The 144,179-nt window shown below is 37.1% G+C and overlaps 3 long non-coding RNA genes across 5 annotated transcripts; 1 reads left to right on the top strand and 2 right to left on the bottom strand.

The window, feature by feature from the left end:
• Positions 1 to 57,025: 57,025 nt before the first annotated feature.
• On the bottom strand, positions 57,026 to 104,928 carry LOC140596664 (uncharacterized). 3 transcript variants are annotated; one of them, XR_011998573.1, is made up of 5 exons: positions 104,746 to 104,928; positions 97,515 to 97,617; positions 76,968 to 77,179; positions 59,554 to 61,168; positions 57,026 to 59,026 (listed from the first exon to the last, which is right to left on the bottom strand). It is a non-coding gene; the product is annotated as an uncharacterized lncRNA (long non-coding RNA). The 3 variants fall into 3 exon arrangements; XR_011998575.1 differs by having other exon boundaries at positions 59,554 to 59,715; positions 104,746 to 104,921; XR_011998574.1 differs by lacking the exon at positions 97,515 to 97,617.
• Positions 104,929 to 109,178: 4,250 nt separating this feature from the next.
• LOC140596665 (uncharacterized) lies at positions 109,179 to 128,534 on the top strand. Its single transcript, XR_011998576.1, has 4 exons — positions 109,179 to 109,536; positions 112,039 to 112,160; positions 125,937 to 126,052; positions 127,280 to 128,534. It is a non-coding gene; the product is annotated as an uncharacterized lncRNA (long non-coding RNA).
• On the bottom strand, positions 111,361 to 120,792 carry LOC140596666 (uncharacterized). Its single transcript, XR_011998577.1, has 2 exons — positions 120,558 to 120,792; positions 111,361 to 116,180 (listed from the first exon to the last, which is right to left on the bottom strand). It is a non-coding gene; the product is annotated as an uncharacterized lncRNA (long non-coding RNA).
• Positions 128,535 to 144,179: the final 15,645 nt, after the last annotated feature.

The raw sequence follows: 144,179 nt of genomic DNA, 5'->3' as shown, positions 1-144,179 counted from the left end.
CTGAGAGATTTAAAGATGAATCATATTTCCTGGTTAAGGTAAGATTAACTTGATATAGCATCCCATTGCATTTGTCTATATGCTTGCCTCATCTCTTAAATTTTGGTGCTCTTTCTTTGTCACTGGAATCATTCTATGATATAAATTACTTCACACTAAAGATTTTTTCCCCATTTTTTGGGGGGATTTTTGGCAGGACTGGATGCCAACACCACTATTTTTTCTATATTGATAATGTCCCCGATTCCTCTATTCAATTTCTGGCAACCTTATGTCTCATTCATTACTACCTTTTCCCCTTTAATTGTTAACTAGAAAAACATTTGAAGGCTTGTAGTATGATCAACATTCTATCTAAAACTCTTTTTATAAAAAAAATAAAAATAAAAATATTATATTTATTTTTCTACCGGAATCAGCCATTTCTAGTCTCTTTTTTCTTTCTCTTAATAAAGTAGCATCCATCATGTATTTTCCTAGAAATTGTCAGTCCTACCTAATGTCTCTATCACTCTAAGTCACATATATACATGTATTTCATAACTTTTCCCATCAATAAATCTTGGTAATTTTGTCCTTAATAAATCTGGATCCCTTACCAACTCATATTTCACTTTATAGAGAGAGAGAGAAGCAGAGACCCAGACAGGGAGCCCGACTGGGACTCAATCCCGGGTCTCCAGGATCCTGCCCTGGGCTGAAGGTGGCGCTAAACTGCTGAGTCACCCGGGCTGCCCTACTATTGATTTCTAATTTTATTCCTTTGATTAGAAAAGTTCCTTGGCATGATTTTAAACTTCGTAAATTTGTTAAGACTTGTTCTGTAATATAATATGTGATCTGTCCTGCAGAAAGCTCCTTGTGCACTTGGTACAAATGTTAATCCCGCTGTTCTGTGTATGTCTTATATTGCTAAAGTCCTGTGTTTCCATATTGAATTTCTGTCTGGATGTTCTAATCATTACTGAAAGTGAGGTATTGGAAGTTTTCTATTATTATGTTACTGTCTTTTCTACTTTTAGTTCTGTTAATGTTTGCTACATATATTTAGGTGCTATAATGTTGGGTACATATATATTTATAATCATTATCTCTTCTGGTGAATTGACACTTTTATTATTATATAATGTCTTTCTTTGCCTTCTGTGACTATTTTGACTTAAAGTCTTTTTGTCCTTATATCTAAGGACTAACACTATTGCTGATTTACTGATTTCTACCAGTCTTGTAGTTCTTTCATTCTTCTTTTCTTTTGCTATCTTCCTTCATGTTTTATTTATTTTACTGGCCTGCTTTGAATCTTTTCTTATTTTCATTTGTGAAGGTCCTATAAGTAATTCTTTTGTGGTTGTCATGGGACTTACATTAAAACAACAACCATAACAATAACTTGTAGTTATAACAATCTATTTTGAGCTGATAACAACTTAATCTCAGTTACATAGAAAAAGTAACTCTTTTTCTTCTCCCCACATACATTTATATTATTGCTGTCACAAATTACAACTTTTTATTGTATATCTATTAATATATTTTATAGCTATTTTTATACTTTATGTTTAACTTCTGCATCTCAGAATAAAAAATATTTTATTTACCATTGTTACAGTATTACACCATTATGTATTTGTCTATATATTTACCTTTACCAGTGAGTTTTATGCTTTCACATGTTTTCATGTTGCTGTTCATCATGTTTTCATTTCAATTTGAAAGATTCTTTAGCATTTCTTATAAGGCCGGTGTAAAGTTGATGAACTCTCTCAGGTTTGTTCATCTAAGGAAAGTTATCTCTCCTTGTTTTTTTAAAATATTTTATTTATTTTTTCATGAGAGACATACAGAGAAAGACAGAGACATGAGCAGAGGGAGAAGCAGGCTCCCTACAGGGAGCCTGATGCAGAACTCGATCCTAGGACCCTGGGACCACGACCTGAGCCAAAGGCAGATGCTCAACCACTGAGCCACTCAGGTCCCCCCTCCTTGATATTTAAAGAACATCTTGAAGTTTCAAGCATGCATAAAGATACTTAGATTTTCTATAGTAATTTAAGAGAACATTTATTCTTTGGTCACGAACATAGTATTATAATAACCTTTATTTCTTTCTTATTTTTCCAATTTTCCTTAATAATAATATAAAGTGGTATTCTATTTCAAATAAAAATCACTTATCTTTATATTAGATATCACTGTATCAGATTAAATAAATGACCAAACTCTGCTCTTCCAAATTTAGTTCTCTTTTTCTGACTTAACATTTGTCCAAGTCTTAATAGAGAACACAACTAAAGAATCCTATGGCATGTTTGGAGTAGCCTTTAGGATATGATATTCAGACAAAAGTACAGAACATACTTACACCAAAAAAAATTGTTGTTTATATGAAATTCAAATTAACTTTGTGTCCTTTATTTTATTGCTAAATATGGCAGATTTACTTCTGGAAAACTCTTGACACTTAGCTCACCCCTTGAGAATTAAGAGGAACAAGCACCAAAAACAACCCAGCTATTTCTTAGTGATACTGTGAGATACTCCCACTGGAACCAAATCTGAGGATAAAGTAAGATTTATAATAAGACAGGCACCATTGTAAATTTGCAATGTGCCAGACACAATACTTAGCTTTCAACATGAATTTCAGTACATAATCCTTCCAACCACTCTGTTTTAAAGGTAGGAAAATCATGATTTAGAGGGGCTAATTTGCCAAACCTACACTTCTAGGAAGTAAGGCAACCAGCATTCTAAACTAGATGACAATACCCAAAGCCGGAGGGCTTTTCCAGTGTTATACTGGAAGGATAAAAGTTAGATGTCCCTGAGAAAGGATATGTGTATAATTATAGCATTGTATATATAATACATATAATATATATAATATACTCAGGGCTAAAGGGAATATAACATTTATGATACTTTCTATCAATCTTCATGTAAATATCAGTGAATGAGCACCTCTGTGCCAGACAGGGTTCTATGTACAAAACACAAAATAGTAAGCAAGACTTACACAATCTCTACTCTCTCGGGTATACAACAAAATATGTAGTATTTTGAGAGACAAATCAGCAGCAATTGTGAATAAAAGATATAAATAATAAAAATTCCCTTTTAAGAGATAAACATGTTTATCATTTCTGAACTTGGAGCTATTCAGATGACAAGAAAATGTAAATCTGCACATTCTTGAAAAGCTATCAGAGAAATATTAACAAAATGAGTTTCTTGAATATGACTGTTCATGAATATAAAGGATGGGAAATTTCCCACTCTGCACATAACAGTAGTTTCATAATCTGTGGTGTCTTGATCTATGATCTGAAATGAACAACTAGTCAGGGTTTATGTACATATGTAGATAAATCACAACTTATTTAAATTAGATTGAGAGGCATGTTAGTAAATGAGACAATAGTACTTATCTTTATTGCTCAACTAATTCTCATATAGTGTAATTAATGATAAAAATGACATAAATATTTTGAATTTAATCAGTCCAGGTAATGTTCCTCTTTACACCTGTAAGTAGGACAATTATATCATCTATTGTCCAAAATAAGATACCCCTGAGAGTGAAAGGAAAAGCCATGAAATATTATGCCTGGACAGCAGGTAATACCAAGATTGGCACAAACGTGCCCTATTGGCAACCCATTCATCTCTATTTCTGAAATTTCAAAGGTTGCCTCAATGTGTTTCTGTAATCCATGCCAGTGACATTTCCCTGGGTGGGAAGACAAGAGGACATGGTATCTAGGGTCTTATATCAAGATTTGTCACGGCAGGTTTATGGTGCCATTGGCAGTGTTCAGAGCTAAAAATATAGCAAAAGTGAAAATCTTCCCTTGCAGTAATAAACATTTATCTTTCTCAGTGGAGACAGAAACAAAGTGCATTTGCTGGTTAAAATGATGAGATAAAGAAGGTGAAAAATAGTTGTTGCTGAATAGTTAATAATAAAATACGTAAGAGTTGTCATCTGTTATTACTGTTGATCTTATTCCTTTTATCTGCAAATTTATTTGTGAAGTGGCTTTAATGCCTGGAAATCTCTCAGTAGAAATGTTTCCATATTGCTCTGATAGCTGCTTATTACTAGGCTATTTCTTTCTCTTTGTCTTGTTTGAATTTCACGTTGTCAATTTCACTATATTTTCCTCATATTTATATGGAAATTGGTTGTGAGCGAGTAATTACTATTAATTAACATTAGGACCACATATCCTGACTGCCTCTTAAGTCGCATATTGGCTCACCGTCCTGAAGATAATGCATCAGGTTCAAATTCTACCTGTGGAGTTGCTTTTCATCTCCTTTAACAGGAATTCTATAGCAAATGATCATTTTTTCCTATATATAAACCTGCAGTCATGCACACATATTTAAGAGTTAACTTTAAATTTCAAAGAATTACCATATGCAAGATTGTTCCCAGGCTTATTTGCAATTACTATCGATCTTTTTAAGAAATAATGTTATGATGTATTTGATAAAATTTATGCCATTCTACCCAGCAACATAAATAAGCCCAAGAGAAGGAAAAATAGTCACCAGGTAAGTAAAGACACTTTTATCTCCTTTACTTTCTACTTATGAATAAACTTTTGCATTAGGGTATTGGGAGAATGGGATAAAGCAAAAAGCCATATAAAAAGAACATATTAAAGTTAAATTCACAGTTCACTAAATCAGTTGGAATTTAAGTCTTTATGTTTTGTTTTCTAAACATTCATTTCATAACCATTAGCTGTTTCTATATTTATAAACTGGGAAAAGCCAGTGGGCTTTCTACAAATTTCCCCCTCTGAGTAATAGCTAATGAGCAAAAAAATTCTTTTGAACATTCAGACACACATATTGGAGATCTGCAAAAATTCAAGAGGCATACTGATCAGATTGAAATTTGGAAAAAGACACATTTAGGAAAAACCAGCACATTTAAATATAATTTCTTTCTAAGACACTGAAAGTATTTAGGAACTTAGAAAAATCAATACACTTTACGGTATGTCTGCCATGTGCATAGACATTCTTACCGTTTTTATATCAACAGGAAAATAGGAATGAGGGATTAAGGAGAGATATGGGACAGTAAAATAAGGAAGAGAATAAAAATATTGTGCAGAGAACTAAGAACCATAGCCACAGCTACACAGCTTTGTATGATATGAACAATTCTAGCATTATATGTAAAAATAGCAAAATAATTCTGCATGCAAACTTATAGGATTTAATAATGTACATGTTTTCCACTAAAGCAAAATGTGTTTCTATTCTTGTATATGAGAATGATATTAATCTATTTAAATCCTAAAAAGTGAACTGGAAGTATTAAAATCACTGCATTTTAAAAGAGTTGTATTTTTTCTACGTGATGTCACAAGAATCATAGTTTTGAAAATCATTTCCTTGTGACCAACAACCACAGTGAGAGGAAGGAATGTGAAAATTACATGGTTAATTTAGTCACCAGCTGGAGAATAGCGTTCTGTAGACAGGGGACTTCCCAAGAGAAAGAGTGGGTTTAATTAAGGAGTCAATTTTAGAACCCCCAACCTCCCTTGGTGTATTTTCCTAAAACTGATGCACTTGAGATCTTATTTGCCATGGATCTACTTTCCCAACTCACGGTCAGCAATGGCCCATTTCTTTCTTACTCCTTTCTGGATATTTATACCTCTCATCCATCCAACTATATTGCATTCCCCAAAAGTCTAACACATCTCTTGGTCATCAAACACACAGAGAAACTGAAATGCCTGGTGAAGCAAAATCTCCTTTATTAATTTTTAAAAGATTTTATTTATTTTTGCATGAGAGACACAGAGAGAGAGGTAAATACATAGGCCACGGGAAAACAGGTTCCCTGTGGGGAGCCCAATGTGGGACTCAATCCCCAGACTCCAGGATCAGGCCCCCAGCCGAAGGCAGAGGCCCAACCACCGAGTCACCCAGGCATCCTGTAAAATCTCCTTTAATCAAAGCAATATAAAATTTCTTCCAGTCAACTTCGTTTACAGTAGTATTTCCAAAAATACTGCTTTTCATTTTTAATAAAAATCAAAATGGGGAGTACTTACTAATAATTATGATTACAACCCAAACATTTAGAATTTTCAGTCTTTTTATAAGAAATAAAAAGAATCTTTTAACATTTCAAAATATTTTTTTTTTTTTTGTTGCAGAGAAATTACCATAAGGTAATTGGTAAAATACTCTCAGCCATAAAAATCTATATTACATTAAAACAAAAGTCCATTAGGGAAGCAGAATGCAAGTATGACTTCAAGGGAACAAAGAACCAATGTAAATCTCCCAGCTTCTAAGGAAGAGCTTTCTGTGTATTTTTATTTATTTTCATTTTTTTCTATGTATTTGTAAAATGCGTGTTGGTGACCAACAATCATTATGATTCTAAGATTTCACTGGACACATTTGTAAAAAAGTTTTATCAAATGTATATCAAAAACTCAATATTTCCAATACAGTGTAAATAATATCTTTGCATTTTTTAAATATAATAGAAAATTTTAGGGACCAACTTAAAAGTGTGCAAAGGAATACATACATTTTCAAAATTCAATTAGGCAATGTCCAAGCAAAAATAGAGTGAGGACCACTACCAGAAGCAATGCCTTCCAGAGGTAATATCATAGTAAGTCTCCAAATAATGTAAATCTTCAAAGTGGATTTGGGACTGCACTTTGAGTTTCCCTTTATCAATTAGCATAATGAGATAATTGCCAGCTTTTCCAGGTGTTCTGTTTTCCAAAGGTGGAGAAAATTCGGAAGGCACATACAAAAGCCCAAGCCCACAACTCAGAGATAAGCCGGAACTTTCACCTCTACTTCTTATATGTGAAATTTGTCAAATATTGTAATTAATGTGTTTTCCACCTGAGTAAATTCAAGACATTCAATTTACACATCAAAGATCAATCTATTCAGCAACCCGATACTTTAACCTTTAGCTATGAACACAAGAAACATGGAGAGGGTATTTACTTTGATGATCCAAAGAAATGACAATACAAAAAATATTTAGTTTTCTCAAAAGATTTCTCCGAACTTAAGATAATCTTTAACAACTCCTAAAATCATCAGAATTGGACAATAGCTCTGCATCATCTGAGGAACATAAAAATAAATTATTTGAAAATGTGATATTTGGCATAATTCAATTCATAACATAATTTTTTGTTTGTAGTGTGTGATGATTCCATTAAAATCTATTAAATATTTCATGAGCTAGCATTATAATATCCGACTCAATTGTCTTTACACACCTAATGTTTTCATCCACCAATCCACTCTTTTCTTAGTAAAGGAAATCACAAACAGGATTACTTCACTCCCCTACTGAAAATACTTAATAGCTTCTAATAAATCCAAGACCTTTACTGTCACCTCAAGAACCTGCGTCATCTGGTGATCCATCTCTTCAATTTCTGTTGTGATCCCTCTCACCATGTTCCAGTCAGTCTGGTTTTTCTTTCAGCTCAAATAACTAATAGCCTAGAGTCATGAACACCTTCTGGTACACTAAATGTCCTTCCCTATCACTACCACCACCTTTACTCCTCTACTTGCTAGCTCCTATCGAATCTTTGAATAATAATCTTTCAATCATCACTTCCTGAGAAAGTATCTCTGATGATTCCTTTTCATAACACCCTATTATTTTTGTTATCACCCTTAACACAATTTATGCACATATTCAATCGCATATTTTTCATAAAGATTTTATTTATTTATTTGAGAGAGAGATAGCTAGAGAGAGCATAAGCGGGAGGCAGGGACAAGGAGAAGCAGGTTCACCTCTGAACAAGGAGCCCGACATGGGGCTCTATCCCAGGACCCCAGGATCACGACCTGAGCTGAATGCTTAACCAACGGAGACACCCAGGCACCCCTCAATTGCATATTTGAATTTATCTGCATTTCATGAATGGCCTAGGATCAATCTGCTTGATATTTCATATCCCCAGCATCTCAACACAGTATCTGACATGTGGTAAGTGAAGCACTACGTGAATTACCCAGCTCCATGGGAATGGGAAATAGCAACTACCTAGATTAAATATATTTGCATCTATATCATCCTTATGCAATTTGTGATTATCAGACAACTAACTAAAAGACTGAACACAAAAATGCAGTGAATGAAATATACATAAAGTAACCTTTGACCTGAGAGTTTTTTCTGTATATAATCTGAAAATCATTTAACAACACTTAGAGATCAGAGGTTCATTGGACATATTTAGATAATTACCAAAGGAATTTTCAGCAGCCCTCAATAACACCCAAACTAACTAAGCTATGTTGGAAGCACATTTATATCTAAAACATATATATGTATCATAGATTGCCACCCATGTTCAGAGTCAGATTTGTTTTCTGATTGGTCTTCCTTTCTTCTCTTCAATTCACCAATTCACCCAACATGCTATTGCAGGATTAGTTGTCTTCAAATACTTTCTGAAAAGGTATTATTATTCCCCTAATCACATTTTTTTCTATTTGTTTTATTTCCTATGGCACCAAATTCTAAACCTCAGCTAGTCTAGTAGTAATTACACTGATCATTTTGGGGACTCCCATTTACCATATTTAATTAAAGCAAAACTTGGTATCAAAAAAACACACACACACACACACCACTTTAATCTTGATACATACAGCAGTGTTAGCTGTCATAAAATGTGGAATTTAGCAAAAGTTACCTTACTGAGAAAGTATTCTACAACTAAAATTTAAGAAGATGACCATCGATAAAGCAAAGTGCTTATTATAATAGTTCTTATTTTTTTCAAAGATTCTCCAAGTAAGGATACAAATAGTATGGTTTTGAAATCAATATACCTATTGTGCATAAGAATTTACTTTCATCCATGATTAAAGAAGAAAGGTAGTAATGCTTTTCTTAGAAAAAAATCTGCTTGCTATTCAAGAGAGGCATAGCACAAGAGATGGTTATTCCCAAGATATCTCCTAAAGTTATCAAAAAACAGAGATAAAATTATTTGAAGTGTAAAATGTCATTATTTAGACTTGCCCTATAACTTTCTTCTCTCTATTCATCTGCTCACCATCAGGTCAAAAAGCAGTTTTTTAAATTTTTTTTTTAATTTATGTATGGTAGTCACAGAGAGAGAGAGAGAGAGGCAGAGACACAAGCAGAGGGAGAAACAGGCTCCATGCACCGGGAGCCCGATGTGGGATTCGATCCCAGGTCTCCAGGATCACGCCCTGGGCCAAAGGCAGGTGCTAAACCACTGCGCCACCCAGGGATCCCCAAAAAGCAGTTTTTAAAGTACTTTTCTAAGCTAGAGAATTCACATAAAAGTAATCATGATGGCACAGATATACTTTGTTTATTAAAAATACATTCTAATAAAATTAAATTTTTCATGTTTATTGAGATTATCCCTTTTATAAGACGCTAACTTTTACTTTTTGAACAAGGCATTAGTATTCTTCTCTAATTTGTATTAAAATGATAATGTAAGCTTAATGTAAAATTTCTTATAAATGTATCTTTTTTTAATGATGGAATATGCTGATTTTGTTTAAAACCTATTAATATTTAATATTAATTCAGTTAATAAATAGATTCTAAGCAGTTTTCTGAAAAACAGTAGTGATTCTGGTATTCTTATTTGCATGAAATTAATGCCAAAATTGCACTAGGGTTTATTTTGCATCGGGGCTAAAGTCACTGGCTAGACTGCACTTCACGATCAGAACCCCTTTGCTGCAGGGCCCTATGGCTCTCATCCCCACTGTTCTGTTTCTTCACCATCTCATGGACTGTTCTTTCTGGAGTTCCCTGTCGAATAATGCCTTCTCCTTTTTCTTCCCATTCCCTACCTAACTCCTCTAGTTGTACTTGATCTCCTTCTTCTAGGGACTTCAGAACGAAGTTGAAACCCATTATTCAGTATGTAGGAAGAGCGCTTCCTGAGGGCAGAGGGTTTGGTCACCTCTGTCACTGCTGTGCCTCCAGAGTCTTGACCACTTTCTGACACATTAAACGCACTCAGTAAATATTTGTTGAGCAAATAAACGGAACTGACAATACATTAGCTTGCTCATGTCCTAAGTAGTTCAAGCTTGTTTTGTTAACCTCTCCAAATATATCACAACTTCCTCCTAAAGACACGCTAACATTGAACACGTTTGGATCTGCAAGTCTGGCCCTTTCTCCTCAAAGCTCTCATCCTACAAGTGAACGACAACCTCCAGATGAATGGACTACTCTGTGTTAAGGTGCCCTGTGGACCAGTTAGGCTTAATATAAGTGCAAATAAATTTAGAGAACAGCACTGTGTTTATGCTTACTAGTCTCTAAAGTACTATAATAAATATTAGTGATAGTTGTGTTCATAGGAGTAAAGATACACACTAGAAATAAATCTCAAGGAATGTCTTTTGCCTACACACCTTTATGATTAATGTCAAAAGTGGTCACATAATATTTAACTGAAACATGATTGTGACAAAGCATTTGACTTTGGCATGTACGTATAACTTCTGAAGGGCCAACTTCCAATCTCTGTTTCCATAAATGTTTTCTTAGGACCAGTAACTGTGACTTTGGGCTCTGACATAAAGCCCTTCCTTTCCGCACTGCGCAGGATGGCTGCGGAGGGGAATGCAGATTACCAGCCTGTTCTCTCCCCTTTCAAGCTCAGAGGCCTTTAATTACCGGCTTACTCTAATTATTTCATCTCATCACATTATCCTGATAATTTCTTGCTCCTAAATCCCTGCATCTTTCTACTGACGGCTTTTTCTTCTCAGGGCACAATTTTATATTTTCAAAATACAGAATTAGATGTGTCTTTTTTAAATTGTACCTCCCTGTAGAAAAAGGAGAAAAAAATAAACTTCAAAGTGATTTCCTACATGTACAAAATTATAAAGTGATTTTTCTCTCAAATTCATACAAAAAAAGATTTCTACCCCCAAGACTATAGCATTTCCTTTCTGATCTCTGAAGCTCAAGCTACAAAAAAACAAACAAAAGAAACAAACAAACAAAAAACAAAGAAAACATTGAAGAGAATTGAATTAAGTAGTGAAGGGTACTATTGAGCTAGCCCAATCCCTTCAACAGCTTTTTTTTTTTTTTAATTTTTTCCCCAGCTTTGTTACAAAAGCCAAGAAAAGAAAATTGAAGCCAGAGACCCATACACTATTCTGCTATACAACTTTATCGTTACATTATATTCTTACTTTGAACTGTTAGGCAATATTATACCAAGAACACTTGACGGGATGAGCACTGGGTGTTTTTCTGTATGTTGGTAAATTGAACACCAATAAAAATTAATTAAAAAAAAAAAAAAGAACTGATTTGACTGAATCAACTTTCTAAAATTCTAAAGATAATAATATAAATTTGCATATAGTGTGATCATATAATATCCTGTTTCCATTTGGGGAAGTAAATTGTATGTATGATTTCCTTTAAAGATTTGAAATACTATCATTCTGTATCTACAAAATGTGAAAACTAATTTTGCCAATTCTTGCTTCAAAATTCTCATTGTTCATTGTTTATTTAAAAGATAGCTCTAAATATAGAGAATTTTTAGGGAACCACAATTAATCAGGGTGATACTTCACACAAATATTTACTATCTCTCTTTCTGTCTCATCAAAGCCAGAGTGCATCAGGTTTGAAATGGCAGTTGTCCAGAGGGATTTGCTCCCAATTATTTTGATCTCGTGTTCTTTGTCTATGTGATGACAAAGCAATAGCATGTTTTTCATCAAAGGCAGGAGATACATTATTTTTTCTTTGATCTATAAAAGGAAATTCTTGAGTAAAAGGTGAGAGGATAGGCCCTAAGACTTTCAAATGCTCTAATCTGAAAATAAATAAACTGCTTTTAGGTGAAAAGTTAGAAAATCTTAGAAACACAATTCCAAAATGAATAGCCCCTGATTTTCTATTAATCTTTAAGTCTTTAAATCAAAATGACTCCTTCCTTTTTAGACTTCTGTGTATCCCTGAGCCCCAAACTGGAGATACTTTACTCACTTGGAAGCCTTCTACAATATTTTAAGCTTAAAAATAAATAAGATCTTTGAAACTTGTTATTATATCTTTAAACACTGATATTGTCAATGCTGTTTCTCTGCATCTTTTCTGTATATTTGAACCCTTGATGGAACTGGCAGGGTCTGTTACATTGTCTCACATTTTCCATGACCCCTGAGTTCTCAACTTTATACTCATTTCTTTAGTCAGCTTACTGAAAACCATATTACATTTTGCCTTGTAGCCAATTAACTTTTTTTTCAGCAGGTGTATTTGTGATTGTGTGCAGTGTATTTGTGTATGTTTTCCTCTTTGGAAACATTTACGTATTAGCAAGAATTAATCTATTGAATGTTTTCTCCATATCTCAATCATACCTCTTAACATAAAATAAAAATGGAAAAAATACATCAACAGAAGATAGAAAAGTAAAAAATAAACACATTAAAAAGTGCTGACGCCTGTCTCCGGAAGCCGCGTGCTCACCTTCTCTTTCGTAAGTATGGTCTTCCCTTTCCCTGCCCTTTTAGGCTTGTTCCCTGCATTCCTGAGGTGGTGGTGGTTGGTGATATTCCCATTCCCTATTCCTTTTCACGGTCTCTCACCCCCTCAAACTCTCACCCGCCTGGGGTTCTCCTTTGCAGATCTGTGCAGGGTTCTTTTTGGAATGTTTGGAATAATGATGGCACCCGAGTGGGAAGCCTTGCAGGTCTTCTGCGGCCTTTGGGCTCACACAAAACTGGTCCTTCCAACCTCCCATGCCTCGGTGTCTAGGGCAAAGAAAGTTGGGCTAAACATGGTAATAGGCCCAAGGTTGAGCTCCACGTGGACAAACCCTAAGTGTTTCTCGGTCTATAGTCTGGAGTGGTGGTTGAGCACTGGGTCTTCTGTGGTAACCTGTTAAATGGATCTTCCTTGACTTCTGACCCTTCCATCTCCCTTACTCCTAGGAGGCAAGGCAGCTTCTAGTCCTTGCGCGCTGCAAGGCCTCCACCTGGTAAGAGGTCCAGCTGGTGAATCCTGGATACTTGGCCTGTGCCATTCAAACTATGGGGGCACTTTCTGTTCTAGGAAGGAAAGTGCCGCCATTTTTTGAGTGTCCCCGGCTGAGAAGGTCTGCGTGAAACCATGGGAGTGGGTTCTTCCCTTCTCCCTGAGCCCTGTCCTCGGTTCTTCGGTTCTTCTGTGCCCTTTCCAAACCACCTCTGGGCAAAGCTCCCCCGTGGTACTCAAATGTGGAAGCACTCTTCAGGTTAACTTGGTGAAAAGTGCTACAATATTTGGGTGTTGCTGGTGGGCACTGTCCAAGGAACCCAGATCCTGCTCTGGTCAGGATGTTCTTCGGGCTTTTCTTGTGTCCACGTCTGAGACCTTTATCCGTGGGGGAAATGGAGCCTCGGGACTCCAGAAATGTCTGGACCTTGCCAATGGGCAGTGGAAAATCCATACCACCTGTGATGTCGTGGCCACTCCTGTTAACTTGTGTTTAGAGGCGTTGTAGTGCCGGGTCCCCGTTTCTCCAGGAGCAGATTCAGCTCAGATTGGGATACACAAAATGAGGGCACTTCCCGATCTGTCTGGAGAGTACCCCCAGTTTGTGTGTCCTTGTCTGAGGAAAGCATCCTTGTCCCACGGACCGACGGGAAAGCGGCTTCTCCAGCCCAGCTGCAGACTGTCTGCCCCTACTGCCTACGTCCTCCGGTCCTGTCTGTTTCTCCTGCCTAAAGGACATCTGGACACTTCGACTTTTCCCATGAAACTGATCATTAAATCTTTTAAAACTGTTAGGAAACAAGGAAACAAGGCCTTCCCTTTAGACTTTTCACTGATTCCAATTACCTTTAAGTTTGCCCAGATTTGTGGGTGGCTTCATCCCCTTGACTAAACATTTAGTTCTTTGTTAGGTTTACATCACAAGCCCTGAAATCCAGTCCAATAAAATACGAACCAGCTGTGAAAAAAAAAAAAAAAAAAAAAAAAAAAAAAAGGGATCCCTGGGTGGCGCAGCGGTTTGGCGCCTGCCTTTGGCCCAGGGCGCGATCCTGGAGACCCGGGATCGAATCCCACGTCCGGCTCCCGGTGCATGGAGCCTGCTTCTCCCTCTGCCTGTGTCTCTGCCTCTCTCTCTCTCACTGTGTGCCTATCATAAATAAAAAAAAAATTTTAAAAAAAAATAAATAAATAAATAAAAAATAAAAAGTGCTGAATAGGGCAGCCCCGGTGGCACAGCAGTTTAGCACCTGCCTTCAGCCCAGGGCGTGATCCTGGAGACCCGGGATCAAGTCCCACGTCGGGCTCCCTGCATGGAGCCTGCTTCTCCCTCTGCCTGTGTCTCTGCCTCTCTCTCTCTCTTTCTCTCTCTCTCTCTTTCTCTCTCTCTCTGTCTCTCTCTCTCTCTCTCTCTCTGTGTCTCTCTATGAATAAATAAATAAAAAATCTTTTAAAAAAGTGCTGAATATTACTGGTCAGTAGGGAAATACAAATGAAAGCCGTTATGAAATATCCCTTCGTAACCTCTAGAAACAAAATTTTAAAAACTGACAACACAAAGTATTAGTAAGGATATGAAGCAACTGGAACTCTTCGTACATTTCAATAATTCCATTTACAAGTATAAATCTTCCCAAACAACTGGGAGCATATGTCCACAAAAAATCATGTACATATGTTCATAGCAAATTTCTTTATAATAATCCAAATGTTCATCATGAGGAGTGTAAAAATCACTAACGTGATACATAACAAAATAAGACCAAAAATAGACTCTATGTCCAAAGGCTTACGAGGGGTAATACCTGGAAAAGAAAAACATGGGAAGCAGAATGAACAAAGAGAGTTAGCAGACCAGGATCATATCTGACAGTTTCTTCCAGGCCAATGGGGAGTTCTGGAGCAGATTGGCAACTAGTGCAATCTACTTGGGTAGAAGTGGCCAGGCCCTTGTGCCACCAGCTTGTTCAGTAATTGTTTTAGGGTTACTCTAAGGAGAGCATGTCTTTAAGTTATGGCCATCAGACTTGGTCATTGACTGAAGATCACCAAAAATAGTGTGGCCTTGGCTCAAAAGCTGAGGCAGACCATGCAGAAGCTCACAACCAGAGGCTGTCACCGAACCACATTTCTGGCAGCTGGTGAAAAGACCTTTCTGAAGGGGTATTTAAGCGGTACATCTCCATGATGTTCACCGTGTAAGGCTTAAATTATGGAAGTTTCAAAACTAGCCTAAGGTCTGAGATGTCGTGATGGTGATTATCTTTAGGGAACAGAAAGACATTAGTGGTTAAGAAGGGTCAGAAGAGTGGTTTCTGTGGTGCCAGTAAGGTCCTATTTCCTAACCTAAGTGCAGGTTCTGTAGGTGTGTTTATTTTATGATAGTTCATCAGGCTACACCCTTACTACATGTGCACTTTTTTGTATATGTTTATTTAATTTAAAGAAGAGCAATTTCAGTAATTTCAGTAACAAGAATGTAAACCAGATGATCTTTAAAGAATGAGTGAATGATGGAAAAATGTAGACAATACACACACAAACACACACTCTCATATTATTTTTTTTTAAAGCATAACATCTAGAAAAGAGCTTCTGTTGTTCTGTATTGATATGCGAGATACTCATGAAAGTATAATTGATTACAATATCTCAATACTTATTAAGGTGTCAGATTAAAGTCTAATGAGCTAAATTTAATATAATATCTAATAAAATTTGTGATTTAATGGACTTTGAAACACAGGAATAACCTTAAATCTAATTTAAATGTTTACAATATGATCATCTTTCCTGAAGCAAATTTCATTTTTCTTCCATGAATTTCTATTTTTAAAGCTAATATAAATACCATGTTACTAATTAAATGGTACTATACAGTCATTGTTTGTGGAATTGAATTAAATCTATCACAAGTTAACTGACACCAAAAATTTTATTTATATTATTTCTCCTGTCTCTAAGTATCATACAATGCAAAAGCTAATGCTTGTCTAGTTTCCAACACACATATAAGATATAGGTAAATGCGTCTTATAATAAAACCATAATATGTTAGGACACTATTCTAGATCCTAGATATAAGAAAATGACTAAAACAAAGTCTTACCATAAGGAACTAAAACTGTAGCATAGAGAAATACTTTTTTGTAATTAACCATAATACAATGTAATGGATGCTATACAAGTATGTAAAAGAATAAAGATTTGGAAGCACAGAGAACAAAGACATTACATTTCTTTCTTTCATGGACTGTCCTACTAAAAACCCCAGAGAAGTCTTCTTTCAAGTGTGAGTAAAAGTTTGCCAAGCAGATAGGCAGAAGGTCGACTTTTCAGGCAGGAAATCATAATTAAAGGTAGAGACAGTGAAGATGAAATCTTGTGGTATCTTCAGGATTGTTGAAGACTATGAGGTAACTGTAAGTATAAATGTAGCCCAGGTGGTGATGGGTAAAGAGGGGTACAGAAAGGACTAGCTCCTAGCTGGTAAGTAGACTGGGAATATACAATGAAGCTGTAGGATAGATGAAGTCTAGAACAGTAATTTGAAATCAGGGTTTGAGGACAGAGGATGGGATTGTGAAGAAAGAACTTATAAAGGCAGAAAAGTCAGTGAAAGAACCCAGGAAGAGAAAAAGAAGTAGTAAGGTAGCAGGAGAACCAATGTTTAACCCAGTATGTTACCCCAAAAATCAACAGAAGAGGAGCCTTCGAGAAGAAGGTAACCAGCAGGGTCAAAAGTTTTCCTTAAGTCATGTGGTATCTCACATGTGAAAGGAACCTGGGGTTTGGCAGGGAGTAAGAGCTGTCAACAGACTGCGGAGGGGAAGTCAGAATGCAGGAGGCCTAGGGGTAGAAAGATGAGGAGTGGAGTAAGAACCTGGGCTGGAGTTTTCATAATTGTTGCTAAAGTTGTGCGTTTTGATAAAGGGAAAAAGCAGATGAATCATGAGTTTGAAAAGACAAAGAGGATAGAATCTTCTGCTTTTAAAAAATAGAAAAACACAAGAGGCTTCCAAGGATCAAATCTAACTTTCACTATTTGCAGATGACATAATATTCTATATAGAAAATATGAAAGACACCGCCTAAAAACTGGTAGAACTGATACATGAATTCAGTCAAGCCCCAGGATACAAAAATCAATCTACAGAAATCTGTTGCATTTCTATACAGTAATAACAAAGCAGCAGAAAGAGAAATCAAGTAATTGATCCCATTTACATTTGCACCAAAACTGTAAGATACCTAGGAATAAACCTAACCAAAGAGGGGAAAGATCCACTTTGAAAACTAACAAATACTGCTGAAAGATATTGAATAGGACACAAAGAAATGGCAAGACATTCCATGCTCAAGGATTCAAAGAATAAATATGTTAAAATATACTACCCAAAGCAATCTACTTATTTAATGCAGTCCCTACCAATATACCAACAGCATTTTTCAAAGACCTAGAACAAACAGTCCTAAAATTTTCATGGAACCATGATAGCCAAAGCAACCTTGAAAAAGAACAAAGTTGGAGGCATCATAATTCTGAACCTCAAGTTATACTGCAGAGCTATAGTAATCAAACAGTATGGTACTGGCACAAAAATAGACACATAGGTCAATAGAACAGAGTAGAAAACCCAGAAATGAACCCTCAACTATATGGTCAATTAACCTTCAACAAAGCCAGAAAGAATTACCAATGGGAAAAAGAATGTCTCTTCACCAGATGGTGTTGGGAAAACTGGACAGCAACATGCAAAAGAATGAAACTAGACCCCTATTTTAAGATCTACACAAAAATTAATCCAAAATGGATGAAAGATCTACATGTGAGGCCTAAAACCATAAAAATCCTAGAAGAGAACACAGGGAGTAACTTCTCTGACATCAACCAATATCAACTTCTTTCCAGAAATGTCTCCTGAGGCAAGAGAAGCAAAAGCAAAAATAAACTATTGGGACTACATCCAAATAAAAAACCTCTGCACGGTGAAGCAACCAATAGATGAGAGAGGATATTTGCAAATGACATATCTGATAAAGGGTTAGGATCCAAAATATATAAAGAACTTCTAAAACACAACACCCAAGAAACAAATAATATTTCTCCAGAGAAGATATACAGATTACCAACAGACACATAAAAAATGTTCAACATCACTGATCATCAGGGAAACATAAATCAAAATTACAATGAGATATCCCCTCACACCTGTCAGAATGGCTAAAGTCAACAACATGAGAAACAACAGCCATTGGAGATGATGTGGAGACTGGGGAATCTGTGATGCCTAAATGGGGTGTCCTGATCAGATGGGGACCCCCAAACTGAAGCAACAATTGTGTGGAAGCTGCAATTCTCTCTCAGAGGTAAGATAATTCACCTGAGGCAGAACAAAGGAGATAGAAGTTTACTGAGTATACCACAGGGAATCTGCAGGCAGGACAGCGGGGGTTGTCTGCTGTGGGGTAGTGAGCTGGGGCCATTATTAAGTGGGGGAGATGAGGAGGTATGGCAACATATGGGATTCTCCCTTTTTTTTTGGTAACTGTGCCTAGTGGTAAGTAGCTCATTGGTCAGTTAGGTTCAATGGATATTTTGAGGTGGGTCACCTGATGGGTTGGTCTATATTTGGCCAGGTGGTCACTGTGGCCCTTCCTGCATTCCGTTGCTCAAACCTGTTTGCCTGAGGTGGCCTCCACAGAACTCCCTCACACTGTTGGTGGGAATGCAAACCGGAGCAACCACTCTAGAAAACAGTATGGAGGTTCCTCAAAAAGTTAAAAATAGAGCTACCCTATGACCTAGCAATTGTGCAATTAGATATTTACCCAAAAGGGTACAAAAATACTAATTTGAAGGGGTACATGCTCCTTATATTTGTAGCAGCATTATCTACAATAGCCAGATTATGGAAGTAGCCCAAGTGTCCATCAATTGATGAATGGATTAAGAAGATGTGGTGTGAATACACACACACACACACACACACACACACACACACACACACACAGTAGAATATTACTCAGCCATAAAACAGAATGAAATCTCACCATTTGCAATGATGCGGATGGAGCTAGAGAGGATTACGCTAAATGAAATTAGTCAGAGAAAGATTAGTACCATGTGATTTCAGTCATATGTGGAATTTAAGAAATGAAACAAATGAACAAAGGGATGGGGGGGTGGCAATTGAAGAAACAGACTTGTCTATGAAGAACAAACGGATGGCTACCAAAGGAGAGGCGGGTGGGGACATGGGTGAAATAGGTGATGGGGATTGAGGACTGCACTTATGATGAACACTGGGTGTTGTGTGGAAGTGTCGAATCACTGTATTGTATACCTGAAGCTAATGTAACATGGCATGTTAGCTGGAATTTCAATAAAAACTTAACAAAATAAAGAATAGATTAAAAAGCAGAAACACAAAAGTATAGTTGCAATCTGAGTGAAATAAGTCTATAAAGAAGAAGTAATAGACATATCTGCGTGGCTCAGTGGTTGAGCATCTGCCTTTGGCTCAGGGCATGATCCTGGGGTCCTGGGATCCAGTCCCACATCAGGCTCCTTGCAGGGAGCCTTCTTCTTCCTCTGTCTATGTCTCTGCCTCTCTCTGTGTCTGTCATGAATAAACAAATAAAATCTTTAAGAAAAAGAATAAATAATAGATATATGAGAGAGGAAGTGAGACAATTGTCAGAAAGACCTGTTTTCGTTTGTCTGAACTAGGAAGCAAGTGAGAAAGAATGAGCGTGTAAATAGGTTTAAAAGTAGAGGGATTAGCCAAGCTAAACTTGGCTAAAAACTAATGAGACCACAGAAGGATACACTACCATTTTGTAGGAATGGGTCAGTAGCTGGAGTCTCTGGAATAAGGCATCTGACACATGGGTCAGTACCAGAATTTGACCAATGGTCTTACCTAGAAAACTTGCCTCAAAATACCTCACACTGGATTTATCTTGTGCACATGCCCCATTTCTAATTCCTTCCTTTCTCTTCTTTTCCTCCATCTTACTCTCCAGACAAATAATATATTTTGCATTCTTCTCGTGCCCCAGGGCTGACTGCCCCAACAGCATAGAGCTCTCTCTTGAGGGGGGCCTTCCTGAAGAGGAAATCCACCGTCCCCAGTCACCACCATCCTTCACTACTCCTTTCTCCTTCTTGGAGCATTTGCACAAGATTTGACATCTCTTACCTGAGCCAGACTTAATATATTAATGGTTATGGTAAAAACAATAAGAATACAATGATTGCAACAGCCATCTTCAAAGTTGTGATGCTTAGGCACAGAGAGCATAAATTAGCTTGCACAAAGCTTCACAGGCAGTTAAGTGGTACTGGAAGTGTCAAACCCAGGCAGCAATTACTCTGAAGTCCTCCCTTTTACTGTGACCTCTTTAATCCCATTAAGAATGGGTTGAGAGGCCAACCTGAGAAAATGGTATTCATGTTCTCAGATATTATTCTCTGAGTTAAAATTGAGCTAAAGGCTTTGGAGATTTAGCTCTGAATTTTCAAAGGACCTCCAGTGGGCTGGCGTTTTAAGCATTTGCAACTAAGTAGTTCATGATTAATTCCAAAACAATTCAAACTGCTCTTCAAAAAAAAAAAAAAAAAAAAAAAATCAAGTGAAGTTGAGCTGCACTCAACACTTTCAAGTATGACTAAGCTCTTTTCATCTTCTCCAGATATCTATACCATCTCACACAGGATTTACTACCTTAAACTTGGTAAATGTGGAGCAAGTGGATAAATGAGAGTGCAAATGAATTTATTACCGAAGTTCGTTCCTGTAAGTTCGAATGTGCCAAGAAAAGTAAAAAAAAAAAAAAAAAAAAAAAAAAAAAAACACACACACACACACACACACACATTTATTTTTATTTCATTGTATTTTTAAATGCTGGGCACACTTGGTCACTGGGATAATTTAGAAACCTCAAAGCACAGGAGGGTAGATATACATAAAATCCCCATTCTCAGGGAAAAATGCATGTAAATATATCTGAATAATCATATTTTAATTGTAATATACAGAGTTGTAGCTGCACTGAACATGTTCTATTAAACAATCCTATTAGTATTTTATTCCCATTAGTGACACATCAATGAATGGTTAGTAAGGTAATCATGCTTTATGCAAAATTTTACACAGTAATGAGTATTATCAAATAATAATAATAGTAATAATGATAATAATAGTTAACTCCTAAGACTACGCCCCTGTTTCATAAGTTACTTGGCTATCGAAAGGCTTTACTTAAGACAAATCTTCTCCAACTTCTCTAGAGTTTGATGGAGAAGGCAAATTTCAATTTCAGAGAACTGTCTGGCAAAACAATTAGCTAATAACTTAATGAAACAACTCTTATTCAAGAAGGCGTATGTTAGATGGGTAGTTCCATATACAATGTGAATCCCCGTTGGTTCTACAACAGAAGTTTATTCCGAGTCCTGTTTAGATCAATGACTCAAACTGTGCATCAAGTTTACCTGGGATGTGTGCTGAAAATTCATCTTCCTGTACAATACCCTAAAAGTGTCTATGCAGTAAAGCTAAAATAGGACACACAAATTTGCATTTATATCACTTCCAGTAATTATGTTATAGTCGGTTCAGGCACAGCCTTTGAAAAGTGCGTGTTTGATGATCTACTTAGAAGTAATAAAATCCTGAAAAAAACTGAAAGGACTAATTCATTTTCCAAAGATATCAAACAGGTCTTCCACATTCTACCTTGGAAACCTCTGCATCTCTCTTCATCCCTTCTACCATCACTGGACTACTCCATATCCAATCTTTTTGTAGCAAGAGATCACCTTCTATTTGATTCCCTACCTCTGATATTGCTTCTCCCCGTTAAATTCTCTACCTCAATTATCTTTAAAGTGGAACTGTGCATTCCCCAGTACCCAAGATGATTTACTACACCTCCAGAAGAAAATATCCTTTTTATTTACTATGGTTTGTATCTGAAAAAAAATAAGAAATAAAAAAATAAGGCTTTACAACTATTGAGGATTTGGGATTGATAGAAGTACTCAAAATCAATCTTCAAGTCATTTATTAAGATGTTGCATAGGGAAGTAAAGGTATCTTGAGAAAGCCTGGGAATTCTACAAGAAACAGTTTATAGTGACCCCTGAATTCAGGAATTCACTTCCTGTGTGCTCAGTGTGTGACTGGTTACATGGCTTTATAATACATCCTTAGACTTAGTCTTCAAAAAATGGAAAATTTGATTTTAAAAAATTCCTAAAATAATTTGAATTGCAGTTAACAGGCATGTCACAAGCAAACAATAAGAAAATATCAAACAGGGCATACAATGCTAAATGTAGCTTTTTCCTAACTAACAGGTAGAAACAGCAAGGATGATCTAATCAAATTTGATGACAAATTAGATAAAATTTAAAATTATCTGTTTTATTGCTATTATCACTACTAATGAACTTCAGCCTAAATGCACTTTAGATCTTGAGATACTAGCCAACAAAGTACACCTATATAATTTATAAATAAGTAAATATATTAAAATGAATTGCAAGCAGATACTTTTATCCTAGTAAGGGTGAATGATCACAATACTTGGTCATTCAACTGTTCGGTCTACACAAGAACTGGAAAGACCCCACTAAGACACATACTGATCACTTCATTTTTCTTTCAGCGATTTCATGCTACCTTTAACATAATTTATAAAGCCTTTCTACCATAGTATCTCACATACCTTTTTGGGGTTGTTCTTCAGACACACCGAACTTCTTTGGTTCTATGAGTTGCCTGGGCTTTCCCACACTGTCTCCACTGCCTACAAAATTCTTTCTCTACCTTCCCTATTTGCCTGGTTACCATCTACTACTACCCTTCAGGTTATACCTAGTAAAATAACTCCTGTTAGTGGACTTTTCTAACACCCTGAGACTAAGTTAGACTCCCGTCTCCATATGTCTTTCTAAAATATTCTGCACTTTCACTATTAAAAAACTCACACTTTACTGCAATTACTAGTTAAATTCTTTATTTTCCCCAAAAGTCAGTATAAACTGAGGTCAGAGGCCAAGACACTCTCACTGCCATATGCCTGCCACTGCCTAACATAATTCCTGTTTATTTAATACTTTGAAAAATGTTTTAGAATACCATTTAGGTAAATATAGGAAAAAGCAAACTCAAATGTCTCCAATTATCTCCCTAAAAATTTAAGTCACCAGAAAGTATAACAGAAGTGCCTGTGGTTTAAATGGGTCCAATAATATGGATTATTCAGTAGAGTGACTCCTAAGAGTAAGATAGTAATTTTACTTCTACCTGGCAGAAAATATATAAAGATCCAGTGCTCCTTGGGCATCTTTGATAATTTAAAATTCTATTCATTTTTTTCTTTGAATGGTTCTTATAAAATAAATTAAAAGAAAAACAAAATCACACCAAATCCCTTATAGAAAGTGCTACAGATACGGTAATAGGTTACTGTCATTTTGCCAATAAATATATTGACATTCTGACTTTCATTCAACCTTTCAAACATGCTGTATCAAGAGCTGCAGGTTTGGGGATGAGCCAATTTGCTTTAAAAGAAGAAAATTGTGCCAACAGTAAAGTTCCTGTGAGTGAGCACTTAAAATAAGAATTATAGGGAAACATCAATAGGGCAAGGACATTCCCTTAGGCAATGAACCTCAAGAAATTTCTCTGTTCCAATGATCAACCATAATGCTTAAGTAACTCCACTACAAGGCTTTTAATCATTGTGGTAAGGTTTATAATGACTTACTATAATTAAGACATAAGAAATAATGGACTATAGCAAAGCAAAATACCTAGATTTTGTTGAGTATTAAATTTAGTAGGATAGGACAGCCTACTCAATAGAATGAGGGATGGAAAGGGGTAAAAGCAAATTGTATGAGGAAACTTTCAAAAAATTACCCTGTCTTGTCCATACATTTTCTTTCACTTATACCTATTAATCACTGTCTGTAGGTAAAAATGCCTTTTTAAAAATTAAATATAATTTATCCACATTCTAGCTTTTTTCTTATTGATGGTGTTAGCATTTGACATTCATTTTTGTGTGATTTAATGCCTAGGTAGGTGATGTAGTGGAATTATATATATATAGATTTTTTAATGTACCAGCTATAATAGCAGACATATTAAAAAGAATGATTCATATAGCAATCATGTAAATGCTCAATCATGGATATAATGAAAGAGCCATGCAGGTTTTTTCTTACAATTTCATTTTATAATATGCCTTTATTAACTTTGATGTGTTCGAGGCACAGCTCTTGAATGGTTACTGTGATAGATTGGTTCATGCTAACGATTTGGTCTCTATTTAATGAAATTGCTCCTTGGAATGGGAAAATGTGGTTTATTTTGAGAATGATTCTGCTTAATGTCTTAGCCTAAGTAATGTTTGAGTGAAATTAGCTGTTCTATGGTTCATGAATTATTTCTGGCCTCTATCACCATCTCTCATAAAGAAATGTCAAAGGGAAAACAAGCTGTATAACCACACTGGTGACCACTATGAAATACAATAGGTAGCATTACCAAAAATAAAAAATCCTTGTCTCTTACATTTTTCAGTTCATCACACTGAAAAGTCAAGTGAGGGATGTATATTGGCCGATTCTGGATCCCAAATAACAACATAGTACTTTACATCTGTAACACATTCAGTCTCAGGATATCTAAGGACTGTGAATATTGCTGATTTGTCATAAAGGTTTTTAGCTGACTGCACTAAGACAGTAAGACAGTGCTATGAGTATGTGTCATATTTAAGAAGTAGTTTTCATAAAAACAAAGAAAAACTTGCACATGAGTGAAGATATGCAGATGGGAGCTGGTGTTTTGATTTTCACTTTGAACAGTAGAAAGTGCGCTGAAGGGTATTCTCTTACTGCTAATGGTCAGCTCTTTCTACAACTGTGATTTATTTTCCTAGAAGCTGGAACAGGTGTGGTCTATCTTTGCCAAAGTTCATACCTGCCTTGGGCTTCAGATTTCCGATCTGTGTCGTGAGATTGTTGAATGGCATGCAATCTAAGAACTTCTATCTTATTACACGGACAGAATTCTGACTTACTATTAAAGCCCTTATCTGAAAAATCCAGTTTTGCACTTTGGATTTGGAGAAATTAAACTTAACATAATTTGAAGGATATTGGTGAGAAGTGCTGCCCTAAGAATAACTGCTTCACTGAAAAAATCTTAACAAAATAAATGTTAAAGTTATACAGATGCATAAACTGCACAATTTCTTTTATTTCCCAAAATAAATGTTGGTGTTGCCCAAGGACCAAATGTACTTTTTGAAGCGTGGAATAATAATTATGAAAGTTAACAGCAAGAAAAGAAGGAGGTCAAAGGAAAGTGTGTTCTGCTGCTTGGAATACAACACTTTTGCCATGAACTATATGAAAAAATAAATATAAATGGGGCAAAGGGGGAAAAATGAAGAGTTTCCATACTCCAATTAAATATAGGATTTTCACCTTAGGTCAAATACCATTTACTGAAAATGCTTGACTTTATAAAAGAAGTCTTGTAATTGCCTTACTTCCTTTTAAAAATATACAGCGTTGTGCCAGCAGGTACATTTGTATTGCTGTGCATGTGACCAGGTCATTGGAGGTGCTGTTGAATGTCATGCCCACTGCCTAGGAACCACTGCATTTTTTAAGATGGCAGGAAAGTAAGTAATTGGGGCAGATCAGTTCGCTGACCCCGACTGCTATAAATGGCTACATGTAATGAGGATAGGTAGATCAACATAGCTCAAGTTTTGAAGTGAAATTTTATCTTATTTCTGGCACCACAAATACTAACCCGATCCTTATCTGTCTAAGAAAAAACATTCCTCCTTAACAGGCCGGCATAACTCTTTACGATTTCCGCATACCTCTTGAAAATTATGAAAGACCCATTGTATTAAAACCTGGGATAAACAGGATATTTTAGGCCTGTTCGCGTGAGCAGGTTAATCTGTAAATTTCCCTTTGTTTCAGAAATAGCTGAAGAAAAAAGATTGCTCAGTGCTCTTCATATTTTTCCTCATTCTCCTTCCTTCCCTCCTACCATGGCCCAGGAAGACAAAATTATGAAATAGGAAAAGAAGAATGAAGACAATGTTATTAAAACACATTTAGCCTATATTTGCATATTAAAAAGTTCTAGACTAAGAGTCTAGAGATTTTCTTTTTAGTCTACTTTGTGCCACAAGGGAGCTGTGCATTCTTGGCTGTTGTCCTTGCAAAATATGCATCACTTCTCTTGGGCTTCCATTCATCAGATGATCATTAAACCCACTTTGGTTTTAAATTTCCTTGTAAAAGTGTTTTTAAAGATTTTCTCCATTTTTGTTTTCTTAACTTAAAGAAAAATCCTAAACATTATCATGTCTACATGCGACTAATTTCAGAGGTCTCCTGAAATTCAAAATATCAGGTCTCCAAAAATTGAAAATTCAAAAGCACTGTGAAAATTATGGAAATTATATAAAACCCTGTCATTTAATGATATATCTTGAACCAGTTAGTTATCTTCTCAAAGCATGTTCCCCGAATGAAAAATGAAGATTTATGATACTTCAAGGTAATCTTCTTAGATTACAAGACATGAATTAAGAGCCTATATTACAATTTACATAATGCTTGATGAATAATAAAACAAACACCCCTGGACTCACCATCAATTTAAGAAATGAGACATTTCTGTCGCCTGTGAAGCTTCTGTGTGCCACTCAACACTTACAGCCCTCTTCTTTCACTAAAAGGGGAACCACTACTGTGAATTTTTTAGGACTGTATTTTGTTGTTTCCTTGCTACATATATGCATCTCTATACAACATATCTTTAAGTTCTGTATGTATGGGAATTTATATCAGTGACATTATACCTCACATATTCCTCTGCAAGTTGTTTCATTCACTCTACTTTGTCTTTGAGATTTTTTGCTAATGCAATGATAATAATAATAATAATAATAATAATAATAATAATACAAAAATAATAATGATTGTAGTTTCTTTGTTGATGGATATTCAAGTTGTTTAGTGTTTGAAGCTTTTATAAACGATGCTGTTTGAACATTCGTGGACATGCTCCTGGCTCATATCTACAGGAGTTTCTCTATGATATACCTACCAGGGAAACTGCTGTGTCATTGGGAACGGGCCTGTATAGCTTTGCAAGATCTGATTTTCCCCAAAGTAGGTGGACAAATATATACTCCCATCAATTTCTGTAGAAAGTAAATTTATCACTTGTTCATTCAAAAGCAAAAGAAACTTCCTTCTGGCAATTTTTGGAGGTAATTCTTGAATAACATTTCCAATTCCTTCTAGGACATTAGTTAATCATGTTTTGTCTTGTACTTATCTTTGTGAAATTTGGGGGCATATAGAGTGACAAAATCCAGAATCAATTTTATCTAATTTTATATGCTTTAGAGTTGAAAATAAAATTATTTTGTAATAATCCAATAGTTCCTGCTATTTATAATAAAGTTGTGTTTGCAGCATTCAAGCATAAATCATTCAAGTGGCTAGTGGTGATGGGCTAGAGGAGGGAGAGGAGTCACACCTTGCTTCTTACTGAATGTTCCATAAGATTTTTATCTACAACTAAGACCTTTTTGTAAAGGTTCATACATCATCTACTAGACATTCCCATTTGGAGGCTACAAAGGCACCTCAAACTCAAAATATCCAAAAGTGAGCGAGCTTACCATCTTCCCCTGTTCCAGCCCTTCTGTGTCCTCACTCATGTAATGTCGCAAACCTCAAACCTAGGAGCCATCCTTGACTCCTCCCTTTCTTCTACTCTGAATATGATGTCACAAAATCCTTTTGATTTAACTCTGTGCAGCCTACTTGCACATCTCCACCAGTATCCCCAGTACTTTCCAGGCACTGTGGGAGGACTTTATACACATTGACTTTCTTAAGTCTTCTGTCAGCTTGTTATATGGCGGTCTCCATTATCCAAACTGGAAAGCGAAGTGGATACTGAGCAAAGTTCAGCAATTTGCTCGAGGTCACACCACGAATGATAGTAGGGTTAGATGTTGAGCTCAGTCTGATTATAAAATCTCACTCTAAATGACTTTGTCACTTTGCGACAAACCACTTCAAGCTCTTGCCTTGGAATGGGTCCCTTGTTTCTACTCTTGTCCTCCAAAATTTTCTCCACTTTGCTCCATTAAATTTTTAAAACATAAAATCTGTTCTTTTCACTCCATGGCTCAGTGTTTCAACAGTTTTCCGTTTCTCTTCCTCTAAACTCAAGTCATTAGCATAATCTAAAAGATGCTTGCTGCCTATTTCTGCCACCATTCTGAGTAAAATATGCTCTTTGCTGGTAATGATTCTCTGTCTGTTCTCTTTGAATAAAATTTTCCTTCCCTAATTAGTAATAAGTAATTATTAATCTTTTCTTAAATTCTTCAAGTTTTGCTCAAAGATCAATTCTTTCAGAAAGCCTTCCTGACCCAAAAATCCAGATCTTTTCACACCATTGGCTGATATCATAATAAACTGATTCACCTGGATTATTAAGGCAAAACAGCAAACAATGTAGATTGTTTCTGAGCATCCACAAGTCTACTATCTAGGGGAATTGCCTCAATACCAAGATAATAATAAAAAATAGTTAATGTTTGTTGAGAATGTTACTAATTCCTTTACATACTTTCATTTCATTATACTTTCTGTTAAAACTGTGTACTGGTGCTATGAAACACTTGTAACAATTATAATAAACCAATTAACAGTGAAGTTAGTTACTATTTGTCTCAAACTTTTCATATGCTGTCATCAATAAGGGCTAAGATCGTACCCTCAGTGCTTTGTCTAGAACATTGACACAAATAATATGGGAAGCAAAAATATGGTTTTCAAGATGTGCTTGCCAAGTTTAGACTTTGCTTATGTCCTTAGAGCAACTTATGCAAATAAAATTTTCTACATCTTCCGTTCTACTGTCTAAATAGAGATTGAAAGATTTATTTTGCACCTTTAAAATTCAGATTTAATAAGCAGATTATCTCACCTATTAAGTACAGGATGCATTACTAAGTGTTCAACATCATAGTTCTTCTATTAAAAGAGATTTTATTAAGAGTAAGAAAACAGACACCCACCACATATACACAAGTATGCAGGGCAGGTCATATAAAAAGAATAAGCTACAGACAGTGTTTTCTATAATGAAACTATACCAAGTAGGCCCAGGAAAGCAGCTAGTGGCTTGTATGATAAAGCCAGGAGGGACATTCAAGCCAGGCTAAAATGGAAGGAGGAGTTTTGATATTACCCAGTTCTCATGAGAGCAGAGAATTCTGTGAATATTTTAAGACTCTCAAGGATAGGAAGATCTTGCTATTAATTTGAATTCTGTCCAGCCCCATTTGGATAGGACTGATATAAATGTTAAGAAGAAGTAAATTACAGTTTCTATGCATGATCATCTATGTTGGCAAATCCAAAGGGTGTTTTGGTATTATTCCATTATCATAGTCTAGAGTGTACAAATATGCTTGACATGGGAGTATTTAGACAAGAAAACTTAATACGAGAAAGATGACTCCAAAGCCAAAAGAAGTTTTAATGAGATCTCTTCTCACATAATTTAATATCTAGACTCCTTACTGGAGAGGCAGCATAGGATAGGGGTCAAAAGTTTATTTGAGATCAAATGATTAGGCTATGGACTGGCTGTTTTAATGTTACTAACTTCCTGGTTTTCTCCTTCCAAAGCAATGCCTTAAAGACAAATGCTAAAATTCCCTGTGTCTCAGTTTCCTCATCTATAAAATGAGAACAATATTAACTACTTTTTAGGGATAACATGCAGATAAATTACATATAAAACAATTGGAAAAGTGCCCAGCATGCACAGCAAGTTTTCAAAAATGGTCTTCATCACCATCATCATCAACATTATCATCATCATCATCACTTAGGTATGAAGCCATCTTTCACAAGTTTCGGGTTAGAGACAGCAGTGGTTCAGAATTTGAAATTACATTGAACAAAACAAGCTTATTTATCACACCACCATCAATGTGTTGAAGAAACCAGAAGCACCATATTGTGAATTTCAACCTGACTTTACTATTCAGTAATAGGTCAGTAGGCTTTTTTCATTTTTAAGATATGATAGCTGCAAATAAAAAGGACTGAAATCTGCAAGCCCTTTTATATCAATTCCAAAAATAAAAAGACTCCTTCAGCTCTCTACACACACTACAACTATGGACAGCAACCGCACAAGGAAAACAGATCAGTCGAGAGTCTTTAAATTTTTTTTGTATTTATTCTTGGGAAATGCATCTAAGCTATATTAAAAATGTATTTTATTTCTCATATTGCACATGTGTGCTTGTATTCATGATTAAATTACAAATAACAGGGATCCCTGGGTGGCACAGCGGTTTGGCGCCTGCCTTTGGCCCAGGGCGCGATCTTGGAGACCCGGGATCGAATCCCACGTCGGGCTCCCAGTGCATGGAGCCTGCTTCTCCCTCTTCTGTGTCTCTGCCTCTCTGTCTCTCTCTCTCTCTCTGTGACTATCATAAATAAAAAAAAATTACAAATAACAGGAAATGGTAGGTTATATTTCAAAGGCCAATGTTTTTAATTATAACAGAATTGAGCTTATATATTGTTCAAATGCAAAATTATATCTTTATTTGTACTTGTATTTGCTTGCTTATTCCTTTCTCACTTCTCTAATGAATTCTACACTGCTTACACTTTGTTTTAGGATTAGGAGAGAAATTTATTAAGACATCCAGGGCAGTATCACAGTAAACAATGATGTGAAGATTCCTTACCACAGGACAAACAGAAAATCCAGCTTGCAAAGACTACAGAAAAAAAGTACTCAATTCTTCCCAATTATGTCAATTATTTTAAACTTAATCTTAACTGAATTTTCCACAAACAATATATTTTCTATGTTTCCTAAAGACTACTGGGAGAGAGAGTCTATGTAACAGGCTTAATTCACTGTCTTGAAATAATTCCCCCCCCCCAAAAAAGGTATTTTTAAAACCCCTTTAGTAATTCATCTATTCCTCTTATGACATTTACCACACTGATCCTTGTGCTTCGGTGGTCTGAGGCATTGTTTTCTCTTCCACACTAATACCTATAGTGGCAAAGAAGGGAAGGTAGTGTATTTGTATTTTTCAAACCCTTATGATTTTCACATATATTCTGTAAGTTAAGCCTGTAAAAGTCCTTGAAGAGGTATTAATATTATTTTTATTATATAGATGAAAAAACTGAGGCCCCAAGAAATTAAACTGCTTTACATTGTGCTGCTCTGATTTCAAAGCCCAAAACCTTTCCACAAAGGCTGAGAGCTAATTCATTTATGAATCTCCCACAGAGCTGAACATAAATCTTTACTCATAGAAATTATCAATAAATGAAAGAAAATAAGTACTACTTACAGATACTCTTACCCTAAATATAAAATAATAATAACATTTGTCTCTTATTTTCTCTGAAAAAAAAATTTATAACTGACTGTGCTACACTAATACACACACACACAATATTAAAAAAAAAAAAGCACCTATCCAGAATGTAGGATGAATAAGCCCAAAGCACGTTATCAACACTTTAATATTTGAGAATATCAGACAGAACTTTAAAGATTTCCTTTTCCTTGTATATTAAACTTACATACATATGTAAACAAATAAATATTCTTTATTCTTAATGAGTGTGATTCTTTCATTCTATGAAATACACTGGATTCAGTTGGGTTGTATTTTATTGGCAAATTCAATTCATTAACAAAGGTTGATCACACACCTGCTGTGTGGTTTATACTTCTCTGTGCTACACTAATACACACACACACACACACACACACACACACATATATATAGCCATTAAACATCAGCTTCCTGAATAAAAAAAAAAAAAAGGCAGCTTCCTAACATCTTTACTTTACCAAATAGTTTATTGTATGTGCTTTAAGCTATACAAACCATGTTTGAAGAAAAAGTCACAGAACAAAAGATTTATTTTAGTAAGACAGATCCATTCTATAGCAAACAATCTGCATGTGTTATAATAAATCATACACTAGCCAGCATATTGTAAGTTGCCTATGGAGAGGCCCACATGGCAAGTGCCTAAAGGATGACCCTGGCCAACAGCAGCGAGGAACTGAAGCCCTAGGAACAACAGCCTTCAAGAAGCTAAAGTCTGCTAGCAACCATGAGAGTGAAATTGGGAAAGGATCCTTCTCTAGTTGTGCTTTCAGATAAGACTGCAGCCCCTGCAAATCCTTTAATTGCAACATTGTGAGAGACTTTGAGGCAGAGGACCTAAGTCAGGTGTCAGACTCAGGATACAGTGAGATTACAAATGTTCATTGTTTTATTTTTTTTAAGATTTTATCTTTTATTCATGAGAGAAACAGAGAGGCAGAGACATAGGCAGAGGGAGAAGCAGTCTCCCTGTGGGGAGTCTGCTGCAGGACTCGATCTCAGGACCCCGGGATCACAATCTGAGCCAAAGGCAGACGCTCAACCGCTGAGCCACCAGGTGCTCCAACTGTTTTAAATTACTACATTTTGGTGCAATTTTTACACACCAAAAGAAAACTAATTCCTTCAATAGCATAAAATAACTGAATTAAAAGGGATACAAGTAAATAATGACTTGGAATTATTTGTAAAATGCACACACACATATACACAAACAGGGTAGTTATTAGGATAATCATTTCTAGAGTCAGAGGCTGAGTTTCAATCCTAACCCTAGCAATTAAAACTGTATGACCTGGTGAAGCATTTTTGACCCATCTCTGTCTCCTCATCTGCAAAGTGGAAATAATAGTAGGAATATTTTATCTGATTTGTAGCAAGGAGTAATATGCTTAGAATATGACTTTGTATATTATAATTGCAAAATAAATATGAGCTATTCTTGTTATATTGGCACCTAGCTTCATACCTGGTACATAGTTCAACAAACTTACATCTCTTCTACATCCACATTTGATCAACTTGATGTGACTGCTTCTCTAAGAATTAAGTAGTTCCAAAGCTTACATATATCCCACTGTCTAAACACAATGTTTCTTTAAGAAAAATTCTGAATTAAATTGGGCCATCCCAGGTGGCTCAGCGGTTTAGTGCCTGCCTTCGTCCCAGGGTGTGATCCTGGACACCAGGGATTGAGTCCCACGTCCGGCTTCCTGCATGGAGCCTGCTTCTGTCTCTGCCTCTCTCTCTCTCTCTCTCTCTCTCTCTCTCTCTATCTCTGTGTCTCTCATGAATAAATAAAAAAATAAGTCTTAAAAAAATTCTAAATTAAATAGATTTTTTTTTTAATTTAAAAGTCTGCTCACATCACTGCAGAGCTTAAGTGTATCATCTAGACAGCCTAAACATGTGGCTGGTTTTTTGAACATTCACTTCTCAAAAGGGAGATCAGAGAGGCCTTTTTACATAATCAATGAAGCAAAAGAAGGGAGAGAGAAGACTCACAAGAAAACTATCATGAGAAAAAGAGAGAGAGAGAGAGAGAGTCTATAGGCAGCAAAATCCTTCCAAAAAGAGATTATATGTAGTCTCTCCATAACAGAAAAGAACAGAACGAGGTCAATGGGAGTTCTTTGGGTTGGATGCTAATATTTTTACCAGATTTTTAAAACTATTTTATTTATTTATTTACGAGAGACACACAGAGGGAGGCGGAGACATAGGCAGAGGGAGAAACAGGCTCCCTGCAGGGCGCCCAATGCAGGACTTGATCCCAGGACACTGGAATCGTGACCTGTGCCAAAGGCAGATGCTCAACCACTGAGCAACCCAGGTTCCCCTGATTTTTTTTTAATTTTGCAAAACAAAATGTGCTTTTCATCGACTCGTCCTCTATAAATCTCTTTGTTTTCTCTTCTCATTGAATAAAAAGATTTGTATGCTCCAGACATCAGGAGATGGAATAATAGACACACTGAAAGGTGGAAATGCCTCTCAGCACTCAGAAAAAAAGTTCACAAGGACCCAGCTCTTGGTAGACTCTTATCTAAACTTCGTGGGTGTGTGAATTTCAAGTCTCAAGCTTTGTGAGAACAGATTGAGGCACATTCTGGTATTCCTCCCCAGTGGGATCAGAAATACCCATGAAGAAAGTTTCTCATGTACTCTTTGCCAAACTATTTGCTCACTCTAAACTCCCACAATTTATTTTTCTGCAGTGAATTCTAATTTGCTTCAAAAGAAAAATCCAATACTAACATAGAAGAAAACTCCTTGCTGTTCAATGACACTGTCAGACAAAATCAAAATGATATTCAAAAATTAGTAGTCTGGAAGATAATCTCTTTGGCAATTTGATTCTTATTGGAGAATATAGCTTCTGTATAGAGGAAGGGTTGTTTTTTTTTTTTTTTTTTTTTTTACTTTCCCACTGGATGCCTTCTGCAGGAATCTGTCACAGATTTTAGAGGCAACAGCTATCTTATTTCTAGAAAATGTAAATTCTGCTTCCTTTACATATATGCACAGAAAAGGAAGCATCCAAGCTTCCCATTCATCTATATATCCGGTAGTCCTGTGCTTGAAGACACAAATATACTAAATGACACTTATCCTTAAAATCTAAAAGAAGTTAGACCCAGCCCAATGGAAATCAGAGGCATCTCACAGGAATTCAATATACTATACTGATTATTTCGATGTACTTTTTGATATGATTTGGGGTGTATTAGATGAAAATTCTAAAAGAATTGTTGTAGTCACATGTTTATAATTTTTAGTCTATTAATATGAGGATTAAGGAGAAAAGGGGGGAAGGAGATATTAGATATTGTTGACAAGGTTAACGCAAAATTAAAAATAACAAACATAGCCAATTTTGCATTGTTTGTGATTTGGAAGGTATTTCCCCCAAAACAATAGGCTCTAGAGAACAGGATCAAATTGGTTAAGTGAGTCAAAGTGCAGTACAGATGCTGCTATCCAATCAGATATATTCCACCAATTGTCAGGACACTGGAAATGCCCTAAATCTCATCTTGTCTTCAATCAACCTAAGATTTCGATTGTGAAGAGGAGTTTTACTGTAAGCAACACCACACATCTCATCAGATTCTAAGAGTCCTGAAGAAATGGTATTAATGACAGGACAGGTCCGGTTCCCATCAGCATAGAACTTCCTTGTCCAGGAAAAATGGACCACGTGAGAGAGTGCCATAAGAGTGTTGGGGCATTGAACGTCTCAGTTGAATACAGAACTTATTTTAATTAACTGACTGAATCCCTTTCTTCATGATTTTTTTCCCATAAATCTAATAAAAACCTAGAAACTAACTTGGTTATTTTGTCCACAATTTATAATGAGTAGTGGACTGGCCAAGATACTTTTGGAAGAAATAAAACAAGCTAAAGAAAAAAAAACCCTATAAAATATATGAAGTGGAATGTTGGTCACCACATAGGTAAGTGAGGGCTATTTCCTTTTCCAAAAACTACTACTGTTGAATAACTCTCTCCAAAGTTGACTTTCAAGCATCTCAGAAATGATACCTTTCCTTAAAATTTCTATAGGAGGTAACCCTTGACAAGTTAGGTTTTCCAGAAGGACCAGCTGTTGCAGAATGCACCCAAATAGCAAGACTACTTGCCCAAAACGTTGAAAGACTTCTGCTTGCAAAAACGGGATGTGGCCTGCGCTGTCCATTCTCTTTCCATGTGAATGGTGTCTCTAATGCCAGATGTCATTTGGTTAGAACAAGGTCACTAAAGAACAAAATCAATGAGGTTTCTCTGAACATGCTGGCATATGGTGTCTGATTGAAAATGATGCTTGCTTTATACCAGCATCCACTGTCCAGACTGTGGTTGCTTAAAGGCCAAATCGATAATAAATTTGGGAGATTCCTGGACTATTTTCACATTTCCTGTGTTATCAAATGTCCTCTTTACTCCACTCCTTCACAGACATACCTATAAGTGTAGATGCTCTTAAAATGGGTCCAGCTAAAAGAAAACAACTCTTTTTAGAAATGACCCAGGTCAGGAGGCTTCCTGGTTTTTATTGCCACTTCAAAGCCAAACCAGATAAACTAGCTTAAGGTACTACTTTGACATTGAACGGAATTTGATACAGCTGTCTGAGTCACCCGAGTTTTGCGATCATAGGAATTTTGCTTAAAAGTCTCGCCTCTCGCCCATATATGGTAGGGTCCCCTGTGCTCTCAGTGAATTTATGTCAAGAATTTCTCTTCTATTCCCTGACCCATCAGAATTGGGACTTCTGGTGGTTCTAAGTGGTCCATCCCTCATCATTACAGAAAGTCACATGAGAGTTGTTAGCTCTGATACTCAATTTAAACTGTTTATGTTTCCTTTCCAGTATGCTCCGACCAGCAGCAGGGACCACAAGTGGAGCCTGGCAGTTGGAAAGTTGCAAATGCCTGGATGCCACGTTTTCCATCTCTTTTAGATATCCTTGACTCATACATCCTGTCTGGGCTAATGTTGGTTTTCTGATTGCAGTGTGTCTGGAGTCTTAACAAGTGCCCAAGCCACCCTCAAAGGGTCACTGCTTGTTTCAAGTAGCACTTGTGCTTCCCCTGACCTCTCCGTCCCTCTCTGATTCCACTTAGGAGTCTACGTAGACACATTTTTGTACCAGAAAAATCATCCTTTACTTCAAGCCACTCTGTCATGTTGGTTTGCCTAGTACTTCAAAGATAATTTGACTAGGAAACGTCTAAGCCTAGATACGAGCAGATGATTTTTCTGGATGAAACAAGCTATAGTAGAGCTTTAAAAGGAAAACTTCCATTTCTAAAGAGAATAGGAAACTCATTCATATTCTCCTCAGGAAATGACCTGAGATGAAAATAAATGTGACATGCAAAAGATATCCACTGGTGTTTCTGGTTGCATCTGCAGCTAATGTCTAAGACTTTCCATTTTTCTGTTCAACTTCAAAAATAAATAGAGGGCTCAAGAGTCATCTCCTGAGAATAGAGCAAGAGATCAGTTCAACTGAGAACATTAGGCAACAGCAAGGAGCTGGAAGAAATATATTGATCTTTTTCTTTTGGATGCCTACAATGTAATGCCAGGTTAAAAAAAATAGCTAGAGGCTGAACAAAAAAGATTATCACATCCAAATGTCAAAATATTTGGATGATACCGTCACTATTTTTTAAACTGGTCATTTATAGAAACAGTTTTGCTCACATTCAAACTGTCATCCCAAATTTTTCATCAAAATTTCTAGCATGGAAAGTGTACACCTATGACATGTTTTCAATTGATCTAATATTAACAAAATTATAATTTGAAAAGACTTATGGCTCCCTCCCAATAGAAGATTTATTTTCTTATGTGCAGGGGAATATTTTTAAGAAAGTTTGGTGCATATAAATAGTCTGCCCAATAACCAAAACTTGACATCAACTAAATATTTGCAAACATTCCAGAAATTCAGAGACATCATCATGTTTTGGTTTTTTTTTTTTTTTCCTCCTATTTTTCCATCGGTTCCAGCACTTCCTGCCCCAAGTTGTGACAGGAAAAGAAACTATCAAAATACAACAGGAAAAGCAGTTACTATCCTATGATTTAATAATTCATCTAGAATATCAGGAGATATTAGCAACTTCATAGGCTCTCCTAATTGGAAAACATAAATGCTATCAAATGTTACACATGTAATAACCACCTCCCTTGAAGTTGGCTATAAGCAGTATTCAATCAAAAAGAAAAATAAACGTTTTAAAAGGGGTAATGAATTACAAGGACAGATGCTTATAGGGCAAGTTGATTTTGGTCACTATTAATTATAGAACCATGACAGTTATAATAGTTGGTTAGATTCTCCACCTCCATATGTAGATGGCCCACATAAGACATTAATCATGAATTAATAACTATAAATCAGGGTAGATTTTTCATTATTAACTTATAATTCATATTGAAGAATAATCTACTCTTTAAATAAATCTAGAGTACAGTAGTATGATTCATTCTTAAGGCTGAATTTAATCATCTAATTATTTGAACTTACACTATGTCAAAGACATTTCACCAATATGTCAATTTCCCTTAAAACTTTTAGGTATTTACTATTTTGTCTTTCCTTATTCTGCCATAACCTGAAGATATTCAAAAGAAACTCCTTCCAGAAAGACAAGCACATTTCCCAGGACTCACATATCTCTTCCAAGTTTGAATTTCCCCCTCTGATCTAAATGATGAAAACTGTATTAGAAAGGAAGCACTGTAGGCTCACACTTTAGAAATTAGGTTGTGCCATTATTAAGGTGTAAGCAGTAAGCCTTCTGTAAGCCAAATCACATCACCCTTTACTGCCTTTGGTCTCAAAGAAAATTTCAATAGATTTTTCAAAGGATGGAATATTTAAATTCACATGTTCATACTGCTCACAAAAGGAGACCATTTCAATTTTTCAACTAAAAAAAAAAAGCTTCCTATTAAGAAATGTCTGCATTAAACTAGAACTGAAAAAAAAATTACCTAACAGGAGATACATGATCATGTCACAAATGCTTTGAATCAAGCATTTTTTCCTGTTTCCTAAGTGACTCCTGATCATATTATTTTCTGACCTGTTCCCCTGAAATAATACTTCCATACCCATCTTACAGAACAAGCCATTGCTATGAGGGGTGATGGAGGATACATGTCAGAAAAAAAAAAAAAAAAAACTACTATAACTTCCCCACTCATCTACTAGAGTATCTGAAATACCACCAGTTCAAAACCATTTCTTTCCGTTTCTTCCTTTAATGATCCTTCAGCAATTCCAGCAAATTAAAGTGACTCACACAAGTCCAAATCACATCTATTTTCCTGCCAGGACAGATCCAGAATTCTCTCAGAGATTCAAAGAAACTAATCCTGAATGGAGCTGAAACGGTACAGAGAAAGAAGTAAGAGCTGCTACAGAGAAAATGGTTAATGTTTTAGGGCAGAGCCTCTCTGCAATGATAAATTATGTCTTCTGCTCCTTAAATTCTCTCTACATTTGGGATCCCTGGGTGGCGCAGCGGTTTGGCGCCCGCCTTTGGCCCAGGGCGCGATCCGGGAGACCCTGGATCGAATCCCACATCAGGCTCCCGGTGCATGGAGCCTGCTTCTCCCTCTGCCTGTGTCTCTGCCTCTCTCTCTCTCTCTCTGTAACTATCATAAAATAAATAAATAAATAAAAAAATAAAAAAAAAAATTCTCTCTACATTTTATCTTTTCACTCTTCAATCTCTATGCCTAAACTGCTTGCCCTCAACTGTAATTGCTTCTATTGCTCCTTTATGAGTCATAGTAGATTTAGCTAAGTCCACCTTGGAAAATTCTACTGGAAAGAGAACACCTGATAAAGTGATATCTCAGTGAATTACTGTTTCTCTTCCCAGCATTCCTATCCATATTTGGACTCTGTAGTCATGGCAGAGCCATTTTTCTTATATTAAGAACACAGTAAAATCTTTCATGTAATACAATTATTCTATGGTTAAATCATTCCTTTCTTAGAAAAATGTCTGCTTAGAAAATGATATATTCGATATACTACTTTGGAAAATTTAGGGGCTGTGAGAGATGATTAGCAGGCTTTTCCCTAGCTCATCATGAAAGTGAAGGGGGGAGGGGGAGAAAGAAACCCAATGAAAAAAATGTGCTTGGATGAAGAATTTAACATCCCAGTGGAAATTCTGTAAATCTCAAGACATTCTGAATGATGTTTAACAGGCCCCTACCTACCTCTGCTAAGGAAAAGAAAAGAGCGGGGGTGGGGGGGGGAAGGAAGCATGCACTTGATCTGTGATGCAATGCTTAAAAGTCTTTAAAAAAAAGGTCTTTCAAACCCTTTCACCTACAGTAGTTGAGCTCAGAGAGACAGCGCCTTTGTATCCTGTTCTTGCCCACTAAGTACATCAGGGACTCCAGGAAGCAGGAACTGGGTTCTGAGTCTAAGAAACTTAAGGAATCCAGTATATTCTGAATTGTACTGATCTCTTCTCTTGGCTAGAGTAGAAATGTTCCATTGCACTTTACACACATGCTCCTTTATTTATGTGATTTTAGGGAGCACTTTGGCTCACCTTAGAATATTATTTATGTTTTGCGTTTGCTCTGAGGGCAAGAACACTTTCACTCCTCCCAAACATGCTGCACTCTTCTTTCTTGTAGTTTTAGCAGGACTGCTGCCCAACAACAACAACAAAAAATCATCAGGTTTCAAACAAACAAACAAAAAATACAAATAGTGGACAAATATTCTCACATTAGCGAAAAGGGGAACCAGGAAAGAGTCCCTGTGGTATGAGATTACACTAGCCCAAGAAAGCACTGGCAATCAGGGAAGATAGCCCCCAAGATCACAGAACACCAGGAGTGATGACATTTACACATGCACATGTGTTAACATGGTGAGAGGTAGGCGTGAAGCAATTTTACCATTTCCTGTTTCACTTGATAAGCATTACATTCATCACTGGAAGCTGCCCAACATCTTTGAAATATAATATCCTTATATGTTGGATATTATGAGTCCACGTTATGAGTCCCTCCATCCCAAGGAAAAAAAGAGAGAAAAAAAAAAGAAACCACCCTCACATCTTTGGGCTTCTTTGCTGCACAGAAACTAAGCCTTCCAGTCAGACTTACCTAAGTGATGCTTGGATTCCTGAGTGAGACAGTACACAGAGATATTGATCTTCCAACAAGCATCTTTGGAGATATCCAGTTCTTCAGGGTCTTTGAGGGCACGGCTTCTCGTATCTGGACCCAACTATCATGAATGTAGCAGTAGTGTTTTCATTTGAGAAGCCTCTACATCCCAGTTGGATGTAATTTTTGAATTATACTCAACCAGGCTCTCTGGTCATCCTGCCAATAACCTCTAATAGACTTTTTTTTTCTGCTTAGATTATTCAGGATGAATTCTGGTGTTTGTAATAAGGACATCAAGTGACACATCACCCAGGATTTTTCCATTCCCCTTTAGCTGATTATTATTTGATTTTGGTTCAGTATATAAGCTTGCCCTGTCTGCCCCACCCCAGTTATGCCTTTCAATGCTTCATATTTATGGTGATAATAGAAGAAATCGCAAACTTCCTCCTTTAATAGAATCAATAAAGTTGTGGTAAGAGCTGTGCAAAGTGAGCCAACAGACCCAATTATTTCTCTATTGAAGATTACACCAAGAGACATAATGACAAAAGAATGATGGCAATTATATAAGCACCACTGGGTATGTGGCGGCTGTAAATTAATTTATAGACAGGGACATTTATGGGAATAGGTCTCAGGATGGAGGGATCTTCTCAAATGGCTCCCAATGACTCTCATCTCTTAGTAGTCACATCCTTCTAGACTTCCCTCCATTTGTGTGTGGGGTGACATCTAAGGAATAGAATACAACAAATGTGATGAACTGTCACTCCTGAGATTAGATTATAAAAGTCTATGACTTCTGTCTTGGTTGCACTTTATCTGTTCTCCTGTCTTTGCTCTGAGGAAGTAAGCTGGAAGTACACTGCTCTGTCAACTGTCCCAAGGAGAAAACCACTTAACAAGGGGCTAAGGGATGCCTAAGGCCAAAACCCAATAGGAACTGGAGATGCTGACTCCAACTGCCCTCAGGTGCCAGTAACCACCTAAGCAGGAATGGAGGTGGATCCTTTCCCAGTCAAACCTTAAGACAATAGCACTTCTACCTACACCTTTACTTTGGCCCTGTGGACACCCTGGTCACAGGGACCAGCTAAGCTATGTCCAGATTCCTGACCCCCAGAAAGTCTGGGCTGCTAAATGTTATTTTGAGGCACTAGCTTTTGGTATAATTTGTTGTGTGAAAACAGATAACTAAACAAAAATGAAAGCTATATCTCTTAAAAATATAAATTTGGGGAATTAAGGCCTTCAATAACATTCTTAAAAATGAGAAGCCTTGTTTGACTTTTCTTTAACTGAGTAGTACAGTTGAGGTCAGAGACTTGAACAACAGCATGATACATTATGGCTGAAATGGTGCAAGAGGCTTGCGAGGAAGAGGAGTCCCTGGGGTGGGTGGGGTCCTCTCACTGGGAGAGAAACTTTGAGTGGAAATGTTTAAAGGTGATTTGGGAGAGGATGGTTTTATAGGCAGCATGAAAGGTAAACCTCCTTTCCTCCCCATGAAATGTTCAGTAAACTCTACATTATTCTTTAAAGCATTTCAAGTTAAACTTTAGGAGAAAGTGAGATAATAAGACCTCTTTAGGAGTTTCTCAGACTTGGAAACTCAGGCTAAAATAAACTGAGAGCCTCCCTTTCATTAGGGAGTGATATTTCCATAAACTCAATGTCTAAGAAGTGAAAATGGGAAAGAATAATTAAGATCATTCTTTGAAAAATAAAATATATGTATATGTCGGTCATTACAATGTAATCAAGAGCATTTTAGTGGCCAAATGAATGAGATACATTAGTTTGTGCTTTCAGAAGGAATTATGAGGAAGGACAGGAATACTTTGGAGGACAGCCTGCTACCAGTTTAAAAGGGTAGGTCATCATATAATTCATATAACTCATCCATTTATTTTCATGGTTGGCAATTACTTCACCTGGCAATGAGGCAGTCTCAATTTTCATGCTAGGAGATCAATGTTCTAAAGAGGTAATAAATCTGGGATTATCTGAGAAAAGTAAAAAAGAGGATAGCAAATACTCTTTGGAAAACACAGCATAATATATGAATTATAAACCCTGTGTTCATATATTTACTCACAATAAGATGCTAATGGACTCAAGAGAACATCTAGTTTATTTCTCACTGTCTTGGATGAGAACATCCAATTAACCTTGATAGTTATCTATTAAAACCTCACATATCTCCATGAAAGGTAATTCGACAATATTTTTATTAGCCCATTTCAGAGGCAAGTATATCTGACAAACGTCGTAAGTATTTTTTATCACATTTCACGTCAGTTATTGGACACCTTACCATCCCAGGCTCAAAACTGATCCTAGAACTGTTAACTTGCCAGAGAAACCTTTCTAAGCCCTTCTCCTACTTAGTAATTCTGTTAATCCTTCTAGAACTTAAACATTTCCTTTCATTCTAACCCTGCTCCTATTAATCTCTAGCTAATCCCATTTTCTGGACTCGTCAGTTGCCTTCATTTTCCCATCAACTACTTACTGACTGCTCACTTTGTTGCAAGGACCCTTGAAACTGTTATGAATTACAGAAGGGAATGAAGTACAAGACTTATATAAGCAGTAAAAGATCCAATGCAATCAAATGCCGAAACGTCTAACTATGTAACAGTTTGGGGAAGGGGAATGGTCAGTGATGATAGAGTCCATCAAGATTACTTATATATACTTATACATACATGTACACATATGCCCCCTCCCCAGCATGTGGCCTGCAACAAATTCCATCAAGAAGCATAAAACCTGATGGTGGAGGGGGGGAGGACATTCCCCAGAGTAACACTGAGATACCATACTCCATCATGAGAAAGAAACAATCAATCTGAAGACCAAAAGTCAATGAATCTTTTCCACTGCCTCTAACAAAAACAGCTCCCCTGCTGAGGCCCATGCTAGTTGGCCATTCTGTTGGCTATTCTTTCCTCTCATATTCTAAGTTTCTCTTTCACAAGGGACTTTGTCCCTGCCTCAAATTAAATTTTACCCCAATGAAAAAACTTCAGCATCCATCCATCACTCACTGAGCCATGCAGCTCTCCTGACTGCAACAACCTCTACTCCTACTTGAGAACACTCTCTGGAAGCTGTGCCTCGGGCATTACCATTATCAGGGGTACTCTGGCACCAAAGGTTTAAATCTTTCTATCTCAGAACAGCCACATGGAACATTCAGCTCAAAAATCACCTCTTCCTGGATGGCCTCCCTCAACCCTTAGACTGCACTGACTTCCCTCCTCTGAGATCCCACATCAACTATAGCCACACATTAATATAACCTGTGTCACCTGATAGTTATGCAGGATCTAGAACCTAGAGATGACTTGAGAAATATTTATTAAACTAAACCCATTTTTCTCTAACACTCCAGTGTTTTCATTACATGTACTCAACCTCCAAAATTTCTCATCAGACCTAAAGCTCTCTCCTAGCAATCTGTCCTTACTTCTCTCTCTTATTGTAAGGCGCATCACCCACTCTCTTTCTGTTCCCTCAATGATACTCCACACGCAGTTTGGTATAGAAATCTCAATTTCTGCTATGGTCCCGACATTAGCCAATGATCATTCCTAGCTATTAGTCATGTGCTCCTCTCTGCAAGAGGTTATTCCAACTCATTCTTACTTTCTTCGGTGCTTCTGTCCAAACTGAGTTCTATTACTTTCAGTGTATGCATAAACTTTTTCCTTCTTCTACAACACAAAGAAAAGAGAAACTCTTTCGATTTCCTGTATTTCAACCCTCCTTCTATAAATATTGCAACATTTAAGCTCATCCTTTACAAATGGTGTAGGTGTCTGTCTTTTCTGAGGCTATAAACCCTTAGTAATGGGGTGATAATAAGGGCAATGACTATGACTTATTCATAATTGTACATGAGTGTAAAACAGTGCTTGGGACATACTATTAATAAAGACTTCTAAAATCTTTTTTTTTTTTTTCATTTAGAGAAGGAAGTAAAGAGGAGAAAAACAACCAGGAAGACAGTTAAATTTGATTTAATATTAATATGAATTAGCTACTGATTTAAATGGTTTTCCTTTATAACATGTGGATACAATTAACTTCTCCTATTAACAAAGGAGACCATACGATTTGGGGGTGTTCTATAATCATTATCCAGCTCCCAAGCAGCAGGGCTGGGATTGATCTCAGGTACCTCGGTGGCAGGGGCCTTATCAGCATTTATTGAATGCTTCCCAAGAAAGCATAGGATGCTAGCACTTCACATGTATGATATGAAAAGCTTCAAGCAGGAGTAGGAGGGGAGAACACAGGAACAATGAAACCAGCAGATTTTACTAATTGTAGCAAATCATCTCTGTTGAAGAGGAGAAAAAAGTTAAATGAAAGAGGTGATTTCAAATGGCTATGAAGAATGAAATACATTTCATTGGCAGTGGAGTACCACAGGGAAATATAAATTCAAAAACTCAATCAAACATATTTCATATCTGGAATATTCCAGGATTATGATAAAAATTATGGAAAGAGAGCTGATTGAAATACATAAAACCTTAAGAACTAGGACTCTGTAGGGAAGATATATCTGAATCAGAAGTATCTGTAATACAAGATAGAATATGATTAATGTAAAAACAAATTTATTTATTTATTCATTCGTTCATTCAAATTCATTAATTAATTCATTATACTAGATATTTTTCTTATCTCCATTCTACAGATAGGGAAATTGAGATAGAGAAAGGCAAATGATTTGCCCAAGGTCAGACAACCTAGCAAGTGGCAGAATGGGGATTTGGCCCTTTCTCCACATCTTACCAACACCTGTTGTTTCTTGTGTTGTTGACTTTAGCCATTCTGACAGTGCAAGATAATATCTTTGTTTTTTAAGATGTTATTTATTTATTCATGAGAGACACAGCAAGAGAGAGAGGCAGAGACACAGGCAGAGGGAGAAGCAGGCTCCATGCAGGGAGCCTGATGTGGGACTCGATCCCAGGTCTCCAGGATCACACCCTGGGCTGAAGGTGGCGCTAAGCCACTGAGCCACCCAGGCTGTCCTAGTGCGAGGTAGTATCGTAATATCTCATTGTATTTTTGGTTTGCATTTCCCTGATGATGAGCGACTTTGAGCATGGTCCCATGTATCTATCAGCCATCTATATGTGTTCATTGGAGAAATGTCTGTTTGTGTCTTCTGCCCATTTTTAATCAGATTATTTGTTTTTTTGGTGTTATCTAAGTTCTTTATATATTTTGGATACTAATCCTTTATCAGATATGTCATTTGCAAATATCTTCTCCAATTCCTTAGGTTGCTTTTTAGTTTTGTTTGTTATTCCTTTCACTGTACAGAAGTTTTTTATTTGTATGTAGTCCCAATAGTTAATTTGGGGAAAAAAAAGAAATTTTTAAAGATGATAGAGAGACACTTTATGAAAAGTAATGTTTTATAGACATTAGAAGAAAAAAGAAAAGACCTGGAGCTAGAAGAAAGTTAATTCCAGGTGGAAGACACAGCTCAGCAGAAGGGTTGAGGTGGGAAAGCATTGGCAAAAATAAAGAGTACGCAATCTATAAGGGCAGTAGTGAAGACACTTAAAAAGCTCTGGGCTCTCTCTCCTTTGCAAACGCCCTTTATGCATCAGATAACGGGATGCACTCCATGTTTGTTAGCTGGAAAATCATATTATCATAACTGTGATTGAAAAGACTAATCTGACAGTGCTGTGTGGTGTGAAATAGAAACATGATGACTTGATAGAAGGTGTTCATGAATAAAGTAAAATTGATGGAGCATAACACCTAACTGGATTTATCAGATAAAGGAGAGGAGAAAATAAAAGTCAAAAGATATTTCAACATTCCAGTAGTCTAGTAAAAGATCTTCTGTTTTAGGAAGATTAAATGGGAGGAAGGGTCAAAACAAAATGACCATAAGAGCCTAGCAAGGAAGATAGCAAAATGAATCAATAGAGAGATGCTAATGAATGCATGACTTGATAAAAATTCTGAATAAGTAAGTGGCAATAGGAAGAGAAACGAGGAGCTAGAATATATTGCCAAAGAAGAATTAATAGAAATTAGCATTATGATGAATACAATGAATAGAATTCACAGAATCAGGTCGAATCTAAGATTTTTAAGCTGGGGAAATTTGCAGTCCATTGACCGCAGTGAGGAATTTACTATAAGGAAAAGTTAGTTTGAAAATGGGGAGAGATAAATTTAAATGTGGGCATGTCGAGTTGTATAATGCAGTCACAATTAACCTCAATCAAGCATTCCTAAAGTTATTTACGCTCACTCATACACTTTCTTTTTCAAGACTGTACTATATAAGAAGACACATGGAGCTTTCTATTTCAGATTTTCAGCTTCTGGAAACTCTCCAGACATTTGATACCTCTAAATATGTTGAGTAACCATTAGCTTATGTTTTTAGTCTCATGACATACTACTATAGCAGAAGTAGAGAGAATGGAAAAAACTGTTGGTTTAATTTTTCTATGCTTTAACTCTGATTATGTAGGAACCAGAAAATGTAGTCACAAATGAAATGGATCCTCACATCTGTCCATGATGTCCTACTTATCCATTGGTATGAAGGCCCAGCAATAATGAATCTAAAAACATTTTTATGTATATAAAAGTTACTTACTTCAAGAAAAATTGTCAGATGACTTTCATCTTCCTGTTTGGGGATATGAAGCATACAGTCGTATAAAGGGCTGACCGATTAAGGTTGCTTAATTAATAAACCAAATAAAACTATCAAATCCCATTTTATTAGAAAAATGATCAGAAAGAGTGATAGAGTTAATATAAGTGGGAAAAAAATGTCCTGCACATTTTTAAAGTAGGTTCATTCAATTATTAAGCCATAGTTAAATGGCCCCCAAAATGTTTGAAACTATTATCTACTCTATATCCCACCCCAAAAAGGAAACCGTTTCTCAACACATGAAGACTGATGCTGTTCAACAGAATAACTTGCTCATAGAAATCGTAAAGTAGCAATATCCCGGTGATATGACCTGATGTAATAAAGAACGTGGATAAGCAGTCAGTGTTCAGAAGATCAAGAAATAAACATCCCCCTTACCTAGATATTCCCGCACACTATAGTCACTTGTCGGTGACCCCTGCCAATCATATCTCATGTTGAAAGACGTCTTCATCTAGACAAAATGTCTCACCCATAAATAAGGTTAGCAATGTTTCTTTCCTTAACAGAGACCCTAAAATTAAGATGTTTCAGTATTTTCAATGATATTTATATCCAGCTCACCTATTATAATCTTTATATTCAAAAATTTAAAGACAATTTGTTTTAAATTGGTGGGTTCTGCATTATGTATTTATCAACGATTAAAATGATAAATAACAGAACAGACATAAAGAGATTGGTTAATTTGCGTCAAAAATAGTTCATCAGAAATAATATTTTTTCAATAAATAAGAGTGCTTTGCCTGTGTCAACTCAATAAATCCCTATATTAAGGTTGTGTGTGTGTGTGTGTGTGTGTGTGTGTGTGTGCGTATGTGAATATGAGCCCTGAGCTAACTATTTGAAATCTCTTCACTAGGAGAGAGATTTAGCTTGAGATCGGTATAGCAATTCAAACTGTGGAGAAGAAACCAAGAAACTTAACCAGGGTTTCATTCATTTGAGAGATCTCTTCACAATCTGCCTACAGGGTTGAAACAGACTCTGCTGAATGTGGCAGAGGTCTCTGTCCCCAGACATCCCCTTCTCGAGTTACAGAGCAACTGCTGTAGCCTTCACCACAAAAACAGAGCACACCGAAATGCACTGTGAAGGACAACCTGCTCGCATTCCTTCTTGATTGAACAATATGTTTCTGCATCTGACCAAATGAATATTTCTGATAACATCAGCCCCCAAATTCAAAAACTTTCTGCAGCCAGACATTTAGTTCAAAATCTCCCCTAATTGTTGCCAACACGGCAGCTGCCAGCAGCTCAAACCTGACCAGCAGAGCATTTTCCATTCTCCTACCACTAAGAGGGTGAGGAAAGGAGATCTTCCCTGGCCATGACTATCTGATCTGGCACAGATTGGGGCAAAAGTTGGGGGAAGGGGAAAGGGAAAAGGTGAAAATAGTTGGCTCTGCTAGGATAATGAGAAAGTCCCAAAATAGCCTCTGAGCTCTAAGCGACTTTGCATCTTTGTTGGGGATAACAGAAATACCAGAATATGTGCAATCTTATTTTTAGTCTAATTCTTTGGAAATAGTTGTATTTCACCAACTTCAACAAGTTCAGTGAAAGGATAAAGAATAAATGTACAGCTCATGAGCATGCTGTTCTGCTTATTAGATGAAATGAATTGGATGAAACGGATGATTTATTTCCCACTTTTCTAAAAGGAAAGGGAAAATATGAAACATTGAAATCCATCTAGGCAAACAAACAGATTACATTTAAGCCGTGACTACCCAAATAATCCAGACTGGTGTGTGCCAGTGGGATTCCCCTTTTTATTCTCTTTTGATTTGTTGAATAAAGGAAAGGCAGGGATTATGGTGGTTAGAACATTTTCAGAAATATTCTAGTCAAAATCTCTAGCTCATGGGTGGCTGGATTAACACTGAGCAGTTCTAAAGGTCTGGGCCTCACAAAACTATAATAGCCTCTGTACAGAAGGACTTCGCGGAAATCCAAAAATCCTTCAGCTCTGCAGAGAGATTTTTGCCAGGACACAGGTCATTGCCAATAAGTCCCAGAGGAAAGAGAAATTCCACAGTAGAGACATGAACCTTACTTAGTAGCTGTTTAGCAACGAGGAGCTACCATTTGCTAAACAGTGTGGTAGGCCCTAGATAATCTCCATCTTCTGGGTAATTGTTGCCAAATTGGATCTTTAACGATGGAGTGTCATGTAATAAGCACTATAAGTGACAGATCCACAACATTTTGGGGGAATTGAAATGAAAACCAATTCATTCAGCCTGAAGAAGTCAAGTCTTGAATTATGAAAACAAGATTACATGGAGATTTACCCGGAAAGACTAAGGAGAGATAGTAATTTAGAAGTGAAAATACTCACACCAGTGAGAATGGGGAAAATTAACAAGGCAGGAAACAACAAATGTTGGAGATGATGCGGAGAAAAGGGAACCCTCTTACACTGTTGGTGGGAATGTGAACTGGTGCAGCCACTCTGGAAAACTGTGTGGAGGTTCCTCAAAGAGTTAAAAATAGACCTGCCCTACAACCAATGCAATGAAACGTCGGGACACCTGCACCCCGATGTTTCTATCAGCAATGGCCACAATAGCCAAACTGTGGAAGGAGCCTCGGTGTCCATCGAAAGATGAATGGATAAAGAAGATGTGGTTTATGTATACAATGGAATATTACTCAGCAATTAGAAACAACAAATACCCACCATTTGCTTCAACGTGGATGGAACTGGAGGGTATTATGCTGAGTGAAATAAGTCAATTGGAGAAGGACAAACAGTGTATGTTCTCATTCATTTGGGGAATATGAATAATAGTGAAAGGGAATATAAAGGAAGGGAAAAGAAATGCTGGGAAATATCAGGAAGGGAGACAGAACATAAAGACTCCTAACTCGGGGAAACGACCTAGGGGTGGTGGAAGGGGAGGAGGGCGGGTGTTGGAGGGGAATGGGTGATGGGCACTAAGGTGGACACTTGACGGGATGAGCACTGGGTGTTTTTCTGTATGTTGGTAAATTGAACACCAATCAAAGTTAATTAAAAAAAAAAAAAAAGAAGTGAAAATAGCAGGCTCAAAGGCATAGAAGCGTCAAAGGGAGTTTATTCAAAATTCTGGGAGTCAAATGAAATAAACCAAAAATGTTATAGGCTGGGAAGGGAGATTACAGAACAGGCTGCAACTTCTTCCATCATTGTCTGTGCACCCAACTGCAATGGGACTTGGCAAGAGGTAGATTCTCATTCTTCACTCATTGCATCCGGATTTAGCCGTGTGACTTGTTTTGGCCACCAGACCTCATCAAAGATGACACAGACAGAAGTTTGAAAAGCACTTACACTTTTTACAGGGGAACGAACCAAAAGGCCTACTATAAGCACATGCCTGCACCACACCCATCACTTGCCCACAGCGCTGCCAACCACTGATCATGTGACTAAGGCCCTCAGAAACCAGCAAGGCCGCAGGTGATCAGCCAAGTAACCCCACCCCCATAAATGAGTCCAGGTAAAATTAGAAAAAAATTTCTGACTCTGAGAGGACTGAGCTAAGAAATTATTACTCTCTTAAGACACAAGTTTTTGGTCTGGTGGGTCACATTGCTAAAGCTAACTGATGGTAGAAATGTTATAGAAGAGTATTATTAGGGCTCTTAAAAGTGAAAATGTAAAAAGTGCATAGCTGATTCAATCTAGTTTACCAAAGAAAAATCTCATTAAATAAAGAATTAAACAGTTCATAGACGCTCCAGAAGAACCAGATGATTAGACTGTGGAGCCAAAAGCAAAGTCCAAATTACCCTGCAGCAACTTTCTCCTGGATGCACCACTGCCTCCAATACAGGCTCCAGCCACACAAAATTGCATCTCTCGCTTTGGATGCTGAGCACTTGGTGCTCTTGGTAGCATCCCTCCAACTTTTGGAGACTCCATGATAACTGTCGCCCACCTCATCATGATAAATTTCATATGCCACCTTTTTATTTGCATTGTTCCCTTCCAAAGTAGAGTCTTCAGTAGGTCGCCATGATTCGCACAGTCAGGAAATATGCCCACCTCCAGTAATAGAGCAGAGTACTGGGAGAGTGGATCTGTGGTGTTGACTTTGTGGAAAAATTGGTTTATAAATTAAGAAATGCCCTAAAGGGCAGCCCAGGTGGCTCAGTGGTTTAGCCCTGCCTTTAGCCCAGGGCATGATCCTGGAGACCCGGGATCGAGTCCCATGTCGGGCTCCCTGCATGGAGCCGGCTTCTCCCTCTGCCTGTGTCTCTGCCTCTGTGTGTGTGTGTCTGTCATGAATAAATAAATAAAATCTTAAAAAAAAAAGAAATAAATGCCCTAAAATACAGTGTTCAAAGGTGCTAAGCAGCCAAAGATAACTTCTAAATGTCATTAGAGTCTACTTCTTCATCTATACACCTCTATTACTTAAACATACAAAAACAATAGGAACAGATATATTCCTCCTAATATAAGTCAACCATCACTCCACAAATAAAAATTTCCTCCTACTCCCCAAAGGGAGATGTCCCAAAGTTTCATCAATACAGCAAGTATTGCCAAATCTAGGATCTCCAAATGACATCATTATTCTCCTAGGGCTATCATGATCCTCTCTTGGTGCTCAATATTTTGGCCAGAATGTAATGTAATGTATACATAAAAGAGGAAAAGAACAAGAGGGGATATTTTTATTAGAATATTCAAATGTATACATGAGACATGACAGAAAAAAAAGATATTCGAAATGGTCAGGAAACTTCATTAGATAAAGCACTGCTCCCCCTTTATCTAGACCATATTCCCTTTGCCCTCAACCAGGTACTCAGTAGGTGAGGGTTCTCTACCTAATGAGATAACCCAAACCCCTATTCCTAAGAGATCTGAGTTCAGAGGTCCTATCTTTTGGTTCTAATCTTTAATTAATTTTTTACACTGGTCCTAACAATCCCATGGTACACCCTGTCCCCACTGTATACGAGCCACACTAACAGCAGGTGAAAAAAAGGTCCTTTTGCGAGACAAATTTAGCAGAAAGTAATTGGTAATATAGGACAAAGCCAGTCCACTATTCCTATCTCCATGAATTTGGAATTCCTTCCTTTAGAGCCTAGATGAAGGACCAGCAACCTTTCCCTTAAAGGGCAAGATGGTAAATATTTTAGACGAGTCGACACAATCAAGAGCATAATGTGGGTACTTGTATACTAATTTAAATTGATACTATTTAAAAATATAAAAACCAATCTAACTTGCCAGCCATTAAAAAATAAAAATAAAACACAAAAACAGGCCATGGACTAGATTTCACCCCCCCCCCCCCCGGGCTATAATTTGCTGACCTTTAGTCTAGATTATACAGGTGTTTTGGGCATGTCAATTTATTTTGGCTTTAGTAACCAAGTCCAGATTCCAATCAATGAACAATGTAAGCAATCAGGACCACTCCCAGCTACTGGTGTGTGAACCTATATCAGGGAATTCAATCTAGTATAAGATTATCCACCGCTTTTCTTGATCTACTACCCACAGAATCTATTCTTGCACGTCGACTCCCAGTTCTTCTTATATAAAGTAGCAAAATTGTGCCATCCTTAACTGTAAACCTTATCCTTTTAGGTTTTATTTTACAACTACCTCTACCCTCACCCAAGGACACTGATTCTAGTTATAGATCTGGAGATGCTAGGGTGCTTTTAGGGAAAATGATGTTATTGGGAGAATTGCCTCTCCCCTTTCAAGTTTATTGCTTTAGGCAAAATCATTCTAGATTCATCAAGCAAGGCAGAAATAGTCTCATTAGACAAGAAAGAAATCTCAGCTTCTTGCAAAACCACAAGAAAATTAGCTATTTTAGGGAAATAAACCTATTTAGGGCTGTTAGTTAGCTTATCACTGTTCCAGGAATGCTTGAAATCTATACAGCAAACCATAAGACTCAAGGCTCAAAAGTCACTGGCAACACTGCTTCTCTTGAGACAACCCTATTGCCATGGGGCACACATATCACAAACGCCCAAGCTCTTATCCAAGTCAAACTATGGATGCTATTGCTAGAACCTCTGCCACAACATCTGGAACCTGGATGCTCCCAACTGCACCAGAACCAGATGCTCCTGCTTCTTTCTGTCACTAGCTTCCAAATCATAGGCCCAAATCAGTAGTCAGATTGGCAAACTCTGGGGTATATCTTGTACCCTCAGTTATAAAAAATATATGAATATTAGAAAAGCTATATTCCTGGCTTCTACCATGAGGAGGTACAGACCTAAGCTGCTTAGTTCCTGGGAAGGTAAATAAAATAACGAAGTTTCAAAGATGTAAGGTGACTTGCTCATGAGCATTTAGCTAAGAAAAGAAGCTGTCTATTCCCTGAGCTCCAGCTCCTCACCGCCACACAACGGCCACTCTGTATAAATGGTAATCACATATAAGGGTATACATAAAATTACTAAGACATTGTGTGAAAGTAAGACAAGAAGACGACTGACAATGAATCATTAGCAACTCCATATTATCACATGTGGAAGAAGAGACTCATCTGAAGGGGACTGAGAAGGGTCAGGGAGTTAAAAAAAAAATAGGACAGTATGGGTGTCAAGGATGTCGAATTTTCTTTTTGAAGAAGAAGATGAAGTGGCAGGGATGGAGTGGCTGGGGATGTTGAGAAATGACTGGAACATCGGCCACAGACACTCTAGGAAAAACCAAAAGGGCATTAGAGAGAGCCATGCCCAGGCTTTTTCTGCTTTCAGATTCCAGCTAAGGCTTACATCCATGAGTCTGAAGATGCTTTCAGAAGTCCTTCTATAAACCCAAAGGCAATGGCCATAACAATAAGGCAGTTGGGGTTACAATAGAATGTAGCATAAAAAAAAGGAAGCGAAGAACGTTAGAGGGGTCTTCTAAGTAACAGATCAAGAACCTATGCTGGATTTGTTAGAAAGTGATCTGAGAGAGTTGCTAAATAATATGGGGGTTTCAAGAGCCTGGAAGTTTCTATGCAAAAATGGTTTGTGTGTAAATGAAAGTTTTTCATCAAAATAGCAACTGAAGAAGACAGAGTGAAAAGCATGTGGGGAAAAGAAGAAAATGAGGGGGTAGAGAAGATGGAAAAAGGAGCCAATCAGACTGAAGCTGAGATTTGAAACGAGCTTATTTGAAACAGATGCTGGAAGCAAATAGCCCCATGATCCTTTCCCTAAGCAATGACATTTATTCCAGACTCTAAAATTACGCAAACACTTTCTTCAAGATCAATGACTTGATAAAGAAGAAAGAAATATTTTCTAACTTCTCAGAAAACAGAGCTAATTTTTTATTTATTTTTTTTATTTTTTGAAGACAGAGTTCAGAGAAACATCTACCCAGGTACTATGACTCTTGTAGAGAGCAAAATCGATTTGATGATGCCACATCCTAACACCCACATAGAAGAGGGACCATGTTATTATCATGTATCACAAAACATCTTTTATTATCTCTAAAGATATGTAAAATATTAAACTATGAAAGTAAAACATTCAAACTCTTTCATTCGGTCACTCAATTAGTATTTATTATTTTTCCTAAATACCAGGAACTATGCTAGGCATTTGGAATACAATTATGAACAAAAAATCTTTTGCCATTCCTGTGGAGCTTACAGACTAGTAGGGAGACCTTAGTGACTTAACAATGGCATAAATATGATTATAGAGTTTAGTAAGCATCACGATGTGCAAATAGAAAATGCTATAGGAGCGCATGCTAAAGGAGACTCTAAAGTAGTCTGGAGGGTCAGCTAAGTCTATAGTGGCAGTAATGCTTTATGAGTGCAAGGGAATGAAAATTTAGAGGTGTCAGGAAAAGAAGGTGTGGTCCAGGTTGAAAATCTGAGTGGGCACCTGGGTGGCTCAGGGGTTGAGCATCTGCCTTTGGCTCAGGTCATGATCCTGGGGTCCTGGGATCGAACCCTGTGTTGGGCTCCCCGCAAGAAGCCTACTTGTTCCTCTGCCTATGTCTCTGCTTCTTTCTGTGTGTCTCTCATGAACAAATAAAAATTAAAAATAAATAAAGAAAATCTGAGACAGAAAGGACTCTGGTGAATTCTAGGAACTGAAAGATGGCTAGAGGGTAAATTATTAAATGAAAAGCAGTCCGTGATAAACTAGTCAGAGGAAGGAAGCCCAGATCACATAGTTAGTAAATAGATATTATGGCCACAAAATCGTAAAAATGAATAAATAAATAAATAAATAAATAAATAAATTTAATTAAATCTCCCTCAAAAGCTAGCTATCCATGAATAGTTTTGAGAAGGAAAGAGACATAATCAGATTTTTTGTATATTTTTATTGGAATTCGATTTATTAACATATAGTATAATACCCAGTGCTCATCCTGTCAAGTGCCCCCCTCAGTGCCCATCACCCATTCACCCCATCACCCCGCCCACCTCCCCTTCCACTACCCCTTGTTCATTTCCCAGAGTTAGGAGTCTCTCACGGTTTGTCTCTCTCTCTAATTTTTCCCACTCATTTTCCCTCCTTTCCTCTATAATCCCTTTCACTATTTCTTATATTCCCCGTATGCATGAAACCATATGATGATTGTCCTTCTCCGATTGACTTACTTCACTCAGCATAATACCCTCCAGTTCCATCCACGTCAAAGCAAATGGTGGGTATTCATTCTTTCTGATGACTGAGTAATATATTCCACTGTATACATAGACCACATCTTCTTTATCCATCATCTGTCGATGGACACCAAGGCTCCTTCCCCAGTTAGGCTATTGTGGACATTGCTGATCTAAACATCAGGGTGCAGGTGTCCTGCGTTTCTCTGCATCTGTATCTTTGGGGTAAATCCCCAGCAGTGCTATTGCTGGGTCATAGGGCAGGTCTATTTTTAACTCTTTGAGGAACCTCCACACAGTTTTCCAGAGTGGCTGCACCAGTTTACATTCTCACCAACAGTGCAGGAGGGTTCCCCTTTCTCCACATCCTCTCCAATATTTGTGGTTTCCTGTCTTGTCAATGTTCCCCATTCTCAGTGGTGTGAGGTGGCATCTCATTGTGATTTTGATTTGTATTTCCCTGACGGCAAGTGATGTGGAGCATTTCCTCATGTGCTTGTTCGCCATGTGTATGTCTTCTTTGGCGAAATTTCTGTTCATGTCTTTTGCCCATTTCATGATTGGATTGCAAATGACATATCAGATAAAGAGCTAGTATCCAAGATATATAAAGAACTGGTTAAACTCAACAGCAAAGAAACATAATCAGATTTTTTTTTATTAATGAACCAGTATCTATTGAATGCATAGAAAAGGAAAAGAGTAGAGGTGGTTTCAAGAGTCGATTTTGTTGCTTTAACCAAAATGACAATATTGTAGTGGAGAGAAGTGGATGCTTTAAAGGATGTGTAAGCACATGGATTAGAAATTCCAGGGAAAGAGGGAGGAAATTACAATGGTAGTTTTTCCCCTATTTCTAGCTTGCACAAGTGGATAAATGTTAATAACAGCACTGAGACATGAAATCTTAAAGGACAACCAGCTTTTAGGTGAAAAAAATAATGAATTTTAGGTATATTGAGTTTGAGTGAAAAATGAGATACTTAGAAAGCAATTGACTTCAGTAGCCCACAGGAAGATTGACTGGAGGTACACATTTGGGACTCATTAGTTGTGCAAACTATACATGAAGCCATGAGCACGGATGTGATTTAAATCTGTGAAGAGAATGGAGAGAATATCTACAGAGTGACAAAAAGGAAATAGCTAGGAGGAAGTCTTAAAAACATCATATCTAAAGTCAGAGGACGAAGGAAGACACCTTTCTGAAAGAAACTGAAAGAGGTCACCCAGGGAGATAAGAGAAAGCAGAATTGCAGAATTATGTGTCCATGACAACAAGGAAAGAGGATTTCAAAGAGGAAGAGATGTTTGAGATTTTCAAATGCTACTTAGAGGTCAAGTAAGATACACTGAAAAATGTTCATTGTGTTTAGTGACATGGATCCTGAGGGTTCTTACAGACATTCTTTTCATGGGGTGATAGAGTAGAAGTCAGAATTGGAGTGTATGGTGTGAGGATGAGTACAGAGAAAAAAGAAGGATTGGAAGCAGACAATTTATTTCGAGAAGCTGAGCAGGGAGGGCCAGAGGGAAAAAGATGGACTTCGCTGGGCCTGTCCTAAAGAAGAACTCATCCAATTTGTTTTTAATCTATACAATTAAAAAAATAAAATTTAATAGAGCATTTAAAATTGGATGATTTCACATAAAAATCCAGCTGTCCTTGAAATGTCCACTAATCTGACTACACAGATTTATATTACTGCCTCTCATCTGCCAAAAGAGAAACAGTTTGGAGAATTTAAATAACTTGCCCAATATCCCAGCTAGGAGGGGTTGAGGCTCGGCTGAAACCATGTCTGAGGATTTCAAGTCCTGTGTCCTTTGTATAATTCCACCCCTGATTCCCATGAAGCTTTCAAGATCACAAAGTGTGCATTCCAGGGCAATTCTGGAGTGATCAGAGGCACCCATTTCAGACTTTTCTTTATTTGACCCTGACCTGGAACCAATCTGCACTCTTACATGTGCAGGGTGAAATCAGAGCCCTACTGTCTGGGGTTCTCTGCCCTGGCTTCTGCAATTTCTGGGACTGAAAGAAAGTTCCTGTTTGATATGGTCAAAAGAAAGCCGTGGAGATCCCTGGAGACATTTCTCTAAGGATCAATGACTGCAGATGTGCGTACACACTGTCAGTCATGACTCACTAAATGATGAGAGTCAGAAAGAGTCAAGAATCCAATAAGAAATAAAGTACTTGGCCAGCTTCACGTTTTATACTCACAATGGCTGCCTTCCAAATGTCTGGTCTCTGGGATGGAAAGATCTTTCCTTAATTCTGGTATGGCCCTCAGTTCAGGGGGAGCTACTGTTCCAGAGATCAATAAAACCCAACGTGAAGACTATACTTTCTGCATTTACTAGGGAAACTCTTAGCTACTCTTTTTTTTTTTTTTTTTTTTTTGTGGGAGGGGTAGCTGTTGTTTTATTCAAAGAACCTACATTTTACTTTAATTCTGTGATTCTTACCTGCTACAGAGAAGACATAATTAATGTAATTGGTTATAAAATTAAATGTTTCCTTTCATAAGCATCAGAACTTATTTGTTTTTTAAGATTTTATTTATTTATTCATGAGAGACACAGAGAGAGAAAGAGAGAGAGAGGCAGAGACACAGGCAAAGGGACAAGCAGGCTCCATGGAGGGAGCCCGATGTGGGACTCGACACCGAGACTCCAGGATCATGCCCTTGGACCAAAGGCAGGCACTAAACTGCTGAGCCATCCAGGGATCCCAGAACTTATTTTTTAAAAACTTTGTTTTTCTATATTGTAAACTCTGGACACAAATGGAAGAATTATTAAATGCCTTTTGTTTTCAGGATTAGTTGGGTGTTTATTTTCCTTCTTCTTTCCCACCATCCCTTCACCTTTCTGCCACAAGCCTGGACAATGCAAGAGAAAAATTACTCAGCCTTCCATTTGCAGACCCTCAGGAAATGTCCTGAAAATGGCAAACATTTATTAAAAAGGCAATCAGTTTGAAATTTTCTGTCATCTTAATGAGAACTTAAATCAATAGTTTAGAATACTAGAAATATATTTAACAATAAATAAATAAATAAATAAATAAATAAATCTACAAGATATAGAGAGAAATACATTATTTTATTTTGAAAGCAAGAGAGGATGTATTTTAGTTTTGTATCCTTCTGAGAAGATAGCGAAGCATTATCACCACAAGAAAATGTATCCTCCAAAATGAAAAACTGTATTTCAGAAATTTAAATTAGCACAAATTCATTGCTGATGAACTAATAAACTATAAGCAATTAAGTGTTTTCATTAGATTTATGTATTAGTATCTCAGGCAGTGAAAGTAAAAATGATTTTATTTCACATGACCCACTATTAAATTTTCTCTGAAATACTTCCACATAAATAATTTAGGCTAATGCAATAAGATGTATTTCTTCCATGAACCTAAAGGAATTGTATTTGAACACACTTAAGAAAATAAATGTGAGGTACCTGGGTAGTGCAGTTGGTTAAGTGCTCAATCCTTGGTTTCAGATCAGGTCATGATCTCAGGTTCCTAGGATCAAGGTCTGCATCAGGCTCCATGCTCAGTTGGGAGTCTGCTTGTCTCCCTCTGCCTCTGCTCCTCCTCCTGCATGTGCTCGCTCTCTCTCTCTCCAAAATAAATAAATCAATCTTTAAAAAATTAAAATAAATCTCATCCTTAAAAATTAGCCATCCCAAATTTTTATCTGACACATCAAAGAGTCAAATAACAGTACATACTTCTTGCTTATTTGTGAACTTCTTGAGCATAATGCAAAAACCATGAAGGTTACTATAATAGCCTGGCTTCCTGGAGACCCACTCTGAGGTGGAGGTCAGAGGTTAGCATGCAGAAAGTTTATCAGTGAGTGTCCTAAGAGTCAACACCTGAGAAAGGCAAGAGAAGGAAGGAAGAGTGGACAGAGGGAGGTGATGGTTGCCCTACAGTCTCAACAAAGGCCTCAGTCAGCCTAACACTGAATTCTAAAGCTGAGATGACCCTTCAGAGCTCTCCTGATTGACACAAGGGACCTAGATTTTTAGAGCCCATGTAAATCAATACTGGACATAGACCTCTCGGGGATGAGAATATGACCTTGCACCGTGATGATTCTGTTAGTAATCTTCAACCATCATTCCACAATGAGGCCATAAGAGTCCCATTTTAACAAACTGATCTATAACATTTGGTATTTAAAAAATAGATAAGGAAACCATACATATCAATCATCCAGGCTTTTACGAGACACGAATTATACATGTTCTAGCACTTATACAAGACTCTAAAAAGACCCTGACTTAAATCTCTCGTAGGTCATGTTCAGCTGGTATCTTTAGTGATACAGTCAAACCTCACTTGACAAATTTAGGTGACTGAAGTAACTTACAGAGCTTGCTTGTCAAATCAGAGTCAGAGAAATCAGAGATTTTATCTGGTATCCAATTTTACTAAACGATTATAAGGATGCAACAAGCACAAGGCTCAGTCAAAACAGCCATCTGAGACATCCATGGCAGCTCCCCAGATTCTGGCTCAGAATAAATTAATCCTCTAAGTGAGTTTTATGGGGTACCTCATACAGCTGGAACATTTAAATATGAAACAACTCCAAGGAGTGGTATTGCCTGCATTATCCAGGAATCCATGTCTTTTGGATCCTTGGTTCTATTTTTCCAGGAAATCCTTAGCTAGAGGCATCCTGCTAAAGGCATGTTCAAAGTTAAGGGCTTTTTTTCATAACAAAGAACATTAGCCAAAGGTCAAGTTGACAAGGAGATGAGATTGGGTCACTTACTTTCTTTTCTTTCTGCCAGGAACATTCCCACCATCCATAAAAGGGGGTGAGAGGATCTCTGAGCATCTGCTTTAACTCCTTCTCACAGTCACTTAATGTTAAAATGCACAAATGGGACAAAAAGAGAGTTCATTTACCTCTAGGATATAATTTATAAACCAGAGTGGTACAAGTAAAACAGAGATTCATGGGGTTATGCAAATGTAAATAATGGCATAAATATAAGGGAGAGTACATCACCTTGGGTAAAAATGGTGAGAGGCCATCATCCAAGATGAAATGGGGCACTATGGCAACAAAGAGATGGAAAGAGGGGTTGAGATCTCAAGACAGTAGATGCTCACCACATCCTCAGAAAAGAATTGGAAGGTCAAAGTAGGTCAAGGTTAAGACTAACAGGTTTTTAAATTATACTGTGGGTTGTCTATCCACCGCAGAGCCTACCACTTACTGAGTTTCTGAGAAGAGAAAAAAAATGCTGATGAGTCAAAAAAACAAAAACAAACAAACAAACAAAAAACCTTGAAAAAGTCTCTTGGGCAATTTGGAATGAAAGGTAAAAGGAATAAAAAGAAACAACCTGGAAACCGCATAATTCTGAGGCTATACCTCAAACTTCCTTTAACATGCTTCCAAAATACTACTTCTACTTCCTTTTTCTATCTCTTTCTACTCCTCCATCTACTCCTCACTATGTCTGAAGACCCTATCCACAACCAAGAAATGACCCATAGGCTTTTCAAGAAAATCTTTAAAATAATTATATGAATGTGCATAAAAACATCTGTCAGATCTTAGATCTGTGCACTTTCTCTCACCTATTTCTGAATATTTTTAAAGAGTGTAAGAATCAGTTATGGTCTGCCTTTCATTTTCCCTCTTTTTTTTTTCTTCGATGCAATCACAGACACAGTTCCTAGAAATATTAATAATATTCTCTTAAGGGAATTTTCCAACACAAGGTCAAAGATAGATATTTAAAAGATAAAAAACTGCTTCAGGATAAAATTATACTCCAAGTAAGTTCTGTGAAAATACTTAATGGAAAAGTCAAGTAATTTATTCTCTAAAAGATTTGTTTCCTGCTGTATAATCCATGAAGAAGTTACAAAAAAAGAAAGAAAGAAAGAAGAAAGAAAGAAAGAAAGAAAGAAAGAAAGAAAGAAAGAAAGAAAGGAAGGAAGAAAGAGAAAGAAAGAAGAAAGAAAGAAAGAAAAAGGGAAAAAAATGTGAACCAGCAGAAAATTACCAGAGAGGAAAGGTAGCAAATATATTTCAGGAGAAGCAAACTGAACTTAGATCGTTCATACGTCAGATACTTTTCAAACATCAGAAAGCACATGACCTGCTAGGGGGTATCAGCCGAGAAGACCCGCTGATTGGCATTTATTTGGCAAATAACTAAGAACCCAGGGTCGGAGCTTCAGGGGGGCTGACAAAATTGGAAAGCAGATGTGAACTCAGAAAATGGAGCTCACAAAATACTGATGACTGTGGCTCAGGAGCACTATCGCCACAGGCAGCTCGTAACCTAAGCCCATGCCAACCTTGCCACACCCCTCAGCATGACTTCGATTTCCCTTTAAGGATCTCCTTGTATGGAATCCTGCGTTACAGAAGTAGGTGTTAGGGAAGGTTTTGGAGGAGAGAGGGAAGAGGAGGCTTTACTTTGCACACCTACAATAATGTGTGCAAAACCTCTCCAGCAAACATACAATTCCTCTCCAATTTCTCTTTAGCACAACTAGCCGAGGAGCCTTCCCTCCCCTCTCACTCCTCCCTGGTATAAGGCCTAAAATTCAGGCTCAAGATTGTATGTTGCCTTGACAACTATTGAAATCCAGAGCGCATGGACTGGCCTTCCTCTGCTGTGGCAGCCTGGATCCCTGAGCCAAACAGCCCTCCGTGTCAAAGAGACCAGGTGTGGTCTCTGCTCGTCCCTGAATAGCAGGTTGCAGTTCCCTGCCAACCAGCAGAAGAATTCAAATGACCTAATGACACCCTCCCACCAGACCCAAGGGGCACCCATTCTGTAGGTACTCTGAAGCCTGCCTTCCACAGCCCCTGGGCTGTTCTGAATGCAACCCGGAGTAGCCTACATGACGTGCGGTGGCCTCTTCCCTGAGCTGTGAGCCTATGTGACTGATAAACTGCTCTTGTGATTTGTCCAGTAATCCCCATAATCTGGGGGCAGGAATCCCTCCACCACCAATGGGGTAAAGAGGAGGTAAATAAAGCCCTGTGCCTTCACCACATCAGCCTCAAGAATTGGCACTTCCAGTCTCCTTCCTTTCTTTCTTTCTTTCTTTCTTTCTTTCTTTCTTTCTTCTTTCTTTCTTTCTTTCTTTCTTTCTTTCTTTCTTTCTTTCTTTCTTCTTTCTTTCAGATTTTATTTATTTATTCATGAGAGACAGAAAGAGAGAGAGGCAGAGACACAGGCCCAGGGAGAAGCAGGCTCCATGCAGGGAGCCTGATGCGAGACTCAATCCCAAGATCCCGGGATCATGACCTGAGCTGAAGGCAGACACTCAAACACTGAGCCACCCAGGTGCTCCTTCTTTGTGGTCTTATCACCTAAATGTGCATACCTCCACACTATAGTTTAGTCTCGGCATCCCCCTCCTCTCATTTTTACATTTTATCCTTTATTTTATTTTTTAAATTCTTAAAAAGATTTTATTTATTTATTTGAGAGAGGGAGAGAGAGAGAGAGAGAGAGATGAGCAGAGTGAGAGGCAAAGGGAGAAGTAGTGCCAGATGCAAGGCTCCATCCCAGGACCCCAGGGTTACCACCCAACCCAAAGGCAGACACTCAACCACTGTGCCACCCAGGTGTCCTTCCAGTCTTTCTTAAGGATGTAAATCTTTAGAAAGAGCTCTGTTCCCTCTAACCTTCAAATGTTCATTGCACCGTGTACCACTTGAAGAACAGGGTAGGCCAGTCGGGAGGCAGACTTCTTGAGCACAAGAGAAAGATCCTCCAGTCACCTGACTCCACCCTGCCTTACACTGCAGTAAAGATGTTAAACGACATTTTGTTGTTATTTTGCTTAAGGACTATAAAACTGAAGTTGGATTTACAATGTGAAATATAACTGCCAAGAGACTAAGCCACTAGTATGCTTTCACTAATGCTTTTTCTTCCTCTGTGCAGATCTAAATGAAAAGTCAAATTATATTTAGGATTCTTCGTGCATTCAGAAAAACGGAGATTATTTGTATGAATCGAATATCCAGTAGAAATAAATATAAACTTCCTAACAGTCTTCGATGTATTTTTTAATGTATTGCCTCACTTAGCCTTCGAAAAAAACAAATGAGCCGTTACACAGAGTTATGATCTCCGTGGCCCAGATGAGAACACTGACGCACAGAGATTGGGTAATTTGCCCAGGGTCACAGGGTGATGAATGATGGAGCAGAATCGGAAACCAAGACAACACTTAGAGGTTATTCTCTGCTTTGCTGTCTCTTCAATCATAGGTGCCAAGAAGCAGGTAAAGCCTGGGAGATCCCATAACACTCATCCTTATTTATTATAAATTCTCTAATTCTGTCTCTCCCAACATATTGTAATTTCTTTGATTCCAATCTCTTTGACTCCCTAATGTCTCACTCAGAATATGTCACGTAGTGTCTACGCATATGCCATAGAACATACAGATGACTAAGTGAACAAATATTTTAAAATGTCCATTCATCTCTACAATCATGCTGCAAACTGTCTGAATTCAGTTTATCAGGCTTGTATATCGGTGTGTTTCCTCAAGACTCTCACTCTATTTTCCTGAGATCTAGGTGTAACCAACGAGATATCAAGATCTCTGGTGTGGGAGGCACGTTAGTGGCTCAATTGGTTAAGCCGCCAACTCTTGACTTCAGCTCAGGTCATGATCTCAGGGTCATGAGATGGAGCCCCAAGACCGGCTCCCTGATTAGCAGAGAGTCTGCTTGAGATTCTTTCTCTCCACCCTTCCCCCCTGCTCATGCTTTCTCTCTCTCAAATAAATTAATGAAAAAAAAAAAAAGGGATCTCTGGTGTGGGATTCAGCCAAAATTATCTTTTGTGGGACATGAGTCGACAGCACACCTTTACATAATCTCCTCACTTCTCTACTCCCTTAATATTTTCAAGGATTTTTTCCTAATAAGTAACATGCCTATGAATCCTCATCTCAGGGTATGCTTTGGGAAACCCGCCCTAAAACACCATCTACAGAGTATGTTCTCTTTTTCAACATTGTAAAGTTAACTACTCTTGACCAGCTTTAAACACACTAACTTGGCCAGGCTTGTCTTGCTCTTCTTGTTTCTGGCACTAGAAATATTGCATGTTTATGTCACCTTTTGCACATGCCTAATTTTATCAGTTATGTGTTAGCTTTATAATCCAACTTGGAATTTTGGTGTTATCTTGATCCTGCTCCCATACTGTCTGCAACGGATGCTCATTTTATCCATGTAAAAGTGTAGAAACTCTTAGCATTTTCCAACTGTTATTACACTTTCTAATATTCCCAATAACTTGTATTTAAGCAAGACCATGATTATCCTCTCCATCTTGAAAATGAGAAATATTTGGCTCAAAGCAGAGGCCACTCGGCCACGTCCTTAGAGATAATGGAGCTGAGCCCCAGAATTCAGGTTTTCAGATTCCTAGACCAGTGCTCATTCACATATTTATCAGTCACTTCTTGAAACTATGTTTCGCCTACTGGAAGTCACTAGGATTGTTCTTACATGTTCTTAAAATCTCTTAACTCTGCCACTCTCTATCATCAAGTACCAAGTAAAACAACATGGAACATCAGAGCAGCCTGAGACATTTAATTCTATGCATATGTGTCAAATCATTACATACGCATACTAAATTTCCCAGCTGTCATTTGTATGCGGGATGAAGTCATGGGTAACTTGCCCAACAATGGTTACATCAGTCTGCAACAAAATCCAAAATATCCCATGGCGTGCATGTGAAGGTGTCTGAAAAGGAAAGAATCTTTCTGATCTGAAAACAGAATTTGGATCTTCAAATAAAAGTCTTGTATTGGATTGCACATCCTCTGCATTAAATCAGGTTACTGTGACCTCACACTTCAGAGTTATTTCATTTCTGGATTTTTCTCAGAAATTGCCAATGGCAGAGAAATGAGAAAAAAAATCCATATATTTTGGTAAAAAATTAAAATACAGTTATCTCGGCCCTTATAATATTATTTGATATGTTTATTCCTCTTTCTCATTCATTCTATGGGTGTTTCTTTACAATCTTAAAGTAAGATAATGTATTTGATAAAATAATCATAAACTACCTTATATTAATTAGAAACCAACCCATGAACATGTAGGAATTTATTGAATCTTCTCACTATTTTAAAACATTTTATGTCAATTTTCCACTGAAGATTTTAATTCAATTGCATTATTCTAAAATGTGATATATATATACATCTACATGTACCTATATATTGGTATTCATATATGCATATATGTAGTATTCAGGGGAAGATGGAGGAATTTTTTTAGAGTCATGATGCCTTTTCCTTCTATACAGAAAGTTCTTCTTTGCAAACAAGAAAGGTTGATCAGAATAAGAACACTATTGTCTTTATGGGGGGGAAAAGTCCGCTTGCATTCCACTCCAAAAGAGAAGTTGAAAAAGCTATTTATTTCTTCTTATTCTAATATCAATCTTTTTAATTCTAGCAATCTTTTTAATACATTTAGTTTTCAATGAGACTTTACAAATGACGCCAAATCAATATATTCAATCAAGTCAAAAATCTTTATTGAGTGCCTATCACATGCCATGCACTCTCCTAGCGTCTGAAGTTATATTAGAGAACAAAACAAAACCAGACTCGTGGAACTTTTACTTTGGTGAAAAAGTACAGACTATATAATACCAGATGGTGATAAAAAAAAAAAAAAAGATGTCATAAAAAGATTAAATTCAGGTAAGAGGATAGTGTGTGATAGCGGAGATGAGGATAATTTAGGTAGAATGGCCAGAGCAAACCTTGCCTTGTGGAAGCCCAAAGGAATGAGTAAGTCAGTCATGCATACATCTATTCATGACTGGAGTAAAGACTATTCCAGGCAGGAGAGCAAATGAAAAGACTGTAAGGCAGAAATATGCCCAGCATGTTTGAGGAATAGGAAGAAGTCAGTGTGGCAAGAGAAGCTTTAAAAGATGAGTTTTGAGAAGAATAAAGGATGAGGTCATGTAGGAACTAGGAGTTCTCAGTAAGGACATCACTTTTACTCAAGATGAAATAGGAAGTTATTATAAGGTTTAAAGCTGAGGAGTGACACAAGCTGACTCAAGTTTTTTCAAACTTTTCTAACATCTGACTGCTGCGTTGAGACTCTACCTTAGGGGGATAAAAAGAGAAAGCTCATGTGGGAAGCTACTGAAATCATTCTGGGGAGAGAGAATAGTGGTAGGATGCATGAGCTGGGAAATTAGTTGATGCTGAATATACAGTTTGATGGAAAAGCTAACAATGTTCGCTGGTGGACTGAATGGGAGGTATGCAATTAAAAAAGAAATAAAGAGTAACTCACATCATTTTGCCTAAGCAACCAGTAGAATAAAGTTATTTTTTTTCTTTTTTGGGTAAGAAAGACCACAGGAATGGTAGGATAAATGAAGAAATGAACAGTTAGATTAGATACCCAAGGGGGTGAGGACATCTCCTAAGCTATTGGACCAGCGAGTCTGGAGTTGAAAGGAAAATCTGGGCTGGAGATAGGAAAATCTGGGCTGAGTCATCAGTGTATATAGACAGCGTTTAAAGCCATGAAATTGGAGATCACTAAAAGGACAGTGGCGACACAGAGACAACAAGAGGTAACTTTGAACTGCATGGTCTTTATTGATGTGTGTGTTCCCAACCGAAAGTCAACAGTATGACTTTCATGTGGGCTCCAAGACTCTATTCTTGTAGAATTGATACAAAACAAATTAAAACTGGCAGTACCCAGTCATCAAGGTTTCTCACTTTCTTGTGTGAGACTAATGTGCAGGTTGCAAAATACTCTAAGTTCTAGGGATCTCTACTAATAATGATTTGCTCACAAATTACTGATTGATTTTGATGCCAAAGAGTGATAAACGGCGAAAAGAAGAATCATACAGTGCCAAATCACATAACTACCGCCAACAATCTTTCCCTGTTTGATAATTACCCCCAAATATTTTTACATCTTTGCAATTTTCTTCCCCATAACTAATCATTTCCTTTTACTTAAGATGCCTTCTTTGTTTCTAACCATAGTGAACACATACATATACTGACAAACCCTGTGGGTGTGTGTGTGTGTTTAATACATTTCCATTTTAATGTGAAATCCTCCAACATTCTTTTTAGTTTGTTCAAAGCATTGATTTTGTAGAAACAAAACTTTGATGAAACACACAGAACCACAGGAGATTTAACATGCTATGGTGGTACTTTAGGAGAAGTGGCATTTGGTCTAACACAGAGAGAGACAGAGAGAAGGTGGGAGAGAGGAAGAGAGAGATCTTTAATAGAGAGACAGATAATATTAAAGCAATGTTAAACCTATTACATAATACTAAAATTTAACCAATGTACTCAGTTCATTATCTTGTATATTTTAATGTATTACATTATATATAATAAATATATATATATAATAGTTGTATGTGTATATATATATTAAGTTTAGATTGTGATATATTTCAAGTAGGCACTATACACAAAAGCTCTTCTTCCAACAAAACTTTTTTTTTCCTGGCACTGATTTGTCACACCAGCAACATTTCAGCATTCTTAAACACTTGGATAATTAGATGAGAAATAATTTGTTGTTCATATGGTATCCAAATTCTTAGCATCACAATACTAGAAAGAAAACAGAGTATGTTGATAAGAAACAGTGTCAAATCCAATAAACCCTGCTTTATATACTTTGTGCAATGAACATTTATATTCCATTCATCCCCAAGATAGTTGAAATGATCTGCCAACAACAGCTGTTACGAAAAAATGACTGTGTACCACTTGACATCAATATGGCAGATGTGTGTACTCGCTGCAGCTGTCAGGCTACAAAAGGAGCAGCAAAAACCTACCAAACTGTGCCCACAAACAAACAAAAATATTTCACATTATATGCAGATTAGAAAAAAGAAATCCCAAACACAAGGGACAGAAATGAGGTAAGATGGCTGTTTTGCAACATGTGGACTAAACTAATAAATAGTTCATGTGCTCCTCAAGATTGTTTTGGCATCATGAAAAAGAGACATATATCTGCTTCATATGTCTATCCGTTGCTTTTGCGGGATACTAGGTTCCGGGGTTCACAGCACGACAGATCATTTGCTTTTGCAAAGACCATCACCACGGATCCACCATTCACTTGTCCTGAACCTTACACACAAGCACACACCTGTAAGCATACACGCAATAGCACTTTACAGCAAAAGACAGCAAGACACATTTAACCGTATTATTGATAAATCCCCCAGAAAGCTTTCCCTGGAGCACATTGCAGCCAGCAGATCTGACTGTAAATGATAAGTCAACCCCTTAGCAATTACGGTGTCGGTTCTTGCTGTCCATTTAGGATTGCTTGGGTTTACCATTTAGGGTTTTTTTTTTAATCCTTTTATGGGTATCTCTGTTCAAAAGAACAAAATGGAATGCATGCGTGGTTGTTCTAGTGATGGGTTTGGTGATGGATTCCATCAAGGTAAACATTATTCTCTATGGACTCCAAATTCATCTTTCTTGTCTTAATGTGGTTAAGGAAGTGGCCAAAAAATGCAAGGAAAGCAATTGAGACTATTTGGTGACTCCTATTTCACCAGGGAAAGGCAGAAGGCAGTCAGGAAGCACATCATACTTGGGAAGAAGGAACTAAGCGAAAACCCCCGCAAAGCATCTTCCTATAGCAGAAATCAACGCTACACTCTAAGTGACAAAAGCTTTCCAAGCCCAGGACAGTATGATTCCAATAAATGTATACAAATAATAATAAACAAAGATTACTGGTCCGGGAGAAAATACAGAAATTAACATTTTAAGTCTGCACATTAGAGTTGGGAGGTATTTAACGAAAATCCAGTTTTTCCAATAGATTTTAGTCTATACTAATGTAAAAAAGTGAAAAACTTTAGAAGTGTCTCCAGTCATTCCAGACATTTTTCACTGATAAAAAATCAAAAAGGACAACTTCCAAGTTTGTAGAAATTGGCTGGGACTCGGCAACTGGCAATTGGCGGCAGATATTCATTCCCTCCCCCGTACTGAGCCTGGTTTTTGAGCCATAAACCCTTTGAAGTCCATGGGAGTTCTACATGCAGAGGTTGTGTCTGGTGAATCTGGCCTTTGTGTTTTTGCTCCCCACCCCGACACACATTTAATAAATGTTTAGTGCTGAACTAATATATATCCATGTAGCATCTTCTGCTTTTCTTCATAATATATGAAAGTTGTATTTAAATTATATAATCCAGAGAAAATATTAACCTGTATGACTTTCATAAGCAGAAATAATTCAACTAAAATTACAAATACGTACTATGCATTAAGCAAATAGTGCTTAAATATGTACTATAAGTACTACATAGAATGGGAAAGTAAAATTTTAAAATTTTCATTTTAAAATGAGTAAAAAATGTATGTATAAAAACATTTATATATGTGTATATATGTATATATATGAATGATCCAGAAAAGTATTCCAATTAATTTATAAATTAGCTTTCGCTCTCTCTGTCTCACTCCTCCTCCTTCCTTCTCTCTTACCCTCTAACTCAATCTCTCTGCTCCGTGTCTCTGTCTCTCTCTGTCTCTCTCTGTCTCTCTCTCTTTCTGTCACTCTTTCTCCTAGTTAGAAGACTTTAAAAGTTGAATCATTTGGCCTCAAATTTTCCACATTAGTGTCTAGGCTAAAATGGAATTTCTTTTGAAGGCTTAAGCAAAATCCACCTAGTTATTTGTGAGTTATGTGAAAAATAGAAGAAATATGTTTCTCCAGTTATAAAAAAAAATATTAAGATTTTTCTTTTTGCTCATGTAAGTCAATTGGAGCCAGAGGTACAAACTTCAACTTGGAAAGATTTGAATCCTATTAAGGAAAGGAAACATCTGAATTCAGTGAAAATCTTCTAAGTATTTTTATTCTTTATTTATGGAATTTAAAAGAAAGCTGGTTTGAGTAAACCAAGTAAAACATGTCTATCTAAAAAGTCACAGAATCATTTCTTAGGGTAGTCATGGTGCATATCTGCATGCATGAGCTTGTGAACTCTCTCTCTCTCTCTTTCTCTCTCTCACTCTCTGCTTCTCTGTCTCTATCTCTGTCTCTCTCTCTACCTTCTAAAGCTGAGAGAAATTAAGTGAAAAAAAAACATATTGCAAAATTAGAGGTAAAAATATTAAGAACTTCAAGCCAGGAAATGACTAAATGAATTATTCGTGAATAATGGTAGACATAAGTGAGGGTTGTATATATGTGTAAAACATTATTAACAAAACACTAGGATTATGTTGGGATTGCACTTCGAGTTTTTCACTTCTTAATTCATAGGTATCACATGCAATCCTGTGCCCTGCTCTCATTCCAGATTAATCCAGCCCTGCTCCACCCTCTCCCTCAGCCCTGTTTCCATTTCCAGATGCTTTTAGGTGGCCTCTCCGGCCGCTCCAATCCTATGGTTTCAAGAAACCCTGTGTACTACAGTTTATAAGCATCTTCTACTTTATTTCTTTACATGGTTCAAGAAAGACCAGTTTTCCCAGATTTTTTACATGGAAACCCCATCTTCTCTCACTGTCTTCTCTCTGAGACATAAGTGAAAGGGTCAACACTTAGTCTCCATTTCCTCTTTCTAGCTCAAGGCACTGGCTTTGACTCCTCACCATCCTCCTCCATCCTTTGCATTCTTTGGACTGTAGATCACTCCTTTATATTAGTAACATGTTTGCAATGAGACTGAAAGTCTCTTACAGACTTTCCCCATCCCTTCCCCCCTCTATTTCCCTCACATCAGAACTGCATCATCATTTCTATGGATGACCGTCTCCATGTCCTGGTTTTCCAGCTCCCATACTTTAGTAAAATGTTGGCCTCGGCCTTTTGATTCCCATGACACTACCACAGACCAAGCTCTCTTCATTTGCAACCTATAGTATTGCCATGGCCCCCAAACTAACTTCTGGGCTCGGGATTCCTCTGCCTTTCTTCAATTCATTCACCATCTTGATTTCTAGATGCAACTTTAACTATCTACAAGCACTTTAATGCATGGTTTCTCAGGGCATGACTTCCAAATAACCACATAATCAGATTTCACCACTCGAGCTTAGTCTGTAAACTGCGAAGTTTATCTGACTTACTGCTATGGAAGGTAAAAATCAAGGAGCACCTGGGTGGCTCAGTGGTTGAGTGTCTGCCTTTGGCTCAGGTCATGATCCCGGGGTCCTGGGATCAAGTGCCGCAGCAGACTCCCCACAGGGAGCCTGCTTCTCCCTCTGCCTGTGTCTCTGCCTCTGTGTCTCTCATGAGTAAATGGATAAAATCTTTAAAAAAGAAAAAATAAAGGTAAAAATCAGACACTTTTCTCCCCCCACTCTTCTTTATTATTCATGTTATTATTTTTTCTTACTTTTTAACTTCATATACAGTACTTATATACAGGAGCTTTACAGAGTATTTCTTAAACAGTTATTCCAGAAGAAGAGAGATGTGAAATTATTACTTCTGGAGAGTGGAACAGCTTATAAGGCTTTTGCTCTTTATTCTGTACCTCCCAGTCTAGTTACATGTCCTTGAATTGCTTGCGAAATAAAAATAAATAAAACGGATGTTCGATCATGACATTCACTTTCAATGACTGTTGATTTTCTCAAAAAGATTAGCCTTTCTATAACTCATCCTGTTGAAATTCAAGTGTACCTCTCCCGTGTAACCCCCAGACCTCAGGACCTAATCTGTTTTTCTGCTTTACAATGTTATTCCCTACTTGTCTTAACAGTTTGTCCCCAAACTGTGCAACTTGCCCAGAACTATGCCCTCACACTGAGGGCGGGCTTTATTCACCAACAGGCCACACACATCCAGCATGTCATGATGCTGTGCCCCCTATACAATTCTTGATTATTCATCATAGCAAATCTGTCCAGAGGAAGATCAGGTGTGTCGCATCCTCTAGCTAAGGCACAGTGAACAAAAGCCCTCCATACGGCCAGAATTGTTTCTTGCACCCTAGCCTTGTCCCTGCCAACCATACCCTCTTCCAAAGAATTCCCTCCTACCAGCAGCAGCAGCCACATAGGTAAAGCACAGACTTACACAGGGACAAACTCACACAGATAAGGACTTGATGTTCAATTTCTCTGTTCCCTCCAGCTCTTCTTGGCAAGATTGTAAGTAGCTGCAAGACAAGAATTTTTTTTTCTTCATGAAGAAATGATTTAAGCTGAAGGAGTCAAGAAGAATTTTGACAACTAACAATATGATGGACTCAAAAACCTGCAACATACCTCATTTTAGCACCACTCCCTACTTTCGTAAGTAAATGTATACATTTGTTTTTTTTTCCCCCTAATTCAGCAGAGTTCTCATTTGAGGGAATATCTTTTCTTGCATGCTTTATTCTCATGTTTAAATAAAAAGAATGTTTTCTTTCACCGTGTGTGTTTTTCAAAAGTGAACTTTCCATTTCATGTTATGGATGACAGTGGCCAGCCCAAGTTCCACGATTCCCTAGCAAGGGTCTGGTCCCCAAATCAGATGAGATGTACTCATCACTCAGTCTAGGCAGCCATCCGCCAGGTGGAAAGTCCTCAGGCTGCATGAGAGAAACAGCCAGAGAAAGAACCTCACAGCCAAGGAAAGAGAATATAATATTTTGAAATATTTCAAAAATGTCTTATGGAGAAAGGACAGTCTCTAAATTTGGACAGAAGAAAAAAGATGAAGAAAGCCACATTTTCCATTTTAGCAGCCTAAAATATGTGTCCCTAAGGGTGTTCTCCATCAAATAAGAATATCAAATTATTCCAGGAAAGTTTGTCAAATCTGCAACTTCAACACAGAATTTCTTTACAAGCACAATATTCTTTTTTGTAGCTGTCAGTCATTTGATAATCCTGATGCACCTTCTGTTCTCATCAAAGAGTCTGAAATAGCCATGAATCCTGTCTTTGATGATTGTGGTAGAACCAGAAAGGAAAACAAAACATCACCTAGTTCTGCTTTCCTCTGCTTTCTGTACTCCATCCACATCAAATCTTTTATTCCTTTCAGTTCACCCTACCTCTTCTATCTCTGAGCCAATGAACTTGCTGGTCCCTCTTCCTGGAACAAGCAACCATCCTCACTTATCTAAAGCCAACTTACCAAGTACATCTTATGTATTATCCGTTCACTCTGCAAATATTTAGGGCAGGCCGACTAAATACCCAGCACTATTGGAGACACAGGTATTACATCAGTGAGCTCCTGGGCTCCACATTCCAGGAAGGGGACAGAGGCAATAAATAAACAAATAATATGAAGCATCTCAGATGGCAATCAGTGCTACACCGGCAGCAATAAATCAGGATGAGAAGAAATGGGGTTCTGAAATAGTGGTGGTGGCTCATGGAGTGTGGCCAAAGTATAGCTCTTCAATGACATTTAAGAAAACATCTGAAGAAGATGAAGAATGAATCCGATGTGTATCTGGGGCAAGACTATTCCAGACAGAATGATCAGAAAGATTCTGAGGGGCACCTGTGTGGCTCTGTTGGTTAAGCAGCTGACTTGATTTTGGCTCAGGTCATGATCTCAGGGTTGTGAGAGCAAGTCCCAGGTCAACTCTGTGCTCAGTGGGGAGTCTGCTTAAGACTCTTTCTCTCTCTGTCCTTCTGCCCACCTCTCAAATAAATAAGTAAATCTAAGAAAGAAAAAGAGAAGGAAAGAAAGAAAGAAGAAAGAAAAAGAAAGAAAGAAAGAAAGAAAGAAAGAAAGAAAGAAAGAAAAAGAAAGAAAGAAAGAAAAAGAAAAAGAAAGAAGGAAAGAAAGAAAGAGAAGAAAGAAAGAAAGAAAGAAAGAAGAAAGAAAGAAAGAAAGAAGAAAGAAAGAGAAGAAAGAAAGAAAGAAGAAAGAAAGAAAGAAGAAGAAGAAGAAGAAGAAGAAGAAAGAAAGAAAGAAAGAAAGAAAGAAAGAAAGAAAGAAAGAAAGAAAGAAAGAAATACACACACGATGTTGGGTATGTTTGAGGAGTAGCACAGACACCAGAATGGCTGGAGCAAGGGGTCAAGGAGATAGGAGTCATCAGAGGATTTTGAGCTAAGCAATGGCATAAACTGAGTCCACATTGGAGTTGTGGAGCTGTGTTGGGAACAGGTAGTGGGTGGAAGGGGACAAACAAGGACAGTCAGGAGACTTGCAATGATCCATGCAAGAGATGATGGACACCTGCAGCAGGTGGTGATAGTGCTGGTAGTGAGACATCGCAAGATTCGGGATATTTTGAAAGTACAGCCTGACAAGATTGACTGAGGAACCGGATGTGAGCCTCATGTTAAATGTGACGTCCTCAAGGAAACCTGATGTCAGGCCAGGTTAGGACGTCCTGCTATGCACTTTTAGGCAACTTGATATCTGTCCTTGTGAACACAGTGCGCCCTCTCAGTGTTTATCTTTATACTGGTTGTTGTTTTTTCCCTGTAATCCCAGCTGCTTTCATGTACTAGATGCCAAATAAATACCCTATGAAATTATTCAGGGAATGAAAAATTATAGCATTTGTACATTCCTTTACCACCACTTTTAATGATTTCTTGAAACTTGGTGACCAAGAAACTCCCATTCGCCCATCAAAACCCAATTCACATATCACCTGAATCCTTCCACTTCTCCTTTCCCAAAACAGAATTAATCACTTCCTCCTCTCTGGTTTTGTATCTTATAAGATCGCACTTATTGCCATGGATCACAATTTACTTTGGCAGTGTGGTGAAAAAAATTTTTCAGTAGATATGCTCTTAGCAAACTAGGCTGTCTAATGGACAAGGATTTCTATTTCTGCAATGTAATAAACTCTCCTAATGTACTCTGGCTTCCAGAGTAAGTGCTATGCACACAAATGCTAGTGTAAGTGACTGTTAAAGACGACAGCAAACAATATATTGAGCATTTATGACGTCACACTCTATGATCATTATCTGCCTAAATGATCACATGTGCTTTTCACAAAACACTATGAATTAAAACAATCATTACTTCATCTTACAAATGGGAAAACTGAGTCTGAGGTGCTTGGCTGATCTCCATAGGCAATAACTATTATAGCCAGACTTCAAGATTGTTACCGAACAACCTCTGTGCTCTGCTGTCTCTACAAGGAAAAGGCTTGAGTTCCATGTCCACCCCAGACACAGTAGATTAAAATTAAGGTAAATCAAGTGTTCAAAAAAAAAAAAAATCAAGTGTTCAATAGGAATAGGAACTCGGACCCCAAAGCTGAAGCCAAAACTGGCCATGTTGATATATCTCCCAGAAATTTCCAGAAATATGAGAGGCAATCAATTTCCCTTGAGTTATGTAGTGAAAGCACTGACTCTACCAAATTTCAGTTCCAAAAGATACACTATTCCTCAAGAGGCACTCGTGCTACATTTATTTCTTATGCTTACCTCTTTTAGAGCCTCCAGTTTCCCTGAAGGAAGGGCTCCCCCTATCCATTTTGATGATCTGCTACTCAGCAAGGTCTTATTTAGCTTAGTAGGAAAGATTCATTTGAATCTTCCTTCTTTTGTGGGGGGAGTCAACTCAAAGCTAAAGCACCTGAATGACTGGACCACAATCATGCAGGTCATTTTGTTTTTCCGTAATAAAACTTTACTCTTACACAAATCTACACCTTTTAAACAATAAAGAGGAAGGCCCACTGATGCCTAGGAAGAGGGCATGCAGGTCATTTTTATCAGGTCCCTTGATTCCTGGTCTAGTGCCTGATATCAATCACCACGTTGAGAATCATAAAACAGAGTCATGAACAAGAGAATTCAGACACAGGAAAGAAGAAAGTGAGGGAGCATTTGTTTTCTTAAAACTTACAACAAACTCGAGATGCAGGTTCGGTTACATTTCCCATTTAGCAGAGAAGCACCTTCTTACGGATACTGCAACGTATATAGCTCCTGGGTGGACATTATCTTCATTTAGTAATACTTTTTAATATGATTTCTGCTCCATCCGTAAATTCTCCCATTCAAGTCCGGTGGCATTGGGACAGTATGGTCATTTGTATTCCACTGAATGTCTATTTCCTAGAGTGTGACAGAAATAATCTTCAATATAAATGACTCGATAACTCATTATCAGATACTTTGCCAGCACCCTACCTGAGGCTGACACCTTAAAAAAGCAGAACGGAAACATTTTATAGCCAAGAATGAAATCGAGAACCAGTAAAGTATGTACATATTATTAAAAAATAATAATAATAAAGTAAAGCAATAAGCAGATAAACTGCAATGGATTTTCAAACATGATTTTTTTAAAATGCAGAGCTTCGAGGGATGCTTGGGTGGCTCAGTGGTTGAGTGTCTGCCTTCAGCTCCCCACGGGGAGCCTCCTTCTCCCTCTGCCTGTGTCCCTGCCTCACTGTGTGTCTCTCATGAATAAATAAATAAAAATCTTTATAAATAAATAAATAAATAAATAAATAAATAAATAGCTTCAAGTTCTGGCAAATTCTTGTAATAGAATGTATCTTACAATTTATGGACACTTTCTTTCAACATCTACTCCTGCCACAAGCGCAAAGCTCTCTTGATATCTTTCTTATGCCCCTTCCCTTCCCACATGTCCACACATATTTGGTAAAATTCCTTCACATGTGTTTTTTAATTAATAAACTTGCAGTTATATTTTCCTTAACACCAAGTCTTTGCCTGAAACAGGCTAGACATTCCCTACAAATGGTTATAAGTTGAATTAAATTTAAGCATTAAATTAGTTCAATGCACTAACACTTCCATGAGGACTTCTTGTTTTATATGTCTGGTCTGGAGGTACAGCATTGAATAATGAATTTCTTTATGTCCTCAGCTAACCTCTGAGATTGCTTTTTGGCTGCAACCCCGGCTGTTAATCTCAATCATATATTCTTTAGTTGGATATAGCACTTTTGTGTCTTCTGGTAGACTATTTAGGGAACAATCCTGAACATCTATCATCTTAAACTCTGTTTCTATGTTGTCTGGGGCTTCCTAATTATGTAGATCAGCCTGTGCTATACTTGCCACCAATTTATCCCTGAGAGAAAAAAAGCTCTAAAGCACTTCTGAGAAATGACTATGGGCATAGTCACTGGTGTCCTTTTTGGGCTAGTGCCTCATAGGTTCGCCCTGCTACCCCAGAAGAAAGCCAGAGCTATACCATTCAAGAACATGTCTGAACAAGTGACTGAACCATGGCTCTTTTAGGCCAGCTGCACTCTAAATGACTCCTTCCTCATCTCAAAGAGGTGGAAATTCTAGAAGAGGTGGGGGGAAATAGGTGATGGGGATGAAGGAGAGCACTTGTGATGAGCACCGAGTAAGTGTATGTGAGTGTACATAAGCAAGTGAATCTAAGCTTACGGAACTGTTGAATCACTATAATGTACACCTGAAACTAATAGTACACTGTATTTTAACTAACTGGAATTTAAATAAAAACTTTAAAAAAAAGACGTGGTAATTCCAACCAAACTTGATAACTTTATTCGCCAAACACACCGGTAGCTCTTAAACCTTAAGAGCAATCAGAATCACATGGGGAAACCCTATTAAATACAGATTCCTGGCACCAACCACTAGAGGCATCAAATCAAATGGTTCAAAATGATGACAAGAAATCTAAATTTTTAACAAGTACCCCATATTTTATTGAGACAGGTGGTCTTTGGGTTATAATGTGGTGAAAACTACTGGCCTTCCATCTGTGTTGCATGCCATCATGTTTCTATTATCTCAAGTTTATTATTTCTGTGAATTAAGGAGATGAACAGAGACTCCACCAGCAGAGACTCAGTAAAGCTTTTGGTCTCCACTCGCTAGAAAAGAACACTGTGGAGAATTCATTTCTGAGGGTACCTTTCTCTGCTGTGAGCCACATCAGCATATATACTGGCAATAACTTGTTTACTGGTATTTACTTTCTAAATTCTATAGCTATTGTGATTTTATGATATCTAATCATGCCCATAATTAAGTCATATCCCAGCAGGTAAATTTTTTCAAGAGCACTAATTTGCATAGTAAAGTCCAACGTAATCACAATATAGGATAAGCCACAAATACAGAAGAGAAATAATATTTGGTAGGAAAAAAATATGACTAAAATCATAAGACATTGAGGAAAAATGATATAACAATTTGGCTTTTCCCTTAGATGTTAACCTGATCTCAGTCTTACTCTGTTTCACTAAAAGTAAGTGGCTTCTCAAAAGCTTATTTTCTGCTTTCATATTATATCCAAGTTACTAGGTCAAGAGATACACAGTGAGTTAGAGAGGAAGGGCCCCAATACTGAGACACACACAACGGCAAATCTTCCAAGAACCTCCAGAATTTACCGAGTCTGCAGGATAGCTTTTGTGATCTTTTTGTGTGAAATCCAGTACTGTGTCAGCCTCCTAGGGTCTCAAGTGCGCCTTTCTTAAAAGACCTCAAGATTTATTCACCCTAGCTTTGAATGAGTGAAAATGTGTTTTGTTGAAACTTCCCAAGAAATAACTGCATTTACTATGGAATCTTGTATTGTTTATGGGCCTGATGAAAGCATTTGGCATTTAATGATTCCCAGACTATTTCAACTTAAAAAAAAAAAAAAAAGGAGAAAGAGAAAGAAAAAGAAAGAAAGAAAGAAAGAAAGAAAGAAAGAAAGAAAGAGAAAAGAAGAAAGAAAGGAAGAAAGAAAGAAAAGGAGAAAAGGAAGAAAAAGAAAACAGAAGAAAAGAAAAGGATGGTGGAAGCCAAATGTTTTCAATGCTAAAAGCAAAATATGTGGTTTCTGAACACCTTACAAATGAATTAATGCAATGATTTGCCTCAGATGTTGTGAAAAATTTTAATGACGGTTGACTTGTTCAAATGAGGAAAATGAAACATGAGAAGAAGTGACTGAGAACAAGCTATCCAGGTGGCCCTCTGAAATTCAAGTCTGTTGCTATTAGCTCTGGTTTAATTATCTTCCACTCCCTCACAGTTTTCCCACAAATGCTAATACTCCCTTTGAAATCTCAGCCCCTGCTTCAATCTGCCCATTTATCGACACCCTAAGAAGTGATGTACTGTGCTTATTGTCCAGCCAATTAGAGGCACCACACGTAGTGTAGAGTAACAAAAACTAGATATTGAATGGCTACACATACTTTTTGGAATTTCTTATAATTAAAGAAAAAAAATTACCTTTCTGGTTTTCACCAGCTTATATACGGGGAAAGAAACCAATGTGAGTTTGGCTTCAGAATATTGATAAGATAAAGGTAACAACTTACATGAGAGAAACACCTAAATCTCATTACTGAAATTAAGTTATCTCAGAACTGTGGAGACACAAGACCTTCCACCGAAGGACTTTCTCATCTAAATATGTCTTCAGATGTAAGAAATCTGTCAGTATTGATTGCAATACCAAAGGTTTCGTTTTATTGAGTGGGAAAGCCAACAGAATTTATGCACTTGCTTTGCCAAAATTGCTTAAGTTTCGAGGAAGTTAAAACAACAAAAAAAATTCTGGAGCACAGCGTCACAGTGGACATTCTTTTCATTCCTGATTTTACTATTTTCAAGTCAGAGAAATATTGAACTCTAAATGCACAAGCTATGAAGGCTCATTTATGGCTTGAAAGTATCTAAAATGCAGTGATAGCAAAACATAAAATTTCCCTGGAGCTCTTTCTAGCAACATGTTGGTTATAGCAAAGTTAGATTTTCACACCTCTCACCCCTCGTTGCTGCATGTCTTCTCTTCCTCCTGGCACCCCAAATCCAAGGAGTGTCTCCATATCCTAGCCTAATGTCTTCAGGGTTCCCAATGCAATGGCCTCTCCAGAAACGCCCTCCCTGACAATAATGTATGCTCCAATTAACCTCTCCCTCCAACTCTTCCAGTCTTTCCAATCATGGAAACTCTTTGGATCTGAGCCAGCATTTAGCTAACTTTTGGGGATTAAATACCTATAGTAGTAAGAACTCTTTTCTTTTCAAATAGTGAATTCCCTGATCAACTAGTTTAAGCAAAAAGATAATTTATTGGCTGCTTTCACTTAGAAAACTAAGTGGTTATAAACTAGTCTTTAGACACAACTGGATGTAGGATTTCAAATGACGTCATTAGGAATCTCACACCTATTTTTCATATGTATCATTTATTTTTAGGTGGGTTTTGTCCATGAAGAGCAAAAATGGATCCGGAAAGCTATAACTGTATATACTTCATACCTACAATCACAGGAAGATAAGGACCCTTTTTCTTAAAGCATGCATATCTTTCCCCTCAAAGGGGGCCTTGATTGAGTCGGCTTGGATTATCTCACCAGACTAAACAGTCCCCAGGTTCAGTAGAATGGGCCTATGATGAATCGGTAAAGACCAAGTCCCCACTCTGTGGCATGGAAGAGGTGTCCCGATTGATAGCCCACCCTCCGAGTGAGCGAGGTTCACAAAAGGAAAAGAAAGGCCATTCTTTTTCATGCCACTGAGGATTGAATTCATCGCTAGAGGTGTTTTTATTCTTAAAAGATTCTTAATACTAAAACTATTTTCTAATTGGTGGGATTGCTGGTAGGGTGATCAGGATGTTGGAAGCATTATTTTACTAAAGAAGCCTTCCAGGGTCCCCTTGAGGATGTCCTATCTTAATTTGCTTTTTATTTCGCGATCAGGATGACCTAATTCCCCAGGTGTACTGGTCCTTGAAAATATATGGGCATTTATCCCTTTCTAAAAGACATTTGAGGAGTGAATCAGGGGTCAAGGTACAAAGATACACACGTACTTCTAATCTACTCTGTAATCCACACAAACAAATTTACTGAGGACTTTGTCTCCAGTTCCATTCTGAAGCATTGTTATAAACAAAATCATCCTCAGTAAATGGAGAATCATATTATTGTTGAAGCAATCAAGTAAAAAGGAAAGGAACTGTGGAGGATAGATTTTTCTTCTCAAAATATAATTCTTCAACTTCAACCTTGATACCTCTGATGAAAGATCATCTTTACTTACTTTGTTATAAATTAGACAGAATCTTGGAATTACCTCTTAACAAAACTATCCTCGAGGCCTCTTTGAACCTGATATAATTTAGATTGTATTTATTTATTTGGATACCTATCCCGTCATTAAAGATAATGAATTCTTGACAAAGAATCATAGCTCGCAGGCATAGATCATTAGGTAAAATCCTGTCCAATTTTTTTTTTCCTAAAAGACTATGAAATCTGGCATGGAACACCTATGGAGGTGCTATGTTTACAGCTTACAGCTGCAGCATTACAGAGAAAGGCTGGAAATGATGCGCTGCCATTACACGATAAAAAGTAGTAAGAATTTATTGTAAGATAATAGAGTTAAAACATTTCAATAAATAGATTATGATATTTATAACTTGAATTAATATGGAATGCTAAAACTCAGTACTCTGCAGATTCTATGAAATCACAAATTGTCCATTAGTTATTTCAAAAACTAATCTTTTTAAAATGCCCGGGTAGTGTTGAAATATGCCCAATTCATCTAGAGACTCTCATTCATTTCTCACTCTCTCTTTTTTTTTTTTTTGTCTCTCAATCTCCATGTATGTGTACACACACATACACAGATGGATTTCCATTGTATTTAATGGAAATTGTCTTCATCACAAAGGGACTTGAGACAATCCCTTGCACAACTGAATGAGACCTGGGCCTTGATGTCGCATGGGTCTAAAACTCAGTGTGAAGCTTCCCAAAGTATTGTTGCTCTTTAATAATCCATTCTCCACATAGTTGTCAAAGAGCCCAGGTAAAAGAATGCTGTGGCAGTGCTTGGCCTTGGATTGTCCATAAAATATTTGACCATATGCATAACATAGATGAAAGCAAGAAGCCCTGGCAGCTATTGTAAAGCAAGTTGAAATGAGGCAGATCATAACTTTTAAAGAGTCACTGCTAGATAGCCTCAAACAATGAGGCATAAAAGTGGGTGGTTGGAAACCACAGCAACTGCCAGATCTTCACATAGCTTTAAAAGAACTAGTTTGGGGGGGTGGGAGGTGGGGGGCTGAGCAGACTTCAGGCTGTCTGGAAATCCTAAAAAGAAAAAAAGTAAAACTTCAGGTGATAGGGGAAAATACTAAGTAAAGAGCATATTATATGTGCTCTCATTTCATTATTGGGCAGTGGTGTTATGTTTTTATCTCTATGTATAAGATCTTAATTACCAGTCATAGTTCCTCCAAAACTAAAATGTGACAACAAATAGTCAAAGGCAAGTACGTATACATGCATGTATATGCACAGAAAATGCATGATAATATCTAATGTAATGAAAAATATTGAGGAACTGGTTATTCTACTCGAGTGAATAGACAATAAAATTGAGTCTCTTCAAGTATCAATAATTTTTTAAATAAGTTTTCCTTTTTATAACCAAAATATTATGTACATCACATAACCAAATTTGAAACAATTTTTAATGTAATTTAATATATTCTTAATGGCAGATTGATTTTAAAATCCTTATTGAAGTCTAAAAATATTTTTCAATGTACTTTTGTGTTCCCACTGTTATTCATAATTATCTTGCCATAGTGTCAAAACTTTCACGTGTCTGTTTCTGGCAACAGTCCCCACTTGCTTCTACTTAGCCCTTCTACCTGTATGGGATGATAAACAAGCTCATCAAGCTGTTTTAAAGTGTCATTTGAGAAGAGTTTCAAATAAAAAACAAATACAGGCTGGTCACCCTGAAGGCAGCTTCTCCCAACTTCCCAAAACACTGCCTATGAAGACTTAGAAAAATGCAAAACCCCAAATGAAAATTAGGACAGTCAATCCACAATCCAGAATAGTTTCTATACAACATGAACCAGATGGATTAAACTTCAAGGAAGGTGGGAAGAACATTTAGCTACCTTGTAACTCTGCCCTCTGAATCAGGCTACACAAGATACATATCGACAAGGAAACAGCACTTGCCCCACTACTAAATAGATGTCACATTTTGATTACTCTAGAGTGCCATCCTCACTCAGCCTCAATCCAACCCTTTTACCACAATAACCTAACCCATGCGTACACACACACACACAAACACACACACACACACACACACACACGCTACTTTCTTCATCCTTTTAGAAATTAAAGCTTAAAGGAATGAGAGGCATGTAGGGATGAGAGTGCTTGATCCCATTTTGGAAAATGGAACCCCTGAGTAAAATATTGTAGAGGGCAGGAAAAGCATTAATAAATCCAAAAACATAGTGATTATAATATATTCCATTGATTTTTTAAAATTTTTTATTTATGATAGTCACACACAGAGAGAGGCGCAGAGACACAAGCAGAGGGAGAAGCAGGCTCCATGCACCGGGAGCCCGACGCCCTGGGCCAAAGGCAGGCGCCAAACCGCTGAGCCACCCAGGGATCCCTCCATTGCTTTTCAATGTAATGGTTATAGCCAGATAAGATATTAAGAGTCTGAAGAGAGGGCTGGGGACTGTGCACAATAACGCAATGATGGTGTTGGAATAAATGCCTAGGACATACGTGAAGAACAGGAGCAGTCAATACAGCCTGTCTGTGGAAAACACTAGTTCTGGAGAGATCTCCACTCATTCAGGTAACAGTGAGAAAAAGAAAACCATATGGGTCTTGGAAAATATTGCAAGAACAAGAAAAAAAGTACCTCTTTCTAAAGAGTAACTAGCTGAGCAACCAGGGAAACAGAAAATAAGGCATTCTCAAAAAACACAAAAACATGAAGATGAGGCCCATGGAAAACAGGGGCAAAAAAACCTCAAAATGCTGTTTTTAAAAATATGACATTTTAGGGTGCATGGGTGGCTCAGTGGTAGAGTGTCTGTCTTTGGCTCAGGTTGTGATCATGGGATCTCGGGATCAATTCCCACATGGGCCTCCTCGCAGTGAGCCTGCTTCTCCCTCTGCCTGTGTCTCTGCCTCTTTCTCTCTCTCTCTGTCTCTCATAAATAAATACATAAAATATTTTTTAAAAAATTTTAAAAATCTGACATTTTAAAAGATCTGCAATCTATTAAAGAAAGTAAAATAAGATTATAAAGGTAGTAATAAAGTACATATTGAAGGTAACAAAAAAACAAAATTGACAAAAAATATAAATAAAACCCTAACATGTAGAGCAAGCTAGATACACTTCTCAATAAGCCAAAGGAAAAATAACACAAGGAAAGTAAGCAATAAGTAAAAATTCATAATTATGAAAGACAGAAAAATGACAATGCAACCAGAAATTAATAAAGTTACTGTGAATGAATGCACAATGTCTAAAGCAGAAGCAATAATGAAAGATTTAATGAAATACAATTTCCTATGCTAAATAAATGACCGACATAAAGATCAGAAAGTCTCAGTAACCTTTGAACCCAGAAAAAATCCTATAGACTCATGTTGTGGTATATCCAGAAAAAATGGAGTTTGGATGGTAAAGAAAAAATAACAAAAGCATCTGAATATTTCTTAATTTCATAAAAATCAGTTTAGTCCTTCTTTAAAAAGATGAGTGGCAGAAAAATAACAGATCAATTTCTAGAGCTTTAAGACAATAAAAAAATTATCCCCAAATGGCATTCTTCACTAAAGTTGTCTTTTATAAGTGCAAGCCGCAAGAAAGCAGATATTTACAATATAGATATCACAAGATATTTACAAGTAAGCAAGAACTCAGAAGACATAACGCTAACATGCATGTAGCTTGAAAAAAAACAGTATTTTAACAGCTGCAGATTAACCAAACATAACTTTAAAATAGGTCATAAAAATGCTGATAGTGAATATTAAATATGGTTTACTGGCATATGTGTAAATTTGAAATATTTAAACTTTTTTTAAAAACACCTTATGTAAAATAAATATTTTAATAATAATCCAGGTGGAAATCTCTAGATTAGTGATCATAATTTTAAGTGACCACAGGGCTTGGGGACCAAGGCCGATAAACAGAGGTCCAACCTTCGCGAATAGGTGTGGTGTGGACCACGCTATCCCAAAACAGCAGAAGCTCCTCTTCATTATCAGGCAATATGAGCCAGATCAACAAATTTCAAGAGAAGCCAGAAATCTATACATAACGTTGCAATTTCTTTTAATACACCCGGAATCCAACTATCAAAAAAAGCACTGAAGAGTGCCAAACGAAACATGTGTTTGAGATTTGAGCCATCGCTAACCAAGTTTTAACCTAGACACTGAAAAAAAAAAATTGGAAAGTTTTAGAAATACAAAGATAAATAAAAGACCAGGGATCATATGTGGGAAGTTTGGGGGATAGAAATGTCTTGCCTTTCTGGGGATAAAAGAAGTTTAAAAGAAAGATTGGATTGGAAAATTAGAAATACATAGGGTATCAGTGTTTAGGAAAAAGTATACTAGCAATATTTTATACTTGATCAAAGAAGATAAAGCAAACAAAGCATTGCAGCATAGTGATGTCCTGCTGTGCAAATGACTGTGCATTGCAAAACCAAAGGACCCTTAAGTGTCAAAAATAAAATGGTGCTCAATGATTTACTATACAAATACTAAAAAGGAAACAGAGGGAACAAACTTATTATGAGACCTACTGAAACTGCAGGTAAAATGCAGTAAATAAATCAAAGTAGGTTACTCTCTTTTGAAATATGATTTAATGAACCGTAAATACAGAAAAATGTACTGTTACAAAATAGAAAGTAAATTTAAAAAAAAAAGAATAAATTAGGGGCACCTGGGTGGCTCAGTGGTTGAGGGTCTGCCTTCAGCTCATGTCCTGATCCCGGGGTCCTGGGATCAAGTCCCACATCGGCTCCCTGCAGAGAGCCTGCTTCTCCCTCTGCCTGTGACTCTGCCTCTCTCTCTCTCTCTTTGTCTCTCATGAATAAATAAATAAAATCTTTTTTTTAAAAGGATAAATTAATAAAGGTACAAATTTTGTAAGTAATTTTAGCTTACTTTTATTTATTTTTCATTTTTATTTTTTAGTAATCTTAACTTATTTTTAAAACATCATATATTTAAATAAATATAATAATAATATAAATACAAGTGTCTGACACATGTTTAAACATATGCAATGTAACCAAAGTTGTAACCAGGGGCAAACGTATACCCTTAAATGCTTCTTAATATTAACAGAAGAATAAGAATAAATGAAATAAACATTCAAAGAAGGGGGAAAAAACTAAAGTAGACAAAATGATGAAGACAGAAGAGGGAAGAAATATGGCAAGGATGTTAAACTAGATTTTTAGAGCTGATTATAAAAAACAGACTTAAAACCTAGGGCCAATCAAATCATAAGACATGATGAGTAGTATATTCCAAATTTAAAATGAGATAATTAACAATGAGCTCATTATATTTAAAAGATGAAAATATGTGCATTTCTATGCTAATTAACTTGAAATTCTTAATGAAATGGATGCTTCTCTAAGAAAACCTAGATTATCTAATGGTTGAGTTTCCCAGAAGTTGAGCCTCAGAATAAACAATGATAAGTAAAAATTTTGCAGACAGAACACAAGAGTCCACACACCCGCACTCCAGCTCTGCCACTGTCTGCTGGGTGACCTTAGACAAATCAACTCACTTCCTTGACCATCCCTTCTCTATCACTAAGAACTTTGAAACGGGTGATCATTGGAGTCTCAAATGTCTCAGCATCAAAATTCCTTTATTTTCCTACACAATAGTTACACACAGGCATGCGTGAGGAGAAGGATAGTAAAACATAAGAGAAAGTAAAACCACAAAGAATAATCATATTTTAGATCTACTCTCCTTGCTTCTTCCCTCATTTGTGTATCTGCCCATATCCATTTATATTAATTCAAATGGCATAGCTAAGGAAATAGTAGCCAAAAAAAGTTTATTCGATATTCTATTCATTCATTGGCTTGCCCTGAAATTCTTTCTTTTCTTCCCGTGTCTTAGGAATATGTATTTTTTTTCTTCCAAGTATCAAGAAGTCATATGTGGTCTTTTGTCCTTGAACTCCTGGGGGTGGCTTCCAACACCTAAGTCTCCCTCCAAATCACACTTCAGTTTTGCGGCCTCTTTTTATATCGTGTCATGGAAAATAGCCAAAGTGAGCATCTGCGTTCCTATTCTTCCAAAACCTCCACATCTCACCCTTTCTGTGTGATTTCTCTTTGGAGTTTCATATCATTTGGCATCTCTCTTTTTTAGTGAGGGTGACACTCTAAATCTTTTGTGATAGCTCCAGGATTCAGATATATTGACTCCACTCCCGCTGCCAATGCATCAAGTTGATCAGATTTTGAAATTCCATCTGGTTATGATTTGAGTGTAATAGGCCCTATAAGTAAATCTGTTCATCGGATTTATTTCAAAATTATCTTCCTAACTAATTGCAGGTTATTAGAATAGCCATGAAGTGAACCAGAACAAATAGATTTCCTTGTCTCTGGAGCCTGAGGAGGATGGGGAAGGAAGAGAGGGAACAGAGGAGGGTTAACTCAAATATATCAAAAGCTTACATGGAACTACTCCACAGTTCTCACTCATCATTTCCCCCCGTTTCTGATGGTTAATCGTATTACCAATCCTGAGCTGCTAGGGCTCTCCTTTGTATCTTTTGAGATTAAATTTTCCTTTATCTTTTACATTTGTTTGTATTCTCAGAGAAGCAATTATATGACAACATTGTGCTGTTAGATGTGCATGCAGTTATCTATGTGTGTGAAGGCCTAAGGTACTTACCATGGGTAATATTTACTAGACACTTACGATATACTATTTTCTCTGATAGGTAATTTCATGCACTCTGCTTGAAGCTCAGAGAAGAGAGGGTCCAACACTACACCCATGAGCCAGGAAGGGCATCCACCAACACAAGGTGGGCTCTCAATAAATAATATTGCGTGAATAAATGAAGGCATCATTCATTTACTCTTTACAACACAAAACGGTAAGTGCTGTAATCCTCCTTCTTACACATAAAGAAACTAAGGCTTGGTGAGGAGGGTTACTTGCTCACAGTCACATTGCTCGTAAGTAGCTGAATTAAAATGTAAACCCAGTTTGGACTGAGTCCCGAGCCTTTGCCATGTTACTACCCTAAATCGATCACAGGTATACTAAAAGTCTGCATTTGCTTCTGTTAAGGTGGGGTAGATTGTACTTGAGAAGTATCTCATTGTATATTCAGAGCATGTCCCAAAATTTCTGGAACAATCTTAGATGTGTTTGAGCCAGAGAGCTTTTTGGGTCTAAGAAATCCTAGAAGAGAGTCACAAAGGCTTTGCATAGTTTAGACAATGGCTTCTGATCGTTATTTAACATTCATGAGTAGTGACAAATTCCCTGGACATTCTAAGGAATGTAGGCCATCCCCTATGCCCTAGCTAGAAAACTTTTATCTTTTTGACTAAGAAAACAAAACAAAACAAAAAAGCCAATCTAAACACAGATGAGGTTGATATTGTTATGGAAAATCTTTACCTATTAATAATTATAAGCAAAAATTCAAATGGATTGAAAAATAGTTTTAAATGATTTAAAAATCAATCAGAGGCTTGTATGTTTCAGAGCACACACACATGCGTAGAAAGGACAGAAAGGAAAAACCAGAAGCGAAAGGTAAAATATGACTCAGCTGATAGTATTACGTCCTGGGAGATCACACTACAGCAAATAAAGTCTTTGTAAATATTCTTCCCTCTTAAAAGTTACTAGATGCTATGTAATAAAATAATTAAAATGTATTCTAATGCTAAGTATTGCCTTTCTTCAAGGTAGATATTATGCATTTTTTCCATAGGCAGAAGCCAATTATGTCTTAATTACTCTCCATGTTATTAAGGATTTTTAAAAATCCCCCTTGGGAAATGAACAAGGGGTGGTGGAAAGTGAGGTGGGCGGGCAGTGGGGGTGACTGGGTGACGGGCACTGAGGGGGACACTTGATGGGATGAGCACTGGGTGTTATGCTATATGTTGGCAAATTGAACTCCATTTAAAAAAATATGTAAATAAAAAAAGAAAAAGAAAAAGAAAAAAAATCCCCTTTGGTCTGATATAAGAGTTATTGGTCATTCATCGTGACTTCATAGTATATCCGAGAATAGTTCTGTGAAGAAGAGTTGTTATGTTGTTATTGACATTACAAATGTATGGATATCTTTTCTTCTAGAAAGATCAGAACAACAACAAAAAAAAAAGATCAGAATATGCTACGTTCACATATGATTTCACAGTTTATGGTACTGAATCATCCCAATAGTTTTGCCATCACGCATTAGTCAGTTTTTTTTTAGTATGACAGTGGAATAGACATTTTGTCTTCCATTAAGTAAATTGGATTGCTGCAATAAAAATCTAAGTACACATTAGAAATGAAAGTAAAGATCTCTAAGTTACAATCAAGGTCTAAAACCAGGCAATTCACAATCCTACTTGGATTTGCTGTTTTATAATTAATTTCACTGCTTCAGTTTCTTGGTTTATAACCTTGATAATGACCAAATTAATGAGTTATTAACAAATTTGCTCCTCACTTGTCCAGGTAAAGATTGATAAAGTCTAGGAGTAACTGCATTTGATGGACAAATCAAAATTGAAATTAAGAATTATTTTCTCTAATTTTGCTTGCCCTAAAAGCTATGCTACCCATAACATAAACTGACCAAAGATTAGCACTCAGCGCTTCCCTAGATCACATATAAATCTGAGCCTTTCATTTTTGGCTCTCTTTACTAACCATTCAACATAACTGTGAAAGTTAAAAAAAAAAAAAAAAAGAATCATTCTTAGCCTATTACTGGAGAGAATTTGATGTCAGTCCACACAAGCAGAACTCTGAGAAAAGGACTCTGGAGTGACTCTAGTACCAGTCACCAGCCTGTATTTCTCTTGATCTTGGTCTTTGAAAGAGTAGATCCTGGCCAAGCCAAGACAATTGATGACAACCTCCCAGCTCTGTGGGTGTTCCCCAAGTAGAATTTCCAACATTCCATACTCAGACCTAGCAAACAAAAGCCAAAAGTATAAATCTATTGTCATGGAATGCCCATTTTCCACTGAGAAATTTGTTAAATTGCTAAAATTGCTCATTAGAATTTGGAAGTCCTCTAAGACCAGTTAGAATTGTCATTTATCTGTTTAAATTCAAGCACCGGAGAGAATGAAATATTACCTAAAGGAGGGTACTTCATGGTGAAAAAGAGAAACTCTGGCATTAGACAAACTTCTAATTCTGATTCTGCTTCTCACTGGCCATTCAATCCTCACTTCAACTCATTGAACCTCAGTCTTCTCATCTCTAAAAGGAGGGCAATCGCGGTCTCTCAATGTCTACATGAGGTTATCTGTGAGAGTTAAATGAGAGAATAGACCTAGAGCAAGGACTCAGTATAGTACCTGGCACATAGGAATGACTCAATAAATACTATTTATCTCTCTCAACACAAATATAAAAATCACTTTGATTTCAACAGTATTAATTGAGCATCGCTATGTACTAAACATCAATCTAAGCACGAGCTACATCAGTGAACACAAGAAAGATCACTACCCCATCGAGTAGGGGGAGATGGGAAATAAACAATGAACATTATAAATTAACTACTATAGAGTTTTAGAAGGGGGATAAACAATGAAGAAGAAAAAAAAAGTAAAAAGAGCAAGGATGACTCAGAGTTGAGTGCTAAGAGCGATAATAGGGTGGTTGTGGTGACCCTGTAAGGTAAGATTTGGTTTACTGAGTTCCTCAGAGTTTAATAATTGTTAAAATTTTATTATTTTTTCCTTTGTAAACAGCACGCAATAAAATAAAAATTCCTTTGTCAGTGTTATTTGGCAGTATGCATTTTTCAAAATCAGAAGTTTCACCCTATGTCATCATCCTTCCTCCTTAAAAATTGCTAGGTTGACAATTGCAGAATCAATTGTTGACAACAGATTATATAATCATCTCTAAAGTTCTGTATAAATCAGCGCTGTCACAGAAAGCCCCTCTCTGTGATTTCATCATAACCTCTCACACGGACTGCTCCCATCCAAATCTAAAGCTGTTTTCTATCAGCGCTGTGAGAGCTCTGAAATATTCACCTGGCAAACAAAACCCTCCTGCTTTCAAAAAAAAAAAAAAAAATGTGCCCTCACTGTGTTCCAAAAAGTCTATGGAAATCTACATGTTAAACCAATAAAAACCAGGCGGTAGCATATGGAACATTTTTCCAATTATTTCCTCCCTAAGAAAACTACTTTCTGCAGGTTGAATCTCAGGTGTTTTGGATATTGCAGATTCAATAGCTCTTTAAACTTTTAATTGGTTCATGGGCCAGTTCTGGAATAAATAACAAACCTGAGGAAGACTTACTGACAGTTTTTAAAATAAGTTTTCTGTGGGGAGAAAGAGGATTCCTTAGGTAATAGGACTTACTCCTTTGGATTCTGAAATCAAAAAAATCACAAAGGGTCTAAGAGGATGGTATTTTGAAAATGGATATCTGTTCCAGCTGAGTGTGGAGAAATGCTGGTAAAAATATCTTTTTAGAAAAATAAAATGCATGTATCTACTGTATTTTTCTTCTTCTTCTTTTTATTTTGTTTAATCATTCACTTCTTACTATACCTTCTACTGAAAGGGTTCATGATTCTGAGAAATAAAACGCAGACAAGTTTCCACTAGAAACATTAGCTTCTCTTATCAAAGCAAATATTTTGGAAGTCCAATCCTAACATTTACTTTCAAAGAATACCTTCTAGAAATTACTTCACTTTTTAACTGTTTTTAATTAAATGTCTCATTCATAATTTTTATTTTGTTTATTTATAATATGAATACAAATATTTTCTGTGGAATTACAGAAGAGTAAATGAAAATATGGCTACCTCAACACTCAATGATTTTCCAATGAAGTGCTTCCCTCCGAATATGATGTTTGATCCAGAAATAATAAAGGTTTTATTTGCATAAGCTCTGACACTTGGAATTTTCACAACTTGTATTTACTAAGAATGACTATTCTGGAAAAATGGTTCTTCAAAATTTATATCAGCAACTTTTCCAATTACTCTAATCCATTTCCTGCTTGCATTCTCCTCTTGCCCTCAACCAAACACAAAGCACTACTTAGAAGCAATATAAACACATATGTGTACACGCACACATACGCACACACATGCACACAAGCCGCTTGGTTTCCTGACTGACAACCTTTGGAAAATGATGTGTTTTTGGCCTGAAAATATGCATTAGCAATAAGGTTGGTTACATGTTAGCCAAAAGGGGGGAAAAAAGCGCAAATGTAATGGTAGGAGGTTTTGCTAATGGATCTGAGTGCCACCAAAGAGTTCTTGAAGTTTCCATAGCTTTGGTTTCTGTAATCTTTTTGGAATTTGCTCAGATTCTCTAGAGACCTACAAATACCAATTTAAGAATCATTGTTCCTAAACATTCCATGTAGTCAATAGGGTCAGAAACGTCAGCTTAAGTTTCTAGAAACTAAGTTCCCAATCCAAATTCCACTAATCTCAAAAGAGATCATTGGTTAAATTTTAGCCCTGGGGCTTATGAATAGATTATATTTCTTTTTGAAAATGTACACTTCTGCAGTAATCTATAGTCTGCCATCATGAATGACTCTTTTCAAAACGATGCATTATTTAGAAAAGTCAGATGGATGGCTAGAAGTTTCATCGGAAAGCAGCTGATCACGCGCAACAATTTCTGTTAATCTGACACACATATAAATGCAAGTCCTTCAAGTGTGCGGAGGGTTCAAATCATTAGAGTAGAGAGTAGGAGTGAAAGAATATGTTCGCTTTCCTTGTCTCATACAGGCAGATATGCTGTTATTCATCCTTCAAAACCAGTATTATTCCCTTAAATAAGGATTCCCAAGGAATTTATTAGTGAATTCCTCCAATGAGAAGCCAACATATCTCTATTTTTTACCACAAATCCCTAGCCTATACAAAAATCCTCATGAAGTTATATGGGATAAAACCATAAGCATTTCTTATGAGTATGTTCTCACATTCACACATAAAGCTGTCCAAAAGCCTAATATGGTTTAGTTTCCACAGTGCAGGATCTGCTAATTGGATCTGCCTATGTTTTCCAACTCACAGCATCCTGCAGTGCTAAGTATCTAATATAAACACTCCCCACTGAGACTCCTCATAAACCCAGAATTTTTTTTCCCTCCTTGAAGTAAGCTAGTGAATTTAGATGGCCTAAATACTAAAAATAAACTTGTGTTTTAATTCCTTACCCACATAATCCAATCCTGCACGTAGAGTTTAATAACGATTATCCATTTTTTAATCTTCCCCAAAAGACTAATGCAATGTTGCTGCAAAAAGTACAAAGAGAGAAGGGCAGGACAATGTTTTGGCAATCTCAGACATTACCTTCAAGAAATGAGGCCATTTTCTCTTCACAATTTCTTGTGGCTGTTGGTTTACCTTTAATGCTTATTGAAATAAGAATACATACAGGAGAGAATGCAAATTTTTTTAAGATTTTATTTACTTATTTATTTATTGGGGAGAGAGAGAACAAGAGAAAGAAGGCATGAGCTGGGGGAGGGGCAGAGGGAGAGAGAATCTGAAGCAGACTTTGCGCTGAGTACAGAGTCGCATGGTGGTGGGGCAGGGGGCTCACTCCCATGACCCTGGGATCATGACCTGAGCTAAGAACAAGAGTCAGATACTTAACTGACTGAACCACCCAGGTGCCCCAAGAATACAAATCTTAAATGTGTACTGTGATGAAATTTTATAAGGTTATCACACACATTAACCACCTAGATAAAGGTAAAGAACATTACCACCTCCCGGAAACCTTCCTTATGGCCCCCCCCCATCTAATCTTCCTCCATACACAAAAGTAACCACCACATTTACTTCTATCACCATAGATTAGTTTTGTCAGGTTTTTAACTTTATAGGGTGTCATACATTTCGTATGGCTAGGCATTTATCTTTTTTTCCTTGTCATTATGTAATTATGAAATTTACCCATGTTGGGATACCTGGGGGGGCTCGGTGGGTTAAGCATTCAGCTCAGATCATGATCCCAGGGTCCTGGGATTGAGCCAGATCATCAGGCTTCCTGTTCAGCAGGGAGCCTGCTTCTCCCTCTCCCTCTGCTCCTCACCCTCCCGTGCCCCAATCATGCTCTCTCCGTCTCAAATAAATAAAATATTTAAAATATAAAAGAAATGTATCCATGTTATATACAGCATTTCACTCTTTCATTCTTGTATAGCATTGCATTATATGAGTAGCTTCAATTATGAACTCAATTTCTTTAATAAACAGGAGCTTTGAGATTTTATGTTTCATCTTATGTCAATGTTTTTAAGTTTGTATTTCAAGATTTGTCCATTTTAACTTAAATGGCATTTGCTTATCTTTTCATATCTGTGAATCTATAGTAATATCATCTATATATTCTTTATAGTAGTAAAGGATGTTTGTTTTCTGCTCTCCTTTTCATAATTTGTATTTCTAAAGTGTTCATCAATTCTATAAATCTTTTCAAATAATGACATTTTAATTTGCTGTTTGTTTCTATTTGTTTGATTTCAGGATTTTATTGATTTATGTTCCTAATTACTTATTTTTTCTCTTAGGATTTTTAGCTTTAATTTGCTACGGCTTCTGTTGGACCTTGAGAGGGATGCCTAAATAATTATTTTCTTAGAATTTCTTTGTAGTTAATTTATGCTGTGGTTTTCCTCTCAGCTCTTGTTTAGTTGTATTCCACAAGTTTTAATATTTTTAGCTAAATGAAAATAACATTTTCTAACTGCTGTTATGATTCATCTTTGACTTACATACAATTTAGAAGAGCACACTTTAATTTTCAAACATTTGGAAGATTATCTATTTTTACTCTTGTTATTGATTTCTAGATTAATTCCTTTGTGACCAGACAATAGCCTATGAATATTTTCAAACTTTTGAATTTTGTTATGATTTACTTGATAGCACAGCATATGGTCTAAGTTAGCTAATATCGTTGGGAGATGATTTTCTATGGGTCTCTTGTGTTTCTGTACATCTTTAGAGCAGAGGCCCTGACTCCCCTTATCCTGAATTATATTTTGAAGGATGTTTGTATAACAATCATCTTTGGAAGACAGAGATAGTGTCTCCCCCAGAACAAAAGGCAAGTTTTCTTACAGACTTTGAAGACTGTGTCCCTCTGGACCAGCCAGCAGGCCTGCTTTCTATTCAGTGTGAGAGATAAAGTTTCTAAGCTCATTTGTCTTCTTCTGCAACACAACTCAGTGCATGTACAGATATTACATGACCTTCTTCAAGTCATCCTGTATGAACTGCAGCTTGGAGAACTAACACCAAATATGTCGTTGCTTGTGCAGCTTACTATAAGGTGGGTAATAAAAACTAGTGTCTCTGATTCAGGACCCTCATTTCTTCTGCCAGCCTCCATGAAATCATAGCACACTGACATTTTAGATTAAAAATAAGGTGAAATTGGGATGAAGTCAGCAAGGTGGCAGATCAAGAAGCCCTAGAAATTCCTCTCCGCCCCGCCCCCCCCCGCCTTGAAGACACTGACTCAAAATTATTACATGAACCAATTTCCCTTGTAGGAGATCCAGAAACCAGTTAAGAGGCTCCTAGACCCCAGGTAAGTGCAAAACCAGTCACATCAAAGCTGGTAAGAAAATTCATAGTATTCATTCACCATAGTCCTGCCCGCCAGCTCAGTGTGGCATTGTGGGAGGAAACAAACAAAAAAAAAAAATCCCAGCTTCCAGATTCTCCCTAGGGAGAGGAAAAAAAGATAGAAACATAGATCTAACATTCCAACTTTCTGGTGGGCAGGAGCTGTGCAGTACACTGGTTTGTGTCTTCCCTGTCTCAAAGTGTTGAGCTCTGGACGCTTGGAAAAGTAAGAACCCAGGAGAGTTGAGTGGCATGCCCTTGGTCCAGAGGACCTGCAGTATAGCAGATAGAGGCCAGTGCCATTAGGGAGCCTCTCCCTCAGGCAAACATAAGTCCTTCACTATCAAAAACTATTTTAAGTGTAAATTGATTAAACCCCAATCAGAAGACATAAAGTGACTGAATACATTTTAAAACAAGATGGAAAGAACTATGTGTTGTCTACAAAAGATCCACTTTAGATCGAGGGAGAAACACAGCCTGAAAGTGAAAGGATGGAAAAAGATGTTCCATGCAAATGCTACATGGTAACAACCAAAAAAGAGCATAAATGGCTGTAATTATGTCAGATGAAGTAGATTTTGAGCCAAAATATTACAAGAGAAAATTTATATAATAGACATTATATAATTATAAAAGTATCAGTTGATCATGAAGCTGTATCATTTATAAATATATATTCACCCAACATAAGAGTATCAATATATGAAGTAAACATTGACAGACCTGAAAAGATCATCTGTCTGGATTTTCTGTCTGCTATTGAAAGTGAAGTATTGAAATACTGTTCTCTTATTATTTTATTGTCTGTACACCAAGAGCAACCAACCTAAAAAAGAATATCAAGAAAAAATAACATTTACAAGAGCATCAAAAAGAATAAAATATTTAAAATTAAAATTAAAGAGAAAGATCTATACACTGAAAACTACAAAATATTGCAGAAAGAAATGAAAGAAGACACACTTAAATGAAAGCTATCTTGTGTTTGCTGATTGGAAGACTTATTGTTAAAATGTCTACATATATTCAAAGTGATCTTCAAATTAATGTAATCTGTATCAAAATCCTAATGCATTTTTTGCAGAAATAGAAAAACTACATGGAACTTCAAAACCAAACAATCTTCTGAAATACGAGCAAAGCTGGAAGCCCCATCAAGTACTTCCTGATTTTGCAACATACCACATAGCTACATTAGTTAAAACGGTATGGTACTTGCATAAAAACAGACTTATCAAACAATAGAACAGAACAGAGAGCCCCCAAATAAATGCATGCATACATAATCAAGTAATCTTCAACAGGGTATCAAACTACGAAATAAAGAAAGGATAATCTCTTCAACAAATGGTTTGGGAAAACTGGATAGTGATATGAAAAAGAATAAAACTTGATCCTTACATCATGCATGAAAACTAATTCAAAACAAACTAAAGAATTAAAATGTAAGGCCTGAAATTCTAAAACTCCTAGAAGAAAACATAGGAAAAATGCTTTATGTTAGTCTTGGCAATGATTTCTTTGATATGACGCCAAAAGCACAGGCAACTGAAGCAAAAATTTACAAATGGGACTCTATTACACTAGGAATCTTTTGTATAGCAGAGGAAACAACATAGGGAAAGGTGACCAGTGGAATGGGAGAAAATATTTGCAAATCATGTATCTGATAAGAGGTTAATCTCCAAAATATATAAGGAACACCTACAACTGAAGAGCAAAAAATACAACACAATTTAAAAATGAGCAAGAGATTTATATTGACTTTTCTTCAAAAACATACAAACAACCAAGGGGCATGTGATAAGATGCTCAACACCACTAACCATTAGTGAATTATAAATCAAAGCCATAATGAGATGTCACCACACACCTGTAAGGATGTCCATTATTAAAAAGGAAACAACAGAAAAGAACAAATGTTTATGAGGAGTCAGAGCAATTGATGGTACTGTTGGTGGCAATGTAATATTTTGAAGTCCCCATGGAAAATGGTATGGATGTTCCTCAAAAAAACTACAAATAAACTGATTCTTCATGATCCAGCAATCCTACTTTTTGGTATTTGTTGAAAAGAATTGAATACAAGATCTCAAAGAGATGCTTGCATTCCCATGTTCATTGCCGCACCAAACCCATAGATTCAGAAACAAATATCAATCAGTGGACAAAAAAATAATGAAAATGTGTATATACACATAATGAAATATTATTCAGTCTTTAAAAAGAAGGAAATACTGTCATGAACAACCATATGGATGAGCCTCAACAACATAATACTCTAAGTCAGTCACAGAAGAATAAATTTTGCATGATTCCACTCATATGAGGTGTCTAAAGCAGACAAATGCATGGATGCAGAAAGTAGAATGGTGCTTGCCAGAGGTTGGGGAGATGGAAAAATTGGGAGCTACTGATCAGTGCATATAAAGTTCCAGTTACACAAGATGAAAAAGTTCTAGAGATCTGCTGTACAACAATGTCCCTATAGTTAATATCGTACTATACACTTAAAAAATTGCAAAAAAAAAAAATGCTAAGAGGGTAGATTTCATGTTGTGTGAATTTTATAACAATGATCAATTAATTAATTAATCATGAGAGAAGTTATTGATACAGACAACAATTCAGATGAATCTCTAGGAATGTATTCTGAATAAAAAAATCCTATTCCAAAAGGTGCATACTGTACAATGCTGTTATTTTTTTTAAGATTTTATTTATTTATTCATGAGAGACACAGAGAGAGAGAGACAGAGACACAGGCAGAGGGAGAAGCAAGCTCCCCGTAGGGAGCCCGACGTGAGACTCGATCCCCAGACCTCGGATCACACCTTGAGCCAAAGGCAGACGCTCAACTACTGAGCTACCCAGGCATCCATACAAAGCTGTTTTTATATATTGTTTTTCAAATGACAAAATTTTAGAAATAAAGGAGAGATTGTCAAGGAGTGGTTGTCAAGGTTAGAGACAAAGGGAAGAGAAGGTGGACGTGGTTATAAGAGTACAACAGGAGGCACCTGGATGGTTCAGTGGTTGAGCATCTGCCTTTGGCTCAGGTAGTGATCCCAGGGTCCTGGGATCGAGTCCTGAATCCAGCTCCCCACAGGGAGCCTGCTTCTCCCTCTGCATATATCTCTGCGTCTCTCTGTGTGTCTTTCATGAATGAATAAATATAATCTTAAAAAAAACAACAACAAAAAAGAGTACAACAGAAGGCAGTCCTGGGCTGATGGACTGCCCAGTATCCACATTTGTCATAAAGTAGCATAGACCAAAATACATAAACACATACACATGAGTGCAAATAAAACTGGGAAAATCCAAATAATATCAATGAATTGTATTAATTTAAATACCTTGGCTGTAACATTATCCTATAATTTTATAAAATATTATCATTAAATTGGGAAGAATGTAAAAGGAATCTCTGTGTTATTTCTTCCAATTACATGTGACTCTACAATTATTGCAACCAAAAACTCCCGAAAGAAAAAAATGTCAAGTAAAATCTCAGACCCTTTACAATTATTGACAATGTTCAACATACTTTTATACAACGTGTATTACACAGTTTTGGGATTCGATATTTATAAATGTTTTTTAGATCAAGTATGTTAATGGTTCTGTCTCCTAGATCTCTACTGACCTTTTATTTGTCTTTTGTTCTAACAGTTATTAAGACGATTTGCCTGTGATGTAGATTTTTTTTATGTTTCTTTTAGCTCAGTCAGGTTTTCCATTTTATATTTTGAGGCAACATTAATAGTTATATGCATTCTTAATATTACTATATCTTCCTATTAAATTAACCTTCTATTATTATAAAATGTTGCCCTTTATATTTTACAATAGTTGCATCATTGGATTTTTTATTATTTTTATATTAATGTAGTTACACTAATTTTCCTATAGACCAACAACCAGCAAAGCAGAGCCGAAGGTCAAATCTGGCACACAGCCTGGTTTTGTATAGCCTGTGACTAAAAAAATGGTTTTATATTTGCAAAGAGCTGCAGCAACAACAACAAAAGAATAATATGCAACAGAGACCATACGTGTTTCACAAAGTTAAAAATATTTACAATATGGGCCATTACAAAAAGCTTCCTAACCACCGCTTTAGATAGTGTTTGCATGATATATCTTGTTCTATCACTTTAGTTTTAGTTTTTCTGTGTCCTTATGCCTAAGGTATGCATCTTACTTTTAATCCAATCTGATATGCATCGTCTTTAATTGATGAATTCAAATTATTTACTTTTAATATAAATATTGATATATTTGAGTTGAAATATATCATCTCGGTATCTTTCAAATCATTCCATCTATTCTTTGATCCATTTTTCCACTTTTTTGCCCTCTATGAGAGCAACCAAGTTTTAGTATTATTTAATATTTCTCCTTCCATTAACATCATTATATTTATATATTTATGTGTTTGTGTATTTATGTATGTATATATGTATTGGTTTGTTTATTTTAGTTGTTAGCTTGGATATTATAATTTGCATTATGAATCTATTGAAGTCTATTTTTTTAAAGTCTATTTTAATTTAGTACTTCTATCCAGTCTCAGACAATACACAAACTATGTTAGCTATATTAGTCTGCTCAGGCTGCCATAATGGACTATCACAGACTAGATGGCTTCAACAACAGAAAAGTATTTTCCCACAGTTTTAGATCTAGAAGTCAAGGGTCAAGATGCCAGCAGTGTTGGTTTCTGACTATGCTTCTCTCCTTGAGTTGCAAAGAGTTGCCTTTTGTGTGTCCTCTCATGGCCTTTGCTCTGTGAGTGCATAGTAAGAAAGAACGTACTAGTGTCCCTCCTCTTCTCATAAGGACACCTGTCCTGTTGGATCAGGTCCCCACCCTTATAATTTTATTCAACTTTAATTATCTCATTAAAGGCTTTATTTCCAAATCCTGCCACATTTCTGTATAGGGCTTCAACATATGAATTCAGAAGGGATACCACTGAGTCTATAACAGACTCTATAATATTTTAACTGCAATTACCCTTCCTCTCAAATTTATGCTACTTTGTCATATATTCTAGTATTAAGCCCCACGTGACATTAGTATTTATTTTTTAATGGACAGTATCCACTTATGGTTATTCCCTTATATTTATCCTTTCTTTTGTTTTCATTTCTTCTCATGATTCAGGTGGGCTTCCATCTGCAGTCATCCTTCTGTCAGAAAAATATCTTTAATATTTCTTCTAATGAATGCTGGTAAACACAAAGTATGGGATATTATTCATATAGCCAAGATTTGGAAACAATCTAAATGCTTACTCATGGATGAATGGATAAAGAAAATGTGGCACATACATACAATGAAATAGTATTGAGCCTTCAAAAAAAAATCCTGCCATTTGTGACACAGATGAAGCTAGAAGACATTATGCTAAATGAAATAAGCTAGTCACAAAAGGACAAATACGGCATGATTCCACTTACATAAGATATTTAAAATTGTCAAACTCATAGATGCAGAGGACAGTGGTGGCTGTCAGGGGATGAAGAATGGGACATGGGAAGTTATTTTTCAACCAGGACAAAGTTTCAGTTACACAGACGAATAAACACTTATTCTTCTGCATAACATAGTACCTATAGTTAACAATACCGTATTGTCAACCTCAAAATTTGTTAAGAGGCTAGATCTCATGTTAAGTGTTCTAACATAGATAGATAGATAGATAGATAGATAGATAGATAGATAGATAGATGATACAATTTTAAAATTCTCTCATAAATAAAAATGTAATTTTACTTCTTTTGGAAGTTGGGTGGGTAACACAAGCAGAAAGAATAGAGAAGGAGCTCTGCCTTATAGAATTGTTTAAAAATCCAACACATTTTAATCTTTGAGTCTCACTGAATAAAGGAATGGTGTGCTTTAGAATTTATCTTTTATTTTGAAAAATAGGGGCGCCTAGGTGGCTCAGCCAGTTTAGCCTCCAACTCTTTATTTCAACTCAGGTCATGATCCCAGGGTTATAAGATTGAGTCCTGCCTTGGGCTCCATGCTGAGCATGGAGTCTCTTAAGATTATTTCTCTCCCTGCCCCTCCCTCAATCTCTACCTCTAATTTTGAAAAAACATTTTTTTCTGAAAATAGAAATAATAGAATAAACAAGGGGTTTTTGTCCCCAAAACTTTGTTTACATTGTTATTCTATAGTGTTTATTTCAAATATTTTTCAGTTGTTCAAAAATTAGTACCATCCTATCCCTGGTTTTTTAATGAAATTTCTATGGCAAGTCTTTAATAAAAATACAGCAGAGAACTCATGGGAGGCATGATAGCATCGCCAGGATGAAGCATCCTATTTCATTTATAAAGATGTGTCTACTATGAAAGTCTCTAGGCACATAGAAAGCACATAATGATTAATAAGTCAAAAGAAAAGCAAAGTCACATTCCTTTTCCATCCCCTGCCATTCTAGAAAGGCCAACAATTCTGCATTTTGCCTATTCCATTTCCATATGTTTTTTCATTCCCTAGAAGTGTATGTTAATCACTAGGGAAAGGGGGTAAAAATAAGCACTAGGAACACTATTTCTGTTTTAATTTAAATACTAAAATTCAACAGTAGCTACTTAAACCGGGGTCATATATCACCAGGATATATTACTGTAAATACTTGTGATTACAAGTACATACTGTCAGAGGATCATACAAAAAGAAGACAGAGGAGATTCCCAGTTAACTAGGGGTTTACACTAAAAAGTTGACAAAGTTACAATTAAACTCTTAGAATCTTTCTGAATCAGAAAATAAAAGGCTCATTTGAAATGTTAAGGAGCCAATTACTTTCGTGTTCATCAACACGTGTCTTCCCTTACAAGCGTCTTCTTAAAATTTCCAGTGCAGTCTCAGTAGGCGAGCTCTATTATTCCAAATAAGGAATAATTGATTCCAATTTGATTGGTCACCTTGCTTTCTAATCTTTACCTTCTATCAAAGAGTTTCTCTTATTAGCAACCTGATAATTTGGTGAATCTAGAAGTCTATTAGATCAGGTGTTTAGAATAATTTGCACTGAAGAAATGGTTTTTAAGTTAAACACTTGAAACTCCTCTTTCAATAAGTTGTGTGTGTGTGTGTGCAGAAGGGGAGAGTGTTGCACAGAAAAAGAAAACATAAGAACAACACTACAAGTGACCATAACCTTAGACTCTCTTTGACTAAGGCCCCTCGAGGTTCAATCGCTTTAGGCTGGATATGAGTGCAACCCTGAGACCAGAAGTTTGCTACTGCTCCTGGCATTTCAAGACCTCGGAGGAATAACATCCTGCAGAGCTGAGACTCGAACCTCTATGGAGGGAGCATCGGTCAGCTGGCCCTGACACCCCTGAGCCAGCAGGATCGAACTCATCCTTGGAGGGCAGAAAAGGCTGGAAACTGGTAGCAACCATTACTGAAACCAAATGCTGAGGGTCCCGGGAGTGGCTCAGTGGTTGAGCATCTGCCTTCAGCTCAGGTTGTGATCCTGGGGTCCTGGGATCGAGTCCCAGATCAGGCTCCCCGCAGGGAGCTTATTTCCTCCTCTGCTATGTCTCTGCCTCTCTCTGTGGGTCTTTCATGAATAAATAAATAAATAAAATTATTTTTAAAAATGCTGGGATGAAGGGCCACTATGAGAGAGAGCAGTCAGGAAGGAGTCTCCTCGATTCCTCCAGACTGCAGGTTAGTGCACCCTTGGGAGAACTTACCCCCGGAGTCCTCTAGGAAAGATAAACTCTAACCTCTAGGCTTAGCAGAATCCCAGTCGCAGGAATCCCAGAGCAAAGAATAGATAGAATCCAGGGATGGGTTTGGAGCTGCAAGACAATGCTTACCAACCAGCACTCTTAGGGAGGTGCTTAATTTCCTAGAGGGCACTGCCATTTGAGATCTAATTAACATATGCATTGAAAAAGTGAATGGGAAGGGGTACCTGGGTGCTCAGTGGTTCAGCTTCTGCCTTTGGCTCAGGTCATGATCTCCAGGTCCTGGGATCGAGTCCTGAAGGGAGCCAGCTTCTCCCTCTGCCTATATCTCTGCGTCTCTCTCTGTGTGTCTCACATGAATAAATAAATAAAATCTTTAAAGAAAAAAAAAAAAAAAAGCCAGCCAGCCAGAGTGCCTGCAGTAAACACAAAATGTAGAGATCAATGCAGTTCAGTCACAGAGCTGGCTGGGACACAAGCAAATCACAGCTCAAGAGCCAAAAGTGATCAAAGAGGAATTTCATTCTCTGACCTCTTAGATGACATGAAAGTGACTGAAATAAATACTCTTTAGAAACACCCATTAAAGTGCCTTTTGTTCCCAGTCCACTTTTCTCATAGGTTTCTTTCTTAACCCTGCACCCACCCCATCCAAAAGGGAAAAGAAATCTTCCTCTATTCCCAGTCCCTGAGGTTTCTTTCCTCCTCCTTCCCACTGTGTCATTAATTATAATTATATAATTTGGGCATTCATTATAATTAATTATCAACTCGATTCTTTCCCTCTAACACATTACTATTCCCCTTGTGATCAATTGATTGCACTAATGATCTCAGTTCTTCACCCTTTCTGTATTTATGGTCTTTGGCACAAAACTCTATAGCCCCCACTACCTGCACACAGGTCGTGGCCATGGGATTTGTTTTGGCTACTGAAATTTTGGAAAGTGGGACCCAAGGGCTTGCCAAAGCATTTGCCCAACTGGATTTGCTCTCATTCTTTCTCTTTGACACCACCATAGGACTATGCCTGGGCTAGCCTGCTGGAGGGTGAGAAATACTTGGTCAAGAGATTTCTGCTATCCTAACTGGTTGCCAGTCTACATCAGACTTGTACATAAACCCACTCAAGATCAAAAATAGCCCCACCAAGCCCAGATGAAATCTCTGATCCTTTATTGGTGGGTTAAATAAACTATTATTACACTAAGTTCCTGAGATTTGAGGTGATTTGTTACACAGCATTATCATGGCAGCAGGTAATCATTATACACTTTAACAGGAGCAAAATAGGGTTGGCAATTCTACTATTCACTTTGATTGTTTGAGGAAAGAAGAAATTGGGTGAAAATTTATTCATTAGTAGCATCCTCTGGTGCATTTCAATGAAATTAAAACACACAGACAAAGACAAGGACTAATTCCAAAGTAAAACAGAAGATGAGTAGCCTGTTTACAAGAAAAATAAGATTACTATCAATACTTAGAGCTGATTCAGAGTTACTCCATTTTTAAAAAACTTCAAATAATATAGTCAAACTTTTCATTACAATTTCCTAAAAATCTTCTTTTTTTTAAATTAATTTTTATTGGTGTTCAATTTACCAACATACAGAAAAACACACAGTGCTCATCCCATCAAGTGTCCACCTCAGTGCCCGTCACCCATTCCCCTCCAACACCCGCCCTCCTCCCCTTCCACCACCCCTAGTTCGTTTCCCCGAGTTAGGAGTCTTTATGTTCTGTCTCCCTTCCTGATATTTCCCAACATTTCTTTTCCCTTCCTTTATATTCCCTTTCACTATTATTCATATTCCCCAAATGAATGAGAACATACACGTTTGTCCTCTCCGAAAATCTTCTAAATCTAACAGAAAATGATAAAAAAGCAAAGATGTACTCCAGAATTTCCTTTTTAAAATTTTGACCAGATTTTGAAATACTTTTTGTTCATTCATTCCCTTATTCAGAATTATCCATTGCTCTCAAAGACCTTTTCATGCCCTTCTAAAGAGATTGAATGAATGAAAGATGTAAATCATATTAATAAAAAAAAACCCTATATTTTTACTCTGATCAGTCTCCAAGAAAAGCTTTGGATAAGTTAAAGAAAAAAAATCACTATGGTCTGTCTGGAATCTTTCTCAATCAAATTTTGTTGCTTTGTTTTGTATTACTATATTGGGTCATTCCAGGGAGGAAGAGAATGGGTAACCAGCCACTTCCCACTCCAAACTGAAGAGAACTGAAGTTTTCAGCAGATTATTCAAGATGAATATCAAGAAGGGAAAGAAGTAAAAAGATGTAGACACCCATCAATATGCCTACCTGCCCTGTACTCATAACCTCATATCCACAGCCCAACGTATAAAAAAAGAAGAAAGAAATGACTAATTCAGACCATGGTACATAGAAAGTTCAATGATTCTGAGAGGGCTTTCCTTTCTATGCTACTGCCTCCTTCCTTTGCAGACCTACTCTTATTTTCTTCACCTGCCACACTTGGCCAGGACCTCCATCTTGTGTTAAGCATCAGTGAGAATGAACATCTCTGGACAAGGGGAAGCTACCGAAGTAATGAATAGAGAATCCATACAAGAGAAACTGAAGAATAAATGACACTGGCACACAATTAGGGAGAGCGATCAAAGAGGTAAAATAACAAGTCTAGAAATAGACCCAAGAATATCTGGGAAAGTAGACATGATAAAGATCCCACTTCAAATCATTGAGGAAAATGTTTAATAACATTGAGGCAACCAGAAAGGTATCTGGAAAAAACTGAAGTTGGACCCATACCTCAAAACTTACTTCAAGTATATCAATGTTTTAAATATACAGACATGAAATAATAAAAATTAGAGAAGACATTTGTTTAAAAAAATTAAATAATTTCAATGACATCTTTCCAAACTTTATATCTAAATTCAATTTTGCTTTAACAAAATGACTGTTTAATTATGAAAGCATCTCTCAAAAGTTAAATGACAGAGTGAGAAAAAGCACTTGCACTTATATTCTAGACAAAAGATAAATTTCTCTAATACATAAAATGTCCTATAAATCAAAAGCGAAGTGCAAAATAACATATAGTACGCTTTCATTTATGTAAAAAGACTTTAATATATGAATTTGTTATATGTAAGTGAAATATTTCTGTAAATATGAAAAATTACTAATTATTGGTTGTTCCCAGGAAGGGGAAATGAGTGATCGTGGTTCAGAAGAGAAAGATTTTCACTCTATAGTCCAATGAAATTTTATTTTTTTTTAAAGATTTTACTTATTTATTCATGAAAGACCAGGGAGAGCCAGAGACACAGGCAGAGGGAGAAGCAGGCTCCCTGTAGGGAGCTGGATGCAGGACTTTATCCCAGGACCCCAGGATCACGACCTGTGTCAAAGGCAGATGCTCATCCACTAAGCCACACAGGTGCCCCAGTCCAATGAAATTTTAAATTATAAACTCTATGAATGTATTATTCAAAATAAATAAGCAAAAATTGAATTAAATTTTTAAATTTCTAAATAAAAAATAACTGGTATCCTCATATTTGAATCAGGATTATTTTCCTATACAAAAAAAAAATTCTAAATCATAAAGCTTCACACACATGAGGTTTATTTCTCACTCCCTAACGTTTGACACATGTTGGATGGCCCTGTATACCTAATACCCACAATAGCTGAAATTTGAGGCCTTCAAGGTTGGCTGCATTGGGAGATAGGTATGAAAAGATACATTGGCTCTAAACTGCCCAAGACCAGAACTAACACACATCATCTCTACAGTCATTGGCCACAACCAGTCCTATGGTCCCCAACTGACTACAGGAAAGGTCTTAAAAGGAAGAGCATGTGTGGAAAACCTGGAGGTCATCCCTGCACTTTCCTCCTTCAGTAAATTAGTTTTCAAACAAAGGTCTTATGGGGTGCCTGGGTGGCTCAATAGATTGAGTGCCCAGTTTGAGATTTCTGCCCAGGTGTCAAAATCTCAGGGTCGTGAGACCAAACCCCACCTCTGGCTCTGCTCTGAGCATGGAGCCTGCTTGGGATTCTCTCTTCCCCTCTGCCCTGGCCCCCGGCTAGCTCGGGCTCTCTCTCTCTCTATCTCTCTCTCTCTCTCTCTCTCTCTCTCTCAAAACAAACAAGCAAACACCAATAGAGTTCTTAGCAGTTGTAAACCTCATACTTGATGTAACCTCTGTTTTATGTGGTTTGGTTTTACCGTATTAAAAAGTCATATTAATATTGCAAATAAAGACACATAGATGAGACCCCTAGGATGTCTTAGGACTCCCAGCTATGCCTTGCCTTAAATGTAGAAGAAGGAAATTTGACCAAGCAGTAAGGGTAAATGTACTGATGGCCAATCTAGATTTGGGTATCCCTTGAATGTTTGAGTTTAGTCATTTTCAGCCACGCCAGCCACAACTCAACAATAGTAGTCCACACAGTGGCTGGCTTGGGTTTGGGAGGCAGAGGAGCTCATGCTATCCATTTAGTCAGGATCCTTGTGCCAAGTTTTCCCGTGAACAGCTAGTGAGGGCCACTGAGTGCAATCTACCTCCACAGATTATAAAGAAAGTCTAGAAGGAAGCTAATGCAATGTTCTGACGTCTATTTTTATCCTGGAAAGAACTGTTTGTCTCTCAGTTCTGCTCTGAGTCCATTTTGCCAAACTGAGCTTTATTACTTTGCAGCGAGAGAAGTGAGGTCTCCCAAAAAGTCGAAAGAAAGCAATGAAATAGACACTCTACATTGTCCTTCCAGATCCTGTGGGATGAAGGGTAGACGTGAGTTAGCAACATAATTTAGTTTGTCTCCTTTTTGCAAAAGTGTTTATTTACCCGAAAGATTCCTGCATCCAATTCTAAAGCATGCCAGCTGCCTAAAAGAGAGGCTCAGAGAGGCAGAAAGCTTTGGTCATCGGGACCTGTATTGAGGGATTACTCCCCAGGAGAAGTGAAAAGAGGATTCTAGAAGAGATTGATCAGCGTTTCAGCAGAGGAACCAAAGTGAAGTGAAGTGTATCTTAACATGTCATTTTAATGAGGCATGAAAGTGACTGCAAGAGTAATGTGTGAACAGGGCATTTTGCCCCGCTAAATGCATTCTATTTTTGTTTACCTTATAATGAAAACACCACAGGGTCAGGGTGGGCTGTCACAAGCAGAATGTTGAGTCATGAGCACACCCTACTGGTTTGGTACGAGACAACGATAACAGACCATAGAAACTCTCAAAGATTTTTTTGACTTTTTTTAAAACTGTGAACATAACAAAGCATAATATTCTGTAATTTTAATGTCATACTAATTAATATGTACAATATGTACATCTTCATACAGATTAATATATATAATACATTTATTTCAAGAGAATCAAATCTTTTCTGAGGCTTCGGATGACTTCATATGCTTCCCTTCCCTCTTTCTCTATTTTTAGCATTCTTTTAACACTTTCAGCTCTCATTTAGTTTTGGCAGACTCTGGATGCACCCCTAGGAGGACCCTTTTGAAGTGAGTCGGTCTGATCCCGGATCCGCAGAGCCACCTGCAGATGTCACACTGAAACAGTGCTCCTGACACACCACCTGTTTTTCCTTGTTCTCCTTCAATTTCTGCTTTCATCAAGCAAATTCTTCAAACAGCTGGGTGGTGCCAACACATGGAGCCCCCTGGGGAGTACATTTTTTTTTCCACACTGGAAAACCAAACTTAATTGCTCAGTCACATTTGGAGTACTTTTTCCACTCCGCGGATACTTTACTCACGTTAGCTGTATTTGAATTAGAAAATCGCAACGTTTTCAGCCACACAAGAGGAACACAAATTAATCTAAGCATGAATTTTAGGGAAAGATCAATAGGTAGCCATAAGTATGTGGCTAAAAGAATGTGTCACGTGATCATTTCCAACTACTGTCTTCCTGACCAAAGACAGTTATTTAGAAAGAGATGCTGGGTGGATCACAGTGATGAACTAAGAGTTTGGGATTTATTCTTTTGCTTTGTTTTGTTTTGTTTTTCACCTAGTACTAGTGATCAAGCCTCCCTGGCTATTTTTATATCATGATTTTACTGCATCTCCATAGCAGTGCACTGAAATTTTATTATTACTATATTCTCAGGCTCCAGACATTAAGGGATGAGGAGCAAGTAACAAAATTCCTATAAGTAAACACAGGCAAAGAAAAACAAAATTATCATTCTACTTTCGTGTAACCCAATCTTTTGTTTTAGAGATCAGAAAACTATATGCATACCGTGGTACAAAAGGAATTTCTTCCCAACTTTTATATTGTTCAGGCATAAAAAAAAAAAGTTAGGACCAAATATTAAGCCTCTTCTAGGATAATAAAATAAAACTCAAAAAAATCTTGTGCAGGCACAAAATATAATTAATATTTGGCAATATTTGCCCTCCATATGTTTTTGGCTCACAGCTCACTCCGACCCAAAGAACTTCCCATCACATTATTCATTTTACAATAGCAACATTCCTTAATTTGAGGTTTACTCTTTCAAAACTTGGACTTACACTATGGTGTTAAAATTAAAATCTGCTAGACAATTGTATAAAAATGGCAAAGTAAATTCCGTGAGTCCAAGTGCTGTAGCTATATATTTCTGTTACCTCTCTGAAACCCAATATGCATTCTGCTAACATATAAATCTAACAAAACACAGTTTTGATTATATCCCTCAAGATCCTTTAATGGCTACAAAATTAAGTTTTAAAATCTTATCCTAACATGCCAGTCCTCTTCAGTCAACTTCTCCATCTCGGGCCCTTACAACCCCTGTTTGGACACCCCTATATTCCAGCCTAATTGAATTATTTTGTTTCTTTGACCATATCATATGCCTTTTTCAGTGTGACTCTGCTGGCATCCAAACACTACCACTGATCAAGTCAAATTTCCTTCAAATCACATTCAGTAACAGTGATGATAACAACGATGATAAGAGAAGCAACCAGCACTGGTGAGGGCTCATTGTGTGCCAAGCATTGAACGAAGCACTCCACGCACGTCGTATGAACTAAGCACTTTTCACGCGTGAGAGTTCATTCATTCCTCTTGGCAAGCCTAGGTGGTCGATCCTGCTGTTAAGGAGAAACTAAGATACCGTAATATGCAACTTGTCCAGGGTCCCGTAGCTTGTATGAAGAAGAACCCAGAAGGAAAATGACTTCTCCCTCATGAGCATTTCTTGATTTCTCAAATGCTGTAAACCAACTTCATCCAGATTCGTCAGGCAGAACTTGAAGGTTGTTTTGTAGAAATTGTAGTCATCAATCATTTTTAGCCAATGGGTAAGAAGCCAGTCATAGTTCTGTCCTGGAAACCCAATGAAGTCTAGTTCTCTGTCCTCTTAGAGATCCAGCTCCCTCCAAGCAGGGAAGCTTCCCTTTAACCAGAACAAGATTCCAGAAGTAAAATTGCTTTCCTTAACACCACCTGAATTTTTCTGTGTTGCTGTTTAGATACATTGACTTTTTTTTTTTTTAATTTAGCTGGAATAGCAGTTCCTAGAACGTGATTCCCTAGGAGAATCTGCAAGATCAAAACTATTCTGTAATAATAGTCTGCCTTTTATCAGTGTTTCAACATTTACACCGATGGTACCAAAGCAGTGGTGAGTAAAACTGTTGGAGCCTTAGCACAAATCAAAGCAGTGGCACGAAACTACACCAGAATCTTGTGTTCTTCCAGCAGTTGCCCCAGAGCCTGTGTTCTTGACGCCAGTGCATTCACAGGGGATAAAGTTCCATTTAAGAATGTCCTTGAGAAAGCATAACATTTATTGATTTTATTAAACCTAGACCCTGAGAACATGTCTTTTGAACATTCTGTGGGCAAAATGGAAAATTTCTATTAGTTACATACCAAAGTACAATGGCTGACTCAAGGTAAAACACTTGGGTGATCAAATTACAACCAAACTAGTTTTTTTGTTTTGTTTTGTTTTGTTTTGTTTTGTTTTGTTTTGTTTTGTTTTAATGGAACACTATTTTTACTTGAAAGAGGAACTAAAAGACAAAATATGGTTATTCAACCTTGAGTATTTGGCAGGCATGTTCCCCAAACTGAATGAAGTGAGCCTGCTCCTTCAAAGAAAGCAATTGACAATATTTGTTGTCAGTGATAAAATTGGATTTTCAAGCAAAACTTAACATTTTAAGACTTTGATTTCTTTACCATATTGGCAGTTTCCCAATATTTACAAGCTTTCTCATAATATTAGTGTTATGTTAATGACTGTGCTTTTTCTTTTTATTGTAAAATAAAGTGAGTTAACATTTGTAAGATCTGCATGAGTCAGTGCACCAGTGTTTCATAGTGACCAATGCACAATGTTACAAAATCATGCATGGATAAAAGATCCATTTGAAGTGCAAGATAGGCCAACAGATTTTAGTGGAACAGAATACAAAATGTTCATGGGTTTCATTTCAGATTCCACATTGCAATGAATCTTCAATAAACTGCCGTTTCTTATGCTGTGATGTAATACCAAAAATATACAACCAAATTATCTGCAAAAATGTTAAACTACTTATTTTTTCAGCTTCATAAGTCAGATGAGTTATGAAATCAGGATTTCTTTGTATACTTCCACCAAAACGATATATTTCATAGACCAAAGCAGACACATGTGAGAATCGTGGCCTCTTCTAATAATCCAGACATCTGACTAAAGAGATTTTTCAAAAATGTAAAACAATGTTAAGCTTCCCAGTCTTTTTAAGAATGAAGTTATTTTTCACAAATGTTATGTATAACGAAATATTTTATCACCACTTTAAAATTGATCAATAAATATTTTAATTTTTTTTACTTTCAAATTCATAATATACATTCTTACAGGATTTTCAATAAATTTTAAGAGGCACATGGATTCTGAGACTAAGGTCTGAGCCAGGTTGTCATCTTTCCTTAGAGACTACACCTTGCTGGATTCTTATACACTATTCTCCAAAGGATGAATATGCATAGGAAACACACTAATCCACTATCTTTTGTGTGTGTGTAAGATTTATTTATTTATTCATGAGAGACACACACAGAGAGAGAGAGAGAGAGAGAGAGAGAGAGAGGCGGAGACAGGCAGAGTGAGAACCAGGCTCCTCGTAGGAAGCCCAATGAGGGACTTGATCCTGTATCCTGGGATCACGCCCTGAGCCAAAGGCAGACGCTCAACTGCTGAGCCACCCAGGCGTCCCCACTAATCCACGTATCTTGAGTATATTTAATTTTACCAGTGAGCACCCAATTTAACAATCACTGTTGTAATTAGAAAATATCAAATTTGCAAATTAAAATCATTTCTGACATTCACTATGTGATTAAAAAAGCCTCATGTGCTGACCAAGAGGGAGACATGAGCATACAAAGTAACTGGAACATGGACTTTCTCAGCAGAATTCCAGCTGACGACACCTGGAGTTTGAATTCCCTATTAGAATTCAGAATTCAGCAACTGAGTTTTAACTTAATCATAATAAGAATCAGGTAATACAATACCATCTATGCTGAAGTATTTAAAGTAAAACTATAGACATTTTAATGCCCAACCAGATGCCACTTGTCATTGAATCTTCTAGTTCTTTTTATGTGTCTCTTTCAGGATACGTAGTTATAAAACCTCCCAATTCTTAGTTAGAAGCTTTGTGTGCATTTATTCTATTCCCTAGTCTCTTCACAAATTCTGACATATTACCTATCCCACGACTGCAAACTATAATTAGGTAAACCAGATACGAAGAAGCAAGAGAAAATTAACTATGAGTGCTTGCTAGCAGGAAGCTGGGCAGATGGAACATGTAATTTCAGGAATACACAGAGATCAACAGTAAATAGTAAAGAAGAAATGAATATTCCAATGATAGATGAAATACAGCAACAAGTATCCAGGAGCAGATATACTTAGCCACATATACGTAGGATAACAAACATTCAAAGATAGTCTACGTAAAGACCTTGTAACTCAGCAGGAACAGGAACTCGGGGGTAGGACTGGAGTCCTGAGAGTGAAATAAAATAGAAAGTGGAGTTCATAATCTTAGACACATTTGACCATTAATGAGTTATGAGTTTAAAGACTCAGGAATAGGGGAACAAGACAATATTCCAGTTACCAGTCTATCAGGATACATAATTAATAAATATATAATTTTTATTTTGGTTAAGAGATGAATTTAAACATACCGGAAATTTCACTCTTACTATATGAGCCTGCAAATAAAGTAGCAATGACTTTGATATAATGTGGATAAATAGAATCAGTAACAGGGAAGGACAGCTTCAGAACTGTAACTCTTAAAAGCATTTGGGAGAAAATAATTCAAACCCAAGCACAATTTCGGAGTTGAAAAGAAAAAAAAAAAAAGGCTGGATTTTAATCCTCGCTTGACCATCTTCTAAAAATATAATATTAAAAAAAGGGGATAGCAATTTCTCTCAAACTCATTTTTAACATGGAAGATAATATCTTTGCATTAGTTTAGTTTGGAGTATTGGATATTATGTGTATAAAAAGCATAGTACAAATAAAGTATGTTAGTTGTTTATTAATTTTAACAATAAAGGTCATTGATTTTGATAGCAACAGGATTTTAAAAACTAGCTATTATTGTCATTTCCAAGAAGAAAATATATTTCCATGTGCCATGGCAGCAAGAAACAAATATATAAAAAAAATCATTAAACGTTACATTGTTAAAAGTGTATTTTAAATGGAAAGAGAAAGTGCTAATGGTAGTGCAAAAAAAATTGTTATGTTTCTCATAACAAATATGCTCAGGGGTTTTATTAGCATGCAACAAAGGCTTCAAAGAATTTGGAAATGTTGAGCAACCAAAATTCAGAAATATGGATAAATTTCTGAATAGAAGTAGAGGCAAAGAAAAAATTATTTAAAAGTTTATTTAAAAGTCTACAAAATTAAGTCTGAAAAAGATACAAAGTGTAAGATAGATGAATTTTATTTCCTTAGATTTTCCACATGACGAATTTATACTAATCTATCGATGAATTAAAAATTAAATAATTTCCAATGTCTCCTGTACTTTAACTTGGAATAATACATAAATCTTTGAATAAATCTGATTTATTTCTCTACAAGATAAAGTCATTAAAAATTTTTTTTAAATAATGCTGTCCTGAAATTCAAAGAACTTTGAGGTAGTTATGAGACTACTTATAAATATTTTAATCCCTATTGTACTACAGTATCTTGACAGAGGTATTTCATATTGTCCTAGTTCTTCTCCCCTCCCTCAAAAATGATTATCACATAGATGACAGAAATAAAAACACCTAACCTGTGAGGATGACCACATGATTACCTAATCTGAATTGAAGAAGAGAAATTCTTCATGGTAAGTTGAAATGCTCTAAGCCAGCTGTCTTCAAACTTTGGAATGCATACACCCAGGTATACGTTAAGTCTTCCCGTGGGGTATCAAGACATGAACTTCCAAATTCTCAACTTCCATGTGCTTAAATTACCACACGCACGTACACTGTCTTAAATTGATCCTCCTGAGAATACACTTTTAATTGAGCTTCAAGACCTTCTGTCCAATCTCTCTCTCAAGATGGTACTTGCTCATCTCGGAGTTACTGCAGTCCATTTTCTGGGGTGTAAAAACTTCTGGGAAGCCAAACAGAGGTATAAAAATATTATTATTGGTGTTGAGAAAGGAAATGATTAATGACTGGTAATAAATCTTTTCATAAGTCAGGTAGTTTACAATTCTTTGTTTTGAACAAAATTAAGGCAAGACCCAACTGGTAGTGATCTATTATCAAGATGGTTTCTAATAATCTGTGATTTGGAATGATAACTAGGAAGGACTGCAAAGAATTATGCCAAATTCTAATAATAAAACTTCTTCTGTTTCTACCTGCTTATCTACGTGATAAGGTTTCTGAACATGTACATCTAAGCTAACAAAAAAGATATAATTAGAATTCTATTTGAACACTGTCTAAATCCAGCAACAAGGAATATTTAGATACATAAATTAACATTTAAAAGTTCCACCCAGTAAAAGACTTATAAAGAGATGCACTACCAAATTTCTGAATTGTATATTTAAATACTATCTTTCAAAAATTTAGTATATATAAAAAGTTATCAATGTCATAAAAATAAAACTATAGTGAAGATCCAATTCAGAAAAAAAATCATTTATCAGAGATTTACAACCACAGGAAAGTCTAAAATTGTATATTCTAATTATGCGTAATGTACATGTGTTCTTTTTACATGGAAGTATAAGATGATCAGCAAAAGGCATTCAAACATAAATATATTTTCTATATTTTTAAAATACATAATGGTTCATAGCAAATCGCTATGGTATTTAAATTCCAGGAGATGCAATTCAAAAAATGAAGTAGCAGTTTCAATTTAGTTATGCTCATTTACCATATGATGGAAGTTTTTTTTTTAAGTTTCAATATTTATGTTTATAATGAAAACTTTAAAATGGTCAGTTAAATATGAAGTTATCCATAGTTTCACAAAATCCCTTAAGAGGTCCGTGAATAAAAGTTTGAAGTAGAGCGCTCTAGTCTAAATCACAGATACCAGAAGATATTCGAGACTGATACTAAAACCTCACATTGATCACTACAAACAAGGAGGAAAATAGTTGCTTTTTTATTTTGTTTTTTGCTTTTTGTTTTTTGTTTTTCAGTTCAGTGACAATGTCTGGTCTCTGTCACCTCACCACAAAAGATTTATGATTTTGAATGAATAATCAGCAGTGACCATAATTTGTTTTTAGAAAAATTCTCTTTGAAATTTACCTTGATCTTGATAAATTACTGCAGGTTGATCTATATGGGAAAAACTGGCACCAAAAGCTGCAACTGCTTTGAGAGGGGCTTTATGTGATTATTAGATTTCAAAGCCATGGAGCTGTTGCTAATCTTCAAGAGCTCTAAACACGATTGTTTGTGAACACCTCCTTCTTCCTCTAATCTTTCCTCTCTCCCATGTTCTCCAATGCCATCTAAAATACCCATTGACTTCCTTTGAATCAGAAGTTTTAGCAATCTGAATGCCATGTATTTCAAATAATTCATCTAACAGTGTGAAGCATTGGGTAGTACAACTGCTGAGCACCCAGGCATAGTAAAGCGTATCTCCTCTAAGCACTTAAAAATCAGACTGACTATAAAAGTCACATCAAGTGTTCAATAAATTTTTCCATAGCATTTGACTATTTCAGGAGCGCAGTAAGAAGTATAATACTTTCCTTTTCAGAGCACTGACATTTATTACTTTGTACAAATTGAGTATCTGAAACCCAGAAAACCACTGCAGATACAGTAGAAAAAAAAAGTCAATCGCTTTTCTGATTGCTTTAATAAAAGTTATAGTGATTCTTTATATTTAACATCTGTACAACCAAAAAGTGTGTGTGTGTGTGTGTGTGTGTGTGTGTGTGTGTGTAAATGGGACCTCCAGCTGCTCTTAGATTGAAGGAATCTCCATGGCATCAGCAGACAGGAATGATATTTCATTCACCCGTTGGCCATGGTAAAGGAATCAACAAGATCCACATGGTTGTTCTGGGTGTTAAAGTGTGTCTGCTTTGTAATCGTTGTCTGAGACCCAAGCTCTTGCTTTATAGTGCTTAAATAATTGATTTCACCCAGCCTTCAGTCAGAGTTAGAAAACCCCAAATATTTTCCCATTAATCCTTAGAGTCGGGCACTGCTTAGTTTCAAATTCATGGATTCATGGGAAATCATAGAGTTTACAAAGAAATTCATTTTGGCTGGGAACAAAAATAAAAGCTTCATGTGGATGATTTCTTAATGTGTTGAACCAGAGCTACAGGTCGATGTGGCAAAACAAGAATATTATTAAACTCACGAAAGATGTGAGTTTGCTGGTCTATTGCTGTGTAGGTTATTTCGTGTGTAAGTCATTGTTATTTTTTTAAATAAGTAAATTTACCAAAAAGAAGAGAGATCTAATAAAAACACAGGAAATTAGCCACATGCTATAAAACATTAGATAACTGGCCCTTCAGATCAGTAACCCCCTGATGAAGAACTCAAAGGTGAAAAAACATTCTGAATGTTGGAGCCACCAAAAGAAGTAAATTTAATGGGAATATATTCCTGGAAGGAAAGCATTCAGAGTGTTCTGTCGACTGCTCTAACCTATGAAATTCTAATTTTATTCACTGTTGGAATTAAAGGTAGATATATGTTTATTCACAACAGAAATACAAACTTAACTTTCATTGTATTTGAGTATTTGACGTTCTGAAAGAATTTGAAGCAGGTCACAAACTAAAGCACGGTATGAGATAAATCACTTAAAGATAAATATAACACAGTTTTTTGAAGAAAACTGGAATAACTGCTCTAAGACATCTGAGTTGAGTAGATTACCATACTAAGGCAATAAATTTGGCTGTAAGGCTTTTGACTGCAAACCAAAGGATGGGAAACCTACTGTGTTGCATTGTTTCCACATTTTGCCATTAGAGAGTATAAAAACTCACCTAATGACACTATTTCTCCTAGAATGAAAATTGTGTGTATATACTGTAGCCAGCCATATGGATGTTGTGTACTTGTAGACACGTGCAATAGGCACAAAGGTGGTGATAGATGCGTCAAGATGTCAGACGCATCAAGCTCTATAGGATACAGCATGGATAGTAATTTAGTTCCAATCATTATTAAACTATATATTAATGCTTACAGGAAGCATAAGCCCATCAACATAACATCCTGTAGAACAAAGAATTTTCTGAATTTTTAAAAGAGAATCTAGGACACCTGGGTGGTTCAGTCAGTTAATTGTCCAACTGTTGATTTCCACTCAGCTCATGATCTCAGGGTTGTGAGATTGAGCCCCAACATGAGCTCTGGACAGAGCACTGGACAGAGAGTTTGCTTGAGATTCTCTCTCTCTCTCTCTCTTTCTCTTTCTGCACCCCCTCACACTCTGGCACACACTCTCTCTCTCCCTCTCTAACATAAAATAAAATAAAATAAAATAAAATAAAATAAAATAAAATAAAATAAAATGTAAAGTAAAATAAAATAAAATAAAGTAAAATAAAATAGATTGCTATGCTGCTGAATTTAGTACAAAGTGGGTAGGGAAGAAATGATTCACTTTTCTAAAATTGGCTTGGAAATTTTGACAAGTACGTTTTAATTTTAGTGTTTCTCCTTAAGATCATTCCACAACTATGTGGAAACCTGTCATGACAGATTTTAGAAAAAGGTATTTTTTTTTATTCCGGTATAATTAACATACAATATGCTATTAATCTCATGTATACAATATAGTGATTCCATACAATATAGCGTTCTATACAACACTCAGTGCTCATCACAAGTGCTCTCCTCAATCCCTATCACCTATTTCACCCATCCCCCTCTGGCATCCACCAGTTTGTTCTCTATAGTTAAGAGTCTGGTTTTTCAGTTTGTCTCTTTTTTCTCCTTTTTAAAAAAAAAAGATTTTTAATGCTATAATCTGTGGTCATAGCTCTGATCTGTTAAATCTTATACATAAAACTGTGAGGTGATAAGCTTTAGTACCCACATTATCAGGTTTATGTATGTATATAAAAAAATTAGAAAGATCATCATATAGCCTATTAAAACGCTTCTTCGTCGACCCCAGGGTAGCTCCTTGCAGAATGAGCAGAGGTGATCTCTTTCCCCTTTGTACACACGCCTGAGCAGAGACCTGATGGAAGAGTTATTCTCACAGGGATTCCAAATGATAAATCTTTGTGTCACTTTATGGTGTAAATTATATGATTGGTTCAATGCCTTGCCTTTTTATAATTTTTTCCTTAACTTAGCAAGAAAAAGATCACTATCTGTTTTTAAGTTAATGGAATTTTTGCATGGGAAGATTTATGTAATGGAAGATAAGAAGAAATATGTGGGGGTTTTTTAGCAATACTTGGTGAGAAAAGACAGAAATCAATTACTTTATTAAAAAAAAAAACAGTTTCCATGTTGCAAAGAAACATACATTGTAAGCCGATGGAACAGCATGTCCATTGATTTTCCCGGGGTGATGATTGATTCCAAGAAGGAGACCCTTTTGGAGGTACAGCCTCTGTACAGGACTCAAGAGCACAGGTCGCGTCTCTAAAAGACCTACCCATTTATATCTTTCTCAGTCTTCTGGCAGCCGCACTACAACTGTGTAATAATGGCTTCAACAACATAATCCTTTAAAGAAAATGAGGGCACTTGAGATTTCCTGAGATCTAAATAAAAAAAAAAAAAGAAAAAGAAAAGAAAATCTGGCACACAATACCACACCTTTAAGCTCAAAAAAAAAAAAAAAAAAAAAACCAACCAAACAAACAAAAAACTAACAACCTACAACAACAAAAACCTTTATCACAGTTTTTTTAAATCAGAATTTTTACTTTTTTTTAGTGGGCTCCACACCCAGCACGGATCCCAACGGGGGGCTTGATTTCGCAACCCTGAGATCAAGACCTGAGCTAACATCAAGAGTCAGACACTCAACCAGCCACCCAGGTGCCCCAGAATTTTTACTTTTTTTAAAAAGAAAGTACAGATTATCACTTTGCCTCAAGTGTTTGGCAGAGATACAGAATCACTGAATCATTTATTCAAACACTATTTCTTGAGCACTCCCTTAGCAGCATGCCAGGCACCAGGAGGACACTTGGAAGATAGGATGGAACAAAACAAATTATCTTCACGGGGCTTATTCTCTAGGGATAGGACAAACAATAAACAGCTATGCATGATGTTAGATTATGAGCAGTGCTAGCAGAAAGGATAAAGCAGTAAAGGAGGATGAGATGTACTGGGAGTTGTGTGAAGGTTGCAATTTTCCATGGGTGGATGGAGGAAGGCAGCCCTGAGAAGGCATCTAGGGAGTCAAGAGGGAACCTGCTGGTGTATTCCAAGACCATCATAGAAGCCAATGTAGAAACGAATGGTGACAGAAAGATTCAGATTCTTTTAATTTTCTGAGACATTAAATTTTATTTAGGGGCACCTGGGTGGCTCAGTCGGTTAAGTGACGGACTGGATTTTGGCTCAGGTCATGATCCCAGGGTCCTGGGACCCAGCCCTACTTGGGGCTCCATGCTTAGTGGGGAGTCTGCTTGAGACTCTAACTCTCCCTCTCCCCACCCTTCCCCCTGCTTGTGCGCACTCTCTCTCTCTTCCTCCCTCTCTCAACTCAATAAAGAAATCTGTAAAAAAAATTTTTTTATTTAAAAGTAGAGGAAAATAAACTTGATTTTTGCTGGTGAAGTGGCTATATTTTTAGTGGCAGGAAATGCTATGTCTCTGAAAGCGGTTCTCTCATCTGGAAAGCTGGAACAGAGGTAGCTATTACCTCACGTGTCGTTCTTCTCTCTTACACCTCAATAGTTTTTTAGGAAGAACAGATGGGGAATTGGTAGGTTTCGATACTCAGAGTGATTTTTGCTCTATAAAAAAGACCATTGTCAGAAATTGCAAAAACCAATGTAAAAAACAGGAAAACATATTCAATTGATTAAATCTGCAAATATGGAGATAGATTTGACTTCTACTACTAGGAATAAATGTGCTACAGTCCCTTCTTGGCAGTGTGAACCCATTTCATGAGCAGAATGTCAAGCAACTTTTCATAATAAAGTACACAATCCAAAGATCCTTTCTTCCTAAATGCACAAACTCTTCCAACCCCGTGATGTTGGTCATCAGCGTATTGTAACAAAGAAGCATTTATTTATTTTCCTCACTCCTCCATCCCTCCCTACCTGCAAAGAACAGGCCAGCCTGCAAACTTATTCCTTATAAATGCACAGGATATTTTGTTAAGCAATACCCAGAAAAGCCAAATGAAAAAAAGGAAAATCAGTAAATTTAACAATAAACAATGAGCATTAAACCACATGGCAAAAGGAGACAGGAGTATGCAGAAAATGCACATGGAAAGAGAAGCTACCTCATCACTGGATGAAATGATCTCATCTAGACACTTTTTCACAACAAATTTGGAGTTCTGAGCCCAAAAACAAACCTCATAAATAGTAAGTGTTGCAAAATGTAAGATGACGGGACCAAAGGAATCTTCCCATTTTTACTGAAGTACCATTTACACATAGACGGTCTATACTTTCTTTTTCATACAGCTTATTTTCTTTCCCTCTTCATGAAGGAGCATGTACTTGTGGTGGCTTTTAATCTTAGGGAAAGCAATCAATGTACAGGGATCTCTGTTCTAAACTAAGATTATTTTGCCAGATGTTAAGCAGCTCTCACTGACTTTTTTTTAATTCAACCATGAACACATCATTTTGCACCTAATTTAACAGGGCTCTAAAGGAATCAGAATCTCCTATCTCCAAATATAAACATATTTTAATTGCAGTTCTTGGAGATGCTTCGGTTTCCATGCTGGGTACCTGCAACCCAATGCTTTCAAGTTAAGCTTGCCATTTCCAAATTTGTTCATAAAAGAAAAACTGGATGGTTAAAATCACCTTGCAGGTGTTTCATTATTCCACACCACATCCAATAAGAAGACCGTCTAAATTTCAGATAAATTCCACTCAGAGTAACCAAATCATAAATATATTTTCATTATTTTGCTATTCAGTGACTCAGATATGCTATTATTCAACTTATTTTAAGGACTTTCCAAGTGTATTGTTTTTCTGAACTGTTTAAGTGGTTCTAAAATATTTTCTCCGAGCTGAGACCTGTAATTAAGGACTTAATTTAAGAAAATTTGTTGTGTTATATCTACTTATGTTGAATGTGGTTTATAACTAATTTTGGATTCATTGGAGATTTGCATATCAAAAAATAGTGAATTGAAAGAAATATTAGCTGTATTTAAAATATCTGAATGATATTCTTTTTCTTAAGATTTTATTTATTTATTCATGAGAGACACAGAAAGAGAGACAGAGCCACAGGCAGAGGGAGAAGCAGGTTCCCTGTAGGGAGCCTGATGCGGGACTCGATCTCAGGACCCCAGGATCACAACCTGAGCTGAAGGCAGATGCTCAACCGCTGAGCCACCCAGGTGCCCCTGAATGATATTCTTAATACAAAATCATCTTCTATGCTCCTCTCATTGGTGCTCGTTTTTACCGCATACAATTTCCAATCTGAGTTCTGAGATGGGGCTGGGGCTGGGATTTCGGCCTTCTTATAAGCTAGCACAGCAGCCTGTCCGTGTTTCATGGACGCATTTCATGGACACTGACCGATGACCCAAGTCTCCTGGGTCAGAGACAAGGGAGCAGCAGAGCAAGGAGCTTGGGCATTAGGTTTGCAGTGATTCCTCACATCCACCGGGTCCCACGGTGCACACAGAGAGCCCGGTCTTAGGCTCGGTGGGTTTGCATCCCAGCTGATCAACACGGCCTGGGAGATGGAGCACAAAGCAAGCCTGCTCCTTGTCCCTGAAGGACGAGCCTCGCCCCAGGAAATGGGCCACGTGGAGAGTGGTCAGGGCCTCTCATCCTCGGCAAACTCAAGCAGGTGGTACCCACAGGATGCTCGGCACCCTTGGGGGTGCCTCTACCAACTGATATTTGAGTGAAGTTTGATTCAAAAAATCCTGATTGAGATCGATTTCTATTCAATTGAAGAAAATCTATTCCTATTCTTTCTGTCTGTCTGTCTCTCTCTCACATGCACGTACCTCTTACACTGACTTAAAATCAGCTGAAACCTAAAGCTTAAGGAATAAACCCCACACAGCCTACCTGTTCCAAGTCAATCAGACGACATCAGCGACAGAAGCAAAGGTGGTATTTTGTGTGTGTTCAATTCTTTGCTCAGAAACAGAATGCTACATGGATTGAGCAATTTTGGAACGTTGCCCCCTGTCCTTTTGGACTGAACTGAGGGCACCTCCTTCTCCATGGGACACCAAAATACAAAAGCTACAAATCTCCAGCGTTATGATGATAAACCATATTTAAAATGGTGAAAGCTGAAAGGGAGGCCGAGCATGAGAGCCTCCTAACTCTGGGAAAAGAACTAGGGGTGGTAGAAAGGGAGGTGGGCAGGGGGTGGGGGTGACTGGGTGACGGGCACTGAGGGGGGCACTTGATGGGATGAGCACTGGGTGTTATGCTATATGTTGGCAAATTGAACACCAATAAAAAATAAATTTATAAAAAGTAAAAAATAAAAAATAAAATGGTGAAAGCTGCTAGCACTTTAAACAAAATATTGCTTGTCTGTCTGTCTGGACAGTCTGTCCAGACTAATCTGGCAATATTTTTACAAATTAAAAATAAAGTCCTATATTACTTTACCTCAGTCTATAGAGGTAAAAGTGTTCACACTTATCTGATGATAAAATGCACATGTTTTTCTGTGACATTTGGGCTAAATACTGTGTGGCTCATGATCTTATATTCCAGCGGGGCCTGTGTGATTCCTGGTTTGTGCTTTAAAGCATCACATGCAAAAGAGAATGGCAGCGACAATAGGAAAGCCTAAGCAAGGAACGACATTCTGTTAAAAAAGAGGTCTTAGGTTCAGTCTATTTACCCACATTTGGAAGGTTTTACAAATATCTCCTTGAAGGACAGTTTGCCTCTTAAGAGAATTAGAAAGATGAGGTTTATAAAGTGCATCAGAAATAATAAAATTATACGTTAAGTGGCAATTTTTAACTTCAATACATGCATAAATGTCTACTGTAGGCTTTAGAGACTGGATAGTATATTTAACCAAGCCTAACTGTAGCCAAGCATTTCCAAAAGTTGTAACTGCAGTAACTGTAGAAAAGGTCTGGAAAAGAGCCCAGACAAATGGACCCCTTTAACATTAGCCATCCCAAAATGTCCTTTCAATCTTAAGAGAGTATAGATGGTTTCATTAAAGGGAGAAACAAAATCAGGGTAAAAGAAACTTATCCATAACGTTACTCCAACCAGCACTTCATGCAGATGATTTTAATTTCATTAGACCAAGAAACTGCAGCAATGACACCACCTTTTAGGTAGTTTTGCTAGTTCTTTTGGTTTGCTTACTGAAACTTGCCATCTACGTATCCAGGGAGCATTAATTACACCATTGAGTCTTGAAGCTAGAGCAAAAGAAAAGATTGAAACGAGGTCTCTGTTTCCAGGAGTTCCCATTCCAGTGTTGAAAAAACTTCCAAAAGCCACTAACGACATCAAATGTGGCAGGACACCTGTTAGGTGCAGTTGACCACCACCGTGTGCCTAGGCTCTGAGGACTTGAACTCCCTACTAGCTCTAGGGCCAGCACCTTTGGATAACACACTCACTTGTTCTGAGTTATTCTACTACAATTAAATCAGGTGAGTTGACATTTTCCCTTATTTCCCACACTTGCATACCAGAAAGTCACACCTTTTTTTTTTTTTTTTTTTTAGAAGAATATCGTAAGGACTCAATAATGCCTCCAAAAAACGAAGTCAAAGTCCTTACAGTCCCAAGGGTTTTGGCACAACTTGGATGCTTTGATGTGTGATTCTTAAAAGGAAATAGAGTGGTAAGTGCCTATCATGTAAGCTACCATTTATTGAGTGTAGACACCATGCTAGTCCTTTTACGGGTTTTTTTCCACTTATGCCTTAAAACACTGCTATACGAGAGGCACAACTGGGATTCCTATTTGGAGGTGACACCTACGCTAAGAAGAAATTAGATAATGCCCCCAAATACACATCAGTCCTGAGAGGAGTAGGATTCAGACCAAGGCTTCACTGTCTCTTAGCTGTGTGATTTTGTCACAGTTAACTAAATGGATCTTTTTCTAAATGTGCCAAGTGTTCTTCTTAGGCATGTCTCCTTTTTCAAATTTTATAATTCATAGTCTCTAGAAAACAAAAAAAAGATGTTTCCCTGTGATCTTTAAAAGTGGCAAAAAGGTGTCTTCAGAAAGAATGCTCTTTCCCTCTGCATTAGTTTGCTAAGGATTCCTTAACAAAGTCCCACAAACTCGGTGGCTTGAATAACAGAAACTTCCTATCTCACTGTTCTGGAAGCCAGAAGTCCCAGATCGAAGTGCTGGAGGGGTTGATTCCTTTCAGGCGGAGTGTAAGGGAAAATCTCTTCTGTGCCGTTCTCCCAGCTTCTGGTGGTTCCCTGGCAATTTTAGGTGTTCCTTAATCTCTAGATCTCTGTCTTCCTCTTCACAAAGCATTCACCCTGTACACAAGTCTGTGTCCAAATTTCCTCTTTGATAAGGACACAACCATACTGGATTACGGGCCCATCCTACTCTTGTATGACCTCTTCTTTACTAAACACAACCGTAATGACCCTATTTCCAAATATGGTCCTATTCTGGTTGGTCCTTCAAGATACGAATTTGGGGAGGATGCATTTCAATCCATAACACCACCCAAAATAAAGTGTGTTCACAGAAATTAAATGGAATAGGAACAGCTCCCCCTAAAATTTCACAGTGCACTACTCACTACTCATCATGAAACTTCCCTCTGTTTTTTAAAAAAGATTTATTTATCTATTTATTTATTTATCTATTTATTTATTTATTTATTTATTTATTTATTTATTTATTTATGAGAGAGGGAGAAAGAGAGAAAGAGAGAAAGCCAGTGGGGGTTGGGCAGAGACAGAAGGAGACAAGCAGACTCCCTGCTGAGGGCAGAGCCTGAAGGGGATGGATCTCACAACCCTGAGATCAAGGCCTGAGCAGAAACCAAGAGTCGGGTGCTTAACTGACGTGAACTTTTTCTCTGCTTTAATTCAGCAAACCACAGATTGCAAACTCAAAAACATACAGGTGGATAATGATAGGCACGGAGCTGAGGGGTGCAAGTGAGTAGACATGGATTGTACACATGAAACATGTGGCCGGCGGTGAAGCAGGAACACGCGTGTCCCGCCCTCGGAGGGAGCTGCTTCCCAGTGCTAACCAATTGATGCCATAAAGAGAATTCTTCAAGACTTTTTGGGAATTCTTATGTTTATGTGTAATCACCCATACTAAACATAGATTCATACTAATCACCTACTCCACACACACACACACACACACACACACACACACTCACCACACTGAACCACTATATAAGTTGGCAGATTCCAGTCCATAGTTCTGTAATTCCTGGTCCCATGTGCACATTTTCACCTCAAGGTTCTCCTCAGGCTGCAAGTGCGCTGTATGGAGATACTCCTGGGATCTCTTCTCTCTGCACAGTCTTTCTTGGCAATCTCAGGCCTCAAGATCAGCTCTCAAAATTTAACTTTTAAATGTTCTTTTACCCTGGCTTTTGGCCTGTGGTTCAGTCATACATTTCCAACCACTAGCCAGTTGGAATTCCCAACCTCAAACGAACTAATTATCTTCCACGAAGGATACCATCACTGCCCACATCACTTTCCACATCATGGGAAGCTATGGAAGCTCTGGCTTCCATCTTGTAACTTCTGTATCTAACAAATGATAAATCTGTTCCAGAGCCCCTTTCCAAGAGTTGGGAAGTTAAATAATGCTCACACAGATAATCCTTTATGTGACTTGAATGTAAATTCATCCTACTTTCTAGAGCAGCTAGCAACCCGGAGAGAAAATTAAAATGCCAACCAATCTTCACTGAGTGTTTTTGCAGTATTCCTAAGCAATTCAGTTGGCAGTCCCATGAAATTCTGGGAGCCAATAATGTATTTTGTCCTGTACGCAAAGCTGGTGATTTAAATCTTTAAACATTAAGCCTTTTAATGCTTCCCAAGAAGTTGGCCCCGCTAAACAGCACACACATGCACAGAAATACTAACCAACTAATAAACAAACTGATATTCACTCCCAGGAAAATAGAAAATGTTTTGAAAAAAAAGATTCTAACATCTATTCTGCGTTCTGCAGCAGAAATGGGTTATGTGGATCTGTTCGTGTGTCCAATGTCCTTGAATGGAAAATTGATTTCTTCCCAATCCCACTAACTATTGAGTAAATACTAAGAGTATTGTTTGAATAGGAATTAAACTATTCTCATTTCAGTGCACTGATGATTCTCCCTTTAACTCTGTGCCATTTCGCCATCCCTGCTAGCAGCACATCGAATTAGCCCTTAGCTGAAATGCTCAAAACATCTCTTAAGCTGACAATATGAGCATTTTTGGTGGTCCTGAGGTTAACTTTGTTCCATAGAAATGATAGGCAGAAACAATCTTTATACTTTTAATTGATATTTATAACAATTACAAAGACTGAAGTTCCCCTGGAGATTTTAAATTTGGTTTATAAATATTATTACATTTTACAAGGATTTTTAACCCTTAATTAATTAAGTACTCTAAGGTATTTCAATATGTCATTTATAAATGAGGTAATTCTTAAGTTCTGTTAAGTGTTTTTTTTTTTTTTTTTTTTTTAAGTTGTATTTATTTAAGTAATCTCTAGATCCAACATAGGGCTTGATCTCAAGACACTGGGATCAACAGTCACATGCTTTTCCGGCTGAGCCAGCCAGGCACCCCTAAATGCTTTTTTTTAAAAGATGTTATTTATTTATTCATGAGAGACACACAAAGAGAGGCAGAGACACAGGCAGAGGGCGAAGCAGGCTCCATGTGGGGAACCCAACGCAGGATTCGATCCCAAGACTCCGGGATCACAACCTGAGCCAAAAGCAGACACTCAAGAGCCACCCAAGAGCCCCTAAACGTTTTTAATATTAGTTGCAAATTTACTTTTAACTTGAAATCACAAATAGAAATTAGTTTTTCAAGTGCATATTTTAAAACCGCTTATAAGATACCTAAATATCTTAGGTAATTACAATACTCAAAATACACAGATTTTTGCTGAACAGCACTAAAAGATAAATATGAGTGTGGCTTTATTAGGCCTCTAATACCTAATCCCAAATCTGGGTCAAAAATATTTACCAATTAAGGAAAAAAAAATAGTGTCTTTGCACATTAAGGTTGCCTCTTCTAGTGTTGCAGTTGCTCATCATCCAGAAATTGTAGCAACCTCAAATATCTTTGCTTCAGACACCCAGAGCTGGTCTGTCCCTACACCAGACCTATACTGTTTCCAAAACTAACTCTTTAGCTCTTCTTGTAGTTCTTTTTTTTTTCTTGATACATAAGAAAAACAATTATTTTCTAATGGCCAATTTGGTCAAATATTATGTTGGAAGCAAGGAACTAAGGGCTTTGGGGCTTCTTCAGAGATTTGGAAGGCTTTGAAGGGTTTTGAGTTACAGAAGTGGCTTCCCTGGCTGCGGCCACCAGGAGAGGTGAAAACAGGCCAGGCGTGTGTGTGTGTGAGGATCAGTGACCTCGCATGGCCCAAGGCAAAGCTCACATCTAGTCAGTGAGCAGTAAGGAGATACTGAAGGTAAAATATTTGTGAAAGAGAACCATTATTTTCAGAGAATTTGTTAAAAGTGCTTTCAGGCTAATATTTACAGGAAAGCATGGTAGTCTATCCGATTAACATTTTTATAAAGTCCGGAGACACATTTATGTCAGAAGGTAAAGTTTAAAATGCCATTTCTTCATAATCCCATTTGTGTAAAATTCTGCTTAGTCACAGAAAGTAGAAATTTTAAGTGCCTTTCAAGATTTTTGTGAAAGTCAATAAAAGGTGGCTTTGAAAACATATTTTAAAAGGAAAATATATTCAAAAATAATTTTGGTGATTTCAAAGAAATTGTGAATAGCTAGACTAAGGTTTTATGTAGATTATGATTTTTTTGGTTTTACTTTTTAAAATAACTTCATAATTTATAGATACAATACTTACCATGTCTTCAACTTTTAAAAGGGCTACATACCATAGTGATAGATGGTAGATACAAATCATTTTTCAATCTTTATTAAGTACATTTTTTTCAAAAAAGATATAGTTAGGGAAAAATAAACATATCGTCCTCTTAATTCTCTCTTTTGAAATTTTTTCTCCAAGAATCAGTGAAAACTCCACATTTTAGGTCATTTTAAATTAACTAATAATGCAGTAGAAAACACAGAGTAGGAATGATTTCCTAGGCCATATAAAAAACCAGGTACTCTCTCAACTCTGGAATTAGGAACTGGTTTTCTCTTTATCATATCAGATGAATGCAGTCATTTGTACTGCATTCATTATAGAAGCAAGTAAACGCAATTATTGCTTCTTTTGCCATTTAAGTAGATCAGAATTCTCCAATCACAACATAAAACGTCAGATTTTATCATATTAAGTTAGCTAATACAACTTTAAATATTTAAATATTCTTAGCTGCTCTCAGGAAACAGGTTTCACTTGAAACCGCATCAAATTATAAAAGTAAAAATGTGAATTTTGCTTAAAAGAAACTATTGATATTTCATAGAGATTTCCAAAAAAAACAAAAACAAAAAACTAACAGAAAAACATGTACTCCTGAGATCACCTTGGGATAACTCACACCAAAAAGAGGACGTACAGAACCAGTAAGAATTTCTCACCTGGGAACAATATAAACCAAAAATTCCATAGATTCACTGTATTTAAAACTAGACATCATCCTACACATGGTAAAAAGTATCGCATAATAGTCCAGGGATAGTCTCAAACCTGAGAACACTTCATGGTTCAAGATCCAGATGGAAATGTAGCAGCTGGGGATCCCTGGGTGGCTCAGGGGTTTAGAGCTGCCTTCAGCCCAGGGTGTGATCCTAGAGACCCAGGATCGAGCCCCACGTCGGGCTCCCTGCATGGAGACTGCTTCTCCCTCTGTCTGTGTCTCTGCCTCTCTCTCTCTCTCTCTCATGAATAAATAAATAAAATATTTTTTAAAAAAGAAAGAAATGTAGCAGATAGAATGAGACAAACCCCACTTCTCCTGTGTAGGATCTCACAGAATCCCATATGTATACACTGTTAGTTGGATCTAAAGAAATGCTCCTGATAGAATATCCTTTCATTATTTTTTTGAAATTTGTTTATTTATTTGAGGGTGACAGAGAGAGAGCATATGAGCAGAAGAAGGGGCACCAGGAGTGAGAGAATCTCAAACAGACTCCTCCCTGAGTTCAGAGCCTATGTGGGGCTTGATCCCAGGACCCTGAGATCATGACGTGAGCCAAAACCAAGAGTTGGATGCTTAACCAACTGAGGCACCCAAGTGCCCCATTTTATTTTATTTTTTTTTCAAACATCTCTTTTGAGTCTTTCAGAGATAGGTTCCCCGGTAAAACACATAACACATTAATTTCAGTAATTTCCTTCTAATCTTTTTTTTAAAATAAGAATGATAAGAACTGCATTAGTGATACCTATAGGGATAAAAACTCCCATTGCTAGTTGTTTCTAACTTCAGAAAAATATATATCAATGAAGCATATCAAACATGACTCTGGTACACAGTTTGTTCTGAAAAAGACATATATTCAAATGAAATGATATCTGACTATGGCAGGTCTTTAAATACTACTAATAATGGCCATACAGTTCTGTTTATATGCTACTCCAAACTTCTTATATATTATTGACATACATTTATAACATTGTTAAATATGAAATTAACATACATTGTCAAACTTTAAATCAATCATGCTCAAATTTGCCCCTTCTTTCCAGAGAAAATTCTAAACAAAGTTACTGTACAGCTGTCTTCCACAATATTCTCTCTCCAGTGTCCTAATGGGACTTTCCTGGAACCAGACAACAATAGGAAACAAATTGTTTTATAGGCTACTGATTATTTTCCTGATTCACAGTTTTAAAATGGAGATGCAGTCAGAGGTTATGTGGCCAGAGTTATTTGTTAGAGTTTAACTATTATTTATCTAATTGAAAATAACAGAGTTTTCCAATATTAAAGGAGATTGAGAATTAATAGAGTGGTTAAGTGTTTGTAAAGTAGGAAAGGACAGCATAAACAGGTTCCATCAATCACTCAGGGGTGGGGAACATTAATGTCTTAACATCCATCAAAATCTCAGCCTTAAAAGTTCTGGAAGTGTGCAAAATTTCAGACATGTACCCCTCTAGCTTTTCAGACAACGCTTTTACACACACACACATTCATTACACATTTAAATCCAATGTAGATCCAAAGACAAGAAGATCTACAATTTGAGATTTGAAAGTCTATATAGATAAAATTGCAGCCAGAAATGGAGAATTGATAACAGAATGGATACAGTAGCAAATGTACCAAACATACATATATACACATATATATGCACAGAGATGAAATATCACTCCCAAAAGGGAGTCACTCATATTTGTGATTGACCCACTGAGGCATAATTTCAGGAGAAAGCAGTAAGTAGAGCAGCCCAGCTCCAAGCCAACAGCAACTGGGACCCTGCATCATGTTTATGAACACCTGCAACTTATATCATATGCACTTTCACTTGAAACACTCTGCTAAATCTGTAAAATTATTATAGTATGGTCTCATGCTCTGTCACACCGTGACTACCTTTGATCTGGGCCCATGGGGAGCATTTATTCATGTGGGTAGCAGCAACAGCTGTAAATACAATGCTAATACTATCGGGGTATTGAATTTCCCTTTATTTTCCAGCTGAAATCAGGGTTTATCTGCACTACATTCCCCATTTATTATACTTTTGAATTTCTTAAGCTTCAAGGTAACCTACCAAAGGTACTTGTATAAAAAACTGTGACCATCAGGTTCCACTGGAACAACAACAACAAAAATGATTTTTCCTGTTTCTCTTTGGTAAACAGAATTGACTGTTGCTAATAAATCTCGACCTTCACATCTAGGTCTTTTTGTCTTTGTCTCAGTAGCTATCGTTCATAGTTGTTTACTGTTCACAATTAATGATGCATGAAGCGGAAGGTGAACTATGCCCCAAGCACTCTATGTTCATCCCCACGTGATAGAACAGAGATAAAAAGACAGGACAGTAAAATAGAAAGTGAATGAATGTATCAATGGACTAGTATAAGGAAATGTCCCATAAGACTAGTGTCTTCTGGTTCTAATAGTGCACTTTCTAGTAAATTCCTCTTTACACTCTACTTGCTATTCCTCCTTCACTGTTTTCCATATCAAAGTCAAACTAGACGAATAACATCCCTTCTGTTCAGGTTCATAGGGCCTCAAAACTAGATTAATGGGTAGCATCTAATCAGTTCACTTGCCTTCATTCTTTCTTTCCTCTAGTCCACATGCCATATGGTAAAGAAGGAGTCTTGTGCCATTCCACTGTTAAAACATTTTCATTTAATGAGTACTATTGCCCTCAAAGCGCAGATCAAGCATCTTTAAACTGACCTTATGACTATTTTGTGGGAAAGCAAGGAAAGATTTTTTTAAAGTCCTGATTTGTATTTATATTCAATGATCCTATAAGGAGACTACAACTCTCTCCTCCTCCTCCTTCTAGTCAGATTCCATAAGCTTTTGGACAATCTCGCTACTCAAAGTGTGGTTCACGAACCAGTGGCAGCACTCTTACCTGGGAGCTTCCTAGACAAGAAGAATCTTAGGTTCCACCCCAGACAGCTCAGTCAGGATCTCCATTTTTAATAAGATCCATCTATGCACATGAAAGCTTGAGAAGCAAACTTTAGAGGAAAAGTTGTGTTAGGAGAAAGATCCCTACCTTTCTTGCTATTCTTAGGCCACTGTTCTGCTGGCTTCTTTACAGTTTTGTAGTCAACTGACCTGTGGTCTACAACCTGTAAATCTACTAGTCCTCTTCAATCATCCACATAGTGACTCTCACCAAATTCACTTTTCATCTGGATACCTGGCCAGAAACCACCAACTTTACATCTTGCATGCTGTAGTTAAGAGTGAAAAGTATTTATATGAGGCACTTGATAAGAATACATGCGTGTGTTTTCTTCAACAATAATAAATGAAATCTGTTTAAGACTGAGAGAAGTGTGAGAAGAATATTGTTTGGATTGTGGATAGTGTTTGGGCAAACAAATGATCTTCAGTGGGATAGAGAAAAAGTTAGATGGGTCATTGCCAACTGAGATTATTAATCTTGGCCAGGAATCCTTGATTACTCTATTACCATTATTTATGCTTTTGCTTCTTTTCCTTGACAGAAGTGTCTAAAAGAAAGTGCTCATTTCAATTTTTCTTTATTCACCTGTGTTCCAAGACTTTCCTGGAGCAACATGTCAATATAGAGTGTCCGTATTCCCTAAATTGATATAGGCCTAACCTACTTGTGGCATTCTAAGGGAAATAACACCGGGACCCATCCTCTCTAGTCTCTGACACAAATACCATCAGTTTCTCAATCCCATGACCCCTCAGTTGTGACTGAAATTCCCTCTCTGAATTTTTTATTTAAATCCTTCACATTGTTTAAAGGCCCAAAGTTAGGAACTCTATAATCAACAGTTAGAGCAAAATCTTTTAATTTTAGTTCAAGAATACTGCTCCTTTATGATTTATGGTGTTTATCACATTATGCCTTGACTAGAGACAAGTCCACTCCTAGACCACAGTTTTTTGTTTGTGTGTGTGTGTGAAGTTTTGTTTGTTTAATTTTTGCTTAGATACCATGTCTTACATGAATATTAAATCCCTCAGAACAGATAGTACTGAGCCTTAACTTCAATCATTGCTCAAAAACTATTAACTATATGCCAACAGCCTGAACTCTGTCATTTTCTAAGTCCTTGATGTATTCTTTTTCCTAATTGAACCAATGCATTATTTTTTAAAGGCGCTGCCCTCTGTTCTAGGAATACCTTTCATCAAATGTCTGAAAATTTATTGTAGGTATTATGTATTCCTTATAGAGAAATTACATACATACAGTTTCTTTTGATAAAAATTCTGGCTTCAAACTTCAAGGTCATAAACCTAGCTTAAATTTGTGAGATGAGCAACATTCTATTAGACTTGAGCTCTGTATTTTGGTAATTTAACAAAATCTACAAGAGAATTTTATATTCTGTTCCAACTATCTTGTATGGCCAGAGTAAAATTTTCAGCCTCAGTGGTCAGACAGAAAGTAGGTCCAAAACCCTGATAATGTGTACCCAAGAGAGAAGCATAGTCTTCTTCTTTTCCCCACCAAAGAAACTGACTCCTACTACAGCTTCATAAATTGCCAAGTTTTGCTGGAGTCGGTTATGTCAAATGTGCATTTCATATTTAGTGAAAACACAACCAGGGCTAATTTTCCTATGACAATTTTAGACATTGTAAATTGCCAGGTGTCCTTTGTGGTAAGAATTGCATATAGGTGTCTCATAAGTTTTCTATTAAAAAACATTTCAAAACAAAGCAGAAATCAACTATATCAATAAAATCTTTAAAAGGGGCATTCAATGTGTTATTTGTTTCTGCAAGTACCACTAAAAAAGTGCACATATATTTAAAAACCATAAAATTCAGGACACACAGAAAGACCTCACATCCCTTTATGAAATAAATAAAACAAAAGCAAGATATACATCTCATTTTAGGAGAATTATATAGGGTAAAAAAGACAAAATGAATTATAAGGCAATAATATTTCTTCATTTGTATGGCCACAGACAATGTTGAACCACAAAGAAAGAGGGAAAATACCTGTTTCCTATTCTCTCCCTCAACCCTAAATCTGTTTAGAGTTTACACTTCTGCTGATGCCAATTATCCTTTAATATTATTAAATTAATTCATTCTATTTCAAAATTTTTCACCTGCCCTTAATTTTCTGAATGACACTATATTAAGAAAGAAAAATGTCCTTATTGACTTGTTCAAATTATCAATCTTTAATTTGCCAAAGGGACAGTAAAAATTATTATTCATCTTCTAAGGAAAAATGAGAATCCCATTATAGATAGCCTACAGAAAATGTCCTAAAGGCAGTTCTTACATACAATACTGAAAATCAAAGTGGAATGTTCCAGGTAATCTCATCTATAATAAATTAGAGTCTTTCTGAGTAGGACTTTATTATAGATGTCAGATTTTTGTAGGAGTAAAATTGAAGGTGAATTTTATTTTTAGTTCATAGTCTTCTTAGGCAAGATACTTTCTTCATACATACTAAGAAAAGAATACTAATTTTAAAGGTAGAAATAACATTTTAGCCCAAAGAATGGCCTCCCTTCTGCAATAAATTAGAAAAATGACAAATTTAAACCTTCATTTGTTTTTAGTTGAATTTTTAATTGTTTCCCAATCCATTGTGTACGATTTAAGGAATAGGAAGCCAAATACATTTACTACCTCAATTTTCTCTGCTCCAGGAAGGCAATGAGTATACAGATATGAGAAATGCAGATGATTAACAACCTGAAAAATTGAACCTCCAAAGGAAAAAAAGTCTCCATAGTTTATTTCCCTTTCCCCAACCCCTATCCCCCAAGCACGATTAGCTCTTGATTTTTATAATTTTATTTTTGTTGCTGCTGGGAAAAGCCTGTCCTTCATCTTTTCCAAACTATATAACATAGACATGGAGTTAAAGAAGGCTCCCTCGGGATCATCCTTCATTTGTCACTGAGGAAATTATAAATAAGGAAGTGGAGTGATTTTGTTTAGATTACTCAGCTCAGTAGTGAAGAATGGCGACTAAATCTTTAAATTTGTTCTAAAATTCTCTGGAAGGAAGAAGTTCTTGAAGTCAAAATGCCAGTGGGAGTATGAGGATGTATTTCTTGATTACCTGATTCAAAGTTGACCTACATAATTAGAAAAAAATCTTATATATGAATGCACTGGGTCACAAAATCAGCTATTTCTGGCATTTTCGCTATTGTAAAATCTTCTTACACAGACATAGTCTGAGAAACCCCAAGTATTATACCAAATTATTCATAGGGACATTTCATTCTGATCAAAGTGAAAAATATTCTCATACAGTTTATCTTAGAGCCTTGGCTTTATCACCAAAGCAAATGTCTTTAAGTTAATAGATAGATGATAGATGATTGATAGATAGATGATAGATAGATAGATAGATAAACAGTATTGACCTTACCAGAAGTGGACATTAAATTCCTCATATACAATTTGTGTATAAACTATTAAGAGCTAGTTTATGTCATTTGACTTTCTTTTTATTTCAATTGGACCCAAATTTGGCATAACTTAGAATCACCCAGAGATTTGGGAGAAAATTCATATGCCAAAGCCTTATGTGAGCTCCATTGAATCAGAATTTCCAGAACGTGACTAATTTTCCTAAGCTCTCCAAATAATTCTGAAGCTATCTAAGGTTTAGGAACTACAGCAATTGTGCAGTGTTGACTAAGATGATGTATCGTGTGTGTGTATGTGTGTGTGTGTGAGGGTGGGTGGGTGAGTGTGGGTATGGGTATAGCTATGTAGAGGGTATAGTGAAGAAATGTGCATTTTAGTTTTAATTTGGGTTCATTATAGTTTGGGGTGGTTTTTTTGGAGGGGTTTCTGTGGGTTTTTTTGGAAACAAGCAAAACTTCCTTTCAATTTTTTTTCAATAATACTTTGATAAATAGTGTCTTGAAAATTGGATGTCAAACATTTTTGTATTTTAAGACATAGACATGTTGGTCAATGTAAAAGACTTTTATTTCAATTTGAGTAGGGCATACACAGAATTCAAAACTAAGACTTCACTTTCACCACCAAATTAAAAAAAAAAAAAAAAAAGAACAGTAAGACATTGAGTCGATTTAGTCAGACAAAACAGGAACCGTCGATGTTATGTGAGTAGCAAAGAGGATATGGCCTCACACACTCGTTCGGAATCCCCATGCAAAAGCACGTTTATAGCACATAATTATCATTGCAGCACTGTATTACTTTGTGACACATATGGCATTACCAGAAAGAATTTACTAAATGTCTGCATCAGAAGTTTAAGTCACAGATATGTACTTGATAATAGTATTTTCTTTTTGTGTGAGGGGCTGTTAAAAGAACATATGGATTATGCTATGCATTTTAGAGAAGTTGAATTAACACGAATTTGTGTCAAAAAATTCTAATGTTGGGGTTAAAAAAGAGAAAATATGTCTAATAAGAAGAAAATTCATGCTTTAATTTTACATAAATTGAAGTGATGATGGGATAGGATTTTACATGCTAAATAATGTGCACGCTAACCTCTACGAGCAGAATAAATTTAGAAAGTAGAGAAAGTAATCTTTGAAATTGCCAATATAGCATCTATTTTTAAGTCACAATAATTCACTGGAGCATAGAACATAGACTATACCTTGCTCAAATTATCCAGAAACATGTTAAAGAATAGATGGGGGAGTATTTCTGTTTCCACTATTCAAAATCTGTGGCTCTTAATTTAATACTGAAAACATTCCCCGAGTTACTTGGGTTTATGAACGATCTGAATGTTATCTCCATCTGTCTTAGACTGCGTTCCGTGGAAACAGACTGTGAGCTGGCAAGTGGCGTGCAGAAATGTTCCTAGAGACAGCTCTGAGAAATACCTAGGAAAAAAGTGAGGGAGGCAAGGTTAGCAGAGGGAAAAACTGAGTACACAGTGGTTTTAGTTGAGACCTCTGACAATTCTGCTGGGACCTGCGGTGCTGTAATGGTTCTTCAGAATTGTCCCAAATACAAGATAGAAGGTCAGGCTTTGTAGGTCCACCCACATCAGCCAGTCATTAGTAGTGCACTCCTCATCCACCCTCTGGAAGAAATGTAACTGGAAGTGAGGCAGTTGTTTGGAGCTAGGGCAGTTTAAAGCGAGAGACTCAGTTGTAAGAAACCAGCAGCTGATAAAGCAGTAAGTACATTAACCCTCCTAAAGAATGGGCCTGAGTCCGTTATACTTCAATAGAGCTGATTAATAATAATAATAATAATAATAATAATAATAATAATAAGGATCGGAATAGAGCACCATTGTATCCCCTACAATCCACTCTTGTTCTACTTAGATCTGCTTGCTTCTTGGAATAAGCTTGTCCCACTAGGGAAGAGCTTCCTGAAGCCCTTAGAGGAAAAGACCAGTAGGACAGACCAGTAGGACTGTAGCCCTGACACTGCAGTTGAATTCAAGGTCATAGGTATTACTCATCAGCCCTCTATTCCAGCACACATTCTGAATTTCTTGCATTGCTAGATTGGCATTTCAGGTTCTCTTGCCTGCAGGGGTGACCCAGATCCTCATTCCTAATGAATCTTAGCCCTTTCTCAGGCCACAGTTGTTCTATTATCCATTTACCATCGAAGTGAACATGAAAAACAAAAAATGCTTCAATGGATTACCTGACTCCGGTCTCCCTGTTGTACTACAATGACCCTTTTTTCTCCAGATAATCAAGTTCAATTGCCAATGTCAATAAGATAATTCATCTCCTCACCTGCTGGTCTCTTAGTATGAAAGGCCTGAAGTGATTGGTCAACATATTTTGCTTAAAAGTCGATGAGAGAAAAAAAAAAAAAAGTCGATGAGAATCTTACTGTGTCCCCTGGTAAATGTATTCCCCCTTTGAGAACAAGGACCTCTATATCCACAGCAATATTGGAAACACAAAATGAGTCACTAGAAGTAATGCTATCATTTATACTTCCACTTTTAACAAAAAGATTTTATTTATTTATTTGATAGAGAGAGTACAAGCAAGGGGAGCTGCAGAGGGAGAGGAAGAGGCAGGTTCCCCACTGAGTAGGGAGCCCAACACGGAGCTCAACCCCAGGACCCTGGGATCATGACCTGAGCTGAAGGCAGATGCTTAACTGAATGAGCCACCAAGGCATCCCTATACTTCCACTTTTGTTTCCTGGGTCCATATATTCTAGTTTTCGGGGCACAGCATCATATAAATGCCCATCCTCTCCAGGTGGACAGACAGGACCAGATGGCACCAGTAAAAACCTTCTTACAATCTTTTTTTTTTTAAGATTTTATTTATTTATTCATGACAGACCCAGAGGTCTGTTCTCTCAGACCTGGTGACAGGTGCATCTTTAAGAGACCATTCTATTTCTCAGTCAGGCTAGGAGCTTATAGGTGGCACAGTATGTGATAGGTTCATATGCCCACTGTGGGCTCTAAGGTAGGTTCCTTAGTATAACATGGTTCTATCTGGAATCTTCTATTGGTGGGTCAAAGAACCTACAAACTCTTCGATTCTGGCATTGGCTGAGGCCCTGTGTGCAAAAGAGGCAAACGCATACTCAGAACGGGTGCCGGTCCTGACCAATGTGTTTATTGTTCTCTCGAGGTGAAAGGGTCCAATATAGTTGGTTTCTTCCAAGTGATTTGTTGTTCTCAGGTATATAGGGGCTCAGTATTTGGTCCTATTGCTGGCAAGGTAAACATTCAGCAGTGGCGATAGCTAGCCCAGACTTGATGAGTCGGAGGCCATGCTATCAGGCCCATCTCCACTTCCATGACTACTGTCCATCAGGTCAACTAGTATGCTGGTTTTCAGGTACTTGATGACAGAGCCTAACTGAGATCAACTGGCCAAGTCATTCTGTCCACTTGTTTTTTATTTATTTATTTATTTATTTATTTATTTATTTATTTGATTGTTTGTTTGAGAGAGGGAGAGAGAACACAGAAGCACAAGAGGTGGTGGGCAAGGCAGAGGGAGAAGCAGGCTCCCTGAGGGGAGCCTGATGAGGAACTCGATTCAAGGACCCCAGGATCACGATCTGAGTCAAAGGCAGACGCTCAACCACTGAGCCACCCAGGTGCCCCTACTTGTTTGTTTAATATCGTTTCAATGGTGAATGTTTTCAGTGGGTGTTTACATCGGATGCCAGGGCAAGAACATCTTACTGCATGGCAATCCCTGCAGATCCGTTTCCATGCCTTTTCCCAAGACCTCCTCAGCCAGAACTTCCAGTCTTTCCCTTTCTGGTCCCTGTTCGATCAGTGCCAACACCCATGAGCCCCTGTCTATTCTTATTTTGTTTCATTTTCCTATTCACACAAAGTAGATGACTGAGTGCACCACCCAGAACTCTGCTCTGTGGAAGGAGTTCCAGTCACCACTTTTTTTCAGGGCTGTCCTGAGTAAGTGGAATAGAGAGCAGCAGTTCATCTTCAGCTGTCACTAATAAACTAAGCCAACTTCTTAATCAACCTAGCCGGCCTCTTCCTCCTCAATAAGATGGTCATAAGGGACCCCAACACCCACATAAAGCCAGGGGTGAGAAGTGCTAGATAAGATGATAAGAGGGTTGGGGCACCTGGGTGGCTCAGTGGTTGAGCAACTGCCATCAGCTCAGGTTGTGATCCTGGGGTCCTGGGATGGAGTCCCACATCGGGCTCCCTGCAGGGAGCCTGTTTCTCCCTCTGCCTGTCTCTCTCTCTCTCTCTCTCTCTTTCTGTCTCTCTCTTTGGGTCTATCATGAATAAATAAATAAAATATTTAAAAATAAATCATAAGAAGGTTTTTACTGGTGCCATCTGGTCCTGTCTGTGCTTGGAACTTGTGGAATCACTTCCATTTATACTGGATGACTGCTCAGCTTGCCGGAGCTTATTATGACTTGGGGGGTCAGCAAAATCTTACTAAAGAAGGCCATCTGTGACCACATTAGACTGGTGACTTGATGTTCCATGGTCAGGTCTCTGCAAAGGACCAATGACATTACAGTCACAACTTTCTGAATGATAGATAGTTTGCTACTGCCTGGATCTGCTCCAGACCTCTTTCTTGCTTAGGGCCCCACTCAAAGCTGGCGGCCTTTCACACGACCAGTATATATAAGAGTTAGAAGAGAATTTCCAAATGTATAATATGCTGTCCCCAGATCTAAATGAAACAAAACAAAAACACCCAAGAATTGTGTTTCTTTCTCTTTGTGGTGTGAGGTGAGATACAATAGAATTTATCTTTTACTTTAGAAGGATGTTGTAAATTCCCCAGGCCCTAACCCCACTAAGCATTTCATATAGGTAGGCTCCTGAATCTTCACAGTTTGTCTCCTACCCTAGGAATGCATGGGTCTTAACACAACACACATACTTTGTGCTCATCTGGTTCTATTCGCATGATGTTTTTATTAGACCAATGTGATATACCACAGGGTATCAGTCCAGGCTCCTTTTTGATGACATTATGGCAGACAGTATGGGGTTTTAACATGGACTTGGGGCAACACAGGAAATGTATAATACTGTCTGTGTTACATAAGTGCAAATCACTTTCCTGACATGTATGGGATGGAAGGCTTTTATCAGCTCAAAGACAGTATATTGTATATCAGAATTTTTGTTTATCTATACTAGTGAAAATACCGCATGCAGTATAACAGCTGCAATTGAAGCCACTAATTGTTTAACTTTATGGAATTTCACTGTCATCCCTCATGATCAATCATACTTCTCTAAAGCCCAGGTTGGTTCATTTAGCAGGAATATCATAGAGACCATCCTCTCTTCTGTTAGCATGATACTAATCTCTGTCATTCAGTCCCAAGACACAGTATTGATTTACTATACTGGAAAGAAAACGATTCAGAGGCTTCTAGCTGGCCTTCTCCCCTATAATAACTGACACCCCAAACATCAAGAATTACTTGAGGATTCTCCGTCAACTACCAAGTATGCACATTCCAGTTTTGCATTGGAGAAATGACCACAGGGTAGGTTCATGGCTGGGACCTGGGCCAGGATGCCACCTATTACCTGGCCACCACACACCCCCAAGCTAATAGGAGGCCAAGTTGGCACTTTGAGTCCTCGAGCAATGACATTCATTTAGATGCATTGTCCAGTAATCTTCTACAGATCTGGGTAATTCCTTCTCCCCCATGCACATTTACAAGAGTTAATGTTTATAATTCACTTTAGAAACAAAACTAGGGAATTGGAACTGAATACACTTGCTGCACTGTCGCAGGGTCTATCCTCATAGGAATTTGGTTTCTCCTTCAGTTAATGGGTTCCAGCTCTGAGAATTGGTTCAGGTACAGAAACTAAGGAATCACGACTGTTTACTGGGGTAGCCATCTTCCATCTCCTGCTTATCCATCCTTGATTTTTCTTGGTTGTATAAATTAAATAGTACCCTTACGGACCGCCCTCTGCTCTTGTCTGTGGAATACCATCTCTGTACCTCTCTGAAGGGTGAGCTTTCTTGGCCACCACCCCGAATGGGGTGCCACTGATTGTAATAATCACACACACCTTGCACCACCACCTGACCTTTATTACTTTGGAATCATATTGTCAGCATTGCTGGAAAGGAGCCCATTTCTACGACAGCACATCCTACTATCAGCCCTGGCCTAGGTAAGGACAGACGTTACTGAACTTCTCAGTGATGCTGATGTCACTCTATGGAAGATTTATTTGTTAAAAAGGTTTATCCAAGAGTGCGAATTTCATTGATATTTCTAGCTTAAAGCACAATAATACCATTTTTTTTGGAGAAAAAATACATATATCACAGGAAACTAAGGGACTGAGCAACTGAGAACACACAACCACATTGTCTTCCGATTTTAATTATTTGAAATGTTTGTGTATTTTTCATTGCTGAAACAGCTACAAGAATTTTATGGAGAATCATTTCCTCCCACTGAACTTTTCTCAGGTTTGCAGAGGTACTGAGAGTTAGTAAAACCTGACGGAATCTGCATTAAGGAAAGAAATGAGACTTTATATCAAGAACTGAGATATTCCTGAAATGAATACACATATGCAGAGAACAACAATGATATCAAGTACCACAGATTGTGGATGAAATAAAATGTAGCATTTTTCTTGGGCAAGGCAATTTGGGCATCCTGGAAATTAGAAACTAATGAGGTCATTTA

This window comes from Vulpes vulpes, unplaced genomic scaffold (genome assembly GCF_048418805.1).
Source record: "Vulpes vulpes isolate BD-2025 unplaced genomic scaffold, VulVul3 Bu000000737, whole genome shotgun sequence".
In the NCBI taxonomy this organism is placed as follows: Eukaryota; Metazoa; Chordata; class Mammalia; order Carnivora; family Canidae; genus Vulpes; species Vulpes vulpes.
The sequence above is the reverse complement of the archived record's forward strand: the minus strand, read 5'-3'. Positions and strand labels throughout refer to the sequence as shown.